We start from the raw sequence: 142,690 nt of genomic DNA, 5'->3' as shown, positions 1-142,690 counted from the left end.
GGAAGCAGTGTCTTTGCTCTATGCAGTGACATATCCTCACCTACTGCACTCATCCTGTGGGAAAATGATTGCATTTTCATTTTCATGGTCTTCCCAACCTGTCAATCATCTCATCAGGGTGGAGCCGACACTATCTCAGCGGAAAAGGCTTCATATGAGAACATGCTGGCTGGTCTTTCTTTAGAAGATGGAGCGAAACGGAGTAGTACATATTTAGTGATGATAATTTTGTTGTGATACACAACCCACAAAGAATCTTTAATCGAGCATGTGGCAGATGTTTCTGTGTTCATTGGCCACAAGCTACAGATGTAGCAGATAGAGATTAATCCAGCCTCGAGAGCTGGCTTTTTTTTTCATTAACAATGGCTTTATCTAACGTTAGCTTAACTCTACATCCCTCCACAATTAATGTAGTGTATTATCAGATGAGCTGATGGCAGAGGATTATATTTATCCACCTCTGATTCTCACTTTGAACAAGATGTCCCTGGTGGAATCTCTGTGTCCAGCCTTACTTCCAGCCACCATTTGCAGTTTGTGACACAAAGCTGAAGTTAGCTTCTTTTTCGAATTTTCCATTCCACCTTAAATGGCCTTATTGAGGCACCAGAATGTAACTGATGCACTGTCTTAAGGTGGACTGGAAAATTCAAAAAAGAAGCTGGCAGGAAGGAGGCCAAGTTCAGCCTCATTTTTATCATCCAGATAAAACTTGTCCACATGCTCGATTAAACACTTTCTCGTGGGGTTGTGTATGAAGACATTAAGCATCATAAGTGGCTACATTTCTCTTCTTCACCTCATCTGCCAACATAAGAGTAGCTATTAACTCTTCGGCAACCGTGTTTTTAGATAAGGCCTTTTTCGCTGAGCGTGCTGTTGGCCCTGGTGGGACGATCAACAAGTTGGGAAGGCCATGAAAATGAAAATGCAACTGACTCGAATACATATTCTAAGGCATTTTTGCCCCAGAATGAGTGCAGTATGAGAGAATATGTAGCTGCAAAGAGCTTAGAACCACAAAACCATAAAACATGCCAGTATTTTTAATTAAAGCCCAGCCCAAACTGGTCTCACTTCACTTATAGCCTCTTCCTGTAGTCCCCCTAGTGACCATTCCATCAGAAGAATGGAAATCTGAGATATTGTTTTATATTTTTCCCCCATCTCTTTTACCAGATTAGCCAGAACTCTGTTGACTTTCTGTGTGAAACGTGGATACTTTGTTGAAAGTCCAGTTTGCATCTAGTTTTGCAAATCATACACATTTTCATTGAAGTATATTTATGTTTTTAAAGAAATGCATGGTTCAGCTGAAGGGACCTCCGGAAATTCCATATTGTGTCTGTCGTGGAAAAGGATTAAACATCAAGGTGCTAAAAAGGTTCCTCTGAGCAATACATAGGTTTCCTCAATAAACATTAGTTCTTTGACCTTTTTAAAGATGTGTGATAGTAAAGAACCTTTAAAGAACATCCACATGATACAAAGGTTCTATACCATTTAAAGTGTTTTTCTTGAACTGCACATGTAGACCAGGGGTCGTCAACAAAAATCAAACCACATTGGGAGCCGCAGTATGTCCATTAGCTGTAAATATGTCTTAGTATGTGCTTCTAGCATAGGCTAAAGAATATAAATGAAAACACAGACTTTCTTTGATCTACTTTAAGCTTTAGCTCAGCTATAGCTGCTTTTCTCACATCTCCAACAGGAAACCTTTTCTGCAAAATAAATAAGCTTCTCCAGCTTCAATTTCCAGTTCCACCTTAAATGGTGCCTGAGGCGCGAGAATGTGACCGCTGCACTTTTAAGGTGGAACAGGAAAATTCGAACAAGAAGCTGGCGAATGAGAAGCGAATCCAGCTTTGTGACTTTTAGTGTTTGACAATTTCTTGTTGCAGATTAAACTATCAGGAAACCAGCTGGAGTGATTATAAATGCAGATAAGTCCAAAGTTTCCAAATTATCAAAGTTTGTCTTAAATTTTTCTCTTTGTCTTTTCGTAGCTACTACCTAGGCAAGATTGTTTGCATTGTAGTCAAAAGTTGGTAAATTAGCAGTTATAGGCTACATTAACTCCAACATGGAAGAACATTTATTCTTAAAACTGCGTTGAATGTTCAGCAGAGCTTTATTTTACTGCAAAGGTGGATTATATTCATTTTTACCTACAAATCTCATTTTGTGTGGAGCCGCAGCAGGGCTCCAGAACTGCATGTTGCTGACCCCTCATGTAGACCAAAAACTATTGAGGAGCCTTCATTTTAAAGAGTGTGTCATCAGTCTTCTGACGGAGATCGTGGCAGAAGGGCTGGCTAAAAGGCAATTTTGTTCCCTAACATTTAAATAAGTGTCTTAAATAAATATCACATATTATTTCAGTGAATTGCGGAGCGGCATTAAAGGCCACTAAACACTCAGCAAAGCAGTTTTACGCTGAAGATACAGAAGAAACGGAAGAGAAGTATATGAATGTTTACTCTATGAAAAATCCTGTGTCTTGCTATGGCAGCTGGCGTAGGAAGACCTCCAATTTCAATAGAGTTTTATTTGTTGGATGCTGTTTGTTGGAAGATGGTTCAGTAAGAACCAGCTGTCCTCCATCCCAGAGCTTTCTCATATTGGTCAGTCCAACCCTTAACCAATGAATATGTAAATCCATTCACACAACACTGGCAAAGTCATTTCTAACAAAGACGGCAATGTGTCAGCTTGTTACCCTGATTGTTCGGAGTAAACAGATTCAGTTATTCCGGCTGCTGAAATGCCATTGTTTGCTTACATTAGGCCAAAATTGGCAAACAGACAATGAAACAGTAGAAAGGTGCCTTTCCCTCACAGTGACAACAATAGGAAGCTGGCAGACCCGAGCGTGGCCCTCGGCTCCACCCCCTGCTTTCTCCTGCGGTGCTGGTAGCCCTGTCTTCTTACCACTGTCTGTTTGACCCCTCTCTGGACTCACTGCACGTCCAACATGAAGGCAGGGGAGTGCTGGAGTTTCTGGAGGAGTTGCAGAAGAGAAATTCCGTCCATTGAAGTGTGTGTTTAGACGGTTCTCAGCTGGATGTGATGAGCTCATCACAAACTTCCAGCTCATGCCATTACAGCAGAGAGGGACTCAATACAACAAATCATGCCAAACATGTCAAATAGTCAAATACTTTTTGCTTAAATTGTTTTGCTGGTGAAGAAGTTCGTAAGTAAAAATGTTGACGTTTGTATTACGTCAAAAAGGAATGCAAAGAAGAAGCATTTTCAATGGTGGTCCCCACTTTGTAAGCAAAAGTTTATGCACCCCTGCTCAAGTTGCAGTTGAGTGTAAGTTAGTTAACACGACCTCTACACGGAACACGTCTCTGCACTTTTTGATGCACAATTATTGTTTGTTTGCTGATTTTAAAATACTGGGGAAATTATATTAAAAATATACAAATTGTGGCCTCTTCAAGTTTTACATTTTATGTTTTTCCAATAATTTAAACTGCACAATTAAATAGAAATTGTCCATTAAATTTTGTAGACAAATGCCACATTTCATGTGTTCTTTGCAGAGGATGTGTTCACTTATTTTCACTTACAAAATCAAAAAAATATGTAATTTGCAATGTAATTTTTAATCTGCGAAGGAAATCTATTTGTGTACTTACACATATTGGAAAATTATATATACACTATATTTCCAAAAGTATTCACTCACCCATCCAAATCATTGAATTCAGGTGTTCCCATCACTTCCATGGCCACAGGTGTATAAAGCCGAGCCCCTAGTCCTGCAGACTGCTTCTACAGACATTAGTGAAAGAATGGGTCGCTCTCAGGAGCTCAGTGAAATCGGATGCCATCTGTGCAACAAGTCCAGTTGTGAAATTTCCTCACTGCTAAATATTCCACAGTCAACTGTCAGTGGTATTATAACAAAGTGGAAATGACTGGGAACGACAGCAAGTTTGGTGTGGAAGAACTTCACTGGCCTGCACAGAGTCCTGACCTCAACCCTATAGAACCCCTTTGGGATGAATTAGAGCGGAGACTGTGAGCCAGGACTTCTCGTCCAACATCGGTGTCTGACCTTACAAATGTGCTTCTGGAAGAATGATCAAAAATTCCCATAAACACACTCCTAAACCTTGTAGAAAGCCTTCCCAGAAGAGCTGAAGCTGTTATAGCTTCAAAGGATGGGCCAACATCATGTTAAACCCTATGGATTAAGAATGGGATGTCACTGAAGTTCATATGCGTGTGAAGGCAGATGAGCGAATACTTTCGGCAATATAGTGTATATGTAGACTGATGTGCCAAAAGTCATGGGACAGGAAATAGAATCATGTAGGACCCTCTCTAGAGTGGCAAAGCGCAGAAACTCAACATGCCACTGATTCGCTGGGAGTGATGTTGAGCCTGCACAGTGTTTTGTTGACAACTGCAGTTCATGGCTTAATGGGGTCTGTGCACAAACCTTACTATCAGCCCAAAACAATTGGTGCTCTGACTGGGTCTTCTGCTCCCAATTCCCGAGGAAGTTAAAGAACACTGCACTGACCTGCGGGATAATCGCATAGGGCCTCCTGCAGTGAATGTGGATGTGATTTCTGCCAGAGTTGCTTGTCTGTTAGTGTGGACGGTTCTAGCCAGACACCGCCAGTCACTGCGCTGTCCACTGTGGGTAGTAATCCCTTCTATGATGTATTCTCGATACACACATGACACTGTGCATTGAAGAATGTTAAATAAAAAATGCATATATACAGCGCCCTCCACAATTATTGGCACCCCTCATTAAGATTTTTATTTCAGAAGCAAAATCTCACACAGAAAATTGCAGAAAAACGTAACCTTTAACTCAAGTGAATTTAAAGAAAAAAAGCCCTGACTAAGAATTCACTATTCTTCATAAAATCACCTGTTTCACAATTAATGGCACCCCTAGAAAGTAAATGTAATTGAAGTATTTCTGCCATTTCTATGGTCGTTTATAAAGTTGATCAGAGTATCTAGGAACCTTTAATTAGTCATTCATCACTGCCTGTTTCCATGGGGTATAAATATGATGTGACACAGAGGCCTATTTCTCTTATCCACTCTTCAACATGGGAAAGACAAGAGAACACACCATTCAGGTAAGGCAGATGTTTGTCGACTTTCATAAGTCAGGCAATAGCTACAAGAAAATAGCCACTCGCCTACACCTGCCTGCATCTACCGTCAGAGGAATCATCAAGAAGTTGGAACAGTGGCAGACAAGCCTGGACGAGGATGCAAGTTTATCTTGCCACCACACCCAGTGGGGAGGATGGTAAGAGAAGTAAGAAGTTCTCCAAAGCTCACTGTTAGAGAACTGCATCAAAGAGTAGTATCTTGGGGTCACAAAGTTTCCATAACAACCATCAGGTGCTATCTGCATGCCAACAAGCTGTTTGGGAGGCACGGAAAAAGCCTTTTCTCACGTACGAGCATAAACGTAAACATCTGGAGTTCGCTCAGCGGTACTGGGTCTTCAGCTGGGGCCGTGTGCTTTGGTCAGATGAGACCAAAATAGAGCTTTTTGGCAACAAACACTCTAAGTGGGTCTGGTGTAACACAAAAGATGAGTATGTGGAAAAGTACCTCATGCCCACTGTGAAGTATGGGGGAGGATCGGTGAGGCTGTGGGCCTGTTTCTCTTCCAAAGGCCCTGGGAAACTTGTTAGGGTGCATGGCATCATGAACTCTTTCAAAATACCAGGACATTTTAAATCAAAATCAGGTGGCCTCTGCCCGAAAGCTGAAGATGGGTCGTCACTGGGTCTTTCAGCAAGATAATGACCCTAAACATGTGGCCAAATCTACACAAAAATGGTTCATCAGACACAAAATCAAGCTCCTCCCATGGCCATCTCAGTCACCAGACCTGTGGGGTGAGCTGAAGAGGAGAGTGCGTAGGACAGGACCCAGGACTCTGGACGATTTGGAGAGATTGTGCAAAGAGGAATGGTGGAAGATCCCTCTCTCTCTGTGTTCTCCCAGCTTATGAAATGTTATAGGAGAAGATTAAGTGCTGTCTTGTTGGCAAAAGGGGGTTGTACAAATATTAACATCAGGGGTGCCAATAATTGTGGCACAGATGATTTTATGTAAAAGAATGATTTTTTAAATTTATTTTTTCCCACTGAATAAATGCACTTGAATTAAAGGTTTGATTTTTCTCTTTTTTTTGCATTGCTGTCCTACAATATAAAAAATATACATATATTAGAAGCCTAAGAACACAACGAGGGGTGCCAATAATTGTGGAGGGCGCTGTATTTTAGACGTGCTGAAATATATGTACATATATTTTTGTTCCGTATGGGCGAATGAGGGGGTGTTAAAACTCTAGCAGATGATTGTTCATGCCCCAGTGACTGTTCAACTCTGTTACTGACTCCTCCTAAAGGGAAGGGAAAACCCAGAAAGGGAAGCTTTCATAATAGTATGGCAAAGAGAAAAGTCAGTTAAGGTAAATGTTTGTCCACACCCCTAAAAGTACAAGTGTTTTTGCTTGATCTGGGCTAACACAAAGTAATGTTTTCCCCACTAAAGCACACACATATCAACAAAATCGTACAAAAAAATGAGACATAAGGCTTTAGACAGTTGTGTATGTTTAATATTCTGTGTATGCGTTTGAAATGTTGAGGTGGGCCGAAAAAGATTGACAGGATGTCACAGAAAGTGAGGGCTTCAGTTCAGAGTAGTATTTTGATAATGAGGTACCTTCCTGTTCTGCTACCAAACAGACCAGACTAGACCATGCCTGTGTCCTCTGGGAATGCTGGACCAGTCATTACATTGTCCGTCTATACTCGGTTTCCATTCTTAGCCATTATCTCTGGTGCACATAGATGTATGCAAAAGTTTGAACACCCCAATCAAATGACATGTTTTCTCGTTTTTTTTAGGTAGAAATAAATAAGCACATCCTCTAGAAAGAACAGACTTGGAGTCTGGATGAGTGAATATTTTTCCTGCACATTTGAGCTTCTTTTAATTTGCGGAATTTAACATTAAAACCATAAGTAAAGCACAACATATCAGAAGTGCCATAACTTTCGTACAGGCCACATTTTATCCTTTATTTCACCTCAATATGTTAAATTGAGCAAACAAACCGTAACCATGCATTAAATTGTGCTGAAGTGTGGTGTGTTCTCTGTAAGGGGCATCTGTAAGGGACATGTCAACTTATTTTCACTTGTTGACCAGGGTGCCAAAACTTTTGCTTACTTTCCTGTGTAGACAGAATACTGCATGAAGTGCATTCTTCTGTGAGACAAAGCAAATACATTGTCTGTTTCTGCCTTTTAGTCTCGCCGTGCAGTCATTGGGCCTACCTTTGATGTTCGGTTAGCATCGCTAGCCTTGGGGCTTCATTACTGAGACTCCACACAGTTCTATAGTGGACTGGCGCGTTATCTTTCATCATCAGCGTGACAGATCCGGCCATGTCTTCCAAACAGCATAAATGAAGTATGGGACTATGTATGGGACTTTGAAGGGAGAATAGTCACAGCAGCTATTTTGTAGTGTTGAAAAGCAGTCGCTTCAAAGGGCCCCTAATGGACAGCACTGAGGGGGCCGGCCAGTGGACACTTTGTCATGTGATTCTTTGTGCTGTTACTTTGAATAAAAACACAGTAAAATTTGTGTTGGCCTAATTATCAGTGGTCGGCAAGACACTGTTAGCTAGCAACACAGTTCTCTTTTACTGAACACATGCATGATACAAAATGCAGAAGTAAGTGGGGTAGTTTGGTGTGTCATGTGTATCAGTCTTCCCAGGTGTACGGCTGTTATAACCACTTTATATTATTCTATATTACATCGTGAACATGAAGGCTGCTAAATAGTTTACTAAGGAGAACTAGGATGCCATATTGCACTGTATCACTGTTTATATCATAAAGTTTACATTCATTTTGTAACAGATTGTTTTAATGCACAATTACTGTTTATTAGCTGAACATATTGGGGGGAAAAAGTAGTGGAAAACGTTAATTGTGCACTAAAATGTGTTCCCTGTGGAGGCTCTGTTAACTTGACTGGGGGTAAGGTGGTTGGTTAGTGTAGTGGTTAACACCTCTGCCTTCTATGCTGTAGACTGGGGTTGAATCCCCCACTAGGGCAAGCACCCTACGCTACACCAAGGGTCCTTGGGCAAGACTCCTAACACCACCTTGGCCTACCTGTGTAAAATGATCGAAATGTAAGTCGCTCTGGATAAGAGCGTCAGCCAAATGCCGTAAATGTAAATAAATGGGTAACTGAGTTCCTTCAAAAAGGGGGACAATTATTTATTATCGCCCACCACTTCTTCAGCGATATGAAGCGGAAGTCAGATATTCAGCAGCTTCTCGTCCGAAAACAGTACTGAACCTGAAAACGTGTGTTATTGAACCTCTAGAGTTTCCGCTATGTAAGAGGGGGTGAGACAAGTCATGGATTCTGGTTGTTGTGGAAATCTCAGCAGTGTGGAGTCTCTGGAGCAGCTACGGAGAGGGGAGAGCAGATAATGAGATTAAACCTCGGAATTTCAGTCACACTGCATGGCATGAAATCTTAAAATGACAAAATTAAACCCAAACAAAAACACTTAAGGCCAAACGGCGTCTTTTAAGTGAAAGCCGTACAACTTTTTAATGAATTTCAACATCAAATGAGGACACAGAGCCACTTCAGTTCTGCCTGGTTATTCCGCACAACAAAGACCGTTTTGTCTCAGAGACATAACCTACTTTCAGCAGAAGAATAGCAGATTAAAAAGTGTTCCAACAAGATCTGCAAGATAAAGTCACGTTCTCAGCAGTTATGAAGTGCGCAGAAGAGATCGATTTTGAACACCTCTGTTAAACAGTGGAGATTAAGGCTGGGTGAATGCTTAAATTTGCAATTTGCCCTGTGCTGTTTGGAAGCTGCTGTCTTGCACTTCATTATAATGAAGGTAGCACAATTTGTGGTGCCTGTGCAACACTACAGTTATGAAGGGTCGGCCTATTATTATACACACAAAATCATCACAGTCTAGTTCCAGTTATACTGTTATATATTTACACTTTTGAAAACATATTAGGCTGAATAAAGACTGAATTGCCAGGTGGCCTTTTAACTTTTTATGTTCTACGCCCTTAAAAATGATAGTTCTTCAAGGGTTCTTTACCAGTGGCTCCACATTTCATGCTTAAATCGTTCTTTGCATGGCAAAACGGGTCTTCAAATTACTGGAGAACATGTTGCATATGGGTCTAAATAGACCTTTTTTTTTGAAAACAGTTCTGGTTAGCACCTAAAAGGGTTCTTCTATTACTACAAGCTTGACATTGTAACAATATAAGAACCCTTTTTGGTGCTATATAGAACCATATGTAGCACATTCTCCACCAATTGGAAGAATTTGGTTATATATAGAACCATACATTTTGCTAAAGAACACTTGAAGAACCATCTTTTTTAAGAGTGTGCTTAATAAATATGAAAAAATTGGCTGATATACTTCTTTGGTCTGGCAGAACCACTAGTGATGCTTTTTAAAGGAGTATTCCAGTATTTCTTGATCTAATCTCTAATCTAATCTAATCTCTAATCCATGCCATTAACAATACAGGACTATTTAATACAAATGCTTATTATTCAGTAACTACAGGAACTTCAATGCAAACTAATGAAGCTATTCTTAGGTTAGTGAAGTGTGTACTGAAAGTTGGGCCTGCCGTTGGGCCCATGGCTTGTTAAGGGGTTAATAATAGATTTTAGAATAGATTTTAGAATAATAACTTAGATTGAAATGTCATAAGGTGGACACCACAATGTAAACATATGGTTTGTTCATAATTTAAAGGATTTTGGGTGCAACAAGTAGTTATGACATGGTATGAGATGAGTAGCATTATTTGGTCAACACTTTTCCAACACCTACAAAGTTTAGTCATAGAAGTTGGTTTTGCCTTTTCTACCTTTTACGATTCCAACTAATTCCAAACACATTCAGTGGTGTTGAGGGTCTGGACTCTGGGTTGGTCAGTCCATCATTCAGCTTCTTTGTTTGATGTGTCCGTCTTCTTTTCTCAGTGAGGTTCTTCTTGATCAGCTACACGTCCTTTCAGACCCACAGCGCTGAGTGGTCTTCTCACAGTGGAAGGATGGACAGAAACACCTGTGGATGTTTTCAGATCTGAAGCAGCTTGATCTTCTCCTCTCTCTCAGAGATCAAAGCTTTAAGTGCTGTTAATCTGATGAGGACAGTTTTGGTGTTTACTAAGTCTTAGGAGCCCCATTTTGGGTAGATCTTTGAATAATTTTTTGAATTCCTGTTTTTTCACATATTTTTCCTTTGACTTTTCTTGCACAAGCGGATTATCTCATATCTGATATTCTCAAAATTCCACAGGCAATAACTTTTGCCAATTATGTTCTTACTTCTGTAATAAAACATGAGAAAACACGGTTATAATTGAAGCCTATTAGAAACCTGGAGTTTTCCTTCTTCAAATCAAATCAAGTCAAATTTATTTGTAGCGCTTTTTACAATGGATGTCATCACAAAGCAGCTTCACAGAATTCCAGTAAAGACGAAGTTTTAAGAAGAATGTAAAACCCCCAGGTGAGCAAGCCAGGGGCAACAGTGGCAAGGAAAAACTCCCTCAGAGCTGAGGAAGAAACCTTAGGAGGAACCAGGCTCACCAGGGGGGACCCATCGTCCTCTGGTCAAACTACCTACAAGTGATTATACTACTAATATTAATAGCAATAATATTAATAGTAGTAATAGCTAGGAGTCTATGAAAACTTCAATGTAGGGTGGGCAGCTAGTCCAAGGCAGGTGGCAGTGGGCGTGGGCAGCTGGTCTAAAGTGGGTAGCAGGAGGGCTCGACAGTCAGTCGTCCTTTAATGTCTGGCCGGACAAGTGGGCGGTCATATACTCGGAAAAATGCAGGGAGATGGAATTAATTTTATTCTGTTTGTTTGTATGTAAAACAGAGTGTGAACATTTCCAGAGTGCGGCTTATGAATGTTCTTAAGAACTGTCCATTGAGAGATTCCTTAAGACATCAAAATGAGCTCTGTGGTGTTAGTCCAAAGAATCATTCGTTTTTAAGAGTGTACATGCCCCTCTTGCCCCTCTGTAGGTGGTGGTGGATGAGGATTTGCAGTATTTGAAATCAGGAACACTGGGTTATAGGTCTGTGCTTGCCAGAGGGGACAGTTGGGAGTAGCTTTTGCCTCTTTGACCCCAAATCACTTCAGTGATTTGCACTCATTTGCAATAAGCGTTACGTAGGTACTACCTTGTTAAAAACATCACCTAGGAATACGCTTTTCATAGAGCCTTCTTCATTAGCCAGCTAGATGGTCAAGACGTCTGGGGCCAAACCTCTGTCACACCAGCTAGGGCTCCACCCGTAACAGCGCTCTTAACCTTTTCGTACCAGGGTGGATAGACCTGAGTGCAGCTGCAATTAGCACTTCACAATTAGTTGAAAATGAGTTTCTGAAAGGGCTGGACAAAGCATTTACATGGGAGACGTAGAAGGAAACCCAGTAGACAGACCCCTTCGACCAACTCCGCACGTAGTCCACTGCATCAGTCCTGTGTTACAAGTACGTAGAACTGAGTTAATCATATTTACAATCGACTACACATGAACTGCATAACGTGTCAAAGGCTTTAGCCGTGTGTAATGCTACACCCCCCCCCCCCCCACTCCTCCACACCCACCCCCACTCACGCACAGCTGAGAATTAACTCATTGGGCCAAATTGTTCTTTTGTGTCAGCGGGGAAGTGAGTCATTCACTGAAAAAGGACTCAACCTCTGACAGAGAGTATAATTACACATGTTCGTTTTTTATCAAGATTACATGGAGTGCAAGTGAATAATGCATGCTGTCTGAAAAAATGCAGGAGACAGGTATGATGAATCTATTTTCAAATCTTAGAGAATTACAGCATGAAACTTGAGTGTAATCTGTGGTCTGTAGAGTGTAAGCAGGAGGTAGTGGATCTGTGATCTGTACAGTTTAATCTGTAGTCTGTGAATAGATCATTCATCCATCTGTAGATAGTAATCAATATACTGTATACAGATAATACATTTATAATCTGTGGTCTGTAATCTACAGATAAATAATACATGTGGAATCCTGTAGTCTGTAATTAGATAATACATGTGTAACCTGTAGACTGTAATCTATAGTCTGTAGATAGATAATACAAGTGTAATCTGGAGTCTGTAGATAGATAATACATGTGTAATCTGTAATCTGTAGATAGATAATACATGTGTAATCTGTAATCTGTAGATAGATAATACATGTGTAATCTGTAGTCTGTAGATAGATAATACATGTGTAATCTGTAGTCTGTAGTTAGATAATACAAGTGTAATCTGGAGTCTGTAGATAGATAATACATGTGTAATCTGTAATGTGTAGTTAGATAATACATGTGTAATCTGTAGTCTGTAGTTAGATAATACATGTGTAATCTGTAGTGTGTAGTTAGATAATACATGTGTAATCTGTAGTCTGTAGTTAGATAATACATGTGTAATCTGTAGTCTGTAGTTAGATAATACATGTGTAATCTTTAGAGAGTAATCTGTAGGGTATAGATAGATAATACATGCATAATCTGTAATCTGCAGATAAATAATACAACTGGAATCCTGTAGTCTGTAATTAGATAATAAATGTAAAATCTGTAGTCTGTAGATAGATAATACATGTGTAATCTGTAGTTTTCATATAGATCATACATCTATAATCTGTAGACAGTAATCTGTAGTCTGTTGGTAGAAAATACATCTGTAATCTCTACAGAGTAATCTATAAATAGATAACAGATCTGTAATCTGAGGAGTCTAGTCTGAAGTTTGTAAATAGATCATCTGTAATGAAGAAAACAACAAATAAACAGAGAAACAGAGATAATGATGTCCTTAAAGTCCTCTGCAATTTCCTCTCTCTCCACATCAGCCAGGTCCTCCTCTTGATTGTCCTGCTGACACAGAAACTATTCACACATCTTTTGTTTATTTGCTTTGGAGTTTTCACTTAAAAACATAAGTAACCTGACTGTCTTCAAACTGTAATGTTACTGTACCTTAAATAATGAGTCAGTAGAATAAATGGAATATTTCTGACTATTTTGGTAAAATTAAAATGTAAAACAGACAGTTTATTTTTAATAAGATAAAATCTCTCTCTCTCTCTCTCTGTCTCTCTCTCTCTCTCTCTCTCTTTCTGTCTCACTCTCTCTCTCTCTCTCTCTGTCTGTCTCTCTCTCATTCTCTCTCTCTCTGTCTCTCTCTCTCTGACCCTCATTCTCTCTCTCTCTCCATCACTCATGCTCTCTCTCCTCTTCACTCTCTTTCTCCCTCACTCTCTCTCTCTCTGATTCTCTCATTCTTTCTCTCTCTCATTCTTTCGTTGTCTTTCTCTCTCGGTCTCTCTTTCTCTCTATCTCTATCTCTCTCTCTCTCTCTCTGTCTCTCATTCTCTCTCTCTCCATCACTCACGCTCTCTCTCCTCTTCACTCTCTCTCCCTCACTCTCTCTGTCTCTCTCTCTCTCTCTGTAACATGCAGTCTAGTTCTCTCTCTCACTCTCTCCCTCTGTTCTACTCTCTCTATCTCTCTCCCCCTCTCTCTCTTTCCCTTATTTTATCTCTCTCTGCTTCACTCTCCCTCCTCATTCTCTCTCTCCCTTTCTCTCTGTTACACACACACTGTCTCTTTCTCTTTTTTCCTCTCTCTCTCTCTCTCTCTCTCTCTCTCTCATTCTGAGAGGAGTGGGTGAATGTGCCCCTGAATGAAACCCTGGATGATGAGAGTGATGTGTAATCCAGTCGGGGTGAAACATATAAAGCATTAGTGTTAAAAATATTCTGTGCACCCAGATGCATAGATTTCATTGTTCACAGTGGCTTTCAAAGAGAGCGAGGGGCAAATCAGTGGTACAGTTTTACATCCACACAGTTTCAAACTTTTTCGATACTGTATAGAAATTGTTGCACCCTCGGTGGGCAGATACAGATCTTTAGTCTGTGTAGGTCTGTCTGACCACAGGGACTTTTATCCAATCATTTCCACCATGAGTTGTTTTTGAGATCAGGTGATGATCTGCTATCAGAGCTGGGTGGATCTGGCTGGCGTCCTGTTGCTGCTGTCCGTGGTCCTGAAAAGAGTCGTGCAGCACCACAGCTCCGCTGGGAGGGCAAAACGCGTCAATCAATTCATGGGTCGTGCCATTATTGGTAATCTACACACAGTGTAAGGGCCGAGCCTGTGATAGCAGAGGATCAGGAGAACATAGTCTTGTTTGGGATCCGTTTTGGAAAGCAGTATCAAAAAAAGGTCAAAAAGTCACCACAGGGTTGGATAAATAGATGTAAGTAGGATACTTTATTTATCCCAACCAGATTTGCATTGACAGATTTTTTATTTTAAAGACATGGTTTCAACATCCCTTATTGGCCTTTATCAAAGAAGAACCTGTTATTGTGTCTTAATATGTGAGAATACAGTAGAAGAATATAGTTGGTCATCCAAATTCATCAACTGAATTCATTACCATTGACCAGTTCTGCTTGCACACAGAGGAATTTGACATCTAAATTTAACTCAAGGGGCAGTGAGCACACTTGCCCAGAGCCCAGGGTCAGATGCCTTGCTCAAAGACACTTCAGTCACGTCCTGTCAGCTCAGGAGATTGAAGCAGCGACCTTCCAGTCACAAAGCTGGTACTCTAACCTGCAGCCCACAACTGCTGACCCCTAAGAAACAGAGAACTAGCCACTAGACCAACAGGGACAGAAGTAAAGAGCACCTTGAAGGATGAATGGGACATGAGTTTCTAGAATGGTGTGTTTCGGAGTGACCAAATGCTGCATCTACAGAAGATTGGGTGGTTAAGACAGTTGATCTTTTGGATTTTCAAGACATGAGCTGCACTCAAAACGGCATATTACAATAAATAAATGAATAAATAAAAACAGCTCCATCGTTAGAAGTTTATTAGTATAGCACAGTATGGTAGTATGTGGTTTTGAAACAAAACAAAGAGACACTTTTGATGGTGTTTATGATCTTTTTCAGCAGGGATTTGCAGGCTGCTGTATTTAAAAAGATCAAAGCTTTCTTAACTTTAGAGAATGACGTGTTGGGCAGATTTCAAAACCAATGACAGAAGGCTGATTTTTCTTTTTGATGGATCATCATCATTGTTTTAAATACTTGGGTCCAATCCTCATTTCACCCTTCACCCCTACCACTGAGCCCTTACCCCTCTGTTTTGTGCATTCACTCCAAGGGGTAGGGTGTCCTGGTTCTTGTTGAGATAGAGGGGGAAGGTGAAGTGTTAGGGGCTACATACCGGTTTTTCAGAGTCACACTCCAAACAGAGTTTGCCGGCTGAGCAAGAGACCAAAAACCCCACAAATGTGAGAATTTTCTCTGTTGTCTTAGTTTGATGTAGTTTCAATGTATTATGGTCATTTTTTTGATAACAAGCATGAAAATTGCTAGTAGTTTGCTGATTTCTCAGTAGCTACCCAGCTAAATTTCCCATTCCACCTTAAATGGTGCAGCAGGTGCATTCTGGCACCCCAGGCATCAGAACTGCTGCACTATTTAAGGTAGAACAGGAAAATTTGAATGGGAAACTGGTGACTATCTGACTTCAGGTTCATATCACTGAAGAATGCGTATGATGCCCTAAATGTAACTAAAGCCCAGCAGTGAGGAGCTGAACTTTCCCCTCCTCTGCTGTCCCTGCAGACGGGCAGGGTCGCCTACAGAGCAGCGCTAGTAGCTGTTAATGAAGTGATGCTCTTTTATTTGAGGGTCCTATTTCATAGGGAAGATTTCAACCACTGCCCCCTTTAACTCAGTTCCAAGGAGCAAAGTGACACTCGAATACTAGGGGTAGGGGGAAAAATAAGAAATGGGACTGGGCCTTGGTTTCAACAAACATGTTGGGCACCTGTGATCAAACACCTGTGAACATGCCTTGATTTGCAAGAGTGGCGTGTTTGGGGGTGACCACATACAAAAACGGAAGACACATGGCTTTTTTGGAACAAGGTGTTTTTTATTTTAAGCAAAAAAAAAAGAAAACAACAACAACAGCAGCAGATTGTGTCTTCATTTTTGAGAATGTCATGTTAGGCGTTGCTCACAACTGCCTTGGTGGGAGGAGACCAAGCTTGGGTGGTCAAAAGAAAGTTGCTTGTCTGGACAATTCTTTTAAAGACATGGTTTCATCCTCCAGCGTGTTGTATTAAAAACCATGTGAACTCTTGGTGTCTTCATCAGTGAAAATGAGGGGGAAGGAATTGCCCAAATCCAGCGACAGGAGATGCTGAATAGAAGGCTGACAAAGTTAAACGTCAGAAGGCAGAGCGGTCAAAAGAGAGACCTTTCAAAAAGATTCGATACCAACTCCCATTTTTAGCTGCGTTCTCAAGAAGCGTGATCCTCCCTGCTGAATGAAAACAGACCATTAAAGGTGTCTGCTGGGTTTCTGGTGGTTTTGTAACCCGTTTTGCCTTTTTTGAATGGTGTCCACTTCCACTCTTAAAAACCTTCAAGGGTTCTTTAAGGGTTCTTTAGCAAAGACAGCGATTTTACTTAGAACAACATAGAAAGGATGGTTGTCTATGGTTCTCTATAAAACCGTTGTCCTTACTAGAACCATGAATGCTCAAAGACCCACTTGCATGCTTTAAAGGGTTCTTTGCATGCTGAAAAGGTTCTTCAGATTGATGGAAAATGTGTTCTAGATGGAACCTTAATGAAATGGGTTCTGTATAGCACCAAAAGGGGTTCTGATATTGGCAATAGTTTGACATCGTAACAATAGCAGAACCCTTTTTGGTGCCATATGGAGCCATTTACAACACATTCTCCATCAGTCTGGAGAACCTTTTCACCATGTATAGAACCCTTAGAGCATGCACACTGTTTTTTGATTGTTCATGGTTCTGTACAGTAAGGACAACGGTTCTATAGAGGACCACGAGCAACCATCGTTTGCATGCGTGAAGGGTTCTTTGCATGGAACCCTTTTTTGGGATTTGGTGTGTGGATTTTGGGGAATGACCCGTTGGGGAGCGCCCAGATGCAGCTGTTATAGACCGAGTGGTCAAAAGACAGATGTTTTTCTGGAATAAGGGCAAAGATATGAGAAATCTAAGCTGCTCAGAAGCAAAGACAGGAGTTTAGGTTCTCCAAGAAAGTTGACTTTCCGGAATAAAGTGGTTTTGAGAGGCTTGAGCACAAGCGCCGGAGCTGCTTTAGCGTTTTTTACTTTGTTCTTCGGCTTATGGTGACTGAGTGATGATGGTCCGCAGGGAGGCGCGAGGAGGCTGCCGAGATTAATTCACTGGCGCTCGTGCCAGCGGGCTCCTCAGCTCGCGCGCTCTCCGTGCTGGAAAGCCACCAAGCCCGTGCGTCCTCCCTCCTTATCGCCCTTTCCACAAACACGCCGCTCAGACAGGAGACTCGGAGCCCGCGCGGGATTATTAAATAAGCATGGAGCACGGAGACCCCCGACCACCCGCCCAGCGCCTGCGCCCCAGAGTCAAAGTTTGGGCAGCAGCGATGAGGTGAAAAGTGCCGCCGCGCGCTGAAGGGAGGCGGACGGACGGACCGGGTCTTCGAGCCGAGCGATGGACGAGAGCAGCCTGCAGGTCCAGGAGGTCGCCCTGATTTGACCATGGTCACCTGCTTTTCTGGGTCCAACAACTCCAGCGCGAGCGCCGGTTTACCTGCCTCCACCACGGCCATGCTCGCGGCTCTGATGGTCACTCTGGTGGTCGTGGTGGTGGCTGGAAACGCGTTGGTCATCCTCGCGTTCGTCGTGGACAAGAGCCTCAGAAATCAGAGCAATTACTTCTTCCTCAATCTGGCCATATCAGATTTTCTTGTTGGTGAGTGTTAATGTGTGTGTGGGTTCTTTGCATGGTGAAGGTTCTTCAGACTGATACTAAATGTCCAGTAATCACTCTTAAGAAGCTGGTTCGCAAGGGTTCTCTGGTAAAGACAGTGGCTTTATATAGAACCATTAACACTCAAGACCCATTTGCATGCTTCAGTGGTTCTTTGCATGGTGAAAAAGGTTCTTCAGCCTGATGACAAATTTATTTTATATGGTTCTAGATACAGCCTTCATGGAAAAGGTTCTAGATAGCACGAAAAAGGGTTCTGCTGCATGAGCTGGAAATGATGATGTTTAAAGTAAAGACTGTCCTCGCCTTTGTTTTCTTTTCAAATCCTTACAACTAATTCCGATATCCAGTAACACCCTTAAAAAGGTGGTTCTCAAGGGTTCTCTGATAAAGACAGTGGCTTTATATACAACCATGAACACTCAGGACCCATTTGCATGCTTAAATGGCTCTTTGCGTGGTGAAAACCTTCAGATTGTTGGAAAATGTGCTGTATGTGGTTTTAGATAAAAATCTTTATGAACAGGGTTCTAGATAGCACCAAAAAAGGTTCTGTTATGGGTGCTGGAAATGATGACATTTGAGGTAGAACCTGTCCTCGCCTGATTTTTTCAGTCTTCATAATTAATTCCGGTCCAGTATCACCCTTAAAAAAGTGGTTCTCAGTGGTTCTTTAGTAAAGACAGTGGTTCTGTATGCCTACGTGCTTAAATATTTCTTTGCATTGTGAAAACGTTCCTCAGATTGATGGAGAATGTGTTGTACATGGTCCTGATAAGGGTTCTATAGGGCACCGATAAAGGTTCTGATATTGTTACAAGCTTGACATCGTAACAATAACAGAACCCTTTTTGGTGCCATATAGAATCATTTCAGCATGGAAAGAACACTTTAAGCATGCAAATTGTACTTTGAGTGTTTGAGGTTCTCTATAGAACAGTTGTCCGTACTAAAGAACCCTTGAAGAAATATCTTTTATAAGAGTGGTGTTACACACAAATACACAGCGTGTCTGCTGAAGAGTTCACTCACTGAAGGGGCCCAGCCCAGCCTCCTCTCAGTGGACAGGATCCGTTTGTTCCTCAGTTTTTCAAGGAGTGTAGGATTCAGCATAATGTCTCATTTACAGTCTGCAGAAAGACAATAATCTGCAATAATGTAGATCATTATATGTAGTCTGAGCTCTTGAACCCTCAAGTTTAAGGTTTGCTGAAAGTAATGTGCGTTATATAGACAGTAATCTGTAGTTTGTAGATAGTAATCTATATCCTGAATATAGTCATCTGTAATCTGTTGGTAGCCAACTGAACTGTGAATTACAATCTGTAGCATGCAAATAGTAATCTCTAGTCAGTAGATCATAATATGTAGTCTGAACATGATAAAGTAGACAGTAATCTGAAGTCTGTAGATTGTAATGTGCAGCCCGAACATACTAATCGGAAGTCTGTAAATAGTAATCAATAGGAAGTAATCTGTAGTCTGTACATATTAATCTGTAGTCTGTAGACAGTAATGTGTAGTTTGTGGATAGCGATCTGTAGTCTGTAGATTGTAATCTGTAGTGTGTAGTTAGTAATTTGTAGTCTGTACATATTAATCTGTAGTCTGTAGACAGTAGTGTGTAGTTTGTGGATGTAATCTGTAGTCAGTAGATCATATGTAGTTGGAAAATGGTACTATGAAGTCTGTAGACAATATTCTGTAGGGTGTAATCTGCAGACGGAACATGCTAATCTGAAGTCTGTAAATAGTCATTTGTAGTTAATAGATAGCAATCTGTAGTTTGCAGGTGGTAATCTGTAGTCAGAAGCTGGTATTATGAAGTGTATTATGGTTGTAATCTGTATGCATAGTAATCTGCAGGCTGCATATAGTAATTTGAAGTCTGTAGATAATCTGTAACCTGCAGGTATTAATCTGTTGTCTGTAGATTGTAATCTGTAGTGTGTAGTTAGTAATTTGTAGTCTGTATATATTAATCTGTAGTCTGTAGACAGTAGTGTGTAGTTTGTGGATGTAATCTGTAGTCAGTAGATCATATGTAGTTGGAAAATGGTAATATGAAGTCTGTAGACAATCTTCTGTAGGGTGTAGATAGTAATCTGTAGTTTGCAGGTGGTAATCTGTAGACAGCAGCTGGTATTATGAAGTGTATATTGACTGTAATCTGTAATTTGTGCATAGTAATCTGCAGGCTGCATATAGTAATTTGAAGTCTGTAGATAATCTGTAACCTGCAGGTATTAATCTGTTGTCTGTAGATTGTAATCTGTAGTGTGTAGTTAGTAATTTGTAGTCTGTATATATTAATCTGTAGTCTGTAGACAGTAGTGTGTAGTTTGTGGATGTAATCTGTAGTCAGTAGATCATATGTAGTTGGAAAATGGTAATATGAAGTCTGTAGACAATCTTCTGTAGGGTGTAGATAGTAATCTGTAGTTTGCAGGTGGTAATCTGTAGACAGCAGCTGGTATTATGAAGTGTATATTGACTGTAATCTGTAATTTGTGCATAGTAATCTGCAGGCTGCATATAGTAATTTGAAGTCTGTAGATAATCTGTAACCTGCAGGTATTAATCTGTTGTCTGTAGATTGTAATCTGTAGTGTGTAGTTAGTAATTTGTAGTCTGTATATATTAATCTGTAGTCTGTAGACAGTAGTGTGTAGTTTGTGGATGTAATCTGTAGTCAGTAGATCATATGTAGTTGGAAAATGGTAATATGAAGTCTGTAGACAATCTTCTGTAGGGTGTAGATAGTAATCTGTAGTTTGCAGGTGGTAATCTGTAGACAGCAGCTGGTATTATGAAGTGTATATTGACTGTAATCTGTAATTTGTGCATAGTAATCTGCAGGCTGCATATAGTAATTTGAAGTCTGTAGATAATCTGTAACCTGCAGGTATTAATCTGTTGTCTGTAGATAGTAATCTGTAGTTTGTAGATAGTAATCAGTGGTGTGCTGATAGTAATCTTTAGTTTATAGAAGGTAATTAGTAGCCTGTAGATAGTCATCTGTCATCTGTATATGGTCATATGTAGCCTATAGAGAGATCTGCAGTTATCTGTAGAATCTGTAGCGAGATCTGCAGTTATCTGTAGAATCTGTAGCGAGATCTGCAGTTATCTGTAGAATCTGTAGAGAGATCTGCAGTTATCTGTAGAATCTGTAGCGAGATCTGCAGTTATCTGTAGAATCTGTAGCGAGATCTGCAGTTATCTGTAGAATCTGTAGCGAGATCTGCAGTTATCTGTAGAATCTGTAGAGAGATCTGCAGTTATCTGTAGAATCTGTAGCGAGATCTGCAGTTATCTGTAGAATCTGTAGAGAGATCTGCAGTTATCTGTAGAATCTGTAGAGAGATCTGCAGTTATCTGTAGAATCTGTAGCGAGATCTGCAGTCATCTGTAGAATCTGTAGCGAGATCTGCAGTTATCTGTAGAATCTGTAGAGAGATCTGCAGTTATCTGTAGAATCTGTAGCGAGATCTGCAGTTATCTGTAGAATCTGTAGCGAGATCTGCAGTTATCTGTAGAATCTGTAGAGAGATCTGCAGTTATCTGTAGAATCTGTAGAGAGATCTGCAGTTATCTGTAGAATCTGTAGAGAGATCTGCAGTTATCTGTAGAATCTGTAGCGAGATCTGCAGTTATCTGTAGAATCTGTAGAGAGATCTGCAGTTATCTGTAGAATCTGTAGAGAGATCTGCAGTTATCTGTAGAATCTGTAGAGAGATCTGCAGTTATCTGTAGAATCTGTAGCGAGATCTGCAGTTATCTGTAGAATCTGTAGAGAGATCTGCAGTTATCTGTAGAATCTGTAGCGAGATCTGCAGTTATCTGTAGAATCTGTAGCGAGATCTGCAGTTATCTGTAGAATCTGTAGAGAGATCTGCAGTTATCTGTAGAATCTGTAGAGAGATCTGCAGTTATCTGTAGAATCTGTAGAGAGATCTGCAGTTATCTGTAGAATCTGTAGCGAGATCTGCAGTTATCTGTAGAATCTATAGAGAGATCTGCAGTTATCTGTAGAATCTGTAGCGAGATCTGCAGTTATCTGTAGAATCTGTAGAGAGATCTGCAGTTATCTGTAGAATCTGTAGCGAGATCTGCAGTTATCTGTAGAATCTGTAGAGAGATCTGCAGTTATCTGTAGAATCTGTAGAGAGATCTGCAGTTATCTGTAGAATCTGTAGAGAGATCTGCAGTTATCTGTAGAATCTGTAGCGAGATCTGCAGTTATCTGTAGAATCTGTAGAGAGATCTGCAGTCATCTGTAGAATCTGTAGCGAGATCTGCAGTTATCTGTAGAATCTGTAGAGAGATCTGCAGTCATCTGTAGAATCTGTAGCGAGATCTGCAGTTATCTGTAGAATCTGTAGCGAGATCTGCAGTTATCTGTAGAATCTGTAGCGAGATCTGCAGTTATCTGTAGAATCTGTAGCGAGATCTGCAGTTATCTGTAGAGAGATCTGCAGTTATCTGTAGAATCTGTAGCGAGATCTGCAGTTATCTGTAGAATCTGTAGAGAGATCTGCAGTTATCTGTAGAATCTGTAGAGAGATCTGCAGTTATCTGTAGAATCTGTAGCGAGATCTGCAGTTATCTGTAGAATCTGTAGAGAGATCTGCAGTTATCTGTAGAATCTGTAGAGAGATCTGCAGTTATCTGTAGAATCTGTAGAGAGATCTGCAGTTATCTGTAGAATCTGTAGAGAGATCTGCAGTTATCTGTAGAATCTGTAGAGAGATCTGCAGTTATCTGTAGAATCTGTAGAGAGATCTGCAGTTATCTGTAGAATCTGTAGAGAGATCTGCAGTTATCTGTAGAATCTGTAGAGAGATCTGCAGTCATCTGTAGAATCTGTAGCGAGATCTGCAGTTATCTGTAGAATCTGTAGAGAGATCTGCAGTCATCTGTAGAATCTGTAGAGAGATCTGCAGTTATCTGTAGAATCTGTAGCGAGATCTGCAGTTATCTGTAGAATCTGTAGAGAGATCTGCAGTTATCTGTAGAATCTGTAGCGAGATCTGCAGTTATCTGTAGAATCTGTAGAGAGATCTGCAGTTATCTATAGAATCTGTAGAGAGATCTGCAGTTATCTATAGAATCTGTAGAGAGATCTGCAGTTATCTGTAGAATCTGTAGAGAGATCTGCAGTTATCTGTAGAATCTGTAGAGAGATCTGCAGTTATCTATAGAATCTGTAGAGAGATCTGCAGTTATCTATAGAATCTGTAGAGAGATCTGCAGTTATCTATAGAATCTGTAGAGAGATCTGCAGTTATCTATAGAATCTGTAGAGAGATCTGCAGTTATCTGTAGAATCTGTAGAGAGATCTGCAGTTATCTGTAGAATCTGTAGAGAGATAGTCTTCTGCTAGTTATACAATTCATGGCCAGTTTTGCTTGTAGAGAGTTTTACTCCATACTTAATAAGGTCAGTGTGTCCTCCAGAGTTCACACTCCTACCATTTTATGACAAGGAGTATGCAAATAAACATTTGAGCTTCTTGCCTTCACCTCCCTCTACTCACAGCGGTCCACATAGCCTACATTCACTGCCCGACCACTCAGTTTGACGTTGGACACAATTACATGTGCACTGTGCTGTCACTAGAGTGTCTGTCCTCCCACGCAGTTGTCAACGTGTGCACATTAAGTCCTTATAAACAAGACTAAAAGCTCTTTTTAAGTGGATTGGATCTCTTTTTAAGACTGGCTCTTCCCTCTCGCGAGCATTATTTTGAAAACAATAGAAGAAGCAAGAACATTTGGCTTAGCTCTGCTGAAGAACATTCCAGACCCCAGGACGACGGGTCCTCGCATGGTGTGGGTGGTTTTGACACCTGGCTTTTTGTGTTGTCCTCTCTGGTCTCAGTAAACGATGACTATGATTTTGAAACTTCAGCAGCAGACTTCAGTCAAACAAGAGTGAAAGCCACATCAGTCTCACATGCCAATATCTGAGATTGATGTTGAGAGATCTTTGGTTTTCCTCCAGTGGTTTTCTACTGCCACATTTAATCAGAGGTTAGAAAGAATGAAAGCCTAGCCCGAGACCCTCAGGCGCTCACGGCCTTTGAGCAGAGCCTTGCTGAAGCTTCCTGAAGTGCTGATTTGTTCATTTAGGGTCCCGCTGGTGTGAAGTGTTGAAACATCACTTTTCTTTGTAGAGCTTTCATCTTCAGTGGAAGAGCAGCAGGAAAGTATGCAAACTAGCAAAGAAACACACTGAAATGTGCTAAATGCAGAATTTAGAAAGCGTCTTTGAGGTTAAACAAACTGGAGAAGACGATGTTTTGAGATTAAATGAGGTGAAAAAGGACAAGGGAATTGTCTTGGAACTGACACGCCCCCATTAAACATGGATGGTCTTTGAACTCTTTAAAATAAAGGTTCCTAAAATGTTCTCGGCTATGGCTCTAGGAAAATTTTCGGTTTGTATGGAAATATTACATTATATGCAGGTTCTTCACACTACAAAATGTTCTTTAAAAAGCCCTCAATTGAAAGGTTAGGAACCAAAATCGGTTCTTCCACAGCAAAAAAGCATCTTTCACAGTACTGGAACAATGGTGGAATACATTCTGGTGCTACAAAAAAACTATGGAAAACATATTTTTTTAAAGAGCCATAAGCGAGAGGTTCTTCATCATAGAGAAGAACATTTCACAGTGAAAAGAAACATTTAAGCTCTTCTTTAAGTTGTCATGGTTCTATATATAAAACCATTGCCTCTCCTGAAGAACGCTTGAAGAACCCTCTTTTAAAGAATGTTTTTGGCAGCTTTATTTTCAGAGTGAGGGCAAGTGATGCCCTTAGAAATGCATATTAGAGACCCAAATAGCTGATGAAGTCATTCTACATATAAATGAGGCTACTTGGTTGTCATATTGGTAATTCCGCAAAGCTCACTCTAAGATTTGTGGTGAGACAGTTTTATGTAGATGTTTTTGTATAGAAGTTTTAGTTCATTGCTTAAAAATAAAGCACTCTTAGTTCCAGAATGGTACTTGGTTTGGACACACGGTTGTAACCCTTAATTGCCATACAAACATTTATAAAAATTGTTATTTAAATGAATAATAATGATAATGAAAAATTAAATGTACACAATTTTCCACTAACCCAAGCCACAGTTGGTCAACCAAGACATCTTTGGTGTCCAAATTCTGCTTCCTTAGTTTAGACCTGGAGCTATGAGGCCAACATTGCTGACAAACACTAGAAGTCAATAGTCACCCTAATCCTTTCCGTACCTACATTCCCAGTACTTCTCTCAACGTTTTCAAACTGCATCCAGGCCTTCATTAAGGTTGTGCAGACTTGTAGTTGTGGTTTAGGACACAATATGCCTTACAATGACCTCCGAAACGGAACAAAACTTCAAAACTGCAGCTGAATGCTGCAGGCAGCTATTAGACAACAGGAGTTATGCTGAATTCTGACTTCTGTTTACATACATGCACATCATGTGGTGGTGGATCATTCTCAGCACTGCAGTAACACCCACATATTGGTGGTGTGTTAGTGTGTGTTGTGCTGGTATGAGTGGATCAGGCACAGCAGTGCTGCTGCAATTTTTCAACACCGTGTCCACTCACTGTCCACTGTATTAGACACTCCTACCTTGTCAGTCCACCTTGTGCATGTAAAGTCAGAGATGATGGCTCATCTGCTGCGGCACAGTTTGTGTTGGTCATCCTCTAGTCCTTCATCAGTGGTCACAGGACGCTGCCCACAGGACGCTGCCCACAGGACAGTTGGCTGGATATTTTTAGTTGGTGGACTATTCTCACTGAGGTGTTTAAAAACTTCAGGAGCACTGCTGTGTCGGATCCACTCATACCAGCACAACACACCTAACACACCACACACTAACACACCACCAGTGTTACCAGTGTCAGTGTCACCGCAGTGCTGAGAATGATCCACCACCCAAATATTACCTGCTCTGTGAGGGTCCATGAGGGTCCTGACCACTGGAGAAAAGGGTAAAAGGGGGTAACAGAGTATCAGAGAAACAGATGGACTGCAGTCTGTAACTGTAGAACTACAAAGTGCAGCTGATAGTGGAGCTGATAAGATGGACAGTGAGTGTAGAAACAAGGAGGTGGTCATAATGTTATGCCTGATCAGTGTGTATGTATGTATGCACACACACACACACACACACACACACACACACACCATATATATATATATATATATATGGTGATGCCCAGTCTATCCTCCAAAGAAAAAAAATTAATGATGGGTTTTTTTGCATTCATTTGTGAGACACTGCTCACCAGCCACTTATTTTTATCTCCGGTGGTGGAAGCGGTTGCAGGGTGTATTTCTTCTCCTTCTACTCCACGTGACATGTTTGATTGCAGCAATGACAGATGCTTTTGTGATCTTCGGTAATGATGGCTTTGCCTTGCTAGTGGCTGCATTGTTAGGCCAGCTTGTAATTTTGAGTTAACGGGCCTACTCCACACCGCATGTCCCTGAGATGCATGAGAAAATGACATGTTGGAATATTGATGAAGACTCACCAACTCAATCTGATATAGCTCTCATTATCTCCAGTCAGTGTGTCATGTGCTGTGCATTGTTATTCTCTGTTCAGGGGCTTTCTGTATCCCCGTCTACATGCCCTATATCCTGACAGGCCGCTGGATGCTTGGCCGGGGCCTCTGCAAGCTGTGGCTAGTGATGGACTATCTGCTGTGCACGGCTTCAGTCTTCAACATCGTCCTCATCAGCTATGACCGCTTCCTGTCTGTCACCAGAGCCGTATGTAAAGATTTCAAATGCACCTACAGACACACACACACACGCATGCATTTTGAGGGTGTCTCAGCTGGTATGCTATAGGGGAACAATATAAAGCGAATCACATATCAGGAATAACACAGACTGATAACAATATCACTATGTACCTCTATGTATTAGATCTAGGGCTCAATTCAAAGCGTAATTCTATCAGTTTTCCCAAATTTCTTGTAATGACATGTAAACAGTCATTCAAAGTGGCTTAATGTGGGACGTTTAATTCTAAAGGAACTTACTGACTGAGCTTTCAGTGGTGGTGATAGGAACCAAGGGTAATTTTACTTACTTAATTTTACTTAATTATATAGTGGTTAATGTGAAAAAAAAAAGGTTTTTTTGGGGATGATTCACCGTAAAACACCCTGCATGTACCTCTCCACCATGAACAGATGTAAAAAGTATATTTAAAACATATTTTAGGGAAAAAACCTTTAAAAAAATGATCATAAGCTCTCAAAAGCATTAAACTCTTCAGACGTCTGGTTCCTATCAACACCAGTGTAAACAAGTCTAACTGTGAGTTTCTGAGCATTTCACACCAAACCACTCTTACTTTGCTTACATCTGAAGCACCTCTTTGTGCAGAAATGGATGCAAAGGGATATCATCAACTTAGAGACATAAAAAGGAGAGTAAACAAGCCAGTTATGTTCATTTTATATTAATTGAAGGTCATTTTCATATATGGGGGATTTTATTGCACTGAGGCCCATTAGATCCTCTGCTTGGATGGTTGCATTTGACTATGTTCAGACTGCCAGCCCAAATCTGATTTTTGGCATGTCCAGTTTGATTTTTTATAGTTTGGACAGCTAAGACCACATGAAATCTGATTTTTACAAATTAGATCCAAGCCACATTTGGAATTGGAAATGTGATTCCAATCAGTTTTTACAGATTGAAGCTCTGGCTGCTCAAATTGGATTCAATGCGTCTTTTGCGCAGTGGGTCAAATCTAGAGTGACGGCAAACCACGCAGATAGGCTGGTGATATCTGGACACACAAATCCGATCTTATCACTCGCAAACAACAGTGCGGACAGACGTCTCAAAAGATCTGATTTGAGAAACAAATCCGATTTGCCTGCAGTCCAAACATAACCTTTGACTCACCTTGGACATCATGACAATTTACTGTGAAGCAAAATGTCCCTATTATGCCAAAAAAAAGTTCTCTCTTATTTCCACCTTAAAACAAACAATTGTGTTATTGCTATTGGACATAAAACAGTTTGCTCTCCTAGAAGAAATCCATCCTATTACTGTCCAAGGCAGATGCAATTTTCATAAATTTGTATTTCACTCCTTTTTATGATCTACAGAACGAACAATTTTGTAACGGTTCCAGCAATTTCATCGCTCTACAGATGGCTCAGCCTTGAAGGCCAACTCAATCAAAACTACAAACATATAATATCTATGGCAAGTTTTCATTCAGTGTAAACAACAATTTGCACAAACTGCCCTCATTCGGTATTAAAGGCAGTACAACTGAATGAATGCAGCTTGTCCAGCAATCAAAAGTAGCCTCTCAGGCAGTTATGAGACACGAGGCATCCGTAACAAGCCTGTCCCCTCTTACTGACCTTTCCATCCGGCTTGTGTTTGTTGTCTGAGCACGGCCTCTGATGTTAACCACAAGGCTAAAAGTCAAGGCTAAAAGGGGAACGCAGAAGTCAAACGATGCGCCGGGAAGCCAAAGAGCCTTATCTTTACCCAGCGAGGTTTACTCTCTAATATCTGCTATAATGCACACAGTGGCTGATGAGAAGTGGTCACTTTTGTAACCTCATTTCAACATCGCTCAAAGCTCACGGCAAAAATAAACACACCCGACGATATGACACTACTGTCATACAGCCAGGAGAGAATGCTGAAAAGAGAATAAGGAGGATCTAAAACAAGAAATGCATTGGAAAAACTTATTTTTGAAGAGTTTGATAGAGCGTGTAAGTTTCAAAACACACCCATGTCCATAAAAGTCAATATATGGACACCAACTACATAGACCCTCAAAAAATATTTAAGTCCAAAAGTTAAAACTTATGTATTTTAATTATATGTCAATTTTCCATTCAATTCAAATCCGTAAATCCGATATAAAAAACATAATAATTTATGTTTCTCCATCATGTTCAGTAAAGCTGAATGAATTAAATAAAGTTTAAATTAGAAGTGCTTGTAGGATTTATGCAATACTTTTACATCACATTTATGTATTTCTAAAGAGTCAGTAGGACCTTCTGTATTCACCGCGCAGTTATTCAGACTGTGTAAATGTAGTAAATGACAAAACATGTTAAATTCACAAACCTGTACTGTCGTCCAAACTGTATTAAACAGTATTTGCTGAGGCTCTTTACAGACACGTGCACACTTTTATAAGAAATAAACAGAACTTTATAGATTGCAGCTGTGATAAAATTCCCTGGTTTAGAATTTCTGTTCACTCCCAACTGAACTACTAATTAAAGCAGATCTTTATGAGCACAACTTTCCTTTTGAGGTGCAGCTCTCATACTAACCATCATGCCATGTCGAGGTCAAATACAGTTACGAAAACCATGAACTGTTGATTAAATTAGTAAATACATTAAATTCCTCCAAATTGGCTTGCATCTAATGAATACAAATAAGTAAATTCTATTTTCAGGGGTTTTTTTAATATAAAATGTTTGCTTAATGTTTATGGGGGCCACAAATCTAAAATCTTTTGAGTGTAGGCTGTAGGGTGTAGGATATTCAGCCTACAGATGTTTAGTTCCGCCTATTCAGCCTGCATTGCGTTTTGAATGAGGCAAATACAGTGCAGTGGTCATTTGTGTCTCAGTGATGCACACACAGTTAGTGATGCTCATTCTGAATCATTCGAAATGTCCAAGCGAAATGAATCAATAGCTCCAATCTGCATCAAAGTTTTGAAACCCTGGTTTTGCACATGACCTGATGTTACACAGGCTATTGGAATCAGGAATGTTTGTATGCCATCCATCCATCCATCCATCCTCCACCGCTTATCCGAGTCCAGGTCGCGGGGGGCAGCAGCCTAAGCAAAGAGGCGTAGGCCTCCCTCTCCTCCACCACCTCCTCCTGCTCTTCTGGGGGGATGCCGAGGCGTTCCCAAGACAGGCGAGAGATATAATCGCTCCAGCGTATCCTGGGTCTTCCCTAATCAACGGGGTTGTTAATTTAAGCAACATGAACTGTTGCTAATGTTGGCTAAAGTTAGCGAGGTAAACAGCTAGCTAAATTATCTCTACAATCAGAGAACTAACTAAGTAAGTAATAAAAGCTGAATTCAGGGTCATATAGTTTATTGAGCAGATAATATGGACATTTTGGGGGTTATTAGTTTGCAAGAAAATAAGACACTAAAGTTAGCTACCTTGCTCAATTAGCTGTCTGTAGTTAGCAACGTTGCTAACTGATATCCAGCTTAATTAGCTAGCTTACCTGATCTGCAAAGCAGCAGGCTTGCTACCAAGGTTAGCAGGATGAATTAGCTAGCTAGCTAAAATAACGTCAGTGGAAATCTCCATTTCAGAACCAGAGAACATGACTGTCGTGAGACGGGCAAAGAAGCAGAGGCACGAAGTACATTTCAAACATTTTAGGTATTTATGACAACAGAATTTGCGTCTGTAACAGTCTGGTGACTGACTTTCCATTCCAGTTTGGGTTCATCACAGCTAGAACCATTTAATTCCAAACACAAAGGAAGCTCTGATCGTTAAAATGTTCTTTCTGCATTTGGTCCATTCTGGAAAAGGCTGTTTTTGAATATTCCAGGATTTACAGACTCAGCAGTGAAAAGTATCTCAAAGCAATGGCTTTGTTCACATGAAAGCCATTTATGCCCTACATAAAATTGCTGGTTTGAAGTGAAGTCGTTGATAACATGTCAAAACTGAACTGAAGGCAGATAGAACCTTGTCATTCTAGGCCCACGATATGGCAGTCTTAACAAAACGGATTAATTCCGAGGAAAATGGAAATGAGTGAAAAATGAATTATGACTATAAACCCACACAAATATCCAAAGTGGACCTCAGGAGAAAAATACACAGGACAAATTTAGGATATAGTCTCTTTGAAAACACAACAAGAAACCGATGTTTTAAATAAATGGATTGCCTTCTGAACAGAGAGATCAGGGTATCAAGGTTAGCTGGAAAATGAAGGGACTCCTCCATGCAAAATCCATAATTTAGTAGCGCTGTGGTAATGCTTCATCTTGGAGACACTTTGTGGTCTTTGAGTTATGCAGATGAGCAAGAGTTAGCAAATTCTGCATGGTTAATAAGCTGGAAGATAAAGGCACTGACACCGAAGCTCATATTTGAAATGAAAAGGGCTCATGAGTGCGGCCCTTGGTGTTCGGTGCCCATATTTATGGATATCTCAGTCAGAGTTCTGCTCTAGGGTTATCTCCCCTGTCTGTGTCATTGTATTCATTAGGGGTATGAGAGGCGCTCTTAGTAGTTTGATGAGGTGCAGGTCTCACAAGTAATGTTCTATTCCGACATTAATCTCAAAATCCAGGTGATACAATATATGCTGGATCCACAGACACACTGCTGTGGAATCAGGCCTGCTTTTTGAAGGACGTCAGCTTGCGTTGTAGAGAATCAGTGAACCTGTAGTGCGTGACTGAAAAATGAGGCAGGGAATCAGGCAGACCCATGTGTGTTTGGTATATAGCTCCCCAGTGGACCGCTAGTTGGCTGGTTTACAACCACAGCATGGGCCATGCTTGATGCATGTCCAGCACGCCTCATTTGGAAATCCGCAAATCAGACATCATACGTTTAATATCTAGTAAAGAATTAATGTGTGTGGGATTTGAAAAACAATCCAGCAGTTAAAAATAAAGGTGCTCCTATGGAGCAATGCCATAGGAGAACCATATTTGGTTCCATAAAGAACCTTTGGATGGAGTGTAGAGAGTATACACTCCTAAAGAAGATGGTTCTTCAAAGGAATGGTTCTATTTAGCACCATGAGTTCTTTATAGAGCCATTTCATGCTTAAGCAGTTCTTTGCATGGTGAAATAGTTCTTCTGATTGATGGAGAATCTGTTGTATATGTCCTGTAGAAAATGGTTCTGTATAACACCAATAAAAGGTTTCGCTATTTGTTACATTGTCAAGCTTGTAACAATAGAAGAACCCTTCTTGGTGCTATATAGAACCATTTCCCAAAAGTTTCTGTATAGAACCATATGATACATTCTCCATCAATCTGAAGAACATTCACCATGCAAAAGAACCAATTAAGCATGAAATGGGTCTATGTAGAACCTATGGTCCGAGTAGTATCATTCCCTTTATTAAAGAACCCTTGAAGAACCATCTTTTTAAGTGTGTTGAGGAACATACTGACCCAGTTTTCGTTTTCAGTGGTGGTGATGATAACCGGGGGTCAACACACACATCTCTACAACACACACACACACACACACACTAAGCTGCTTATCCTTGTCGGTTGATGGGGTTGCTGGAGCCTATCTAAGCACTCATTGTACAGAAGCCAGGAAACACCCATATTCACACACACACACACACACACACACACACACACACACACACACACACACCTAGGGCCAGTTTAGCATCTCCAATTTGCCTGACTGCATGTCTTTGGACTGAGGGAGGAAACCCACGCAGACACATGGAGACCATTCGAAGTCCACACTGAAGGGACCCTGGTTGTCCGGCTGGGGAATCGAACCCAGACCATTCTTGTTGTGAGGTGACAGCGCTACTCACTGCAACTCCCTAAGGGAGGAGAGGTAAATGCAGGGCATTGTAAGGCAAACCCCTTCTAGAAAATATCATAAAACAGTGTGTCAGTCATCAGGCAACACAAGGGAGCAACTTCCTGGGGGGGAGAACTTAAAGGCTTCCTATCACCACCAATGTGAACAATTCTGACTAGGTTAGTTTCTCTTGAATGGCAAATTTCAGTTCAAACCATTCTAAACGGCATTGTTTAACAATTTAATTAAGCATTTATTTTACTCTCCCTTGAAGATTGAAGAAGTTCCGGATAGTCTAAAGGTTCTATAGAAAATAAAGGTTTTTCCAGGACAAGAACAATTTAGAAACCTTTCATTTTTAAGAGTGCAGAGATTTCAGGGAAGGCACTGGCCACTCTGGCCACCCCTTTGAAAACTTGAATCTCTTCTGGCTGTTTATCTTAAAAGACTGTATTGAAATAGATGTTATGTTTTTTGGTAAAATCAAGGGCTTTTTTGAGGCACCTGGAGGGTCATGAAATCTTAGGGCTTCTGCTGGCAGACTATGAATGGAAGTCATCACAGCCCACCACGATGCTTAATTCCAGAGTAAAGTTTAAACAAATAATTCAAAGTTTTCCACCTATATGGGGATACAGCCTAGTGCAGTGTGACCTGTCGAGTAATATTTAATAATAATTCATGGATGTTGTCCTATTACATGGAGAAATTACTACCACATGTAGTGATAAAGAAAGTGACTGTCACAGTGGTGAGGGAGATTTTCCCCACTTAAGCCTCCTGGAACAGCAGGAGAGAACTTTTCAGCATTCATACATCTATACTGTATGTGTTCGAGTCTATGGAGCACATATTTCAGGAGAAAGTGCAGCTGCTAATGGCTGGCCGGATCTAACAGAGTGTAAAATAAAGCAGGTGCCACTGTAAAAAAAAAAGAGAATCTAATTGTCTCTCATTACACAGCAATGTTTAAAGCAGAAACCTTGGATTTCGTTTTTTCCCCTTTTTCTTTTTATTTTATTATTCTGAGCAAAGTGTCAGCCTCGACTCGGACTCCACTACTACAAAGTGTCAGCCTCGACTCGGACTCCACTACTACAAAGTGTCAGCCTCGACTCGGACTCCACTACTACAAAGTGTCAGCCTTGACTCTGACTCCACTACTACAAAGTGTCAGCCTCGACTCGGACTCCACTACTACAAAGTGTCAGCCTCGACTCTGACTCCACTACTACAAAGTGTCAGCCTCGACTCGGACTCCACTACTACAAAGTGTCAGCCTTGACTCTGACTCCACTACTACAAAGTGTCAGCCTCGACTCGGACTCCACTACTACAAAGTGTCAGCCTCGACTCGGACTCCACTACTACAAAGTGTCAGCCTTGACTCGGACTCCACTACTACAAAGTGTCAGAATTGACTCGGACTCCACTACTACAAAGTATCAGAATTGACTCGGACTCCACTACTACAAAGTGTCAGAATTGACTCCACTACTACAAAGTCTCAGTCTTGACTCTGACTCCACTACTACAAAGTCTCAGTCTTGACTGAGACTCAACTACTACAAAGTCTCAGCCTTGACTCTGACTCGATTTCTACAAAGTCCAGTTTTGACTCACACTCCACTACTACAAACTTTGTGTTGACTGGGACTTAAATTCTCCAACTTCTTGAGTTGGACTTGACTACTACAAAGTATTGTCCTTGACTTGGACTCAACTACTACAAAGTATTGTCCCTGACTTGAGCGCAACTACAATAAAGACTGTGTCTTAATTTGGACTACTACAAAGTCACTACTACTAAATCTTAGACTTGACTCCACAAAATCTCATTCTTGACTCAGGGTCAACTGCTACAAGGCCTTGGTCTTGACTTGCACTCCACTACTAAAGAGTGTCAGCCTTGACTCAGACTCCACTACTACAAAGTCTCAGCCTTGACACCGCCTTGAATTCCACAAAGTCTCGATCTTGAGTCAGCACAACTACCACAAAGTCTTCACTTGGTTATGTACTTATGCAAATACATTATGCAAATGAGTATCTGAGTAATTTGACTGTTACAACATGCAAACATGAATACTTGAACAGCTTTTTGCCCAAAAGGCACGCAAGCAAATAGCCGACCTGGAAGCCTCTGGAACAATGCAGCTCAAGCCGGATGAACAGAATTTAGGAGCTTCTTTTATTTCCCGCGAACTCAAAGTCTGTGAAAACCCAACTGAACTGCTTCGTTCTGAATATCTCCAATAACGGCACCATGCAAATCTTCTGAAGCAGCGTTCAGAGGCGCATAAAACGCATAGCTCATAATTTCCTGCCAGTCTGAAACCCCATCTTGTTAAGAGGAAGAGAACTCCAGCTGTGAGCCATTTTTGCATTTGAATCGTCTCCATAAAGCAAAGTAAAGGAGTCCGTTAAACAAGCTTTCAAACCTGAATGGCCTCGATGCTTCCTAACCAGAGGAACAGTTTGAAATAATTCAGCCAATATGCACCCGGTTCCCTGAAACTGGAAAACGAGCAGACGATTTAGCTAAAAAATCCTAGTTGATAAACATGCGCGATGAGCTTGACACCAGCTCACTATTATATTATAGTTTGTATGGTTTTGTTTTGAACACTGAGATGAGCTGTATGCACCCAGTGACTTGCACTGAAATATAAAACGTTATGACATCAGTCACAGCTTTTCTGGTGCTAGATCAGTACTGAACTGATATTATGTATCTTATGTTTTCAATTGATTTCATATTAGCTAAAACATCATAAGTGCCCTGCAACCACCAGTGGGCCACTTTGAACCTTTCAGCTGTGGAAAGCGGAGCAGACTGCATAATATTTAAAGGGCCTATATCATGCAAAATAAATGATGTAGTACGTATAGACAGTTAAAGTTGCATCAGTAACATGCAGCTCTTTTGCTGCTCTGGTGCAGCTCCACAGAATTAGATTTCTAGGTAAAAATAAAATAATCCTCATTTGCAATAAAATAAAGCTCTGCTGATCGTTCAACACAGTTTCAGCAGTAAATGGCCAATAAACTCTGAAGTTAACGCAGAACTGCTAATTCACCCTTTAGCCCTGAAGTTTGGCACACAGACAACAATCTCACCTAACTAGTGGCTAACGAAAAGGAAAAGAGAAAGACTTGAAGAGAAAGATTTAAGACGAATATTGATCATTTGGAGGCGAATGCACTTATATTTGCATTTATAATCACTTCAGCAGGTTTCCTTATATGTTTAATCTGCAACAAGAAACTATCAAACACTAAAGAGTTGCGAGGCTGAAGTCAGCTTCTTGTTTGAATTGTCCCCTTCCACCTTAAATGGTGCAACAGTTACATTCTTAAGGTGGAACAAGAAAATTAGAATGAGAAGCTGGTGAATGAGAAGCGACTTTAGTCTCGTAAAAGAAGTCAAATGTTGAGACGTTTTACAAGAAACGGTTCTACTTTTGAGAAAAAGTTTCCTGCTGGAGATGTGAGAAAAGAGGCTATAGCTGAGCTAAAGCCAACACTGGGGCATTAGTACATACTGAGACATATTTACAGCCAAGATTGTAAAATGGACATAAAATATTGTGGCTCCAAAGGTGGTTTGATTTTTTTATTGAAAGGACAAAATGGCTGTTTTTAACATTTTGGTTTCCGACCCCTGACTTATGGGAATCATACAGGCACTGATGCAAATACTTGGAACGCTTCTCAACCAATCAGGCTGCGCAGGAAAATATACTTAGGCCAATATGGCATCAGCATGGCATTTAGGAAAGGGTGCATTTAGTGTGTGCTCTGAGAAATGGGACAAACCTGGACACTTAGCAAAAACACATGAATGCACAAACCAGTACACAAGTGTGAACTTTGGAACAGGGTTCATCTATGCTGATGTTTTCCTTGATCCCCTGCCACATGTTTGATGCTAGCTAGTGGAGGCTATAGCTAATTAGCTGGAACATTACATATTTTGCTTTGACTGGAATGTTACCAGGAAAAAAGCTTGATATGTCCCCTCTGGATACAGACAATCCTGGCAACTCTCCCAGTGCAGTCTTACACTAGCAAACTGGAAAGAGTAGGAACCATAGAGATGTCCAAAAGGGAAGTGCTAATCCGGTTAGGAGTAGTCGTGTCTATTTTATTTCCTTCCCCCACTGCTCATCAACTCATTCACCGGTTTTGTTACCGTAGGAACAGCAGTAGACGAAGTACACAAACCATGTACTTGAGTTAAAGCAGAGACACCCAAGGTAAAATATTACTCCAGTAAAAGTAGAAGTTCCTCCCTTTAGATTAAAAGTACTAAAGTATTTACCTTCAAATGTACTTAAGTATAAAGTAAAAGTACTAAAAGAGTAATTCTGGCTCTGATCTGGTCCTGTTATCATTTTTATAACCAGACTGGCTTCATGAACTCATTTCAGGTGAAAGTCCTCCAGCGTCTCTCTTGGTAAACCAGTCTTTTAATAGAACGTCATTAATTAGTGACGCTGACGTCTATTAAAATGATCAGAAGCACAAAACACTGAAGGTAAACAGTTTCCATCAGGGAGAACCGAGTGGCTCTGAAATCACTTTTTACACACAAGCAAAGTTTCAGTTTCAGATTTATTTACAACTTAGTTCCAAGTTTAAGTTGAATAAAAACTGGCTTTAAACTCAGGATCACAGATGAGCTCCTTTACTATGTTGATCTGTAGGCGTCTGTTCATAAACATAAACCAGCCCAAACTCATTTACTATAAAATGAAATGGTGTTTGTAGAAATTCAGAAAAAAGCCGCGTCAGTCTCAACTGCATATGTGGACATATTTCTATATTGTGCTCTATTTACACAAAGTTAGGTTAGTTCATCATTTATGTTGATCAGACTCTCCCAAAGTTTTACGCTGCTGCGCTGACGTTGAACCGCGTGCTGCACTGGGTCGGTATGACCAACAGGTCAAAACCAGCTCTAAACAAAGTGACCGCTGGGCCCTGATTGGTGCTCTGGCTTTTGATTGGGAATGATACTTTATCTGCAGGGTGTATTGTAAGTGATTTCTTCTGTTGTCCAAAATAATTGCCCACACTAGGAAGGTGATTTCAGGCTTGATAGTTGGTAAGGTTATCAGGATCTAAAACAAATGAGGATAAATGACAGAATTCAGACATGTGCTATTAAGAGAACAAGATGAGGTTTATTCTCACCAGACGAAAGCGTAGTCAGAGTCCTAGCATGGGTCAAAGCCAGAAGGTGCAGCAGGATCACAAAGGTGATCATAACATCAAGCAAACAAAACCAAAGGTTTCACAAACACACAGCAAGAGCCCAAGGCAGAGGTACAGAAACGGGCAAGCAAAATCAGAAAACAGGTCCAAAAACAAGCAAACACAATCAGAGAATCCACTCAGCAAGTTCATCAGAAACAATACTTCACACTGACTAGTTCTAAAGCCCGGGCGTATAATCTATCTGCTTTGAACATGTGACAAATATACACAGGAGAATCAAGTCAGTAATCGGGTGATTGAGAGCGCCGATAGGTTGGTCTTACAGAGTCAGAAGTCATGGGATCCCAGTTGGGATTGTGGGTGGAGTAGTTCGACTCAGACTCCAAGTCAATGGGAAGTTGTGCTGTCGCATGCTCTTGTGAAGGAGTCTGGGAAACGCAGTCCAATTTGAATTGCGAGTTGGTCCGAGGCGTGACATTAAGAAAAAAGGTGCAATACTCACTCCACACAAGTTCTCGCCATCCCTCCTGGAGAACTAGCAGGCTGCAGAGTTCAGTGAAAACAAACGATGGAAGCCCTTGATTGGCTAGAACTGGGTTGAAGATGAAGATCAGCAGGAGGAGGGATGGTGACCACCGCTCTATAGAGAAAACATCATAGAGTTAGAATATGGCATTTTGGCCCACAGTCAAGGAGACAGTTTAAAAGCTCAGACAGACTGCAAACAGATATGGGCCCCTAATTGACGGAGCGGTTCAAATTTCTCATCTACCTCACCCCCTTAAAGAGGCACTGAGGCCAACATGGCAAATTTACCCATCACTACATCCTACAGCAGTGTAGTCTGTAAAATATGACATTCCAGTTTAAGGAGTAATCAGAAAAAAACATTACGATGATGTGTCTTGAAGATCGGAGTAACTTTTGAAAAACTACTACTACCACTGCTTTGGGTGAATTTTTGGGGTTTGGATTTTTTTTCATTAGCTACACTCTTAAAAAAGGTTCTTTGCGGGTTCTTTAGTAAAGACAATGGTTCTATATAGAGCCATGAACACTCAAAGAACCTTTTCCATGCTTAAAGGTTTGCACTGTGAAACGGTTTTTCAGATCGATGAAAAGTGTGTTGTATAAGGTTCTTACAGAACCTTTTTGAAAAGGGTTCTACACAGCACCAAAAAGGGTTTTGTTGCGGTTACAATGTCAAGCTTATAACAATAGAAGAACCCTTTTTGGTGCTATATAGAACCCTTTTCAAAAGGTTCTATACAGAAAAACCATTTCGCAATGCAAAGAACCCGTTATTCATGCAAAATCTTCTTTGAGTGTTTAATGTTCTCCAAGGAACTATTTTCTTTAGTAAAGAACCACTGAAGAACCACCATTTTTAATAGGGTGGACATATAATACACACTTAAAACGATGGTTCTTTAAGGGTTCTTTAGTAAAGACAATGGTTCTATATAGAGCCATGAACACTCAAAGAACCGTATGCATGCTTAGAGCTCTTTGCATCATGAAATCGTTCTTCAGATTGATGAAAAATGTGTTGTGTAAGGTTCTATATAGAAACCTTTTTTAAAAAGGGTTCTATATAGTTGATGTTACAATTACAAAACCTTTTTGGTGCTATATAGAGCCATATACACACTCAACATCATCAATCTGAAGAATAATTTAACCATGCTCATGGTTCTATATAGAACTATTGTCTTTAATAAAGAACCCTTGAAGAATCATCTTTTTAAGTTTGTAGCGAACACAGTCTATAGAATATTAGCCTAGTGGTTTAAGTGGCTTGAAGATAGGATTGTTTGGCACCACAGGGATTCCCAATTGTTTTATGATGCATTTGTGTAATGCATGCTGGGAATTGTAGTGAGAAGACAATGCTGAGCTACAGAAAACTGTAATAAAATGACAAAGAACATGTTAGGTTTTAGCCCAGAAGTCCCCTCCTATGATTCCCAGGCATAGGGTATACTTTGGTTTGTCCATCTGAATCTACATGACCAAATTTTAAGGTAAATTATTCAGCAACTGCATCAAATAAATGTACAATTTTATTTTATTTCTTTCTTTTTGTGGTGTTTTATGATCACACATGTCACTCTATACTTACGATTTACTGCTGACAGCCAAAAATCTCCGTTATTTTCTAAAAGTGATGTTTCCAGAGCAGATCACTGAAGAGACGCCGTCTGTTTATAGTTTATAGCCCAGATTTGGGGGAAAACGGGTCGACTTTCAGTAGAAAAACAAGTTCAGCTTCTTTTATTATAAGGGTTTACAAAGTGGCGACAAAATTCTTGGTGATAAAAAACGTGTGTTTGTTTATGTATGTTGAATATTACAGAAATAAGAACTGATATCTCAATAATACCTAATAGAACCTTATAGCCTTCTTGAACAAAACACATCGTGTGCTACTTTCGGCTTATAATCCGAAGCTCCCACTGTTTAAATACGTTGAGTAATGTCTCATTTTTCTCAAAGCGATTAAACATTTGCAGACATCATCATTTCGAGAGTGCGTTCTACCGTTTCATGCATAATGCATGAGATTTTGGGGTGAATTCTGAATAAATATGTAATCTCGTTTCGCTTAAAGAGCTGATTGTTGTAATGAATGGTGCTGCATGCTGTTCATTACAGCAGTAGGGATTTTTCTGTCTCTAATTGCTTTTAAAAGAGCAAAACTGTTACGTGAGTCACTAATGAGCCATTGCATGGTAAACATTTTAGGACATTTGTAGGAGGCTTGGACCTCATGCAGAGTAATAGAACGCAGTCTCTTATATACTGACAGTGGCATTTTGGAGGAAAATGCTGAAAAGCTTGAGCTCTGAACTGCCTCGGTCTCAGGGTGTCCGTGAAATAGCAGTGGGCTAACAGAGATCTTGCCCAAACCGGAGTGAACAATTCCTCATGTGAATAGTCCTTATTTGCAACCTTGAATACTTTGAGGTTTATGTAATCTCCAAACTTGGAGCTGCGAGTGCTGCGAGGCGTGAAATGCTATAATAAAAGTCTGGAGCCACTGCGGCCCAAAGCTTTCTGCTTCTCCACTCCCTAAAGGAAACTCCTATTTCCACTTTTTGTAGTGGGAGGACAGAGGTATATCACAACGACGCACCTCAAGGACTCGCACTTTCCTGAGACCGAACGAAAGCGGATGATTGCTTTTCTTGGTTGTCATCTCATTTGTCATTTTTGGAAATGGAAAAAGCCACCAAGCTTTTCTCCCCCTGGCTGGAGTCGGAGCATCACCTGCAGCTTCGCTGAGCGCCACCAGCACAATCCATCAGCAGACCAAACACACGTTCATCACGCCAGCGCCTCCAAAACCAGGAGCACTGCAGCAAAACGGAACACAGTTAATCTTTTTACTGGATAATCAATCAAGGGTGTAATAGTATTATGTGAAAGATACGTTTGGCTTTGTCTAACATTGCCAGCTAAAACAAACACTGACGTCTCTGATTTTCTTTCATAGATTTGATGCTTGTTAATACACTCACACGAGGCTAACCCTCAGAACTCCCACGTCAACAGATCACACAAAAGAAACTTAATTCACTGGAAGAAATGCTTCCAATTTCATGGCTTTGAAGTACCACAATTTTGTGTCATTCCCATGCTGAGAGCAAGCCCACGGCAAAATAAATTGCCTTTCGGCTAAAGCAAGATAACGCAATGAACACATGAAATAAAACTTATTCTTAACTGACGACAAAAAGTCCTGACATGCACCCCGTGATAACAAGGCGTAGTCAGAGCTCAGGCTGAAAACAATGAACCAACAGGGTTGTTTGGCTTACAAACTGAAAATATGTTCACGTTAAATAAATCACTTGTCTTTAAGTAACTGCTTTAGGTAAAATGGACAAAAATGAATGGAAGAACATTTCAGTGAATTTTGAGTTTACATGGATCCAAAGAGAATTTCCTTCCAGTGAAATCCGAAGTAAGGTGCATTGAAGTGTTTCAGTTTTGTTCCATCAACATTTTAACGTCATCTTGAGGTAACAAAGTCTGCACAGACTAACTCGACTGCATTTAACTGAAGGGGAATGTGGGTCTAATTGAATTAAGTTCAGACAACAAGTTATTTTTCGATTGTGTTTGTTTCTGTACACTGTTAGAAATAAATGTATACAAACAATGTAAACACCACAGTGGTTGCACGGAAAAATAAAGGTTTCGAAATGGCTTGGATATACATTTCTAAGAAAAACCCTTAATTAATATGCAAATTTAACATGACAATCTATAAAACAAAGGTGCCAAAAAGTTTTTTGTTTATTTATTTGGGGTTTTTTTTGCACTAAACCACAAATAACCACTTTGGGTTCCCTAAAGAACCTTAAATAGACGATTCTTTAGAGATCCGTTTTTAAACATGAAATGTAGGAGTGTAAAGAACCTCCACGTAATGTAGTAAGAACCCTAAACTACAGACCATTTACATTAAACTGTTAAAAAAAGAGGGTTCTTAAGTAAAGAAAATGGATCGATATAGAACCCTGAACACTCCAAGAACCCTTTGCATGGTTACAGGGTTCTTTGCATCCGAAAGCGTTCTTCAGACTGATGGCGAATGTGTTTTAAATGATTCTATAAGGCACATTCTTGAAAAGGGTTCTATATTGTACCAAAAAGGGTTCTTCTATTGTGACAATGTCAAGCTTATAGCAATAGAAGAACACTTTTTGGTACATAGAACCTTTTTCAAAAAGGTTCAACATACAACCATCTACAGCACATTCTCTATCGATCTGAAGAACGCTTTATGATGCAAAGAACCCTGTAACCATGCAATGGGTTCTTTGAGTGTTCAGGGTTCTATATAGAACCAGATTCTTTCCTGAAGACCCCTTGAAGAATCATCTTTTTTTTTTAAAGAATTTAAACTTTATTACGATTTCCACACTCCCACACTTCATTTATAATAATTATTTCTTTAAAGAACCTTTTACTGAAAGGATCCTTAGGGAACCAACACTGGTTCTTCTATGCAGGCCCAGTGCTAAATGTAAATCATGAGCCCAGCATCTAAATCCCAGAGGGGTCGGAGGCGAGGAGGGAGTGATGTGTGACTCAAGGGCTTCATGACGCATTCATAAGCTCTGAATAATGTGTTTATGAAGCACTACTTGAACATTTATTAAGTGCTTATGTCGGTTCTCGCAACCTGACATAAGATGTTTTATGAAATAAATGACATTGTACTGACATAATATGAATAAACCTTGAGCATATTTACAGCACTAAACATTTAAAACACTATACATAACTATTTATGTCAGCATTCTCAAGATGATATTGTATTAATATCAGGTGAAATATGCCTGGAAACCACCCCCTCTTCCCTCCATGGCATAGATAAGATGATTGATGCAATTATGTATAGGGTTTAAATATGTTTAGTGCTGTAAATATGTTCAACGTTTATTCATATTATGTCAGTACAATGTCATTTATTTCATAAAACATCTTATGTCAGGTTGCGAGAACCGACATAAGCACTTAATAAATGTTCAAGTAGTGCTTCATAAACACATTATTCAGTGCTTATGAATGTGTTATGAAGCCCTTATGTATGGAGCCTTCAAATAAAGTGTTAGCAACATTTCTCACCCTGTATTTTCTTCTGATGTATTTTTTTTTTCTTTTCTTTTTGATTGACCAGGATTTTCTTAGAAACTTACATTAAAGCCAGGAGCCATTAAGGAGCCTTTATTTTTGTCAGGCTGTCAGTGCAGCCAAGTTAGGAAATAATGGGCAACATTAAATATTTGACCTCACTTACTGAAAGCCAGGGGCATTTTATACACAACGGGGGGTGGAAGTACTCACAATAACAATTAAGCTTCACCAGAACACTGACTAGCAGTTTAGTACCAGCTGCAGAGCCGTGCACAGATTTAACGTTAAGGAGAGAATACAGGCCTGGTGAATGCTCTTAGATTGAGATACTAGCATTAGCAGTTTCTCATATAAAGTACAGGTGTATATATGTGTGTGTGTGTGTGTGTGTATATATATATATATATATATATGTAGGTGTCCAGTTTATCTACAGAAGACAGCGGTCATCCTGTTAAGATCAGAGGTTAAAGCAATGTTTTAAATGTTTTATTATCACAATTGTGACATTCATTCATCAACACTGATTTACTACATTTCAGACATTCTTCATAACTCAGTCGTTGAGAAGTAAACAGTCACTCAGAGTGGTTTCATGCGCTTTAACAGAGAAAGGTGCTGGCTCAGATTTCTTAACAGTGGTTGTGATAGGAACCAGGAGTCAAGATGGGTACAAAGCAAGTATAACCACTTTATTTGCTATCCAACACCTACACGTGCCTTCTGAGTTATATATGGAATGCCAGTCATGATAAAAGAGTGATAAACCAGTTTTCCTTGGGGGCTATTTTGCCTAACAACACCCTGCATGTGTCTCTTTACCATTTTTTTTATATATATAAAATGTTTTGGGGTAGAAATGAAGGTTCTGTTCAGGTACATTTTTCATTCATCAAGTACAAACAATGTAAATGTTCCCCCAAAGGTTCTGCAGTGGTTTTAAGGTCTGATTATGAACCTTAAATGAGTTTTTCCAGGTGAAAAGTTCATATTTGTTCCTTTTCATAATTTCGTATGTTTTAAAACAGAGCAGTGGAATAAAAGCCTGGAGGCGAGGCGGGGGGTGTGGAGTCAGTCCAGCTTAGAACAGATCATTTCAGTGGATTATGGTTCAGTTATGTTCCCTGACTAAAGGTACTGAGACGTACCCTTGAGGGTACCACCTCAGTGATGACAGGGGTCCTGCCCCAGTGAGAGTATAGTACCTTTTTTTTCCTGAGAGTTTACCTTAAAACAATATTTCAGACATATCCAAAAAATGGATGTAATGCTTTTAGAGGCAACTCTTCAGACGTCTGGTTCCTATCACCACCAGTTTCTCTAGAACAGAGCATTTCACACCAAACCACTCTCAATTACTTTTTTTTTTCACTGTAATGATTTTATTAAGCAGAAAGTCACATTATTATGGAAGCATTTTGGCCATTATTTTGTTTTCAGGTACAGTCATTTTGAATATGTGAGCATTTTATGCCCTTTGCCTCTTGTTACTTGTGGCGCTGATGACAATATAAGATTTGGAAATAATGCATTTAGATGTTTCACCCTTTCCTACATCCAAAAGCAGCCTGCACTATGATACATTCTCTTAAAATAAAGGTGCCCAAAAGGGTACAATGTTTAATGGAAGGCTTTGTAAAATGTGTAAGACCAGGTCTCGGAGGAAGCCTGTGTTAGCCTTCACCATCCTAGCATTGGTAGAATCGTGTGCACTAGTGGATGGAATTGGAGACGACTAAATTGGAGAGAAAATCAGGGAAAAATGCAAAAAAAAAAAAAAAGAATGTGTAAGATGTGTTGGCGTTGTGTGAGTGTAAAGAACCTTTTTAAAAATGTGACATTTAAAGAACCTCCACATAATGTAAAGGTTCTATCTTCACTCTGACATCTCTTTTTCATACATGGGTCTTGAGGGAAACAAACGTAGCAACCCAAATGTTAAGAAGAGCCGTTTTGTTCTTATAGCAAAAATCAAGTCACCTTGGGAGCAATTTTTTGTCCATTTTACCATCTTAGCTGTTAATATGCCTCAATATGTGCTGATGTACTAGTATAGGCCAAAAAACATAACTGAAAATACAGACTTACTTTGCTGTGCTTTAAACTTTAGCTCAGCTATAGCTGCTTTTCTCACATCTCCAGCAGGAAACTTTCCCACAAAAGTAGAACAGTTTCTTGTAAAATGTCTCTCAATGTTCAACTTTTTATGACGCCAGAGTCAGCTTCTCATTCTCCTGTTTAAATTTTCTGTTCCACCTTAAATGGGCGACAGTAGGCGAGACTGCTGTCTGCGTTGCTATGATGACCAGCAGTCTGCATGCCAACTTTCAGGGTTAAAGGGTGAATTAGCAGTTTTACATTAACTCCAGCGCTTAAGACCATTTACTGTTAAACTGCGTTGAACGACCAGCAGAGCTTTATTTTACTGTAAAAGAGGATTATTTTATTTGACATCAAATCTAATTCTGCTGTGGAGCCACCAGAGCTGCTTGTTGCTTGTTTTTAGACATTATTTTATATTTCTGTGATAAGATTTTGGCCTAAAATGTATTTTCAAATATCCATTAATGTTGGGTAGGTATATGCAGTGCAGTTTATGGCAGAGTAGTCCTCTATTTTACAAGTATTACAATAAAACATTACATTGAAAAACTCACATGTAGCTTCACTGGTGGTTTTGGATAGTAAGTAAAAGCATTGTAGAAATTGTAACCCCGGGTTCCTATCAGCGCCACTGTAAAGAAATCTGAGTAACAATGAACCGTTTCACATCAAACTCCTCTGAATGACTTTGTCTACATATTAATGATTGAAATGAATTGAAATTCTCCTTAGAATTGCCCAGGTTTCTATCTGAAGAACACCCAAGGGGCGACACATGCATGAACAAACTCAGTACTGCAAATTTAGTGTTGCTGAAAACACCTAAAGCTCAATATAGCAGTTTGACTCATTCCTGCATCCAAATGCAGACCACACTATGATATATTGACTCCAGTATGAGCAGTCATCCTCTAGGTTACATCACCTCTGACCACTACAGATGAGAAAACTACTTGCATGGTTGATTTTCTGCTCTGAAATGTAAAAGTATTGATATTAAAATCCATTTAGAGAGAGGATATACAAACTAATTCTGGCTCTACCAATTTACCGTGATCTTTGTGGTGTGACAGTTCAGTAAAGGTCACTCCCGTTGCTGATTGTTTGCAGTTGTACTTTGGGTTTGATTCCCAGTTTCATTGATATGAGTTAAATTGGCCTGGTTTCTATCTGAAGTACACCTGGGTGCACAAAAATCAGTACGAACCCGGCGCCGCTGCAAATCTCCAGAACTGCCTGTAGGAGTTTGACCCATTCCTACATCAAAAAGCAAACTGCCCTGTGATAAACGGACTCCGGGATGAGCAACATACCTGAATGTTACATCACCTTAGTCCAGTACAAGCCAGAAAAATACACACACACATTTGATTTACTGCTGTGAAATGTAAAACATTTCCCTGAAAAGTTTGAGAAAAGTTATGCTAAAGTAGCTTTAGAGAAAGTGTACAAACTGATTTAATCCACATTCATAGCACAATGTTAAAGCTTTTCCCCAAGCGATATAACGATACACAAATTTATCAATACAGTATGTATTGTGTTTCCTTTACAATACTTTTTTACAAGTAAATGAGACTAGCCAAGCCTTGTTCTGGTGGATCCCATGAGCTGCATGGTATAGTAATACAAGTCATAGTCAAGCAAGTGTCTAGAGTACATGATACTAAAGGATGGCCAATTAACATTTTGGTCTGGTTGATGTCCACTCAGCTTTTACCTGCCAAGTTTTGTCAATAATTGCACACATTTTCTATCATACACACTCCAAAAAGATGGTTCTTCAAAGGTTCTTTAGTTCACTCAGAATGCTTTATCATGATTAAATGTTTCCTTGCATCATTAAAGGGTATTTCAGATTGATGGAGAATGTGTTTTATATGGTTCTGCATAGAACCTTTCTGAAAAGGGTTATGTATAGGTGTTGCTCATCACTGGAATTTGTTGAGGACAATAACTGGTCAATATGTCTTCTCCAGATCTCATCACTCTTTGTTTGGTCAGTGTATGAGACTGGGTCAGTCTGTGCTACTACAATAGCTGGAACCCATTTCTCGCCCTTGCTGTAGTTCCATGCTAGAACATTTTCACCTGTACAGAATTTTCTCTGCTTAACTTTTGCTCGTCTTTCCATCTGAGCTCTTTGCTGAGTTTGTACAGTTTCCTTGGTTCTTGGAGGTCTCAGAAGGTCTAACCTGGTACAAAGTTGTCGCTTCATCATGGCAAAGGCAGGGTGACCTTGGTGGTAGCATAAGGTGTACTTCTGTATGTCAGCAGAAATGAATTCAGTTGTCGGTTCAGAGATCCATTACCCAGAGATGAGCATAGAGCTTGTTTCAATGTCTGCACAAATCTTTCAGCTAACCCATTTGTTGCCGGGTGATATGGTGCTGATCGAAGGTGCTTGATTCCATTTGTTTTCAGGAATGATTGAAATTCCGCTGATACGAATTGTGATCCATTATCACTAACAAGTTGTTCTGGCAACCCGAAATGACTGAAAATGGATCTAAGCTCTTCAGTAGTCCGCTCAGATGATGTACTCTTCATGATTGCCACTTCTGGCCATTTACTATGAGCATCTATGGCCACAAGAAACATGTGATCTTCAAAAGGACCAGCGGAGTCTACATGAATTCTTTGCCATGGCTCATCTGGAAATTCCCATGGGTGTAGCGGCACTACTTGCGGCATGTTTCTGTGTTTCTGACCAGATGAACAAGCCTTGGCTCTCTCCTCGATAGCTGCATCTATCCCTGGCCACCAGAAGTAACTACGGGCAATCTCCTTCATTCTTACTACACCGTAATGCCCTGAGTGCAGCTCTTCTAAAATCTGGCTCCTTAGACGTAGCGGTATCACAACTCTGTGTCCCCACAGCAAACAACCTGATTGGACTGTCAGCTGGTTCCTCCTCACCAAGTAAGGCTTTAGACTTTCTGTAATTTCTCCTCAGATTTCAGCCTGTTGGTGTTCGACATGCTTGACTGGAAGGGGAAGCCTGGAAAGTCCATCTACATTACAATGTTGCTCAGACCGTCTGTATTTTATGTCATACTGATAAGCAGACAACAGTAAAGCCCATCGCTGCATGCGGCTGGCTGCAAGTGAAGGAATACCAGCTTGACTACCAAAAATGGCAACAAGCGGTCGATGGTCTGTTAGCAGCAAAAATTTCTTTCCAAAAAGAAATTGGTGAAATTTCTTCACACCAAGTACAATTTACTCAAGGTCCTCGATGCAAAGGCAATTGGTCTTTCTTCATCAGACGGTACTATGTGCGATATTACTGCACCCAATCCATAAGTGATGGGATGAAAAATGTTAGAGCCTCTGACTGTGTTAGGGCTACTTTCGCATCATTGAAATCCTTCTCGCATCTGATGGTCCACTTCCAAGGCCTTGACTTGACTAAGAACTCATGCAGTGGTCGAAATGTGTTTGCCAAGTTGGGTATAAACTTTGAGTAGTACATTAGCAGTCCTAGAAAGGATCTCAGTTGGCTCACATTTTGTGGCGAAGGTGCGTCCAGTACTGCTTTTACTTCTGATGGTGACTTGTGGAGACCTGCACTGTCAATGACGTGACCAAGGTAAATTAACATTTATCCTTCCTGACATTTATCCTTCGTTAGCATTTCTTGTGAGTCTGGGTCGACATGCGTCTGTAAATAGGCCTGACACTGGTCTATCTTACTGAATTTCTGTCCTCCAGAAAGGCCTGTCAGTTTGATCTTTTCAAGCCATGTGCATCCTAACAAAGCTGGATACTGACCTTTCACGATGTATAGTGGCAGCTTAATCTTCTGTTTGTTGAGCTCCACCATCACATCCATAACTCCTTTCACTGGTAGTCTCAGCTGTGTATGTTTTCAGGCTCAGTTTTGCAGGGTTTAGCTTCAGATGCTCAAGCTGCTCTTGGTGAACCACTTCTGATATGAGTGACACTGCAGCAACACTGCAGTGTGCACTTGCATCCGCATTGGTTTTCTCTCCAGCAACGGTGTCACCCAGTAGCCTTCTGTGTTACTTGACATCACATGAAGATATTCCTCATCAGATTCACCACTTTGTTTGTCAGACATGTGTTCCATTTGATTCACCTGCTTTTTATTCGGTTTTCTGAACTGTGTTTTTCTGTTGACTGTAGTTTTGTTTGGATTTGGCTTTTTGTTCCTGCAGGCATGTTCAGTGTGACCTCTTAACCCACAACTCCTACAGTCCATGTCCTTACACCAGCATTCTTGTGCTTGATGGCCACTTTTTCCACAATGATAAGATGGTTTATTTAGTTTGGGCTTTTCTGTTTGCACTCTGTGTATTTGGGACGATGCGCGCAGGTGTTGTGCCTCTCTGGCTGCCATCTCCATGGATGTGCTCACTTCGGTTGCTCTTTCCAGTGTTAAGTTGCTCTCAGTCAGCAGACGTTTTTCAATCGCAAACCACACACCAACCTGCCTCTAATGGTGTCATTGAGGGTTCGTCCAAACTCACAATGTTCAGATAACTGTTTTAAAACTGCTACGAACTGTGATATTGACTCTCCCTCCTCCTGGTTTCGCTTTCTGCGATAATGAGTGGTTTTGGTGAAAAGCGTTTCTTCAGTGTAGTGATAATTTGTTCATAGGAGCAGTTTAGCAGGCTGCACCAGGCTGCGCAGGAGGTTGTATGTTTTACCTCCCATTACACTGAGGAACATGGGCACCACCACATCAGGGTTTATTTTGCTGGACTCAAAACGTTGAGTATATGAGCTCCACTGCTCCGTGGACTCATCAAAAGGTCCAATATGTCCAACTAGACTTGCCATGTTTTCTTTCTCACTAGTTTTAGTCTCAGTCGTGTTCCGGGTATATTTGTACGTGCATCGTTTTCTTTCTACTCAGACTTTTGTCTCCTTCTCTCGACATTTTGTTGTGGAATGTCTTTACTCTCTCTTTCTCCGGCTCTCACAAACATGTGCGGACAGCCCATCCGTCGCTGAGATACTTGCCCTGCACGGTGCAGAAACCATGCTTAAACTCCTTGTTTTGGACTTTTACATGTCTACACTTAACACATCCCTCCTTCGTCGCAGTTTTGAAAGTATCACGCACAACTCAATGAAGAGACAGAGGCAGAGTGGAGTAGTTTGCATCCTCCTCTGGTTGACACCGGATAGCAAACGTTGTTAGTGTGCAGTATTATAGCATTATAGTACAATGCGGGGAAAACAGGAGGGGCAGTGGTTAATTAGATTAGTTTATGATTGTCAATTATCAATCAATGTCTACGTTTGAAAATGATCAAGAGTACAATATTCATCCTTCCCCTAACTCTACCTGTGCCAGACTGATGAGAGCAGACTTTGGTAACGTTTTGAGGAGACGGCTGAATGATTTTCCTGTTTATTCTCACTATCAAATGATCTCCCTTCGCTGGTTCAGCTCTTCAGCTTCTTTTTTTCACAATACTGGACAGCTGGGATGCTAGAAAAGACTCGTCAAAAGACTGTGGCATTTTGTGGTGCACTTAGGGGTCTGGCACTTGATGACATTATCCTTACCTGAAAAAGTGGAAAATGGCTAAATAACACTGCTTATACTGCAAGGAGAGAATTGCCAACCGAAGTCAGACGAAGCTCAAGCTCAAACGGACATACAGTAGTCATTAGTATTAGTACTACTGTTATCTGGAAGGGTACTGCCTTCCTTCATTTTTAACGTTTGCGGTATAAGTATATGGGCGACAACACCATTTCATTTCTCGGTTTCTACAATGGGTATCAGTCAGTCAGTCGGTCAGTCAGTGAGTCAGTAAGAGACAGTGACTCTCATTGCCTGGCTCATTGGGCAGTCACGCAAAAAGATATGCCAACAGTGCCAATGGCAAAAAAGACTGTAGCATCTGGTGAAAGCATAATTAACAAAAAGAAAAGTAATGTGTAACTGGTTTTGTGTTCAGATTATACTTTTGTTTATTTTTTAAATAACAGTGAACACCATTTCGGTATATGTCATTATCACTGATATCTCCCACGTTTTTTACAACGTGAAGTCTAATTGTATTCAATTCATAGCATGAATTTACTCCCATATTGAAAAAAAATTGAGTGTTATATGTGTATTATTACACATCTAAAGAGTATTAAGGGTGAGCAATTTTTCAAAATGTTATAATTCAGTGGTTAAGATGCAAAGTATCTTGATATGCAAAGTACCTCAGAGTGGTTGGATGTGAGATGCTTCATTCTAGAAAGTCAGAATTAGTCATAATGGTGGTGATAGGACCCAGATGTCTGAAGAGCTTGCTCACTAAAAGTAATTATGAGAAATGGTTATACACGTCTAAGACATTGATTTACGATAGTTTTGAGCAGGATTTGGCCTAAAACTTATAAGAAAACCCAAAGAAAACATGTTTTCCAGATTTGCTGCTATTTTACCACCTGGTCATACTGATACTGGTCATACTAAATAATAAGCTGCTCTACAATTCGTTTTATATTGAGCCGCCCTGAATTACATAGTTTACATATCAACAACTGAATTATGCCGAAATGTACAACATTCAGTGGAATTCTCCATTAATTTGGAGCAAGTGTACAAACGAATTCTTGCTCTACCGATGTGCCGTGTACCTGTGTAGCATGACAGTTGGGTGAAGGTCAATCTTGTTGCTGGAGTGGACCCTCTGATTGATTTCCAGGTTCTTGGGTACGAGTTTTAAAGCAGCTCTGCAGGGGGGCTGTATTGCAGGAGGAACATTGCCTTCCCCTGAATTACACACACTCTAACACAGTGTTACAGATGGGCGAAAAGATTGACCGCTCTGCTACCCTGTTCTTTACCCTCCACCTCAAAACGTGTTGCGTTTTCCAATTTTTTGGTCCACTTTCTGATCAGTACCTTTAGGTGCACTATTACTCATCCAGTCTGAAGCAGGACTCTCAGAGCAGCCTTTATACTGAACATTACCATGGGTTCAGTGTCCAGATTGTATCTGAATAGCCTTTGGATGGATTTCATTTACATTTTTTTCCCATTTACACTCAGATTTACTTGGTCCTCTCTGCAAACAACTGTGGTCCCCTTGACTCACTTTGTAAGAACCTTGTGCTCATCAATAACAGGACGGGACAAAACTTTCTTCAGATAAGAGATTATTTTATTCAGGTATAGTGATGAGGGGCACCGACTAGCTGCATATCTGGATTCGAGAGCCCTAAAAATCCAAAGAACTAGCATGTAACCGTGGTATGTTAATGGACTCGGATCTCGGTTTTAGCAGTAATATCAACTCTGCTGAAAAACCCACAGAAACCATTAAGTGTTTCTGTTGGTTCCTGATTGTTTTGCAATGTGTTTTGGCTTTTTAATGGGCTGATATCACAGTATAAAGGATCCTGATGGTTTAATACTAAATGTATTCAATGGTTTTCCAATGGGATCTAATGGAGTTCTACAGGAAACTAGTGACCTCTATTGGAAACCATTGAGCCAATTCTAATTAGAAAAGAAAAATTAGGTTTTAATTCTAATAGATTCTAATGGTCCTTATTCAGCAGGGAAAGCGGTTACTAATCAGAATTTTATCACCATAAGAACATCAAATAGATGTTAGACTAAACTAAACCTGGAGAAAGTCACCCTTCTAATTATAAACTAGATTCCTTGTTAGAAAAAGACTCCTTGTTGAGAATGTGTTTGCTAAGTTGGCATCATAAGGCTTTATGTCACGCCTACTGGCCGTTCCTCCACCCAGAGATCAGCTTCTCAGGAGTATTGTGAGGCTGACTCCTCCCAACACACACACCTGCCTACAATCCACTCATCAGCACCCTTTATAACCTGGAATCTCACTCTGCCTCCTTGCGAGGTATTGCTACTCTCTGCGTCTCTACCGAGCTACCTTCACTGTGTTTTGGTTATTCCTGTTGTTTCTTGGACTCTTTGCTGTTAACTCGCTGTTTCTGATCTACAGACTTTGTTTATGAAAGACTCTGCTTGTGCATCCGACAACCCTGTCTGAGTGTTACACTTTACCTGTATCAGCCAATCAGTGTGGCTGATGAATGTAGGAAAACCAATCAGAATGAAGATTTCAACCATGTCTCCGAGCTGGGCAGAAATCTGTTTAGAGGGCTTATGCTGTGTTCTTCACTTCTGGCAACTCTAAATTTTCCACTTGGATTCTCCTTCTTCCCACCCAAAAGTGTTCATGCAACTTCTCCATCTCCAGTTGAATTAAAGAGCTGTTTGGTTCAGTGCTTCATTGTTTGGATGCAGGCGATGGCAACTAGCGTGCGGTTTGATCAGAAATCTTGAGCAGAAGGTCTTAACCATACACAAGTACTCACTGTGTTTATTGACACTACACAAATAGCATATCATACACAATCAGAAACTCAAGAGTCTTTTTATAACGCTTAAAACACACTATGACTTTTTGTTCTGTGGGCACCGCGACGTTGAAATGATGCCTCAGATCTGCAACTCCGCAGCTCTTCAGAAACTCTGAGTGAGAATTAGAAGTTTGAATGATTTTATCTTACTTGGAAGTCGGAAACATCCCAGTTCTTATCTGGTCATGAGCGCAGCTTTAGTAACTTGGCTATGAAAACATTTAGGCCTTTACAATATACGCTCACATTACAAGCCTCATTGCTCGAATCCGATTTTTTGCTCAAATCCGCTCTCTCTGGTACGACGTTTCACACTCGTTTAGGTAAGTGACTCAAATCTGTCATCAATGTGAACGAACCGGCTCCTGAAATGACCCTCATGATCTCCTCCTACTCAGTAACGTCACGTGACTGAATCGCTGCATCATCAGCACAAACTAACGAGCAGAACGAGCTTCGCTGAGAAGATCATTAACTCTGATCAGCTCTCAGCTTCATTATTAGAGCCAGACGAAGGAGGAAAAGGTGAGATGAGCTGCTTTTCCATTGTTTACAGGCTTTAACTTCCATTTGGCGCTGTTGCTATAGTAACGCTGAATGATGCTGCACGCACAGTGGAAAAAAAGCACATGAATTCTGATCTGAGCGTCACATTATGGTCACGTGGCCACGAATCGGATACGTATCCGATCTAGTACCACATATGAACGTGGCTCAGGTCGGATTTGAAAAGATCAGATTTGTGTCCACACGGCCCTGAAAACACCAGATCTGATTCACATTATGGCGAAAAATCAAAGTTGTGCCACTTCAGTCTGATAATGTGAACACAGCCTTAAAGTTTAAAAAAAACAATTGTACGCAGTTTAAACGCAGTCATTTAAAAAATAATAATAATAAAACAATGAAATGTATTAAATGTTGTGATCTAAATAATCCCAATTAAGTCTTTCCCTGTGAGCATTTTACAGGACTAATTTACCTCAAATAATTAGGAGGATTAAATTGGCCAGACTTGAATCTGAACTACACCGAAAGACAGATCCTTGCACTGCAGTGGAAACTTAGAGCAGCTGAAAATATCCTGATTAGTGTTGTATTTATCAACAAGCAAGTGAAGGCTGCCACAGCCTATTTCTGGTAGCTCTATTTAGGACATGGCCCAACCCACCACCCCCAGCTTTAAAGAAACCACGGAGGGGAAGAGGAAATAGAGGCTTACATGTGTCGTTTAACTGTTGACCAATGCAGTAATCTATCTTGAAAGCTAACAGGATGTATTCCACACAAGCAGACGTCTAGTCTGCGCTCTTATTGCAGAATATTTTAATATTATCTGAAGAAATTGCGCGGCGTATTGCAATAGTGTAGTTCACGAATGACTTCACATATGTCTTTTTCTTCTTTTCATCTTCTGAAGTGTATATTAGTCATGTGATTTGGGACGCAGCCCAGTGAGGCCTAAATGTAGCTGTACTACAATACGATCTGATCCTTTTGAGGCTATATGGTTGAAGAAGTACATTCAGTAGAGAAGACATACACACGTAAACGCACAATTAGCACCTGTAAGTGTAATTTTTGAACCCATATATACTCAAATTAGAGCAGGCGCTCATTTTTTAAATTGCTTTTACATTAGCACGTTTTGTGTTAGACCTATAATGGTTACGTTTGCGTCACAGCAAAGTTTCAGTTCATCCGTGAACTCTGTGAAGTGTAATTACTAGTGTAATTGTTGTCGTTACACAAAACCAGTTTGTCTCCTCTCATCGATTCCGCTTTTTAGGGTTGGGCTTCCCTGACACCTGATTTACACTTTTTTTTTTTTGTTTTGTTTTTTTACTCTCCTGTTTTATAGGGTTTATTGAAAATACACATCTTTTGAAATCATCTGTCACATGACTGTCTTGACTGTATATGAGGTAATAATTAATTTTCCCGTTCAAAGGAAGCCTCGGATAGACTGGCTTTCAAGTTATTTTCTTCAAAGGCCTTTTTTCCTCTTTTGACTTCAAAACTCAGAGCTTCACAATGAATATATTACAACTGGATCAGAAGCAGTCAAGGCCAACCACAGTACATTTCACCAGCCTTCTTACAACTAATCTAACAGAACAGCTCTCAGCCCTGGACCTGGGATCTCTAACACATCCATTTCAACACGGGTTCTTAATTAGCTGACTAGTAAGCAGGAGAACACCAAAAATGCAAGGGGTCTTCCAGGACCACTGTTGCTTGAGATGGTCTCCTGTACGGCTGTATGAGGCCAAATTGGGCCATAAGTTCTTGGTTTAGCTGTCAAATAAAGCAGCATGGTAAAAAAAAACATATATGTGCACTACGTACATCAATCAGGCAGAACATTATGACCACCTCCTTGTTTCTATGCTCATTGTCCATCTTATCAGCACCACTTAGTGTATAGCTGTACTTTGTAGTTCTACAGTTACAGACTGTAGTCCATCTGTTTCTCTGATACTCTGCTACCCTGTTCTTCAGTGGTCAGGACCCCCATGGACCCCCGCAGAGCAGGTATTTGGGTGGTGGATCATTCTCAGCACTGCAGTAACACTGCTGTGGTGGTGCTGTGTTAGCATGTGTTGTGCTGGTCTGAGTGGATCAGACATAACAATGCTGCTGGAGTTTTTAAACACTCACTGTCCACTCTGTTAGACACTCCTACCTTGTAGGTGTAAAGTCAGAGCCGACAGCTCATCTGCTGCTGCACAGATTTTGTTAGTCATCCTCTAGTCCTTCATCCGTGGTCACAGAAAGCTGCCCACAGGACGCTGTTGGCTGGATATTTTTGGTTGGTGGACTCAGTGGACACCAATTCTCAGTCCAGCAGTGACACTGAGGTGTTTAAAACCTCCAGCAACACTGCTGTGTCTGATCCACTCGTATGGGCGCCAAACCCAGTGTTATTCACACAAGAGGCCACTCACAGCATAGAGTTTTTCAATTGGAACACACATGCCCTGCGCTAGCTTAGCCTTGGTGTGCTATTCAGCTAACCATAAAAACTTTGCAATTCAAATGATTTTTGAGAAATTTAAACAGAACATACTGAAAAATGTGTGAATTGTTTGGTGCAGCTATAAACTGTATTGCCGTTCTTTTTGTTGTTGTTAGCCATGTAGCCTTTAGTTTGCTAATGACCAAGAGAGCAAAGTGAATAACGATGTCTTAGCTGGAAAAACCAGCATTGATCTACATTGGTAGTTACCTGCAAAGCAATCTTGTGTTTTGGATTGTCAGTAGCAATGGACTCGGTGATGCTGATTACCACCCAAACCAGCATATATTGTGTGTTGAATGCTGGTATACTGGTCAACTAGCATACCAGCAGCCATCTAAACCAATACCAGCTCACCTTAAACCAGAATTAAGCCAGCTTAGACCAGTTTTGAATGCATTCTAAGCTGTTTTTCATCAGCAGTCATGAATAATAGATACAGTAGTTTGCAGTTCTGGTGCTGAAGCCCACAATTGCATTCACTCAATCCATTCCTTCTTGTTCCATCAATTTCTGACTTATAAAAAATACAGCATTAAAATGTACCTAGACCTCAGAGGATAAGCTATAGATTCTAAATGTACCCCAGCAAGGTGAAGCATCAAGGAAGAGGTGTCTAATAAAGTGGCCAGTATATGGGCAATGGGCAAACCCCTGGCAACACAGTGCCATGCCTCTACTATGTCAGTGTCACTGTTGTGCTCAGAAGGGTCTACCAATCAAACAATATCTCATCAATGGGGGTCCTATGGTGATCAGTATCCAATGATAGACTGGGTAAAGATGGGCTACAGTAACTATAAACCTATTCGAAGTGTTCGAATAACATGGCCAATGAGTGTAAATATAAGGTAGGTTTCCTAATGTCATAGTTTTTGCTCTTCTCAATGTAGGACAGTTTCCCTGTACCTGATTTTACCTTTGTGCTCCAATATCCAGGTGAGGTACAGGGCACAGCAGGGGATGACCCGTCTGGCCGTGGGGAAGATGTTGGCTGTGTGGCTGCTGGCTTTTCTCCTATATGGTCCGGCCATCATCTTCTGGGAGCAGGTGGCTGGGAAGAGCATCGTTCCGGCAGACGAGTGCTACGCTGAATTCTACTGCACATGGTACTTCCTGCTGAGCGCCTCCACCTTCGAGTTCTTCTCACCCTTCATCTCCGTGGCCTTCTTCAACCTCAGCATCTACCTCAACATCCAGCGGAGGAACCGGAGTCGGGCGGCCCGCCGGTGCGTTGAGAGAGAGGACGGCTGGCGGGTGGCGGATGGTGCCCCGTCGTCTTCCTCTGCTGTCTTCTTTGTCAAAACACGCAAGGTTTCCTCCAGCGAGCCGGCAGCCGTGTCTGCCGTCATCAAAGAAGATGAGGAAATCTCACCTTCTTCAAGTGGAGGAGACCCCAGCAGTAGCCACTCTGTTTCTCTGTCCATGAAGACCATCAACAAGAAGAAAGGTGCTTTGGGTTGCTGGTTAAGGACGCGCATGATCCAAGCACCTCCAAGTCCCTCCAACTCTTGCACCCCTTGCAGGACTGGAGGGCATTCCCGCCTATCCCGAGACAAGAAGATCGCCAAGTCCCTGGCAGTGATTGTGTGCGTTTTTGGGGTGTGCTGGGCTCCGTACACCCTGCTGATGATCATCCGTGCGGCCTGCAGTGGCACGTGTGTAGAATACCACTGGTACGAAGTCACCTTCTGGCTTCTCTGGCTGAACTCAGCCATCAACCCTTTTTTGTACCCGCTGTGCCACAGCAGCTTCCGCAGGGCCTTTGCCAAGATCCTTTGCCCGAAACGGCAGTCTGTGGGGCCGCACGAGGAGAACCCATCCTGCCAGTGACAGAGTGAGTCCAGCAGATGATGTTTTGCACAGTTCTCAGTAATTATGTGTCAAAGCTGAGAGCAACAACCCGTAAGATGAGAAACGCCCCTAGAGAGGAATTACTTCTGAGAAAAATCAATACAACAAGGGCAGCTTAATTGTGGGGAGCGATAACAGGTTTTCATTTCTCCTCGAGAAAGCAAAGAAACCTTATTATAAATTTGTAGCACAATTTCCTCGCTCTTTTCTTTGTTTCTTTCCAAACTAGAGTATCAGGATTGACCATCACTTTGTGAAAAACACAACTGCCCAGTGACCCTTTCAACGAATATTACAGCTGGAAATCAGTGACAAAAGAGATACATCCCTGTTTTTGCATGTACAGGGCTTTCCATCAGCTGTTTGGTTGTGGATTCTGCTTTGTGGACTGGAGATGCACTGAGCTGGAGAAAGGTCTAAGCTCCTAGATTAGACTTTGCATCATGATGCAGAGGAATGCAGGAAAATAATGCACGGCTGTCTCTCCAGCTCTCTGTCTCGAAGCCCAGCATGGCTTTGGAGAGACTTTATCAGCTGCCCTCCATGGTTCCCTGAATGTAGTCTGGTGTTGTTCTTCAATGTGAGACAAACTGGTGTTAGTTTTGTCATCCGTAAGGAATGTGACTCGTGTTTTCACAAGTTTGAATTACAAAACAGAAAGCGTGAACAGCCCAACTCGAACTTCAGCAGTGTTCTCTTGTTTAAATCTCAGTCATGGTTTAGAAAATACATTAACACTCCACCAGAACAGGCCTTAATAAACAACATAATCATTATCTAATAGTTTGTAGCCTTTCTGAGTCTGATTTGCTCACAGCGGTAATGATGGGAACCGGACGTCTGAAGTATTTAATGCCTCTAAAAGCTCTTTCGCAGGAAGCTATTACATGAAATGGCTTCGACTACTGTGTCCGATGCCTGAGACATTATTTTATGCTAGTTTTAAGATAAGACTTTGGATTAAAAAGTGTTTTTTAAAATCCAGAGAGATGGATGCCAGCAATTCTAAGGCAAACTTGTACCTCAAGATAACATTATTTTTCATATTTATTACTATTTAACCATTTTCAACATTACAGGTATAAACTCAGAAGACTTGTGTAGGTTCACTGGCTGTTTTGGACAGTAAAAAAATGTCTATATTTATGTTGTAGACAGTGCGACCCCTGGTTCCTATCACCACCATTGTAAGGAAATCAGAGTCTGTGAGCTTCTCTACAACGAACCATTTCACACCAGAAGACTCTGAATGACTCTGTTTACATCTCACCAATTGAATTATGCACAAAATTGGAACAATCTGTGGATTTCCCCTTTAAGTAGCTACTCAGTACCTATTCCTATTGCTCAGTTAATCATTTCTAAGTGGTTAATATGTTCTTCTTGCACATTGACAATTATTCACCAGACCCATATTATAAATTTAGACTTTACAATATATTTATAAAAGTATATCATATTATTTATAACACTTAAATATAATTATAATATAATTTCTAACCAGCACTTGCATTGGATTAATGTATGTCACTGATTTTGAAGTTTATAGAGGCCTGTTATGACAATTTATACACAAAAATACAACAAATCACAATTACAGCATAAGTAGATCCACAAATGGTGTGATTGTGTTGGTGGCACATAAATCACATATCATAAATATGTGCTTGAGTCATGTTATGTAAGGAATAACTACTCGTTCTTAGAATTTGGAAACAATACCTTATAGGATTTTTTTTTTTTTAATGATTGTACATACAGTTATATTACCCTTTGTTAGATGACTTTGGTTCACGACTTGTTTATCAATGATTCCTGACCATTTCAATGCCTTTTGACCATTTGTGACCATTTTAAATGCCATTCAGTAAAATTAAATGCCGTTGTAACTAATTAGTCCTAACTGTCCAACTCGCTGGTTTCCAGTTCTCCCAATAACAAGCATCGCACAAGACTGAGGACTCCAGAATGGAAACATATCAGGGAACAACTTGCCTTTTAAATGTCAGCTGCTAATTCATGCATTACACAGACGGCGAAAGTGCATTTCTTTAAGCGCGCCACAAAATTGAGTCTTACCACTCCAGATTTGTCTCTCCGGTGTCACGGCTAAACTTGCCAGAGTGGTTTTACTGAAGTAAAGGCAATTTTGCAGATGGGTTCGAGAGTACTCAGAGCTTAACAGCTCAATTTCAAGCTGAATTTAATTAAACATCAATCGGTGGCTTCCTTAGAAATTTAATGTGAAAACCTGAGGCCTCTTAACCAGGTGATGCTTCTCTGCTAATGTGATGGCAAAAGAAAGTGCAAATTATGATAAATGAGAGAAAAATGTCAAAAACCAGAAGAAAAAAAAAGTCAGACCACTATTTATTGATTTAATTTCCTAAAACAGCCATTAAGAACAAGTTATTCATTTTGGTTGTAAATATTTCTGGGGATGTTAGAGTCAAAGACGAAGGAAAATAAGTGGAAAAGCTTTCAAAACTGGAGTTTACTTGGTAGACCACACCACCAAAACTGCCCCCATCAGATAAACAGTACCTAAAGCTTTCATCTCTGAGAGAGAGGAGAAAATCAAGCTGCTTCAGATCTGAAAACATCCACAGGTGTTTCTGTCCATCCTTCCACTGTGAGAAGACCACTCAGCGCTGTGGGTCTGAAAGGATGTGTAGCTGACCAAGAAGAACCTCACTGAGAAAAGGAGACAAAAAATGAGACTTTGCAAATTAGACCAAAAATATGCAAATCAACTAAAGAAGAACAGACCTCAGCATCACTGAATGTGTTCAGGATTTCTTGGATTGTGAGAAGCAGAAAATGCTAAACCAACTTCTAAGACTGAACCTCGGAGGTGTATATCTCCATGTGTAAAGACATGGTGGAGTAACGGCATGATGAGAAGTCTCACCTCCTGGTTTTTGTTTTCATAGCCAGTCCGGCTGCACATGCATGTTAGTCCCACCCGGTGAAAACGCTGACCCTCCCTATGCTTTGTTTTGCCCTCCCCAGACAGTGACCATCCACACAGCATTGTGCATGCACCACTTAAGGTGGAATAGGAAAATTCGACCAAGAAGCTAGGGCAGAGAACATGTAGAGAGAATTACCACTTTTTAATGTCCTCCACGTTTCTCAAACACTAGAGGGCGCTGCCGAGCGAGTCCAAAATGAATGAGTTAAGATGGAGCATTTGAGTAAAATCATAGTTTCTAAGTCCTTAAACATTTTTAATGTAAAAGAATACAGTTATTTCCTGAACACAGAACAGCATAAAACATTTTAACACTGCTAATATATAAGGGCTTTTAAACTTGAGTTATAGGAGTTTAAAACAGTGCTTCACAAATGTCCATGACATCTGTGAGTGCGAACAGCCAATGAGCTGCTCCGCTCGCCAATCAATCAGCACTCAGTAGCAGTAATGCCAGCGTCCTTTTGCCCAAAACCCATTTGCCATAGAAAAAGGTGATGCAGGTGAGTTTTCTTTGGTTTTTTTAGTGAAATACATTCATCTATCTTCTAAAATTAAAGGAAAGCTCTGGGCTAGTGATTAGAAACTATTTTAACTTTTAGTTTTTAACTGTTGAGCTCCATTCACTCCCATTCATTAAGGACTTACTCGCAGGTGCCCTCTGCTGTTTTGCTGTCATGTTTTTGATATAACGGGGGAAATAGGAAGAGGCCAGGGTCCTTATTAACTGGCTCTGGCTGAGGTGCCTGCATGTAGTCTTAACTGTTGCACTTTTTAAGGTAGAATGGGAAAATGTGGGAAAAAAGCAGCGAAAATAAAGCTGACTTCAGCTTCACTGAGAGTGGGAAAAGCATGAAAAGGGATGAGGAGGTCGCTCCTACTTGACAGGTGGGTATCATTAACTTTGCTATTTTTGCTATTTCACAGAACCAAAAGGTCAATATTGTTTGAACTGTGAAGGTTTTATGGCCACACAGATCTAAAAAAGTGTTGCGTGCCTCGGCAGTGCTTGTACATGCATCTGAGAGGCGGAGCTTCTGAAGGAGCACTGAAGAGAGGGGTGTGTTTGTTTTTCTGTTTTTCCTGAGTTCAAATATCAACAATCATTCTCCAGACTCCTAAAATGTCACCTTTCCGGGTTGATTTGACTAGAATTTAAATAATTTGGTGGTCTCTGACTTTTGTACGGTCAATATATCAACGTGTGCAGTGATATAGAAAAGCATATTTGTGATGGTTGAGTCCGTTTAATTCTATATTGCGGGATATTTTCTTGATGCAGTGCGTTGCAGCAGAAGCCAGAGGTTTGAGGTGATATTTCTCCACTCACACTGACCTCTTATGGATATTTGAGAACATTATTATGTAAATCAGTGCTTAAAGCAAGGGCCTTAGAATGTTTGATGACTTTCATAATAGGATTTTGGCCTGAATGAAACCGGGCATTTGGCACGTATGAGGTTTCAAAAGATGTCAGGAAATGATGGCAAAGAAATTCCCTAGGGGATCATATTTTGTGAGCGCAAGTTAGAATGTCGGAATTTGAGTGATGGGACCAAATGTGGACCAAAACCCTTCAAATTAATTCCACCCACAAACAGCACAGTGTGAAACTCGGTGAAGTGCAGGCCAAGGTTACTGGATCTTTTCGTCCTCAGAGTTTTATACGAGTAGACTGCCAAATAGGACGGCTCCTTAGGAAAAAAAATCCTTTAATGAAAGTTCATTTGGTCTCCAAAGTCCCTGGACGACGAAGAATCTTCAAGCCCTTGACCTCTCGGAAATAACAAGGTTGACTGTCACTGTATTGAGTCTTTTGTGTGAAGTGGGTCTCGTTCCCTTTCCAAAATAACTTGGCTTTCCTCATGGCTGTTTTTGACAGACGTACCAGTCTCCCCAAGTCCCTTCCTATGGACCCCTGCTTATATCCCGGATGAGCACCTCATCTGCATCAGTAAGCAGGATGAGTTGGATTCAGAGAGGCTCTTCTCCATGGCCGTCATTGGTATTCTCCCATTTGTTTCAGGTTCCCAAGCGAGTGAAACAGAAGAAAACTCATTAAAACAGCTGGGAGCAGGCTAAAGTTGTGACACAGCAGGAGAACGTAGGCTCCACTGTAGGCTCCCTGCCAATTTAAAATGTGGCCCGGCGACCCAAAGCCTGAGGGGATAGCTGGCAGCCAAGGCAGCCACAAACTCATTCAACACTGTTATCTCTCCATGCTTTCCCTCCATTACTCGGAGAGCATAATGAACAGGCAAGCAAACACTTAGAAATCAACAATTAGTTTGATTAGTTTGAAAGCGAAGCACTCCAGGCTGCAAATGATACGGTCTTATCAGACCCTACTTTTTAGACCGCTGTACAGGGGCCTGGAATATAAGATTATTCCATTCAAAATCACTCTATTGATATTCATGGAGATTTGAGTGTGTGTTGGGGGCGTTGTAGCATGTACCAATACACCCTAAACTTATTTTATCTAGGGATGTGCATTCTGACCAATTTTGATATTCCAATATCCCTAAAAGTTCAAGAATAGATATCTGGTTAACCACAGGGAACAGGAAAGGGGAAAACAACTCAACTCAGAAATAATTAAAAAATGAAATAAAAAGGTCTTTGGGTGAAAATAATGAGCTGTAGACTTGGTTTCTCAGGTGACAGCACTGGTGTTATTACAAAAGCCCACAGAGCAGCACAAAACCAAGAGACATCGGTAGGTTTTGTGTTGGATGAGTAAATGACTGCCTCTTCAGATGAGCTAACGAGCTAACAGCGCTACTTGATGCTGTCTATACAAGGTGTTTCCCCGTCAGTGGACGGATGTGCCAACCTGTTATTTATCAAACAAAGGTTTTTACGTCCTGAGCAACACATCCTTGGCCAAGTGCTCACATTTAGGAGCTCGTGTTCCAGAGTAGCAAAGTAAGCTACAACATAAAATGTGTAAATAGGAGCAAAACTGACACGTTTCACCTAATCGTTGGCCTGTAAATTTTCAATCTTAGTGATTTTAGTTTTCGAATAGTGCCAGCTGGAACAGCAAACCCGAGGACTACACAATATAACGTGATTAATCGTGATTATTTGGTTTGACAGCTAAAATATAGTGCTAAAAACTTTCCCACATATATATGTATATTATTTTGCCTATTTTGAATGTAGGGCAGTCATGTGCTGGAGGTTAGGGATCCAGCCTTGTGACCGGAAGGTCGCCGGTTCGATCCCCAGAGCCGACAGCACGTGCCTGAGGTGTCCTTGAGCAAGACACCTAACACCCAACTGCTCCCCGGGCGCTGCTGATTGGGCTGCCCACCGCTCTGGGCAAGTGTGCTCACTGCCCCCTAGTGTGTGCGCTCACTAGAGTGTATGTGGTGTTTCACTTCACAGATGGGTTAAATGCGGAGGTGAAATTTCCCCGTTGTGGGACTAATAAGGGTCTCTTAATCTTAGTTTTTCTTACTGAATGGTTTGAAAGCAGCTAATATCTTAAGAATGTGCTCAAATAACTAAAGGTCCTCTTTCAGCAGGGGAGCCAGGTGAGATCTGTTAGGGTTGGTTTGATTCCATAGGCATCCCAGGAGATGTCTTTTTTGGGTGGGGAAGCTGTAGCTTGTACCAAAAACCCACAAACACGTTAACTGCTTCCCAGCCTTTCACCACTGCTAAAGAAACAAATAGGAGCTGCTTTTATCGCTGTATTCTAAAACCAGTAGGCTTTAAAAAAACGATTTACCTGCGTAAACCGTCTGAAAATGTAATTAACAGCAGTCTGCCAGTGACCCCACAGTGTGAAAGGCTGGGAAGGTTTGAAACAGAGGGGAGAGCGCCACAGCAGGCGCGCTGTATTGTGATGAAGGCAGCATTGATTTTTCTCAGGCACACACACCAGATGAAAGCTGGCAGTGGGCGTGCATTGTCAGTTGGTCAGTGGGCGTAAGCAGCACATTTGCAATGATGTGACAAAAGCAACACAATAAACGAGCCCCTCGTGTTGGGCGACAGTGTCAGCATGGCTATTGCAAATCCCGCCAGGGACATTTTTGGTAAACCAAACCAAACCTAAAGGTTACTGCATTCGTTCAGAGCTAAGCTGACTGTTCCTTTAACTTTTCAGACTTGAAAAAAGCCTTAATTAAGATGAGAAAGCTGAACCAGAAAGCACAGCTGTGCACATTGAAATCCACTGTTTAAAAGCTGTTCCAAGGAAAGAATCACAGCCCCATTCATCTGGTTGGAGAAACAAACGCTGGAAGCTGATGATAATGATGGAAAAAGAGGATATTGCAACAAGCATGATGCAATGAACGTTAAATTCTAGTGCAAGACAGCCTGTCAAGGCATGACGAACAGAGCATTTCTAGGCTACATGAAATAACTCCTCAAAGGAGGGAGTATGCAAAGGCTGCAAGAGGGAGCCATAAAGAAGAGAACATGTAATATGTATGGACTGAGTTGACCAGGAGAAAGAAAACCAAGAGTGACGTGGGAGAGGAAAGTGAGAGACAGGAATATGGGCGTGAAAAAGTGACAGAGAAAGGCTATAATGGCCTGGTGGTCTTGTGAGTGGACAGCTAGAATTGGGGAGCGGTGTGGAGGCCTAATAGTCCCTATAACCCCGAGAAGAGATACAAAGAGAGAGATAGTTACTCAGAGCAAAGTACCAGCCACCGTATGGATTTTTTTCAGCTCCCTATAGACAGATTAGGGCCTGCCGTGTTAGAAATTGCCATAAGTAATATGCCGGAGTCACTACAGGTGCCAGGGAAATACAGAGATAAGAGGATGAAATTCGGGCTCAACGACAGATAATCGATTTCTATCATACACACAAACACAACCCTGAAAAAGTGCTCTGCATTAGCCGTCAAGGGTCTAAACAGCAAGGAGCACCACGCTCTAGTGGTAACACCAGCTCACCATGGCACTATCAAATGCTTAGTAGATCTATAGGGGCTCTGTAGTGTTTAGGCTTTTTTAAATGGATGGATATCACAATGTAAGTGATCTTTATAGTTTAATAGGTGGCCAGTGGCTGATTCTAAATGCATTTGATAATTTCCTAAATGGGATCTTATGGGGTTCTAAAGAAAACTAGTGGTCCATTGCACCAATTCCCATTAGGTTGTAATCCAAGTAATCAGGATCGTGAAAGAAACGGAAAACGTGACATTTATACAGAAGCCTTGTCAATTTAATATATTTGGTGTTTTATATGTAAAGCAGGCCGCCGCTGGACTTCACTGGAGCAGTGAAAATGTATTGTGCGTGATGAATCATGCTTCTGTCAGTCTGATGGACGAGTCTGGGTTTGGCGAATGCCAGCAGAACATTACCTGCCTGACTGCATTGTGCCAACTGTAAAGTTTGGTGGAGGAGGGATGATGATATGGGAGTGTTGTTCAGGAGTTAGGCTCGGACCCTTAGTTCCAGTGAAGGGAAATGTTAATGTTTCAGTAGACCAAGACATTTCGGACAGTTCTATTCTTCCAATTTTGTGGGAACGGTTTGGGGGAAGAACTTTTCCTGTTCCAGCAGGACTGAGCCCCAGTGCACAAAGCAAGATCCAGAGTCATGGCGGGGTGAGTTTGGTGCAGGAGAGGTTGACCGGCCCTCGCAGAACCCTGACCTCAACGCCACTGAACACCTTTGGGATGAACTGGAACGGAGACTGCGGGCCAGGTCAACATCAGTCTGACCTCACAAATGCTCTCCTGGATGAAAGAGCTAAAATTCCCACAAAACCTTGAAGAACGCTTCCACAAGACTGGAAGCTGTTGGAGCTGCAAAGGGGAACCAACCATATTAATGTCTATGGACTTAGACTAGGATTCATAAAAGCTCCTGTAGGTGTGATGAGTAGGTGTCCCAATACTGTGTGTCTGTCTCCTTTTCTCAGTGAGGTTCTTCTTGATCAGCTAAACAGCCTTTCAGACCAACAGCGCTGGGTGGTCCGCTCACAGTGGAAGGATGGACAGAGACACCTGTGGATATTGTCAGATCTGAAGCAGCTTGATTTTCTCCTCTCAAAGACGAAAGCTTCAAGTATGGTTTATCTGATGAGTTTGTGTCTAGCAGGCGGTTAAAGATTCCCATTACCTCCGTAGCTTTTAGCCACTTTTTTGGACTCCTGAAACTCCCGTTTTTATTTTGACGTTCCCGTCTTTATGCAAGTGGATTACGTTATTAAAACATCTGAATAACAACCTGATTTTTGCAGAGCAATGTAGCATAAACCCCTCACTTTACTCATACGATGCGCCCAGATGTGCAATTTTGATCATTAACAGTGGTTTGCATGAAAGAACAAAAAAAGTCACCCTTATTATTTACGCATTTTGCAAAAAAAAAAATTTATCCAGATGTTTAATATGTAAAACATTTATTGTATTATGCATACAAAAAAATTAAAACCACAAATAAGTAAAAATCAGACATTAAAAGTAAAAGACAAATTTGGCATGCTCCCACCCTGTGTTGAAGCCCTTCAAGTCCTCACATGATGATCAAGATGCTTTTCCTACTCTGCCAATTTAATTTTTGCCCTTTTCACATTTTAAAAACGGCTCAAAATGCTCAGCTTTTTCGCAAACACAGATCCATCTGTGCCGTCCAAATAGCGATTTCTCTACAGTAGAATTATTACTGTATTAATGTCAACCTGCAATGTTGTGCAGAGACTATAAGAAGCACCTACACGTCACAGTCGTATCTAATAAAACCTGAAGAAAAAGAACCCATTTCTTGTCAACAGTGTTGAAAAATTCAAATTGAAAGACATTTAAATTCACAGATGGAGTTTGTTCATTTAAAAAACAAGTCAACTAAAAACTATAATTTATTAACTGGAAATACCTGTAAAAATGCTTACAAATACTCCTGTGCACTCTGCATGACACCCAAACCAATAATCAATGCACTTGAATATCAACGTTTAGGACATGATCAAGATGGTATTAACAACTATACCATCTTTAGAGAGTCTTCAACATAAAATGTCTGTAAACAACCTGATTACATTACCCCCCCCTTAAAATTATTCAATATGCAAAGCACTCTAGTTGCAGGCTTAATAGAATCTGCTTCCCAGGCCAATATTAGAATTACAAAAAAGGTTGCATCTGACATTAACTTGCTGCAAATAATTTACAAATGCGCTTAATAATTAATCTCCCTTTCAAATGCATATGAAATCCATCCCAGCACCACTGGGATGCCCTGTTGCGCACTGAGGGGACAAATTCAGAGGTTTAACTCTTGCGCTGCATTTACTCTGCTCCGGTGCGTCGGAGGGGCATGAACGCACTCAGCTGGCCGCATATGGGACGTTCCCTGTGTCATCCAATTGAATCACGTCCTGCCAAGTCAAATTTGAATCAGTAAATGTGATTTTCTAATAATCAAAGACCAGATTTAGTATGTTATTACAAATAAAATGTGTGCTTGTGTGTGTGTGTGTGATATATATGTGTATATATATATATATATATATATATATATATATATATATATATATATATATATATATATATATATTTATATTTATATTTATATATTTATATATATATTTATATTTATATAATGTTTCATTCATTGCGCTGTGGAGATATAACGCACTATAACAAACACCAGCTATCTTCTGCTAGCTTGGTCGGATTAATCTGCATAAAGTTTATCTCGGCTCAAATTTTCACTGCACTGCATCCCCCAGACTCGAAGTGCCGGACCCATCAAACACTTCATGGCCATGTCTGGCGGAACCAACACTTTCCACTGAAAATGAATGGAATAAGTTGCAGTGCGTCGACACGCCGGAACAGTGTAAATGCAGTCAGAGTAAATCTCAACAACACTTTTCCAAGAGGTAACTTTTGAAATGTTTGTTTTTGTGCTTGCTGACTGCTAACAACCAGCTTCTCTCAACACTGCAGAAGCCGAGTATCGACTCAAGCACACAACAAAGGTCCGAGCATGTGTTGAGAGCCGTTTAGCATAGTCCCTGCCCTAGGATTAAAACTGTAGAAAAATATTCACTGCGTGCACACTTTTACACATACAACAGAAAGAAGATAATAGAGTGGTCAGCTTTTACAAGTCATCAGAATGAACAGGGTGGAAAAACACTGTCCAGCAAGATTGTTCACCAGTGCCTCAATCTGTCCAGGCTAAATTTGGAATATCACTTCCAAACTATATGGCAGATACTTCAAAATATCTCCAAAGAGTTGAAATATCTTAAACAAGATATTCGTTATTCACCACTAAGCATTTGCATCAAATCAATTAATCTTGTTTTCTGTAAAGCATTCATTTTCCAGCACCGTGAATAAGGCCGCACCATCTTTGGTCAAATCGCAACACATCAATGATCTGTACACATTCAAATTACGGTTAAAGTGATCAACTGAGTGTTTATCTGCAAGATTAACATGAATTCAGAACGTTCTGAACACTACTGTGTGATCAAGCTCAACGAGGAGGAGGTAAAACCGAAAAATGTTAATAGAGATGCTCGACTACATTAGCCTGGCTTCAGTGAACTGACTCATGATACAGCTTCCTTTGATCTCCCCTCATCTTCGGTCCTGTCACGAACGTCTAGCTGAACTCGACAAAGGCAGCTTATTTTACATGATTCGAGAGGGAGGCTCAATAGAAAGGCAGCTAGATGCATAATTTGAGGTTTAGTTGCAAGATTTCAGAAAAGAAAGAAAAAAAAAAAAGAAGTCCAGTCTCTTAGACTAGGAAGATTCCTAAAATGCCCACAGTATTAAACATTCACTCATCAGTTTCAGCGACAGAGCTCACATTGTATCATTCAGTGATCATTATTATTAAAACAGAGGATAAACTCTGCTTTGCTGATCAATCTCCTGGAACACTGGTCATGTCTTTTCCCACCCTGTTTATCCAGTTAGTAAAGCGAAAACAATACTCAAGCTAAGCGAAAGCGGTCAGTTCCATCTACAGTAAACTATAAAATAAATCAGGGAATCAGGGATGCAAATCCCTCGGAGCAGAGCGTCCCAACGTGTTTCTTATTCCTACCTAACCAACCACACAGTGACAAAACAGACTGCATTTATATGCAGATCCTCTACCGTCACTGGATTACACAACTTCACAATTTCTTAAAAAATGCACTGAGTCATTTCCTCATGTCATATTTTAGACATCTACTGTGCTAATGGGGTGATGCATCCAATTGGAAGCCATCCAAATTCCTTTTGACGGTTGTCAAAAATGCCAAGAAAGACAAGTGTTCTGACAGCTAAGAGTAGGGAAACCCCCCCAAAAGATAAAACTGTTGATACACAGTTCATGATTAAACTGACTTTAAAAAATGAGGTCCGATAAAATAAATGCTGGGTCAGTGACGTTCTGCCAGGGAAGGGTGGGAGCAATTTTATGAATTCATGATTGGAGAATATAAAAGTAGTGGCTCTATGAGACGATAGTCATGGGGGGAAGGTGTCAACGGAAGCTCCCCTCACATCACAGCGCATTCTCTGGATCGGGTTTTTGGATCGCCCTGAAAAGGAAAGACGAGACATGACGCACAAACAAACCAAATAACCCAACCAAGAAATCACTCGAGCACAAAACGAGTGTATTAATAAACACCACCAACAATTTCATTTTACACAAGAAAGAGAAATAAAGAAATGAAGCATCTTTACTAGGATTGTGAATCATATTTATAAATGACACACAAAACCCATCAACTTGCCTGCTGGTGGAACAGATCTTCATCCCCGAAGTCTTGTTCCTCATCGTCTCCATTCTCTATCTCTACCACACTTTTCGTGACTGTTCGTTTTGCCACCTCCTGCGGTCAGATACGATTTTCAATACATGACGATTTCATACATGACAAAGCAACACAAAAAGGACACATTCATACTGAACTTAACCTTGGCAAAAAAAAAAACAAAAAAAAACGTAACAGCTGTGAGATACATTTCTTATGTGTTCCTCCAAAGTTACAGAAAGTGTTAAACTGGAACTTGTAAACAATGAACAAGATGGATCTAAGAGCCCTGAAATGTACCCAGAGACAAAATGAACATCTTTCTGCTGGCGGATACGTACCTCTCCATCCGAGTTCACCAACAAGGTGAGGGTTTCGTCTCCAGTGCCCCAGCTGCTCTGGCTCTTCCACAGCAAATCTGAGGGGGGGCTGTGAGCCACACCTGCATCTGCAGCCCATACCTGAGAACAGCAGAAGAAAATTTAAAATCAAGCACAACTGTTTACTTGGGTAAACAGGGCAAAAGGCAAAAGTGAAAGAAGCAGGAGGAAAACAGAGATAAACTCACTGACCGTAACAGTCTGGCCTGCTTTCAGGACAAATTTGGGGCTGAACTTGTAGGCAATTTCTTCTCCTTCTCCAATTTGCCTCTTTAGCCGCCAGCTTCCCAGAGATTGATCCTAAAAAAAAAAAAAAAATCAAATGGAAAAAAACATTAAAACAAAACCTAGATATGCTGAAATTTTACCCTTAATTTTTAATGTAAGATTCAATTCTGGTTCCAATAGAAGAGGCGATTTTCCCCCCAAATAGTCATAATAAATGTTCTTAGCTTGTCTCAAATGGTCACCAAACAAGATGCTGTTTTTAAAATTTCATGTCCAAGCACCACATTTTTCTATGACTGCAGAATTTCCAGTATTTTCTTAAGCTGGAACTTCAATCTTGAATCTATCCTTGTTTTTATATACACTGTGCCTGTGGCATAACCCACCTTATCAGAGTTGTTCTTAAGGGTGACAGATTTTCCCTCCAGGTCAATCTCCTCAATAGTGATGCCACCTGTAGCCTCAGCCTGCTGACTGATGTGAACATTGGGCGCACTGACCAGTTCCTCTTCCACACGCTTCCTCTTGGCACGAGTGGTGCGAGAAGAACTGCTGGCTGTGCTTCGGGTGACAGTCACTCGAGAAGAGGGGCTGGGGGAAAGCTTCAGCCTTGAGGAGAAAAACAGTAGTCTTAAAAAACTATATCTGTTCAGTAATAAAAGGAGGGAGATCCATCAATAAAATCAAACTATCACAAATCTCCTCTACCTCTTCTGAGCGTCTCATACCTGAATTGCATCTTAAATTCAGAATTGAAAATTGTACCAAACCTGAACAAACCAACATTCAAAGTTTTGGAACCACTTGTCAAAAAAATGGCTTTTAGCTTTTTCTACAACAACCTGTACAATATAGACACAAGCTCGTGGTGGCAGCGTTATGGTCTGGGGAATGTTTTTGTGGCATTCTCTGGGCCCACCCATCCATGTGGAAGGCACTCTCAACCGATTTAGGTATGAATCCAGCCCTGCAGATCACGTACACCCATGGAATCTTCCAGCAAGACAATACGACATGTCACATGGCTAGAAATGTCTGACATTGGTTGGAAGAGCATGACCAAGACTTCCAAGTGCTACCCTGGCCCCCTAATTCCCCACACTTGAACCCAACTGGGCATCCATGGGACCACCTCGAACACGTTCACTCTATGGATCCTGCCCCATGGACCCTCCAGCAGCTGTGGGATGCACTGCAGTCAGCATGGCTCCAGATACCTGTGACAAACCTACCAGGTCTTTATTGATTGTCCCTCAGCCTGTCTACTTGCTGTATGTGCTTTGCAATTTTATTTTATTTTATTTTTTTTACTGAAAATAAGTAATCCAAAACATGAATTAAAACTTTAATATAAACGCACATTTACTACCCTAAAAACTGTTAATGATTTAATGAAGGTAGAATCAAATGCCTCACTCATGGATGCACGGGCACAAACACATCCGAGATGGAGTCACCGGGTCAGAAATAGTTGAAAACCCCTGTTCTAGAGTGGTGAACAATGCCATCTACAGGCAACGTGAAAATAAAAATAAATAAATAATAAAAACATTACATTGCCACTTTTCTATTATTTGATTCTGACTGTGCTCTTCCAAACTGCATCCATTTGTAAAGCTTGCCAACTACTTTACACCTCTTGAGCATCATCACGTCCAGGAGCCCTGAAGCCAAACAAAGTCTTAGTCCCTACAGTCTTTCAGACGCCTGCTCAAGCATAAAAGACAGCATTTTGACTGACAAGCTGCTATCATTTAGTTCACAAGAGAGGAAACTGAAGAAACACAGCTGAACCTGAGAGAAGCAAAACAGTCTGAGCTCGGAATAAGGTCATTTAAATCTTACGCTGTGAACATATGTTTCCAAAAGTGATAGACAGTCATGTTTAATTCTACCTGAACATTTTGCTCATAGGCTTAAAACCCTGGAAGGACGTATAACACGGTCCCATTTACTCACACAACAAACAGAATTCTTTGCATTCTTTCCAAGTCAGCCCACCTGAAGCAATTCAAGGCATGCAGCTTTAGGCAAGCCTTCAGTCTGCCACTAGCACCGGCTGCACACCTGGACTAGCAGTGCCTAGAGGTAAAAATGCACTTAGAAAACACTGCCTCAGGTAATGTCTAAGTAACACTATTTGAATTTAAAGCAAAGGTGCCTAACCATGCTACCATCATATAGACTTTAGTTAAAAATATAGTAACAGGGTAAACCTCCCCAGTTTGGAACCAAGCCCTGTATGAAGTAACCCTGGTTTTTGAACAGTGCCTGCCCCTACACACCATGTTAAAACAGCCTGTGGATAATTTGTTATTTTGAATACCAGCCAAACAGGCCTTTCCTATCAAAAAGGGGAGTTGCTGGCTGCGTTCTAAGCCATAATGACGGCAGACGGATGGCCTGCGAGACTAGCTGAATCTCTAAGGTGATTTTGTTAGATAGGGTTCTCTCAATTTGGTCCTCAGGGACATCCTAGAAAAGGGAACTTTGTTTCTGTTAGATGTTATTTCATCAAAAAAAAAAAAAAAAAAAAAAACACACCTGAGCCAAGTGGTATTGCACTGATTGGACGGCTTTGACTATCTCTACACTCACCTGTCCTCCTCTCCTTCCAGCAGCTTCCTGTAAGCGTTGATCTCCATGTCCAGGGCCAGTTTGACATCCAGCAGTTCCTGGTACTCATTAAGCTGCAGCTGCATGCGGTCCCTCATCTCAGCCATCTCGCGCTCTTTGCCATCCATCAGCCTACGATGCTTATCGCGCTCGCTGTTCAGTATGTCTTCCAGCTCCCGCACGCGCTCCTCTGCTGCCGCCGCCTGAAGGTTAGAACATACAAAACTTCACACTTCATGTCATGCTACAGTGATTCGCTATAAACGCTTAGAAAATGAGTTCCATACGAAGAGCATCTTTCATTTTAAGGTTTCATACTTTAAAAGACGCAAGAGTGGCTTGGTCACATGTGAAGTTTGTTGGCATGAGAAGGAGAGTCTGCAGCCACTGGTTCTCAAACCAGTCCACAAGCCCCCCCAGATGACTCACATTTTTGTACCCACCTAACTCACAATGCATAAGGATGGAGCAAAAATGTGGACTGGGAGGGCCCAGTTTGAAAACCACTATTCAGAATTTCTAAAAATCTGCACTTCACTCAAGTACTCTTGGCACAAAGCTTCAGAATTAGTAGCAAGTCATGATCGATGCCAATTTGTGGTCTCATGGTTTTATTCAATGACTATTCTCTAGCAAAAATGAATCAAAGCATAATGAAATCTGAGTTTGCCACAATTACAACTGATTATACAGCCAAAGCAACACAGAAGATGATCAGAAAGTGAGTTAATATTCGATAGAATATTCAAACATGTATTATGTATATTATTTTACCCATGGTATATAGTATTTATACAGATCTGTATTGTACAGACAGTAGGTTTTAATGATATCCACTGTTTATGGTATTCCTACCTGTTTCTGGAGAGCAGAGAGCTGATAGCTCAGACTCTCGATCCTCACGCGAGCCTCCTGCAGCTCCTCTCGTGCTGTACTCACTGCCTTGTCATTGAGGTCAGATGACACCTTGGCATTATCCAGCTACAGACAATTAGAAAAAGAGGACCGGTTTGACCACACACATCAAATGCGCTGTAGCAGTTGGTTGTTTCTGCAGTTCGCACCAGAGCAGCACTGAATCAGTTTAGTGAAAGAATAACAGGAGTATTAGTCTTAGACTTGCCACCTAAGCAAGACAAGCTTTTTTTTAAAGCACACTCATTATTTGCATTTAACATTTATCCTGTTTCAATAGTGTACATGGTGCACTGGATAATGCATTACCTTAGCCTGGAATGTTTGCTCCAACTCCTCTTTGTAGAGGCTGACTTGATCTTCGTGCTGCTTGCGGAGATCCTGCAGGGCCTGGGTCAATTTGAACTCATATTCCTGCTTGGCCCCAGAGTCCACCTCCACCATTCGCTTCTCATGGCGTCTCCTGGACTCACGCACCTCCTTCAACAACCAGACGAGAAATGCTCAAACCATCAGACAAGAATTTGGTCTTGATATCAATTTTTATGCCACTCACAGAGCCAACTATTCATAATTCATTGAAAAAAAAAAAAGACAATATTTAAAAAAAAAAATATATATATATATATATATATATATATATATATATATATATATATATATATATATATATACATACATACACACACACACACACACACACACACACACACACACATTTTTTACACCACCTTAGAATGAGATTCCCAAAACCCAGCAAGTAATCATTATGTATGCTTCTTCTTTATCCACCTGCTGAGATAAATGAATGTCACACAGTGCACATAATCAGGGGGAGGCTGAACACCCACCTCCTCAAACATGCTCTTCCTGAACTGCAGTTCCTCAGTCAGGCTCTGGCAGCGGTTCTCCAGATCCACTCGCATCAGAGTTTCAGCCTCCAGCTGCTTCTTAGCCACTGCGTGAGCATCCTCAGCCTGAAACAGACCAAAAACTCAGTGCATGCCCATTTAACACATTTACTATCTTTTAATTGAACATAAGGAGAAGGTTAACCTTAGACAGCTGATTTTTCAGGTCAGCCAGTTCCGCAGAGAGTGCTGCATTCTCGCTAACAGCCGTGCTGAGGGCTGCCTCGCTCTGGTTATACTGAGACTCCAGGTCCCTGATACGGGCCTGAGCCAAAGCCAGGTCTCCATCCCTCTTTTTAAAGCTGGAAAACACAATGTGTGCAGCAGTTACGTAACAGCAGTGGCAATCAAGTGATCAGACTTGATTTTGACCAAACAAATTCACCAAATATGAAACTGATGCACAGCAAAACCCATTTGCATACTTTCCTTATATCATCAGATCTGATTACGCACAACTTTAATGAAAAGGGGCAAATTAGAGCACCACTCTCAAGAAATTCAATGCTTCATTTTTAGAGATAAACAGCTTTTCATGACATGATTCAGTGTATTTACTACACCACAGTTGTGCACAAAACATCCCAGGAAGAAATACCTAATAAATAAAATAAGACTGTCTAATGTGCAAAATCAAAACTAGATTAGACAAGCAGGGAAAAAAAAACTATGACATGACTGTACATCTGTGGTATTTCCTTTGTGGTCACACCATCACTCAATGCTCATGAGCATATAGCCCCAGACTTCCTGTTAACATGTGTTAACTAGCAACGAGAGTAAACCACAGAAAACAACTGCACCAAGAAAAGGCACGCAAGTGAGAAGAACTGATTTCTAAAAAATTACTGGTGCGATGTAAAGGGTGCCTGCACAGAGAGAACATCCCACATGCACTGGTCGCCTGTATTATCCCAACAGATGGAACTGGTCTTAGATGAGCTTAAGGTAAACACAGACCACCATACGGTGCGTAAAAGCTTATAGGGTAAACTAAGTCAGTACGGCGTAGAAGAAAAACTCAGAACTCAAGAACTGCACCTGGTCATCTTAAAGTAAATCCATAGCTATGAACTCCATCTCATTCTTAGGCTTGTCTTTCTCTTGTGAATACTCAAGTCTGCAAAAGCCATTACACACTAAAAACAAGGGTGTGGACGTTTACACAACATAAAGATTTGGTCATGCAGTGAGAAATGGAAATAAATAAAAACGTATTCCGTTGTGACATTTTCTACAATAGCCTACAAAGCAAGGCGAGAACTCACATTCACTGAGCTCCTGGGTACTTGCATCAGTACGGGCAAGTTTCCCAGGCACAGATTAAGGACTAAACCGTGCAACTGCAGCGAAATTTCAGATGAGCTCTCAGCATAACGTGCAAGTATAACTTACTTCTTAGTGACCTCCTCAAGTTCAGCGTTGACCTTGCCCAGATCGATCTGCAACTTCGCCCTCTCTCGTGCGGTCTCGTCGAGAACGCGCCTGGCATCGGCCAGCTCTGCCTCATACAGAGACTTAATTCCTGTTACCTTTTGAGGGGGAAAAGCAGACCACCAGTCAAAGGCCTGGCTATGTGCTGTGGCCCCTTGGCCATGTTGTCCTGTTTAACACACATGGCATGCAGCTGCATGTAAATTACCTGCTTGTTTACATATAAAAACGACCAGAGGCGGACACACCCAGCTCAAGCCCTTCTATCACCCACAGGACTTTAAGCATGCTGGTGCAGCCTCTGCCCATAAGCTCTGTTTAACAACACGATCTAAATCATCTACAGATGTGGAGTCTGTTTGTCATCATCTTGTGAATAAAAAGTCCTATTTGACTTAAGTGCATGTCCCAATTCAGCCTACTCTTTAGAACATTTTAGGATGCACGATGAGGGATCAGGGTCTCGGTACTGGGTTATTAAACCACGGCAAAGGAAAAGGAAAGAAATCAGGTCCAAATTTGAAAAGAGCGCCGGCCACTCCCATTTGTTTATGGGGAGCGAAGAGAGCAGCTACACGGAGGAGCAGCAGCAGTTTTGGCAGGGTTTAAGTAAACAAGCAGTTAAGTTAGTTAGTTAGTTAACGTTAATAAAAGCAAAGCCAACTTTTAACATAGTTAATATTATCATCAACTATTGCAACTCAAGCTATATTAAATGAATTACCGCTTTCGCGCTGAGGCCAGAACTGCATTAAATCTTCCAACCACTCACAAGTTATCGCGTGAGATCGCTTCACGTTTAAAGTTGTTATTAACATATATCAGGCAGTTTTTAGTGATTGAGAGAATAAGTTAATAAAAAAAGCTACATATGAGCACAAGAACTGACCCCAACGTCGCAGTTATGATGGCAGAAGTAAAAAAAACACAACAACAAAATGTCCCGTTCCACTTTAAACCGTGCAGCACTTGCATTCTGGCGCCTCGGCATTTAAGGTGGAACGGGAAAATTAGAACAAGAGCTGGCGAGTAAAAAGCTCACTTCAGCTTCGTACAAACGTAACGGCTGGCTACGATAACATGCTGTTAAATAAATATGACTAACTAGTGCCAATATAATTCCCGCACGCACGTCTTAGTGATTATCTACTAAGCTAGCTAAGTTGCTAACTAGTCACCATTGAAGTCACATAGGAGCGTTAGCTTCGCGTTAGCTTTAGCATCTAAAATCCTGGCATTCGTTAATTAACGCGAATCTACCTCTCTGGTCGTGACTTCCTCCTTCTCCGAGACTTTGACCATGAGCCTGTCGTTCTCCAGCTCCAGTGCCCGCACGCGGTCAATGTACACGGCTAGCCTGTCGTTCAGGTGCCGCAGCTCCTCTTTCTCCTGCAAGCGGGAGATGCGGGTCGGGGAGAGCGGCGTGGCGGCCGCGGCTCGGCTCGGTGTGGCGGTGGCCATAATCAAGGTCTTCACGAAACGGCGGGGCAAAAACTTCGATCCAACACCACTTCTTCTCCTCACCTACTCGACTTTTCCCAGACTTGCAGTCCTAATTTGAGGCGAACGCGTGAAAAGCCCGCTGGGTTAAAAGTGAATGAGTTTTATCCACAAACCCTGAAAGACCCGCTGAAAGTTTTTTGAATGAAAGTCCAGCGGCGGCGCAAAAGCTTTGAAAAGAGGAGTGTGAAAACAAAATGGCCGGCGCCAACGTAAAAACGCGCCAAAACCAGCGGCCTGTGAGCGCTGGGAAATGTAGTCCTTACAGAGTTTGTAGTTCATCTAACGCTCAATCGTTGCTCAAAATCCTCTCCTTTTGTTTCAAATCGTGTCTGTTTTTATTCTGGTGTGCATTTTCCAACCTCTCTTCATCCCTTAAAACCAAACAGGTTGTTTTTATCTCTGTACAGGCTGTTTATGGCACCTTTAATCTTTTACGATGCGATATATGTAAATGTTTTCTGTTCTGATTGGTCACCCTGTGTTACACTTTTCTTACGTTTCCTTTTTTACCTTTGAAGCCCAGCTATAACATTTGAGTGGTTTTATATGCTTCTACCCTCAGTGTGAATGGGAACAGCTAAACTGATGTAGGCCAAATAAGCTGCTGTGGTTTGTTGTTTTTTTGTGACATCACAAAAACAATATATGCAAAATTGACTTTTTTATTTTTTTGCAGTTTCCATATATGGACTTTTTGGATTCATGGCTGTATGGTACATTGTGAAACTTTAACAATGTTTATAAACTACATCACACTCTTAGATTAAAAAAAAGTGAGGATTTTTTGTTTTCATAAAACGGGGCCTTAAAATGTGACTCAGTCTTGTAGTTTGTATGTTGTTATATAACTTAACGCTTAATCATATTTTACTAGTACGTATACACAGGGACACAGCCAGAACGCTTACAGTGGGGTGGACAGGTTAGACCCAGTATTTTTGGTGGGGTGGAAAAAACTGAAATAGCAGTTAATGAAGTTATTCAGCACTTACTTTAGGTCTACATTACTAGAATAACTGTTTTTAAATGTGTTTAATCAGATTTTAAAACAGCTGAAAGTGATTTTATTCCTGTTTTTTGAAGTTCATTGAAAAATATTGTTTATTTTTACATAATTTTTTCATTGGCTGAGATCATGTAATCCACAGCACAGTGTATAATAAAACAAAATACTGTTATGTTGATATAAAAATTTCCCTAATGTAGAAGTCTTAGGTTAGCAGTGGTGGACAGTAACTGAGTAAATGTAATTAGTTTCTGTACTTTAGTATTTTTTGGTGTATCTGTACTGAAGTTTCTCCATTCTGGACTTTCTCCTTTCACTCCACTACATTTCAGAGTCTAATATCTGACTTTTTCCTCCTACATTTTGAGAAATCTGTCGTTCCTTTTGGTTTCTGTGTGTATAAAAACGTAACATGTCAAAACGAAAGAAGCGCAAAGCCAGAGCACCAATCAGGGCCCAGCGGTCACTTTGTTTAGAGCTGGTTTTGACCTGTTGGTCATACCGACCCAGTGCAGCACGCGGTTCAACGTCAGCGCAGCAGCGTAAAACTTTGGGAGAGTCTGTTCAACATAAATGATGAACTAACCTAACTTTGTGTAAATAGAGCTCAATATAGAAATATGTCCACATATGCAGTCGAGACTGACGCGGCTTTTTTCTGAATTTCTACAAACACCATTTCATTTTATAGTAAATGAGTTTGGGCTGGTTTATGTTTATGAACAGACGCCTACAGATCAACATAGTAAAGGAGCTCATCTGTGATCCTGAGTTTAAAGACAGTTTTTATTCAACTTAAACTTGGAACTAAGTTGTAAATAAATCTGAAACTGAAACTTTGCTTGTGTGTAAAAAGTGATTTCAGAGCCACTCGGTTCTCCCTGATGGAAACTGTTTACCTTCAGTGTTTTGTGCTTCTGATCATTTTAATAGACGTCAGCGTCACTAATTAATGACGTTCTATTAAAAGACTGGTTTACCAAGAGAGACGCTGGAGGACTTTCACCTGAAATGAGTTCATGAAGCCAGTCTGGTTATAAAAATGATAACAGGACCAGATCAGAGCCAGAATTACTCTTTTAGTACTTTTACTTTATACTTAAGTACATTTGAAGGTAAATGCTTTAGTACTTTTACTCAAGTTGGAGGTCTAAAGGGAGGAACTTCTACTTTTACTGGAGGAATATTTTACCTTGGGTGTCTCTACTTTAACTCAAGGACATGGTTTGTGTACTTCGTCCACCGATGGCAGGTTTTCACAGGACAGTGTAAACATTCACTCTAATTCACATAGACGTTGGCCCAGATGGGAACCCCTACAGCCAGATGGGTGGCCTAATGTCACACTAGGGTGGATCTGGTCAGCTCTGACCACACGGTGGCTGCGCCTCTGTGTATACACTAGGCTTAAAATAAACCTTCAACTCATCTTTGACAGAGAGTGTGAATTGTGCCCAATCCCATTTCACCCCTTGCCCCTAACACCGTTTTGCGAGTTCACGTCTAGGGGTAGGGGTGTCCCGATTGTTGTTGAGATGGAGGGGTAGGGTGAAGTGTTGGGGCTATTTGGCCCTTCAAACAGAGATTTTTCAGAGGTGCACTACAAAAGTGTTATGAGAAAATTCCCAGAATGCTAAGTGAATCATCGGCATGATGGCTGAACAAGCCACCAAAGAGACACATAAATGTAGTATTTCCCTGTTAAAAAGCTGATGTGTTGTAAGAACCACTGTAATAGTGTTTTATGGTCATTTCCTTCATAACACGCAAAAAATCGCCAGTAATCCGCTGATGTCTCAGTCGCTACCCGGCAAAATTTCCCATTCCACCTTAAATGGTGCAGCAGTTATGTTCTGGTACCCGAGGTTGCCTCACCATTTAAGGTGGATTAGAAAGCCAAGTTCAGCTTCATATCACCGAAGGATTCTTGGTGGCGATAATAAATAACTGCCCCCCTCTTTGAGGCCGTATGATGCCCTAAATGTATTTAAGCAGTGAGGAGCTGAACTTTCCCCTCCTCAGCAGTCCTTTCAAAAGGACCCTTAAGGGTTCCTTTTGAAAGAAAACGGTTCTGTTTAAAACCATGGACACTCACAGAACCATTGCATGATTAAAAGCTTTCTCGGATTGATGGAGAACATGCTGTAGATGGTTCTATACAGCACCTTTTTGAAAGGAGTTCTATATAGCACCAAAGGGGTTCTTCTATTGTTATTATGTCAAGCTTATAACAATGGGAAAACCCTTTATGGTGCTATACAGAGCCCTTTTCAAAAAGGTGCTGTATAGAACCATCTACATCATGTTCTCCATCAACCTGAAGAACCATTTCACAATGCAAAGAACCCTTTAATCATCCAGAGGGTTTTGCGAGTGTCTAGGGTTCGATACGTCAAACGTTTTCTCATAGGAACCCTTAAAGAACCAGCTTTATTAAGTTTGTATGATATATTATTTATTTAGTTTATCATAGAAACAGTCATACGTCCAGATAGGTGGCAAATGTCATGCTAGCTTTTTTATATCAATAAATTTAATCAATATGTATTGACAGATTTGCCCACCTTAGTAACCGTTAGTGAATTTTTTAGAATACAGAATATAAGATATGCTATAGAAATAAATAAATAAACAAACAAGGCATCTGTTAGCAGAACAATATAAAAAGTAAAAATAGAATTAAGAAACTACAAATTTACAGTTTACACATGCAGTTGTATGGATATTGCACATTTCTGAGCAGGTAATGACTGGATATTGCACAGAAATTTTAGACATTGCACAGTAATAATTACACATATAATTCACTTTTAATGACCAATTTCCAACCTCTCTTTATCCTTTACAAATGGGCTGTTTTTGTTACTGTGTCTTTAAGACTGATATATGTAAATGAGCTCTGTTCTGACTGGCTGCCTTGCATTGTGCTTCATTGAAAAAGCAGCGCAGGCAGAAACACTCCTTATAACTTCAGACTGAGTGGGCGGAGCAAAACTGCTGCAGACTGAATACGCAGATAGATGTTTTGTGCATTTTTATTTTCCGTATATGGACTGATGAGCAAATGGTGTGTTGACTCCATGGTAACCTTACAAATGTTTACATACGACATCAAACACTTTTAAGTTCTAAAAAGTGTGGAAATTCGTTTTCCTTTTAAAAGCACGAGGAAATGCATAACACCTGCAGAAAAGCACGTGCTAGGTTAATGATGAATTTTTAAATGAGTGTATATTTAAAAACTTGTTAGCAGATTTTTGTCACTGGTTCACGGCATCAAATGGTGCTCTTGTAATGGAATTACTCTCACGGTATGAAAAACGATTAAAAAATATAAAAATAAAGGGAAAAGCTGACTTGATCATTCAACTAATCACATTTTAGCTGTGGGGAGAAGGAAATCCTTGTGGTAAAAGTGTAAATAATGTAAAGATATTTGTGGTAAAGTGACCCGCTGGTGGCGCTCCGAGACTTTTATGCTAGTTTTTTGCAGTTTTTTTCCTCCGCTTCCGCCCGGCGTCGCTCCTTTTCCGTTTGGACGCCATTAGAGAAAGCAGGTATGATCGCTCTGAGACTCGCAGTGTTTATAATCTCACATATATCAGCGCCATCCGTAACATAAACCTCACAGATGCATTTTCGCCGAAAAGTAGAATTAATTTAGAGGGTCTTCGGACCGCAATTACCTTTAGATGTGCGCGGCTTAGACGTTTAATCCTGTTTGGTTGCGTTGTTGATCGCGGAGTGACCAGCGGCTCCGCAGAGCCTCGGCGGTTTAAACGAATTTATATAAAAGCGAATAATTCCAGGTTCAGAAATGTGTGTGAACGTTTACAGCACAGAGTATCTAACCCCCGTCTCAAAGACGCCCTAAAAACCGGAGTTTGTGTTAGCAGTAGCAGAGCTTGCCAGAAGGAACGGCCGAACGGTTCCCTGTAGAACACGTTCCAGTTCTCGGGGCTCTTTACGGACATGTTCGTGTTTTATTTGTGGAATATCTGCTTTAAAGTTGATCTGTGTGCGCCTCGGTCTCCCATAGCCCTTCATGGGGCATGGAAACTGACTGAGTTGCTTATATGCACTTAATAACGATGGTTTCCAACTTGTAGTAGAGACAGTGGTTCTGTTTAGAACCGAGTTCTGTGTGGAACCGTTTCATGCCTAAATGGTTATTCAGATTGAGGGAGATTGTGGTGTTTATGGTTCTATATAGCACAAAAAAAGGTTGCTATTCTTACTGCATTGTAACAATAGCAGAACCCTTTTTGGTGCTATGTAGAAACCATGGTCGTTACTGAAGAACCCACGAAGAACCAGTGTGTGCTTTTAAAGTGGTTTGTGTATACCCAGCACGTTTCCCATAGCCTTTCATGGGGCATAGAAGCTGATGGACTTGTTTATATGCACTTAATAACGATGGTTTCCAACTTGTAGTAGAGACAGTGGTTCTGTTTAGAACAGAGTTCTGTGTGGAACCGTTTCATGCCTAAGTGGTTATTCAGATTGAAGGAGATTGTGGTGTTTGTGGTTCTGTAGAGCCCAAAAAGGGTTCTTTTATTATTCTTGCTACATTGGAACAATAGCAGAACCCTTTTTGGTGCTGTGTAGAACCATGGTCGTTACTAAAGAACCCATGAAGAACCAATGTGTGCTTTAAAAGTGTTGTGTATAACTAGCACATGTCTCCCAAAGGCTTTCATGGGCCATAGAAACAGACAGCAGAGTTGTTCATAGGATCCCTGCAGTTAAAGGGGAATCGCACCAATTTTTCGAAATTCCTGTGTAGTTCAGTGGTCGAGTTTAAAGCGTAGACGTTCAGAGTTGTTTAATGTGAAGAGGCTCATTTGCAAAGAAACTTGCCAGCTCAGATTTCTGTAGAACAACGGCTGCATATACCTTTCTGGAATGAATGGATTTTAAAAAGTTTGAACGCGATGTTTTAGGCCAGAATTATGTCCCAAAACCATCATAAAATGACGTCTGATGTCAGGTGGTGTGTTCATTCAAATAGCTTTATACTTGGAGTATATTACTCATACCTGTGTTGAAGGTGCACCTGTATGGTGTTCTGTGCCCCATGGAAGCCTGTGTGAGGTCATTTTTCAGAAACTGAAATTTGGGACGTATTGGGAGAAATTTCATCAACTTCAGATTCAGCTGTTGATCGTTGCAGCTGCGTACAAACTTGGTCAAGAACTGCCGACAGGTCTGCACCATCTGATCTGAATCTTTGTTCCCAATAGAGATGGCGGTTAGGTATCCTATGGCGGTGGGCCTTCGTAAAGGCCACCCGGTGACCAAGAACGTATCCAAGCCCCGCCACAGCCGCAGGAGAGGGGTAAGTACATATTGAGCAAAAATTTATTTTTAAATGTAGATTATGATGGCTTGCATGTGACACTTGGGCACACTGAATGTCTACGTCTAGTCATTCAAGGCTGTCTGCAGCAGGACGTTGATCAGTGTAACACAGCATCAGCGGTCAGTTATGACCCTCGTCAGATCTTCTAATGGTGCCGTTTCTGTCTCCAGCGTTTGACCAAGCACAATAAATTTGTGCGTGATATGATCCGCGAGGTGTGTGGCTTCGCCCCCTACGAGCGCCGTGCTATGGAGTTGCTGAAGGTCTCCAAAGACAAGCGTGCCCTCAAGTTCATTAAGAAAAGGGTAAGTCATTTTGTCAGTAGACACAAACGTGTAGACTCATTTGAGGGGTGACGTGTGCCATGTGTCTGTTGCGCATCACCAGTGTTGGAATAAAAACCATAACAGCCCCCGACGGTCCATCAACACAAGCGTTTAGAACAGAGTAAAGATTGTACTCTGACTGATTTGCAAGCAAGTCCAAACTGAGACTGGTGTGTTTACCTGTTTCTATGGATTGGGATCAAGTGTGGTCTTATGGCTTGAGGGCCAGTGTATGAGGGATAAGGATGTAATGATAGTTTCTGATTTTCCAATAGTATCAATATCTCAAATGTCAGAATTTAAAACTAGCACTGATGCACCGCCTGGTCCCTTATGATGGTCTTTTGTTGTTGGTAAGAACTGGTGTAGATGAGAAACAAACATGTGGGTGCATCCTACCGGTCAAGTTCAGAGGACTAGGAGTTTTTGGGATATATACCATCAAATCTTCACTTCAGAATCTAAAATTGGATTAAACCTGAAAATACGCATTACATCCCTTTATAATGGGTAGCGTCTGTACCATCACTGTTTGACCTGATCACATCTCATCCATATGGTGCCTAGATAAAGGTGAAGTGCAGCAAGAGGCAGACATGTATGCATTTCTGTGCATATGATGGGATATCGTCAGTGCTTAGTCAAGAACATTGACTAACCGCATGTTTCATTACAGTGAGCATAGTTTAGTGCAGGTTATAGGAAATGTTATTTGCATTCAGGGTTTTTTTTTAATGTGACTAGTATATTATCACAATTTTGTGATCAGTATCATAAATCTTTACCGTTTTGTCCCCCAAATCGCGTTTATTCTTGCTTTAACTTCTTGTGCTCTAACCTTGGTGGTGGTTGTCCATCCAGTCCAAGTGTCGCATGTTCAGTTGCACAGAACATTTGATTTATGTTGCTGGGTTTAGGCTGCAGGACTACGCACGGGTGATGTGAACCTAAAAACTTATTGCAGTAGTAGTGTATAGCAGGGGCTGCCCAAAGTTGGCCCCACTAGAACGGCACCCTTAGACCCCCTTAAACACAACTTGATTTAAAACCTTTTGTTCCCAGCCCACCATAAACTTCAACCTCTGGCTTTGAAGGCACGATGTTCATATGAGGATTTATGAAGCTGCGGTGTTATCTTAGTGGGGAACAGAAAGCTCCGTATTCATCTCTCTTCTCTTCTCACAGGTGGGAACTCACATTCGTGCCAAGAGAAAGAGGGAAGAGCTCAGCACCATCCTGGCTGCAATGAGAAAAGCTGCTGCCAAGAAGGAGTAACCTGTGTTATTGGACAAATAAATTTGTATTTGGAAAACTTACATATATATTCGTTGTACATCTTTTCTGTCGCTTGTTGTGCCCGTAGTAAACAGGTTTTGTCTCGTTTCCCAAAGTGTATTTTTTTTTTATTTTATTTAAACAAACAAACAAAAAAAAGGCTTTGCAAACTAACAAATCACAATTCTTCATATGAGCATGCTGACCAAGCTCAGAGCCTTCTGATGTTAGGACAAAAGCACAAATCCCAGCTTTTTGAATGTTCAGTGTAATTTTTGGTCTCATTCTTGTCAGCTTTCTTTTAAACCACAGCAAGGGCTACTTCAATCACATTGTTTACAGCCTCAGTAAAACTGATAACAGATGAAAGTTCTCTGGTTACGGCATGAGATGTAAGTGACTCAAGCTTTCATAAACTATGGACACTGTATTAAATAATTCAAAGGCAGTCAAATGGAAAGTTGAGAAAATCAATTAAAGGCTGCGTAGCAGCAACATCATGATCCCAGTATCTTCAGGTAAATAACTGGGATCTAAGGATTTCATCAGTGTTTATCTGGCAACCTTTGCTGCATGAAGGGTTATCAACTTTCTGGCAGACGAGAGAAGTCCATGTCGGCAAGTTGTTGGTAGGAGGAACCTTGTTTGGCTTCTACGTTCCAGTGCTTTCTTCATGTGGTGCACAGTCAACTAGGCATATAGCAGCTGTGCATGAGCGGCCTTCACTGTCCGGGAAACACGATCTTGTAAATCTCCTCATAATGTTCAGCAAAGTGCACCTCCAGGCCTTCTGTGATGTACTCGGCCAGGTCCGAGAAGTCTTTCTTGTTTTCAGCAGGGAGGATGATGCAGTCTACGCCAGCTCTCTTAGCCTGTGGGAAAGCAAACAATGACGTTATGTAAAGAACACAGGAGCTACTGGAGCGACAATCTGCTCTTTTCATTTCAGTCAGCATAAAAAAATAAATCTAATGACGGATACAAAAGTTATTTAACGTAACTTATCATATCAATCCTACACTCAGATGGTGCTTCCAGGGTTCTAGAGTAAAGATGGTGGTTCTCTATACATAAAGATGACTGCATGGTTAAAGGGGTCTTTGAATTGGCAGCGAATGTGCTGTAGATGGTTCTGTGTAGAACCTTTTTGAAAAGGGTTCTAGTCACAAGCTTGACACTAAGAACAAAGGACCTTTCTGGATGCTATAAAGAACTATCTACAGCACATTCCCCGTCTTCCTGAAGAACCTTTTAAGTTAAGTGATCCCACAACCGGGGAAATTCCACCTCCGCATTTAACCCATCCGTGAAGTGAAACACCACATACACACTAGTGAACACACACACTAGGGGGCAGTGAACACAAAAATAAAAGAAATTTGTTTTTTTTAAAAAAAAGTAGTTGATGTCTTTTGAGCTAGATTCACAAGTAAGTTTGGTTCCAGACTGCTCCTTAATGACCCCAGCTCCAGATTTGTTCAATTCAATCTGCAGAACCCCTGATTTAATTTAATAAAGGACTGATTAACCAAAACTGCCATTATGGAAATGAGAAAGAAAATCTTTTTTATTAATCATTAATTATTTTATTAATGTTATTTGTAGTAGTTCTAATTGCCTTTTTTCTCTGCATATATTAATTGCTCACTTAAATACAGTTGGATGCAACAGTTTGGCCTCCCTGACTGAATGATATTTTCTTGGTTTTCTATGTGAAAAAGTTAGCACATCCTCTAAAAAGGATTTTTTTTTTAATTTTATCATATTGGGGGAAAAATAAAATGTGGCCTATGAAAAAATGTTTCACATTTAGGTTTGTTTTACGGAGAGGATGATTTTTCACTTCGAAAAGCCGTATATATTACATCCTGTTTATTCTGAGAAAGAATAACAATGAATGAAGTTCGACTGGACTGGCTGCTTTCCATCTCGGAAACTCACCGCAATAGTCTTTTCCTTGATGCCTCCAACTGGCAGAATCTTCCCGGTCAGGGACACTTCTCCCGTCATGGCCACATTCTGCCGCACTGGTGTGTTCGTGGCCAAGGACAGCAGGGCCGTCACTATAGTACAGCCTGCGCTTGGTCCATCTTTAGGGGTGGCACCCTAAAAACAAACAGTCACACAGAATGAGAATCAGCCGTTAAGGGCACCAGAGTTTGAGACATTTATCAACATTATACTATTAATAGTATAACATTACATAAACTGGTACATCAAATAAGTATAACATAAACTAAGAAAGCCTACCAGAACCTATGGCAATAGTAATAAGAATCTTTTAATTAAAGATTTAATTAAGAACCAGTGATTCAAATGTTTTGCTTTTACTGGTGTCCTGACCTCCGGCACATGCAGGTGCAGATGAGAGCCCACAAGGAAGTCGTTTTCTGGCTGTTCCTTCATGAGGAAAGAGCGGGCGAATGTGTAGGCGATCTTTGCACTCTCCTTCATCACATCTCCCAGCTGCCCAGTGACCTCCAGTGAGCCTTCAGTGGGTCCGTCTTTCCCCTTAGGGGTCCTCGGTCGCCTCAGAGATGTCTCAATGAATAATGTGGAGCCACCTGAGGAGAAAGGACAGGAATTGTGATGAACAGTGAACTCGAGGTCAGGTTCAGTAAGCCAGCGTTGGGTTTTTCTGAAGCCTGTGATTGAAGAACCCAATGAAAATACGTCCTCGGGCAGGGATGTCCAGTCTTACCCAGTGTGTTCCAGCTTGTTTGGAATGAAAACCTACAACCACTCTGGCCTTTTGCAGACAAGATTGGCTACCACTGTTCTAGGGATTTACTGTGGCTGCTATACCCTTAATTCCCAATAATAAAAAGGCTTGAAAGCTGATTGGTATCAAACGCTCGCACTGCTACTTATATTCCTATTTATAAATAATCCAATTGAACCATTTTGGTCATAATTCAGTATTTCAGAATTCATAATTGTTTGCAGTTGTAGAGGCAGAACTAAATTTCATGCATATGCTTCTTACACCTCCTTACCCATAGCTGTCCATGCCAGGCCCATGACCACCCCTGGTGGAGTGACGTCATACATCCGGTCCACTGTGAAGAGAGGTTTGCCGACATAGTCCTGGAGATTTTCGGCTGTTACTTTGATGGAGGTCTCCTTGTCGCTAACGATGCGGAACGCTGCTTTCCGGAAAACCTGCAAGAACCCAAGAAAACCTTCAATGGTACATCTCAGTACCTTTAGTCAGGGAACATAACTGAACCACAATGCGTCAAAATGATATGTTCTAAGCTGTACTGACTCCACACACCCCGTCTCGCTTCCAGGCTTTTTATTGTCCTGTTTTAAAATATTAGATTATTAAAAGCTACAAATTTATACTTTTCCACCTGGAAAAACTTACTTAAGGTTCACAATCAGACCTTAAAACCACTGCTGTACCTTTGAGGGAACATTTACATTGTTTGTACGTTGATGAAAGAAAAACTGATGTGGGCAGAACCTTTATTTCGATCAATGTAGCTCAAGCTCTAGTCTGAATAATCCTAAGGGTTAGGCCATAAAATGTCTCTCATATGAAGACAAATTAATGCTCTAAACATTCTTACCTTCTCCACCTGTTTCTGGAGGTTCCTGACTCCACTCTCTCTGCAGTACTGCCGGATAAGAACGTTCAGAGCTTCGGAGGAGATGCTAGTCTTCTGCTCATCTAAACCACACAGGGCTCGCAACTGGGGCACCAGGTATCTCTGCAAACAAGGATATTACTAACCAAATAGCATAAACCAACATGGCACAGTGGCAACAATATTATCCTTGGAATACTGAACTGAAAGATGCCTCAGAGCACGGAGAGAATCTATTAAGACAGTACAGAAGGTATCATATCAGTAGAAGCACACACACTGAACAAATCCAGTGATAAAGCCAATCAAATGGGCGTTTATTTTTGGAAATATTAATATAGTATGTACAGTATGCTGCTGTTTGTTACCTCTGCAATGGCCAGCTTCTCCTGAGCTACATAGCCAGATACGTTGATCATTTCCATTCTGTCTCTTAAAGGTTCTGGAATGGTGTCGATCACATTGGCGGTACAAATAAAGAGAACCTGGACAGAAAGCACAAAAACAATACAGTACAATTAAGGCAAAAGGATAAATATAAGAGACACCGGTGTGTATTAACTTAGAATAATCCAACTAGTGCACCTTGGACAGGTCCACAGGCACATCTAAGTAATGGTCCAGAAAATTTGCATTCTGTTCAGGGTCCAAAAGTTCCAAGAGTGCAGACGATGGATCACCTTGGTAACCCCTGCCTATCTTGTCAACCTGTTGCAAAAAAATAAAATGATTTCTTAATTATAAATGGGATTAGCTGTTAAATGTTTGTTAGATACTATAAAGCCATCAGCCGGAACGTACCTCATCAATGAGAACCAGTGGGTTCTCCGTCTTTGTCTTCTTCAAACACTGAATAATTTTTCCAGGCATGGCTCCAACATATGTCCTCCTGCAAAGTAAAAAATACATATAATAAAATGACACTTTTTACTAATACAAGCACAATCGCTGCAGGATTGTTCAATCTCCGTCAAACCCACCTGTGGCCCTTAATTTCAGCTACGTCAGTCATGCCGCCCACACTGAAGCGGAAGTATTCCCGGTTAAGAGCTCTGGCAATGGAACGGGCGATGCTGGTCTTTCCCACACCGGGTGGCCCATAGAAACACAGGATCTTTCCCTGTGTGCTGCCTCTCAGCTGGCTAACCGCTATAAACTCCTGAATGAGAACAAAGAAATTTGAAGGACTACAGGTTTATTACAGCAATGAGCACAACTTCAGTGCTAAGAAATACTCCAATGACTGTAAGAGATCTCGCATTGATGTAGGATCAGCTTACGAGAATGCGCTTCTTCACATCTTCCATTCCATAATGGTCCTCCTCCAGCACCTCTTTGGCTCTGGCCAATTCCAGGTTCTCCACACTGTTGATGCCCCAGGGCATGGAGGTCAGCCAGTCCAGGTAGTTCCTTGTAACACTAGAGGGAAATAAACAAAGGTCATAACAGAACAGGAAAAATTAAAAGAACGCAAAAATAAAGAATAATACCAACTGGATAGAGTCTTTCAATTAATAAAGACAGAGGTTCAACAAAACTGCTTACATTATGTTAATTAAGCAATAGAAGATGACAGGGAGTGTGTTATCACTAAATAACATCACAGCTGTGATTTGGTCACCGTAGATCATCACAGCCGTGATGGTATTGGTGATAACTCACTCCTGGAGTGTCTCTACTGCTTTAATACAGCAGTTAAATAAATACAGTGAGAAATGAATAAACTGGCCGTGAACGCGACGTTTAATATGTTTTAATGTTCAGTTCCTTCCTCCTAATTATAGTTCCTTAACGAGCAGCTCGTTGCTGCGTCAGAGTAACGAGCTCCGCCCACTCGCTGCTCAGCCGGCAGTTCGTTCTCCAGCTCCTTACATTAAATTCCCAAACTGTCGTCTCCACTGAGCAGCTTTTTGTTTTTTATATGGTCAGTTTTATGGCTCAGTCTGATTTGGTCCGACTCTGAAGATCAGACACGTCTGGCGAATGGTGTTGGGTTCATTTCTGGCTGATTCCAGGTTGTTCAGAGGTTCTTCTGTCACAGCTGCCGACTGAAAAGCTGCTCAGTGGTGATGACAGTTTGGGAATTTAGTGTCGTCTCGTCTTCAGAGTCGGACCAAATCGGCTGTCGGTCAGAAGTGATCTTAACAGTGTCCGTTTTCTGTTTGCCGCAGAGTAAGAATGGCTTGAGGGTCTCCTACAGCTGTCAGAGTTGTTGCTTAGCAACGGCGTCTCAGTGGAGTGATGGTATTCATGAAAAACCTCTGACGTTATGGTGAAATAACAGCACAGTTAGAACGCCTCTCCACCAATCAGCTTGCGTGGCCAAAACTAGCTGTTGTATAATATACATTAAACTTAAGGGGACATTCCGGCCTAAAACTAGAGTTTAATATAGTATTTGTTGTGTTATGCAGTATTCAGCTTAAACTGTCTGAGAAGATTTTAGATTATTTTCACTCATTCATTCATACATTCGTGTTCTCTCACTACAATACCCAGCATGCATTATGCAAATACAACATGCAACCACTGGGAATCTCTGTGGTATCAACCAAAACATTTCAAAATAAAAGCAGCTCCCTTTAGGACTGCTGTTTTGGAGACACAAGGTTTTATTATGACTGAGATGTACAATTAAAATGTCCAAAAGTTTGTGGACACCTGCGTATCCTACGTTTGTTCTAAAATCAAGGTTATTGATATATATATTAATATATAATGGGGTGTTTGTCCTTCATTTGTTGCAGTAAAAGTCTCTATTTTCTGGGAAGGCTTTTCACTAGTTGTTGAAACATTACTGTGAGGATTTGATAGCATTCAGCTACAGGAGCATTAGTGAGGTCAAGATATTCCAAAGATATCTGTTGATCCTCAATCACTTTAGAGAAAGCAATTTCACTGGTTCACAGCCCAGCGCTGGGGGGGCTTTAAACCCTGCTAGTGGATGCACTGGGCATGCTGACCTGTGCAGCTGCTCCAGAGCATCTTATTCTATTGGTCGAGTGCTTTTATGTGGAAATTATACAAGCTTTGTGTGCAACTGAATGCCTGTGAGCAATGGGTGACGTTAAGGAAGGTAATATAGCTAGTTAGAAGAAGGGTGTAGTGTCCACTGCGTCCACTCTAAGTGCCACGTACTTGAACTCTGAGGAATGATTGTCCAGAAGGCTCAGTTTGTTCAGCTCCTCATTAATGACCTCCATAATGTGTTCAGGCACTGTGCGGTCCTTCAGTCGCTCACGGAATTTCTCCTCGATGGCATCCTTGTCCTCCTTCTCCAGCCCCAGCTCCTTCTTAATGATCTTCAGCTGCTCCTGCAGGAGGTACTTTCTGTGGGTTTGCTTGATCTTCTCCTCCACCTGTAGAGCAGAGACACATGCTAGTAAATCAATAAGACTGTGCATATCGCTGCAGTTGGAACAAAACCTTGCATCTCCAAAATGGTAATTTTACAGGAGAAGCAAAAAACTCACTTCACTTTTAATGGAAGTCTATGGAACCAGTCCTCCCCCCCACCTTTTGGTCCATTCACCATGAAATTTACACTCAGTGTAAAGGGAAACAGGCATTTCAAAAACTGACGAATGATCAAATTGGTGATACAAGGTTTTGTTCCAACAGCAGTGATATATAGAGATTATTTGAATGAGGGAAATATTTTCAATCGTGTTGCCAAATGCAAAGTTTGTCTCCAAGTATAGAGAATTTTTATCATTGTGTTGTACAATATGCAGGTGCTTCTGTAGGAAGGGTTCAACCCCTAATCGTATCTGATCCAGCTCAACAAGTGCGTCTGGATATCAGAGCCGAATGTGTTTAGCAGTGTTTCAGATCCAGCTGTAAAGCAGCTCCGCTGTATGGAGTAATCTGACTTAACTCAGCTTTCCAACTGACTGACTGAGTTGTGGGGTGTAATTACCTCTCTGCCAAGGCGCTGCTGCAGTTTACTCAGCTCATATTCTTTTTTCAGCAGCGAGAGGGCTTTGTATAGTCGTTTGGGTATCTAAAAACAACATACATGCATGGAAAACAACTCTATCAGTCATTTTTTTAACGAGGCAGGGAATACAGCCAATTACACAGTATAATATTCATCAAATTAAGACAAACACACATAAGACTAATGATAATAATGATAATATAACAATTATCACCAGAGTTTCTGAATTTCTGGCAGTTGTAGTGTGAACACTTACATTGGTTTCCTCCAAAACATCCTGTAACTCGTGTGACTCTGCTCCAGTTAGAGCAGCCCCCATGTCACTGAGGTAAATAGGGTTGTCCACTACTCTCTGTCCAGCCTGCATCATCTGCAGAACAGACTCCCTGTATAAACACACACACACACACACACACATAAAATTGCAGTCCTGATTCATGTACACATAATATATACTAATATACATAGTACATACATTACACTGCCAAAAGTATTCGGTCGTCTGCCTTCACACACATATGAACTTGAGTGACATCCCATTCTTAATCCATAGGGTTTAATACGATGTCTGCCCACCCTTAGCAGCTATAACAGCTTTAACTCTTCTGGGAAGGCTTTCCACAAGGGTTAGGAGTGTGTTTATGGGAATTTTTGACCATTTTTTGTGAGGTCAGACACGAGATGTTGGACAAGAAGGCCTGGCTCACAGTCTCCGCTCTTATTCATCCCAAAGGTGATCTATCGGGTTGAGGTCAGGACTCTGTGCAGGCCAGTCAAGTTCTACCACACCAAACTCGCTTGGATGCAGCTGCTCAGCCATGGAAACCCATTCCATAAGCTCTCTATGCTGTTATTGAGCTAATCTGAGGGCCACGTGAAGTTTGGAGGTCTGTAGTGATTGACTCTGCAGAAAGTTGGTGACCTCTGCGCACTATGCGCTTCAGCATCCGCTGACCCCGCTCTGTCACTTTACGTAGCCGACCACTTCGTGGCTGAGTTGCTGTCATTGCCAATCACTTCCACTTTGTTATAATCCCACTGACAGTTGACTGTGGAATATTTACTAGTGAGGAAATTTCACGACTGGACTTGTTCAGCGTCATATCCAGAGGTTGGCTTCAAAAAACAGACGCCTGAGTGCTGCCAGCATTGCTGCGTAGGTTGAAGAAGTGGGAGGTCAGCCTGTCAGTGCTCAGACCATACATCGCACGATGCATCAACTTGGTCTGGATGGCTGTCGTCCCTGAAGGAAGCCTCTTCTGAAGCTGACACACAAGAAAGTCTGCAAACAGTTTGCTCCAAGAACATGGATTACTGGAACCATGTCCTGTGGTCTGACAAGACCAAGATAAACTTGTTTGGCTCAGATGGTGTCCAGCATGTGTGGTGGCGCCCTGGTGAGGAGGACCAAGACAACTGTCTCTTGCCTACAGTGAAGCATGGTGGTGGTAGCATCATGGACTGGAGCTGCATGAGTGCTGCCGGCACTGGGCAGCTGTGGTTCATTGAGGGAAACATGAATTCCAACATGTACTGTGACCTTCTGAATATACAATGCTATGACCTTCTGCTATACAAGCTGTACAATGACACTATACACTGTGCCTGGGTTCGATTCCCCAGCCGGGTGACCGGGGTCCTCTCTGTGTGGAGTTTGCATGTTCTCCCCGTGTCTGCGTGGGTTTCCTCCAGGTTCTCCGGTTTCCTCCCACAGTCCAAAGACATGCAGTCAGACTAATTGGACATGCTAAATTGCCCCTGGGTGTGAGTGACTGTCTGTCTGTCTGTCTGCCTTGCGATGGACTGGCGACCCGTCCAGGGTGTATCCTGCCTTCCGCCCGATGACCGCTGGGATAGGCTCAAGCACCCCCCCCCGCGACCCTGACAAATATATATATATATATATATATATATATATATATATATATATATATATATATATATATATATGTGTGTGTGTGTGTGTGTGTTTTCCAGATCATACAGGCTAGATCAACAGATCAAATTATCCAACATGCACCCCACCAGAATGACAATTACACTTGGTTAACTGTTGTGTTGGAAGCTCAACAAGTGTGTCAGTGCGCTGGGCTTGAACAGTTCCCTCTCGTGGGTAGTGGGAGGAACTTAACCGTTCGGCTAAACTGCCAATTATAAAATTCACACCCAGCCCAGCTCAAAATCTACTCTATCCTGACCTACTAGCCTGTAACCATACAGTCCCATAGCTGAGTATGAAATGCGTTAAGCAGTAATGACCACTGTTACAACTAACCTGCACCACAAGGAGCTTTTTAAGGAATCTAATATATCGCTGTTGTCAGAAGAAAACCTTGTATCTCCAAATTCTCTTTACAGCAGAAGGAAAAAACCTACTTTACTCTTAGTGTAAATCAATGGAACCAGACACTTTTCCAAGTCATTTTGGATCATTTGTTCTGGCCCATTCTTCATTAATTTACACATAATGTAAAGAGCCACAGGCATTTTCAAACAATGTCAAAAACTGAATAACAGGGATACGAGATACAAAAAAATGGAGAAAATGGAGATACGAGGTTTTCTTCCGACAGCAGCGATATATTTGATTCTTTTTGGTGAGCCTATATGGAAAATAAAAATATTTATTCACTTTGTGATGCATGAATTTTTTGCACAACAGCATACTATTTCCTTCCTAAACAGAAATTATACTATGATATGGGTTTAAGCCAATACAGTCTAGTCATAATTTGTCTATACTACAGGTTGAACACCATTCTTTGTTTAATTAAAAATTAGGTTAACGATATAAAATTACCTGTAGAGAGGGTTCAAAGCAATGATATCACGGATGGTCTTAACAATCTCCGCAGTCAGAGCCTAGAAGCACAAACACAGAGCTGGTTACATTAAAGTTAATCCAAAAGACAAGAACAACAAATACAGCACACACAGCAGCCAGAGTAGGCAGCAGTACCTTGACTTCTTCTGTGACCTGGAACTCTTCGTGTATGACATTGTCCACCTCCACCATGAGCACCTCGTTGGTGTTTGGCAGAGGAACGGCCTCTACCACAAACTCAGTGTCCTGCACTCTCTCAACCATCGCATCCGCTAAACTGCCCGTGTCCTTACGGCTCCGCTTCGACTTTCGCCGGGGCGTCTTGGACTCCCCTTCAGAGTCCACTGGCTCATCAACGTCAACGTCCAGTTGCTTAGTAATCCGGATCCTGAACAAGAATGAGTACAAGCTCTAACTTAAGTAGCATTACGTGTTTCATTATGATGAACTATGATGAATTAAAAACGGATGCAAGTTCTTTAAACAAACAAACCAATGCAAACACCTAAGAACATCCTACTAACTACCTGGAATATCATAGCAAACACCTTAGAAACTACCAAGCAACACCCTGGCAAGCAACCGCGATACTACAGCAACCACCCATCAACACCCTACCAACCACCTGGTATATCACAGTAACCACCTTGCAACACCCTAGCAACCAAGTGAACTAGCCTGCAACACCATAGCAACCACTGAGCAGCATCCAAACAGTAACCTGGGATACCCCACCAACCACCAAGCAACACACTAGCAACCACTTGGATAACATTTCAACCACCTAGGATAAAATGGCAACTACCTAGCAACACCCTAGTAAACACCTAGGACCACCTACCACCACCCTAGCAACCACCTAGGATAACATGGCAACCACCTAGGAACACCCTAGCAACCACCTAGGAACACCCTAGCAACCACCTAGGATAACATGGTAACCACCTACTTTACGTTTAATGTAAGTCAATGGAACCAGATATTTTTCCAAGTCATTTTGGGTCATTTCATTTAGTCTATTCATCATGAAATTTACACACAATGTAAGGGGCAACAGACATCTTCAAATTATGTTAAAAACTGAAAAAACAACAAAAACAGAGATACAAGGTTTTCTTCCAACAGCAGCACTATGCTTACCAAACGCAGCACATAATAAACAGGTTATAATAAACGAGCCAGTCCTCATAATCGCTCTGCTCCAATTTATGACACTTTTAAGTTAAGTGATACTTTTTTGATCCCACAAACGGGGAAATTAACCCTTCCGTGAAGTGAAACACCACATACACACCAGTGAACACACACACTAGGGGGCAGTGAGCACACTTGCCCGGAGAGGTGGGCAGCCCTATCCACGGCGCCCAGGGAGCAGTTGGGGGTTAGGTGTCTTGCTCAAGGACACCTTAGTCATGGACTGTCGGGCCTGGGGATCGAACCAGCAACCTTCCGGTCACAGGGCCAGATCCCTAACCTCCAGCCCACGACTGCCCTTTAGAGACGATTTTAAGGAAGTTCCCTCTGAAACAGTCGGAGGCCCTCTGGTTTTGAATGGGTTCATAATTAATAATAATAATTTGGACTATGGTAAGTAAAACTTGGTGTTACCTCCTGTGTCCCATCACAATCATGCGCAGTTTGTCGCCGAGGTCTTGCATCTCATGGATCTGAACAAAAGTCCCCGTGTTGTAGACAGCGTCCAAACTCTCCACCACATCTGACTCATCGCTGACCACAGACAGGAAAGATGAAGTGGTCAAGTGGATCTCAGCTACACCACATTCAAGGCCACTTTAAATGAATGTTTATCTGACTCGACCCACTCACCCATCATCCTTCTTCAGGAAGACGCCAGCGTAGGGCTGAGCGAGTCGTACTTTTCTCCTCAGCAGATCCATCAGCTGCTTATTCTTCACCTGGAGAAGGTGTGCAGAACAGGTTATAGGTCAACAGTTCAATGTTTAATAAAATTTGTACATTTTTTCCAGTTTTCTATGCCCAGCAGAAGCCTATGGGAGGTCATTATTGTGCTGGGTCTTACTTTAGAAGCATGCACTTTATGAAATGTCTCACCAAACCACTTTTAAAAAGTTGAAGATACTGGACAACATCTTTAATCAAACCCTAGCATTTAAAAAGTAGACTAACAGATGTGCTGCCTTCATGGTTCTGGTGATATATTACTAAACATCTCCTGAGATATCCATATTGGTGGATTCCCAGAGTGCTTTCTAAGCAAACGAGTGAAAAGCAGCTCAGAGAAAACCCCCTTTAGAAATGCTCTCTACCTTTTCTCATTGTTCACCAACAAAGATTAGTGGGGGAGCCCATTTAGACAGCGTTGCAGGGGTTAGTGGATGATGAAACGGCCAGCAAACATCCCATTATGAGCCATTCTGCCACAGTGAATATGTTCATCCTGACCGCAGTGAAACAAGTAGACTGGCACCGGCGCAGAGTGCTAGACGATATGAATGCTATCTTACTATTTATTTACAGACAATCTAAAGCACCTTGTAGGTTTCATACGCCGCAGTTATCCCGTTCTGGGTATCATGTACAAAATGCAGTAATCCGAATGAAAATAATCAATTTTATGAGCATTATATCACAGATATATTCACTGGCTGAACTTTAGGTTGTATTGAAGGAGGTTGGTGGGTCCAAACAACATGCTGACCGTAGAAATCGTTACTTTTTAACTTTTTTTAAGCACAGAAAATGAATCTTTACAGATATCTCTGGTCTTAGACTGTGCCCATTCATTTTTGCAGCAAAGTATAAGCTTTTTTTTTTGCAATTCTTTTTGTTTTAAGCTTATTGTTTACTACAGGATCACAAAAAGATTCCCCACTTCACAGTCAGGCCCTAGAATGTGGGGAACGTATTGCTTTTGTCGGAAGAAAAACGATAACTCCAAAAGGGTAACTTTACAGGAAAAGGAAAAAACTCACTTTACTTTTAATGCAAGTCAATGGAACCAGACTTTTTGCCAAGTCATTTTGGGCCGTTTCTTTTGGCCCATTCATCATGAAATTTGCACGCAATGTAAAGACCAACAGGTCTTTTCAAATTATGTCAAAAACTGAAAAACAACAAAAATGTATCTCCATTGGAGATACAAGGTTTTGCTCCAACAGCGATTTGTACAGATATACATACGTTCACACTGATGTTGGCACATATTCATCAGTGACTAACAACACATTTAAAATAAGTTTTAAATGGAAGGGGAGGGGATGTAAGGGAACCAGGGGACTGACGCCTCCTACCTATTCAAATTTAATTATATGATGTTCTCAGAGCCTTACTGGCATTACTGGAGTCCATCTTCTAACAAATTTCTGCCTCTCTATTAGGGTTGCAAAATTCCAGGAATTTTCAAAGTTGGGAAATTATGGGTAATTACAATTATTTGTACTGTTATGCCTTCCATGTCTGCTGTTGACAAAAAAAAAATATGGTACATTGATGATCGTGTATGATATAGTTCCTTTAAATGATCCAATATTTCCTACTAATTCCAATAAATTCCCAAAGTTCCCAAAATTTAAATGGAACGTTTACATTTTGGAATATTTCCAAAGTTCCCGTGGAAAGCTACCCATAATTTACTGGAAATTTATCTGTAATTTTCCACACCTTTGCAATGCTACTCTGCAGTCTAAAATTCTGTGCTATTTATTCCATATTATGTAATTCCTATAGGCGCTGACTCCAGGAAGCATGTTGGGACAGTAGTTTTGAGCCAGTTAAATGCTGTGAAGATAAGACTGGCATCCAACACCAAATCCCTGAGGAACAGCTAACAATGCCACAAAAGGTTCTTTAAGGATTGGAATATCTAAGATGACCTAATATCCAAGCACTGCAGATATATTCCCAAAAATCATCCATCAAATACATCTCCAAAATGTTGCCAAATTATCATTTTTGCGATAAATTAGGACTTTTCTGATCAACCTGTGAACGTCACCAGTACTTGTACCTACGAACACTGACAAATTGCACTTTTCAATGCAAAGAGAGTGACCTCAACGTCAATCCCGCTTAACCCCTGAACATCTCCGGCTTATTACATAATAAGGCTCGTTATTCAGCGACTACAGTGTGGACTGGTTGAACTATTCTTGGGTTACAGAAGTGTGTAATAAAACTTGGGGCCTGCTGGCGAGCCCTGGCCATTTGAGGAGTTAAAATAAACATAAAAATCACTTTAGCTTTTTAGTGCTGCACTAATGCTGGTCCATTTCTGTCTAGTCAAACTTATCAAACCTCAGAAGAGCGAAATATCACAATGCATAGCGTCTTCATTATACCTGAGCCATATCGCCCAACACTGGAGGGCAATATCACTGTGTCAATATCACGATACATCGTTAGACTGATGTATCGCCGAGCCCCACACTGTCACACGCTGTAAAACTGCACTTACACTTGGGGTTTGCTTTACTCGTCTTTTACATTTACGAATGGAAACCTACTAAACTTTACTGTGTCTTGCATCAGGCCTCAGCTGTTTAGATAAAAGGAGTTTGGTTAAATTTATTTAGATCAGTTCCTCCCAGCATGTTTAGTGGTTTTGTTGGTTTAACTCCTAGTTTTGGAATTTTTCATTCATTCTTTTTACACAAGTTTGGCTGCATTTGACCAGTGGTGGACAGTAACTGAGTAAATGTAATTAGTTTCTGTACTTTAGTATTTTTGGTGTATCTGTACTGAAGTTTCTCCGTTCTGGGCGACTTTTTCCTTTCACTCCACTACATTTCAGAGTCTAATATCCGACTTTTTCCTCCTACATTTTGAGAAATCTGTCGTTCCTTTTGGTTTCTGTGTGTATAAAAACGTAACATGTCAAAACGAAAGAAGCGCAAAGCCAGAGCACCAATCAGGGCCCAGCGGTCACTTTGTTTAGAGCTGGTTTTGACCTGTTGGTCATACCGACCCAGTGCAGCACGCGGTTCAACGTCAGCGCAGCAGCGTAAAACTTTGGGAGAGTCTGTTCAACATAAATGATGAACTAACCTAACTTTGTGTAAATAGAGCTCAATATAGAAATATGTCCACATATGCAGTCGAGACTGACGCGGCTTTTTTCTGAATTTCTACAAACACCATTTCATTTTATAGTAAATGAGTTTGGGCTGGTTTATGTTTATGAACAGACGCCTACAGATCAACATAGTAAAGGAGCTCATCTGTGATCCTGAGTTTAAAGCCAGTTTTTATTCAACTTAAACTTGGAACTAAGTTGTAAATAAATCTGAAACTGAAACTTTGCTTGTGTGTAAAAAGTGATTTCAGAGCCACTCGGTTCTCCCTGATGGAAACTGTTTACCTTCAGTGTTTTGTGCTTCTGATCATTTTAATAGACGTCAGCGTCACTAATTAATGACGTTCTATTAAAAGACTGGTTTACCAAGAGAGACGCTGGAGGACTTTCACCTGAAATGAGTTCATGAAGCCAGTCTGGTTATAAAAATGATAACAGGACCAGATCAGAGCCTGAATTACTCTTTTAGTACTTTTAAGGTACTTTTAGTACATTTGAAGGGAAATACTTTAGTACTTTTACTCAAGTTGGAGGTCTAAAGGGAGGAACTTCTACTTTCACTGTAGGAATATTTTACCTTGTGGGTCTCTACTTTAACTCATGTACATGGTTCGTGTACTTGGTCCACCTCTGCATTTGACCTTCAGGTTAAAGGCAGGTGAGCTTGAACAGGTTTATTGGGTCAGATCATCCAATGAGAAGCTGACCTAACTCAGACTTGGAAAGGGGAGGCACTGCCAGCTCAGCTGGACCAGTAAGAGTCTCTGGGCTGTTCATGTTAACCTTCCCTTGCTGTTTTAGTTTGGATCACTGGAAATGATAAAGTCATATAACTCAAATATAAAGATATTTAAGCCTGAACCTTAAAGCCAGGTAACTTTCAGAGGCAGTAAGCCTCGTCAGAAGCGAGTGCCTCTCACAGCTCCCCTTTCTGAGTGTACCAGTGGCTTTATTTCAGGGGTCTGGTGGCCCACCTCGATGATCTTGATGAACCGGGGGAAGACGGGGTTCCTGGCGACCGCGATCAGCGGCACGTTGGGGAAAACCTCGGGCACCATCATGGGTGTCAAAGCGGTCATCTGAGGAGCTCCGTAGCCGCCTCCAGCTCCATCCTCGCCTGCATCGTCCTCGCCAGCCCCCCCGCTCTCTGCTCCGTCTTCCCCAGACAGCCCGCCGGCTCCGCTGCCCCTGTTCCCCATCGCGAAGCCCCGGCGGTCGCAACTGACAAACCAGCCGAGTCCTGGAGCGTCTCTGCCGCGGGGCAGCGCAGCGGACACCCGCCTCCACGTCCCGATCCCCGGCGCGACGCCGCGCGGCGACCCTCCGCCCAAGCCGTACGCATATGATCGGCTGGAGCTGCACCCACTCTGGCCGGGTGTCTGGCTCCGGAACAGGGCTCTGACCTGCGCGCTGAAGCCGTGAGCGTGGCTGCTGACCGCCCGTCGGTACGGAGCCCACAGCCTCATGCACGCCGCCATGTTTATCTGGAGACTTCCACGAGGAACGCGCACTGATCGCGTCACGGCGTCGACCCGCCCGCAGGAGAGCGCGGCCCGCGCATCATTTCACTGCATTCGCGGCCACAACATCTTCTGTGGTCTTATAGAAACACATACAGCAGAAAAAAAACGCTGAATGTCGGCAAAACATCTACATAAAGATGCCCCGCTGATGTCGCGGACACGCCGTGGCTGCGCTCCAATAAGCGCGAGTTCACTTGCGCCCTAAAGTCCTCAGAATAAAATCGAAATCAGAACCATTTGTCTCTGTTCGCACACCGTGGAATTAGACATCTGCATTTAACCCATCCGTGCAGTGAAACACACACACACACACACACACACACACACACTAGGGGGCAGTGAGCACACTTACCCGGAGCGGTGGGCAGCCCTATCCACGGCGCCCGGGGAGCAGTTGGGGGTTAGGTGTCTTGCTCAAGGACACCTCAGTCATGGACTGTCAGCCCTGGGGATCAACTAACCTCATCATCCACTTAAGGGCAAAAATGCATCTTATTTTATCGTTATCTAAACTTCTGATTATTCTGGGTGTGTGTGGGTGTGTGTGTGTGTGTGTGTGTGTGTGTGTGTGGCTGACAACAGCTAGAGAATAAAGTACCACGACTTTGTTAATGTGTGTGTGTGTATATATATTTTATAATTTTTAAACACTGTGTCCACTCACTGTCCACTCTATTAGACACTCTACCTTGTCGGTCCACCTTGTAGATGTAAAGTCAGAGACGACAGCTCATCTGCTGCTGCACAGTTTATGTTGGTCATCTAGTCCTTCATCAGTGGACGCTGTTGGCTGGATGTTTTTGGGGGCTGGACTGTTCTCAGTCCAGCAGCGACACCGAGGTGTTTATTACAAGCAAGTTTGGGTTTATTTGTCTGTAAAGTCACTAACAAATATTTCTAGTCACAGGTTGCGGTTTTTGGGCTACGGAGCCTCTCTGGTGACTTCCTGCTTAAATAAAAATAATGCGTGGCCACAACTTAGTAAGGCATGGGAATGGGATAGTTATGTCGTGCCCACGACTTAGTCAGGCATGGAAACGAGATAGTTAATTCGTGCCCACAACTTAATAAGTCGTGGGAATGAGATCACAGCATACTACGCATTAGGACCTCGAAGCTCAATAACCCCCTTCATAATATCCTTCCACTCACTGACTGACTGACTGACTGACTGACTGACTGACTGAGCGCCACACGCTGCTTCTTATTAGAATTCACTTATTAGAGGACCAACACGACGGAGCCCCGCTGATGACATCCTGTAGAAATAAAAAGTATCGAGTGGCCACGCCTTATTAACACGTGGGAACGAGATCCTATCGCGTGGCCACGACTTAGTAAGGCGTGGTAACAAGATTGTGGTTTACTAAGCCGTGGCCACACATTAGTATCTCGTTCCCACACTTCACTAAGTTGTGGCCGCAACTTAATCATCTTATTCCCATGCCTTATTTTTTATTTATACAGGATGTCACCAGCGGGGCTCCGCACAGCACAGAGGGGTTTATATGTGCTGAGTCCTGGCGATCTGGCCTGTTTACACGACAAGCCCTTGTTCTTGCTAAGCGCACTAGGTGGGGTACAAGTACACAGCATGCCGTTTGGAACAGAGCCCTGAGCGAGGGTGACGCCATATCTCCGCGCCGCTGCGCCCCACGTGTGTCGCCTCGCCGAGAAGCCTCTGCAGATTAGCTGGAAGTCGCGGATCGTAAACATGGGCAAAAAATTAAAAGTCGGAAAAACCAGAAAAGACAAGTTTTATCACCTGGCCAAGGAAACGGGTAAGTCCGTCTGAAGGAGGCGGTTTTCTGCCTCTGTTGGTGCTCGAAAGCTAACTGGCTAACAGGCTAACATGAGTTTGGCCACAGAGCAAAAACAGCCGCTTATATTCCCGTCGCCGCGTCCGCCGCTGCGGGTTTCACACGTTTACAGACTTCTGGACGTTTTAAAATCATTTTAAAGATAAAATCGATTCAGTGTTTCCAGAAAAAACCGGAGGAAATCTGTGTTTTAACGGACCTGTTCGCTTCGAGCTGTTTACTGTCCTTTAATACTCTCTCTCTCTTCTCTGCTGTCTCTCTCTCTCTCTCTCTTCTCTGCTGTCTCTCTCTCTCTCTCTTCTCTGCTGTCTCTCTCTCTCTCTCTCTTCTCTGCTGTCTCTCTCTCTCTCTCTCTTCTCTGCTGTCTCTCTCTCTCTCTCTCTTCTCTGCTGTCTCTCTCTCTCTCTCTCTTCTCTGCTGTCTCTCTCTCTCTCTCTCTTCTCTGCTGTCTCTCTCTCTCTCTTCTCTGCTGTCTCTCTCTCTCTCTCTTCTCTGCTGTCTCTCTCTCTCTCTCTTCTCTGCTGTCTCTCTCTTTCTCTTCTCTGCTGTCTCTCTTTCTCTTCTCTGCTGTCTCTCTTTCTCTTCTCTGCTGTCTCTCTTTCTCTTCTCTGCTGTCTCTCTTTCTCTTCTCTGCTGTCTCTTTCTCTTCTTTGCTGTCTCTCTTCTTTGCTGTCTCTCTTCTCTGCTGTGTCTCTCTCTTCTCTGCTGTCTCTCTCTCTCTCTTCTCTGCTGTCTCTCTCTCTCTCTTCTCTGCTGTCTCTTTCTCTTCTCTGCTGTCTCTCTCTTTCTCTTCTCTGCTGTCTCTCTCTCTTCTCTGCTGTCTCTCTCTCTCTCTTCTCTGCTGTCTCTCTCTTCTCTGCTGTCTCTCTCTCTCTCTCTCTCTCTTCTCTGCTGTCTCTCTCTTTCTCTTCTCTGCTGTCTCTCTCTCTCTTCTCTGCTGTCTCTCTCTCTCTCTTCTCTGCTGTCTCTCTTTCTCTTCTCTGCTGTCTCTCTCTCTCTCTCTCTCTCTCTCTCTCTCTCTCTCTCTCTCTCTCTCTTCTCTGCTGTCTCTCTCTTTCTCTTCTCTGCTGTCTCTCTCTTTCTCTTCGCTGCTGTCTCTCTTTCTCTTCTCTGCTGTCTCTCTTTCTCTTCTCTGCTGTGTCTCTTTCTCTTCTTTGCTGTCTCTCTTCTCTGCTGTCTCTCTTTCTCTTCTCTGCTGTCTCTCTCTTTCTCTTCTCTGCTGTCTCTCTTTCTCTTCTCTGCTGTCTCTCTTTCTCTTCTCTGCTGTCTCTCTCTCTCTCTCTTCTCTGCTGTCTCTCTCTCTCTCTTCTCTGCTGTCTCTCTCTCTCTCTTCTCTGCTGTCTCTCTCTCTCTCTTCTCTGCTGTCTCTCTCTCTCTTTCTCTTCTCTGCTGTCTCTCTCTCTCTTTCTCTTCTCTGCTGTCTCTCTCTCTCTTTCTCTTCTCTGCTGTCTCTCTCTTTCTCTTCTCTGCTGTCTCTCTCTCTCTCTTCTCTGCTGTCTCTCTCTTTCTCTTCTCTGCTGTCTCTCTCTCTCTCTCTTCTCTGCTGTCTCTCTCTCTCTCTCTCTTCTCTGCTGTCTCTCTCTCTCTCTTCTCTGCTGTCTCTCTTTCTCTTCTCTGCTGTCTCTCTCTCTCTTCTCTGCTGTCTCTCTCTCTCTCTTCTCTGCTGTCTCTCTCTCTCTCTTCTCTGCTGTCTCTCTCTTTCTCTTCTCTGCTGTCTCTCTCTCTCTCTTCTATGCTGTCTCTCTTTCTCTTCTCTGCTGTCTCTCTCTTTCTCTTCTCTGCTGTCTCTCTCTTTCTCTTCTCTGCTGTCTCTCTCTTTCTCTTCTCTGCTGTCTCTTTCTCTTCTCTGCTGTCTCTCTCTTTCTCTTCTCTGCTGTCTCTCTTCTCTGCTGTGTCTCTCTCTTCTCTGCTGTCTCTCTTTCTCTTCTCTGCTGTCTCTCTTTCTCTTCTCTGCTGTCTCTCTCTCTCTCTCTTCTCTGCTGTCTCTCTCTCTCTCTCTCTTCTCTGCTGTCTCTCTCTCTCTCTCTTCTCTGCTGTCTCTCTCTCTCTCTCTCTCTCTTCTCTGCTGTCTCTCTCTTTCTCTTCTCTGCTGTCTCTCTCTTTCTCTTCTCTGCTGTCTCTCTCTTTCTCTTCTCTGCTGTCTCTCTCTTTCTCTTCTCTGCTGTCTCTCTCTTTCTCTTCTCTGCTGTCTCTCTCTCTCTCTTCTCTGCTGTCTCTCTCTCTCTCTTCTCTGCTGTCTCTCTCTCTCTTCTCTGCTGTCTCTCTCTCTCTTCTCTGCTGTCTCTCTCTTTCTCTTCTCTGCTGTCTCTCTCTTTCTCTTCTCTGCTCTCTCTCTCTCTCTCTTCTCTGCTCTCTCTCTCTCTCTCTCTTCTCTGCTCTCTCTCTCTCTCTCTTCTCTGCTGTCTCTCTCTCTCTCTTCTCTGCTGTCTCTCTCTCTCTCTCTTCTCTGCTGTCTCTCTCTGTCTCTCTTCTCTGCTGTCTCTCTCTTTCTCTTCTCTCCTGTCTCTCTCTCTCTTCTCTGCTGTCTCTCTTTCTCTTCTCTGCTGTCTCTCTTTCTCTTCTCTGCTGTCTCTCTCTCTCTTCTCTGCTGTCTCTCTCTCTCTTCTCTGCTGTCTCTCTTTCTCTTCTTTGCTGTCTCTTCTCTGCTGTGTCTCTTTCTCTTCTCTGCTGTCTCTCTTTCTCTTCTTTGCTGTCTCTCTTCTTTGCTGTCTCTCTTCTCTGCTGTCTCTCTCTCTCTTCTCTGCTGTCTCTCTCTTCTCTGCTGTCTCTCTCTCTCTTCTCTGCTGTCTCTCTCTCTTCTCTGCTGTCTCTCTTTCTCTTCTCTGCTGTCTCTCTCTTTCTCTTCTCTGCTGTCTCTCTCTCTCTCTTCTCTGCTGTCTCTCTCTTTCTCTTCTCTGCTGTCTCTCTCTCTCTCTTCTCTGCTGTCTCTCTTTCTCTTCTCTGCTGTCTCTCTCTTTCTCTTCTCTGCTGTCTCTCTCTTTCTCTTCTCTGCTGTCTCTCTCTTTCTCTTCTCTGCTGTCTCTCTCTTTCTCTTCTCTGCTGTCTCTCTTTCTCTTCTTTGCTGTCTCTCTTCTCTGCTGTGTCTCTCTCTTCTCTGCTGTCTCTCTTTCTCTTCTCTGCTGTCTCTCTTTCTCTTCTCTGCTGTCTCTCTCTCTCTCTTCTCTGCTGTCTCTCTCTTTCTCTTCTCTGCTGTCTCTCTTTCTCTTCTCTGCTGTCTCTCTTTCTCTTCTCTGCTGTCTCTCTCTCTCTTCTCTGCTGTCTCTCTCTCTCTTCTCTGCTGTCTCTCTTTCTCTTCTTTGCTGTCTCTTCTCTGCTGTGTCTCTTTCTCTTCTCTGCTGTCTCTCTTTCTCTTCTTTGCTGTCTCTCTTCTTTGCTGTCTCTCTTCTCTGCTGTCTCTCTCTCTCTTCTCTGCTGTCTCTCTCTTCTCTGCTGTCTCTCTCTCTCTTCTCTGCTGTCTCTCTCTCTTCTCTGCTGTCTCTCTTTCTCTTCTCTGCTGTCTCTCTCTTTCTCTTCTCTGCTGTCTCTCTCTCTCTCTTCTCTGCTGTCTCTCTCTTTCTCTTCTCTGCTGTCTCTCTCTCTCTCTTCTCTGCTGTCTCTCTTTCTCTTCTCTGCTGTCTCTCTTTCTCTTCTCTGCTGTCTCTCTCTTTCTCTTCTCTGCTGTCTCTCTCTTTCTCTTCTCTGCTGTCTCTCTCTTTCTCTTCTCTGCTGTCTCTCTCTTTCTCTTCTCTGCTGTCTCTCTTTCTCTTCTCTGCTGTCTCTCTTTCTCTTCTTTGCTGTCTCTCTTCTCTGCTGTGTCTCTCTCTTCTCTGCTGTCTCTCTTTCTCTTCTCTGCTGTCTCTCTTTCTCTTCTTTGCTGTCTCTCTTCTTTGCTGTCTCTCTTCTCTGCTGTCTCTCTCTTTCTCTTCTCTGCTGTCTCTCTCTCTCTCTCTTCTCTGCTGTCTCTCTCTTTCTCTTCTCTGCTGTCTCTCTTTCTCTTCTCTGCTGTCTCTCTTTCTCTTCTCTGCTGTCTCTCTTTCTCTTCTCTGCTGTCTCTCTTCTCTGCTGTCTCTCTCTTTCTCTTCTCTGCTGTCTCTCTCTTTCTCTTCTCTGCTGTCTCTCTCTCTCTCTTCTCTGCTGTCTCTCTCTCTCTCTTCTCTGCTGTCTCTCTCTCTCTCTTCTCTGCTGTCTCTCTCTCTCTCTTCTCTGCTGTCTCTCTCTCTCTCTTCTCTGCTGTCTCTCTCTCTTCTCTGCTGTCTCTCTCTCTCTCTTCTCTGCTGTCTCTCTCTCTTCTCTGCTGTCTCTCTCTCTCTTCTCTGCTGTCTCTCTCTCTTTCTCTCTTTCTCTTCTCTGCTGTCTCTCTTTCTCTTCTCTGCTGTCTCTCTTTCTCTTCTCTGCTGTCTCTCTTTCTCTTCTCTGCTGTCTCTCTTCTCTGCTGTGTCTCTCTTTCTCTTCTCTGCTGTCTCTCTTTCTCTTCTCTGCTGTCTCTCTTTCTCTTCTCTGCTGTCTCTCTCTTTCTCTTCTCTGCTGTCTCTCTCTTTCTCTTCTCTGCTGTCTCTCTTTCTCTTCTCTGCTGTCTCTCTTCTCTGCTGGCTGTCTCTTTCTCTTCTCTGCTGGCTGTCTCTTTCTCTTCTCTGCTGTCTCTCTCTTTCTCTTCTCTGCTGTCTCTCTCTTTCTCTTCTCTGCTGTCTCTCTCTTTCTCTTCTCTGCTGTCTCTCTCTCTCTCTTCTCTGCTGTCTCTCTCTCTCTCTTCTCTGCTGTCTCTCTCTCTCTCTTCTCTGCTGTCTCTCTCTCTCTCTTCTCTGCTGGCTGTCTCTTTCTCTTCTCTGCTGTCTCTCTCTCTCTCTTCTCTGCTGGCTGTCTCTTTCTCTTCTCTGCTGGCTGTCTCTTTCTCTTCTCTGCTGGCTGTCTCTCTCTCTCTTCTCTGCTGTCTCTCTCTTTCTCTTCTCTGCTGTCTCTCTCTTTCTCTTCTCTGCTGTCTCTCTCTCTCTCTTCTCTGCTGTCTCTCTCTCTCTCTCTCTCTCTCTCTTCTCTGCTGTCTCTCTTTCTCTTCTCTGCTGTCTCTCTCTCTTCTCTGCTGTCTCTCTCTCTCTTCTCTGCTGTCTCTCTCTCTCTTCTCTGCTGTCTCTCTTTCTCTTCTCTGCTCTCTCTCTCTCTCTCTCTCTCTCTCTCTCTCTCTCTCTCTCTCTCTCTCTCTCTCTCTCTCTCTCTCTCTCTCTTCTCTGCTGTCTCTCTCTTTCTCTTCTCTGCTGTCTCTCTTTCTCTTCTCTGCTGTCTCTCTTTCTCTTCTCTGCTGTGTCTCTTCTCTGCTGTGTCTCTTTCTCTTCTCTGCTGTGTCTCTTTCTCTTCTCTGCTGTGTCTCTTTCTCTTCTCTGCTGTGTCTCTTTCTCTTCTCTGCTGTCTCTCTCTCTCTCTCTCTCTCTCTCTCTCTCTTCTCTGCTGTCTCTCTTTCTCTTCTCTGCTGTCTCTCTTTCTCTTCTCTGCTGTCTCTCTCTCTTCTCTGCTGTCTCTCTCTCTCTTCTCTGCTGTCTCTCTCTCTCTTCTCTGCTGTCTCTCTTTCTCTTCTCTGCTCTCTCTCTCTCTCTCTCTCTCTCTCTCTCTCTCTCTCTCTCTCTCTCTCTCTTCTCTGCTGTCTCTCTCTTTCTCTTCTCTGCTGTCTCTCTTTCTCTTCTCTGCTGTCTCTCTTTCTCTTCTCTGCTGTGTCTCTTCTCTGCTGTGTCTCTTTCTCTTCTCTGCTGTCTCTCTTTCTCTTCTCTGCTCTCTCTCTCTCTCTCTCTCTCTCTCTCTCTCTCTCTTCTCTGCTGTGTCTCTCTCTTCTCTGCTGTGTCTCTCTCTTCTCTGCTGTGTCTCTCTTTCTCTTCTCTGCTGTCTCTCTTTCTCTTCTCTGCTGTCTCTCTTTCTCTTCTCTGCTGTCTCTCTTCTCTGCTGTGTCTCTTTCTCTTCTCTGCTGTCTCTCTTTCTCTTCTCTGCTGTCTCTCTCTTTCTCTTCTCTGCTGTCTCTCTCTTTCTCTTCTCTGCTGTCTCTCTCTTTCTCTTCTCTGCTGTCTCTCTCTCTCTCTTCTCTGCTCTCTCTCTCTCTCTCTCTTCTCTGCTCTCTCTCTCTCTCTCTTCTCTGCTGTCTCTCTCTCTCTCTTCTCTGCTGTCTCTCTCTCTCTCTCTTCTCTGCTGTCTCTCTCTGTCTCTCTTCTCTGCTGTCTCTCTCTTTCTCTTCTCTCCTGTCTCTCTCTCTCTTCTCTGCTGTCTCTCTTTCTCTTCTCTGCTGTCTCTCTTTCTCTTCTCTGCTGTCTCTCTCTCTCTTCTCTGCTGTCTCTCTCTCTCTTCTCTGCTGTCTCTCTTTCTCTTCTTTGCTGTCTCTTCTCTGCTGTGTCTCTTTCTCTTCTCTGCTGTCTCTCTTTCTCTTCTTTGCTGTCTCTCTTCTTTGCTGTCTCTCTTCTCTGCTGTCTCTCTCTCTCTTCTCTGCTGTCTCTCTCTTCTCTGCTGTCTCTCTCTCTCTTCTCTGCTGTCTCTCTCTCTTCTCTGCTGTCTCTCTTTCTCTTCTCTGCTGTCTCTCTCTTTCTCTTCTCTGCTGTCTCTCTCTCTCTCTTCTCTGCTGTCTCTCTCTTTCTCTTCTCTGCTGTCTCTCTCTCTCTCTTCTCTGCTGTCTCTCTTTCTCTTCTCTGCTGTCTCTCTCTTTCTCTTCTCTGCTGTCTCTCTCTTTCTCTTCTCTGCTGTCTCTCTCTTTCTCTTCTCTGCTGTCTCTCTCTTTCTCTTCTCTGCTGTCTCTCTTTCTCTTCTCTGCTGTCTCTCTTTCTCTTCTTTGCTGTCTCTCTCTCTCTCTCTCTTCTCTGCTGTCTCTCTCTCTCTCTCTCTTCTCTGCTGTCTCTCTCTCTCTCTTCTCTGCTGTCTCTCTCTCTCTCTCTTCTCTGCTGTCTCTCTCTCTCTCTCTTCTCTGCTGTCTCTCTCTTTCTCTTCTCTGCTGTCTCTCTTTCTCTTCTCTGCTGTCTCTCTTTCTCTTCTCTGCTGTCTCTCTTTCTCTTCTCTGCTGTCTCTTTCTCTTCTTTGCTGTCTCTCTTCTTTGCTGTCTCTCTTCTCTGCTGTGTCTCTCTCTTCTCTGCTGTCTCTCTCTCTCTCTTCTCTGCTGTCTCTCTCTCTCTCTTCTCTGCTGTCTCTTTCTCTTCTCTGCTGTCTCTCTCTTTCTCTTCTCTGCTGTCTCTCTCTCTTCTCTGCTGTCTCTCTCTCTCTCTTCTCTGCTGTCTCTCTCTTCTCTGCTGTCTCTCTCTCTCTCTTCTCTGCTGTCTCTCTCTTTCTCTTCTCTGCTGTCTCTCTCTCTCTTCTCTGCTGTCTCTCTCTCTCTCTTCTCTGCTGTCTCTCTTTCTCTTCTCTGCTGTCTCTCTCTCTCTCTCTCTCTCTCTCTCTCTCTCTCTCTCTCTCTCTCTCTCTTCTCTGCTGTCTCTCTCTTTCTCTTCTCTGCTGTCTCTCTCTTTCTCTTCTCTGCTGTCTCTCTTTCTCTTCTCTGCTGTCTCTCTTTCTCTTCTCTGCTGTGTCTCTTTCTCTTCTTTGCTGTCTCTCTTCTCTGCTGTCTCTCTTTCTCTTCTCTGCTGTCTCTCTCTTTCTCTTCTCTGCTGTCTCTCTTTCTCTTCTCTGCTGTCTCTCTTTCTCTTCTCTGCTGTCTCTCTCTCTCTCTCTTCTCTGCTGTCTCTCTCTCTCTCTTCTCTGCTGTCTCTCTCTCTCTCTTCTCTGCTGTCTCTCTCTCTCTTTCTCTTCTCTGCTGTCTCTCTCTCTCTTTCTCTTCTCTGCTGTCTCTCTCTCTCTTTCTCTTCTCTGCTGTCTCTCTCTTTCTCTTCTCTGCTGTCTCTCTCTTTCTCTTCTCTGCTGTCTCTCTCTCTCTCTTCTCTGCTGTCTCTCTCTTTCTCTTCTCTGCTGTCTCTCTCTCTCTCTCTTCTCTGCTGTCTCTCTCTCTCTCTCTCTTCTCTGCTGTCTCTCTCTCTCTCTTCTCTGCTGTCTCTCTTTCTCTTCTCTGCTGTCTCTCTCTCTCTTCTCTGCTGTCTCTCTCTCTCTCTTCTCTGCTGTCTCTCTCTCTCTCTTCTCTGCTGTCTCTCTCTTTCTCTTCTCTGCTGTCTCTCTCTCTCTCTTCTATGCTGTCTCTCTTTCTCTTCTCTGCTGTCTCTCTCTTTCTCTTCTCTGCTGTCTCTCTCTTTCTCTTCTCTGCTGTCTCTCTCTTTCTCTTCTCTGCTGTCTCTTTCTCTTCTCTGCTGTCTCTCTCTTCTCTTCTCTGCTGTCTCTCTTCTCTGCTGTGTCTCTCTCTTCTCTGCTGTCTCTCTTTCTCTTCTCTGCTGTCTCTCTTTCTCTTCTCTGCTGTCTCTCTCTCTCTCTCTTCTCTGCTGTCTCTCTCTCTCTCTCTCTTCTCTGCTGTCTCTCTCTCTCTCTTCTCTGCTGTCTCTCTCTCTCTCTCTCTCTCTTCTCTGCTGTCTCTCTCTTTCTCTTCTCTGCTGTCTCTCTCTTTCTCTTCTCTGCTGTCTCTCTCTTTCTCTTCTCTGCTGTCTCTCTCTTTCTCTTCTCTGCTGTCTCTCTCTTTCTCTTCTCTGCTGTCTCTCTCTCTCTCTTCTCTGCTGTCTCTCTCTCTCTCTTCTCTGCTGTCTCTCTCTCTCTTCTCTGCTGTCTCTCTCTCTCTTCTCTGCTGTCTCTCTCTTTCTCTTCTCTGCTGTCTCTCTCTTTCTCTTCTCTGCTCTCTCTCTCTCTCTCTCTTCTCTGCTCTCTCTCTCTCTCTCTCTTCTCTGCTCTCTCTCTCTCTCTCTTCTCTGCTGTCTCTCTCTCTCTCTTCTCTGCTGTCTCTCTCTCTCTCTCTTCTCTGCTGTCTCTCTCTGTCTCTCTTCTCTGCTGTCTCTCTCTTTCTCTTCTCTCCTGTCTCTCTCTCTCTTCTCTGCTGTCTCTCTTTCTCTTCTCTGCTGTCTCTCTTTCTCTTCTCTGCTGTCTCTCTCTCTCTTCTCTGCTGTCTCTCTCTCTCTTCTCTGCTGTCTCTCTTTCTCTTCTTTGCTGTCTCTTCTCTGCTGTGTCTCTTTCTCTTCTCTGCTGTCTCTCTTTCTCTTCTTTGCTGTCTCTCTTCTTTGCTGTCTCTCTTCTCTGCTGTCTCTCTCTCTCTTCTCTGCTGTCTCTCTCTTCTCTGCTGTCTCTCTCTCTCTTCTCTGCTGTCTCTCTCTCTTCTCTGCTGTCTCTCTTTCTCTTCTCTGCTGTCTCTCTCTTTCTCTTCTCTGCTGTCTCTCTCTCTCTCTTCTCTGCTGTCTCTCTCTTTCTCTTCTCTGCTGTCTCTCTCTTTCTCTTCTCTGCTGTCTCTCTTTCTCTTCTCTGCTGTCTCTCTCTTTCTCTTCTCTGCTGTCTCTCTCTTTCTCTTCTCTGCTGTCTCTCTCTTTCTCTTCTCTGCTGTCTCTCTCTTTCTCTTCTCTGCTGTCTCTCTTTCTCTTCTCTGCTGTCTCTCTTTCTCTTCTCTGCTGTCTCTCTCTCTCTTCTCTGCTGTCTCTCTCTCTCTTCTCTGCTGTCTCTCTTTCTCTTCTCTGCTGTCTCTCTTTCTCTTCTCTGCTGTCTCTCTCTCTCTCTTCTCTGCTGTCTCTCTTTCTCTTCTCTGCTGTCTCTCTTTCTCTTCTCTGCTGTCTCTCTTTCTCTTCTCTGCTGTCTCTCTCTCTCTTCTCTGCTGTCTCTCTCTCTCTTCTCTGCTGTCTCTCTTTCTCTTCTTTGCTGTCTCTTCTCTGCTGTGTCTCTTTCTCTTCTCTGCTGTCTCTCTTTCTCTTCTTTGCTGTCTCTCTTCTTTGCTGTCTCTCTTCTCTGCTGTCTCTCTCTCTCTTCTCTGCTGTCTCTCTCTTCTCTGCTGTCTCTCTCTCTCTTCTCTGCTGTCTCTCTCTCTTCTCTGCTGTCTCTCTTTCTCTTCTCTGCTGTCTCTCTCTTTCTCTTCTCTGCTGTCTCTCTCTCTCTCTTCTCTGCTGTCTCTCTCTTTCTCTTCTCTGCTGTCTCTCTCTCTCTCTTCTCTGCTGTCTCTCTTTCTCTTCTCTGCTGTCTCTCTTTCTCTTCTCTGCTGTCTCTCTCTTTCTCTTCTCTGCTGTCTCTCTCTTTCTCTTCTCTGCTGTCTCTCTCTTTCTCTTCTCTGCTGTCTCTCTCTTTCTCTTCTCTGCTGTCTCTCTCTTTCTCTTCTCTGCTGTCTCTCTTTCTCTTCTTTGCTGTCTCTCTTCTCTGCTGTGTCTCTCTCTTCTCTGCTGTCTCTCTTTCTCTTCTCTGCTGTCTCTCTTTCTCTTCTTTGCTGTCTCTCTTCTTTGCTGTCTCTCTTCTCTGCTGTCTCTCTCTTTCTCTTCTCTGCTGTCTCTCTTTCTCTTCTCTGCTGTCTCTCTCTTTCTCTTCTCTGCTGTCTCTCTTTCTCTTCTCTGCTGTCTCTCTTTCTCTTCTCTGCTGTCTCTCTTTCTCTTCTCTGCTGTCTCTCTTCTCTGCTGTCTCTCTCTTTCTCTTCTCTGCTGTCTCTCTCTTTCTCTTCTCTGCTGTCTCTCTCTCTCTCTTCTCTGCTGTCTCTCTCTCTCTCTTCTCTGCTGTCTCTCTCTCTCTCTTCTCTGCTGTCTCTCTCTCTCTCTTCTCTGCTGTCTCTCTCTCTCTCTTCTCTGCTGTCTCTCTCTCTTCTCTGCTGTCTCTCTCTCTCTCTTCTCTGCTGTCTCTCTCTCTTCTCTGCTGTCTCTCTCTCTCTTCTCTGCTGTCTCTCTCTCTTTCTCTCTTTCTCTTCTCTGCTGTCTCTCTTTCTCTTCTCTGCTGTCTCTCTTTCTCTTCTCTGCTGTCTCTCTTTCTCTTCTCTGCTGTCTCTCTTTCTCTTCTCTGCTGTCTCTCTTCTCTGCTGTGTCTCTCTTTCTCTTCTCTGCTGTCTCTCTTTCTCTTCTCTGCTGTCTCTCTTTCTCTTCTCTGCTGTCTCTCTCTTTCTCTTCTCTGCTGTCTCTCTCTTTCTCTTCTCTGCTGTCTCTCTTTCTCTTCTCTGCTGTCTCTCTTCTCTGCTGGCTGTCTCTTTCTCTTCTCTGCTGGCTGTCTCTTTCTCTTCTCTGCTGTCTCTCTCTTTCTCTTCTCTGCTGTCTCTCTCTTTCTCTTCTCTGCTGTCTCTCTCTTTCTCTTCTCTGCTGTCTCTCTCTCTCTCTTCTCTGCTGTCTCTCTCTCTCTCTTCTCTGCTGTCTCTCTCTCTCTCTTCTCTGCTGTCTCTCTCTCTCTCTTCTCTGCTGGCTGTCTCTTTCTCTTCTCTGCTGTCTCTCTCTCTCTCTCTTCTCTGCTGGCTGTCTCTTTCTCTTCTCTGCTGGCTGTCTCTTTCTCTTCTCTGCTGGCTGTCTCTCTCTCTCTTCTCTGCTGTCTCTCTCTTTCTCTTCTCTGCTGTCTCTCTCTTTCTCTTCTCTGCTGTCTCTCTCTCTCTCTTCTCTGCTGTCTCTCTCTCTCTCTCTCTCTCTCTCTCTCTCTTCTCTGCTGTCTCTCTTTCTCTTCTCTGCTGTCTCTCTCTCTTCTCTGCTGTCTCTCTCTCTCTTCTCTGCTGTCTCTCTCTCTCTTCTCTGCTGTCTCTCTTTCTCTTCTCTGCTCTCTCTCTCTCTCTCTCTCTCTCTCTCTCTCTCTCTCTCTCTCTCTCTCTCTCTCTCTCTCTCTCTCTCTCTTCTCTGCTGTCTCTCTCTTTCTCTTCTCTGCTGTCTCTCTTTCTCTTCTCTGCTGTCTCTCTTTCTCTTCTCTGCTGTGTCTCTTCTCTGCTGTGTCTCTTTCTCTTCTCTGCTGTGTCTCTTTCTCTTCTCTGCTGTGTCTCTTTCTCTTCTCTGCTGTGTCTCTTTCTCTTCTCTGCTGTCTCTCTCTCTCTCTCTCTCTCTCTCTCTCTCTCTCTCTTCTCTGCTGTCTCTCTTTCTCTTCTCTGCTGTCTCTCTTTCTCTTCTCTGCTGTCTCTCTCTCTTCTCTGCTGTCTCTCTCTCTCTTCTCTGCTGTCTCTCTCTCTCTTCTCTGCTGTCTCTCTTTCTCTTCTCTGCTCTCTCTCTCTCTCTCTCTCTCTCTCTCTCTCTCTCTCTCTCTCTCTCTCTCTCTTCTCTGCTGTCTCTCTCTTTCTCTTCTCTGCTGTCTCTCTTTCTCTTCTCTGCTGTCTCTCTTTCTCTTCTCTGCTGTGTCTCTTCTCTGCTGTGTCTCTTTCTCTTCTCTGCTGTCTCTCTTTCTCTTCTCTGCTCTCTCTCTCTCTCTCTCTCTCTCTCTCTCTCTCTCTCTCTCTCTCTCTCTCTCTCTCTTCTCTGCTGTGTCTCTCTCTTCTCTGCTGTGTCTCTCTCTTCTCTGCTGTGTCTCTCTTTCTCTTCTCTGCTGTCTCTCTTTCTCTTCTCTGCTGTCTCTCTTTCTCTTCTCTGCTGTCTCTCTTCTCTGCTGTGTCTCTTTCTCTTCTCTGCTGTCTCTCTTTCTCTTCTCTGCTGTCTCTCTCTTTCTCTTCTCTGCTGTCTCTCTCTTTCTCTTCTCTGCTGTCTCTCTCTTTCTCTTCTCTGCTGTCTCTCTCTCTCTCTCTTCTCTGCTGTCTCTCTCTCTCTCTCTTCTCTGCTGTCTCTCTCTTCTCTGCTGGCTGTCTCTTTCTCTTCTCTGCTGGCTGTCTCTTTCTCTTCTCTGCTGTCTCTCTTTCTCTTCTCTGCTGTCTCTCTTTCTCTTCTCTGCTGTCTCTCTTTCTCTTCTCTGCTGTCTCTCTCTTTCTTCTCTGCTGTCTCTCTCTTTCTCTTCTCTGCTGTCTCTCTCTTTCTCTTCTCTGCTGTCTCTCTCTCTCTCTTCTCTGCTGGCTGTCTCTCTCTCTTCTCTGCTGGCTGTCTCTCTCTCTTCTCTGCTGGCTGTCTCTTTCTCTTCTCTGCTGGCTGTCTCTTTCTCTTCTCTGCTGGCTGTCTCTTTCTCTTCTCTGCTGGCTGTCTCTTTCTCTTCTCTGCTGTCTCTCTCTTTCTCTTCTCTGCTGTCTCTCTCTCTCTTTCTCTTCTCTGCTGTCTCTCTCTCTCTCTTCTCTGCTGTCTCTCTCTCTCTCTCTTCTCTGCTGTCTCTCTCTCTCTCTCTTCTCTGCTGTCTCTCTCTTTCTCTTCTTTGCATCTTTTACGTATTATTGTTGTTATTGTTCATGGTTCCGTGTAGAACCAAAGAACCGTTTGCATGGCTTACTGGATCTTCAGATTGACGGAGCACGTGCCATCGATGGCTCTGTATAGAACTTTAAAGCACCAAGAAGGGTTCTTCTACTCTTACGATGTCAAGTTTGTAATAATAGAAGAACCCTTTTTTTAAAACAGTTCTTTAAAAAGAACCATCTTTTTTTTAAGTGTGTACTTTGAGCTTTAGCATTTAACTTTAGACCAGAATGAGATGATGTACTTGTTCTTTGCCGTTTCGCTGCTGTGTAGAAAGTTATCTAGTACAGGGTCAACTTGGCATGTTTACCATCTACAGGCACTTGGTTTCAAAACAACGTCGGGGTCAAAACTTCAAGTCTGAGTTCTTAGTTTGTGTTGTGGTAAGTAAACGACGAGACCCGACTTTAGAAGCAAACTTTAGGGGTGACCAATGATCTTCCTATGAAAACGGAACGTGATGCAAGTTAAAAAAGACCAGACAGCGGCTTTAAAGGGGAATCCCATCAAATTTTCAAAATTTCTGCATAATTGAGCCGCAGAGAGGACCAAAGTGGTTCAGAGTGGTTGGATATGAATGTTTTGGACATACAGGCTCAGATGTCTTTACAGTAGTGGTGATGGGAACCAGGGGTCGCCATGACAACACAAATCTGGAGAACCTATGAGTTTTTATATGCAATGTTGATGATCTAAAAGTCAATCTGATAAAATCGGTGCTGTTTTTGCCGCTCCTGCATCTCTATCCACCATGAACGTATTAAAAATCTTAGCACAGATATCATATTATGCTATTATATTATACTATTATAAAGCAAGCTTTTAGTAACTTTTAGAGGCATTAAGCTCTCCAGATGTCTGGGTTCTGCCGCCGCCGTGAACCATTCAGACTCTGTAAGAGCCTCCAGAACAGAGCATTCCACACCAAACCACTCTGAGCAATTTTATCAGTTCAATTATGCAGAAACCTAAAAAAATTGCCCTTAAATGGGTTCTTACGGATGCTCTGCGTGTCTGAATCATTTTGTTTGTCTCTGTTTTTCAGGCTACAGATCCCGTTCCTCTTTTAAGCTCATTCAGCTGAATCGTAAATTCCAGTTTCTGCAGAAAGCCCGGGCTCTGGTGGACCTGTGCGCTGCTCCAGGTGGATGGTGAGTCGTTAGATCTGTTGATTGACCAGGCTGAAGTTTTAATGAACTCTAGAAATTGCGTCATCGTTAAGCATCGTTAAGTCGGCGTCATACCCGTATTAGAAACTGAGCTAGCATCCATGCTGGAGAACGGCTCCCACCCCATGCGTGAGACTCCGGCAGCACTGGGCAGTTGCTTCAGTGACCGGCTCCTTCACCCCAAGTGTGTGAAGGAGCGCCATCGCAGGTCCTTCCTTCCTGCTGCTGTGAGACTGTTCACCAGCACTGCTCCCAGTAGACCACATACACACACATACAATACACACACATACAATATATACACACACACACACATACAATACACACACATACAGAATGCAAATATTTTTCATTGTGCAATATGTTCATAAGTGCAATACAGATCTTATGCAACTCTTATTTTATTATTATTCTTATTGTAAATAGTCTAGAGATTTAACTTTAAACATTATAAATAATAAAATTATGCTGTTTCCTGTTTCTATTACTGAGTGCCTTACTTCTATGACTCTGCTGCTGCCATAAAACTGTGAATTTCCCTGCTGTGGGACTAATAAAGGATTTATCTCATCTTGTTTATCAGTGGCAGAAATGAATAGGATTTCTGAAAATCACCACTGTTAAGAACTTGAAATGATTTCTAACCCAGCACTTTTTGTCGTGTTTTTCCATTGGATTGTCTGTATTACGAGGTCAATATGAAATATGAATTTCTCTGCATGCGAGCTAACACTGCTGCACACTGAATTGACTTCATAAGACTGGCAAACTTTGTCAAGTGTGATGAAGTTGCTTTGGCAGTAGTGGAGTACATGTAGTTGGTGTAGGGTACATGTAGAGTACATTACGTGATGTTCGTGTTATATTATAGTGTTGCAGTTTAATAGAAGACTAAGGCCCAGTCCCATTTCACCTCTCGCCCCTACCACTTGGCCCTTACCCCTCTGATTTGTGCGCTCATGTCTAGGGGGTAGGGTGTCCTGATTTTTTTGAGATAGAGGGGTAGGGCGAAGTGTTGGGGCTACATGACCCTCCAAACCGAGGTTTTTCACAGGCTCACTAAAAACCGAGTGTTCTGCGCAGTCGAACAAAGAAACCCACAAATCTGATAAAGAGTTTATCTTAGTTTAATGTCGTTTCAATGTATTTTGGACATTTTCTTCATAACTAGCACAAAAAATCACTAGTGGGATGCTAATGTCTCAGTAGCTAGCTAGCTAATTTTTCCCATTCCACCATTTTGGCACCTCAGGCCTCAGAACTGCTGCTCCATTTAAGGAGGAACGGCAAAATTGGAACAAGAAGCTGGTGAATATCTGATTTTAGCTTCATATCACTGAAGAATTAGGGGTGGGTGATGATAAATAAGTCACATCCCTTTGAAGGCATATGATCCCCTAAATGTAGCTTGAGGCCCCCAGCAAGGTTGCTGAACTTTACCCTCCTCTGCTGTCACTGCAGACGGGCAGGGTCACCTACAGGGCATGATAGCAGCTATTTTCAATAGTCCCATTCATTTTTGCCATAGAGAAATCCAGCTTGTATCTCCAGAGGTCTACAGTAGTGCCGTCCCACATGTGGTAAATTGTGATTTTTTTGACGTTGTGTAGGTTGCAAGTGGCGTCCAAGTTTATGCCTGTGTCCAGTCTCATCATTGGTGAGTAAAGGCTTCATTTTTAAGACAAGTTGTAATTGTAGCCATTAATATGGTGTTTATTCCTAATCTAAGCCTTCATGTTCTCGTCACATTCTCCTCATGATCAGGAGTGGATCTGGTCCCCATCAAACCCATCCCCAATGTAGTCACCTTGCAGGAGGACATCACAACTGAAAAGTGCAGACAGGTAGGACTGATGTTTTTTTTTTAGCACAACCAGACATATTTGGCCTTTTTATTGGTGCTCGTTGGTGATTGATTTGTTATCTGTCCTACAGGCTCTCAGAAAAGAGCTGCAGACATGGAAAGTTGATGTGATGCTTAACGATGGAGCGCCCAATGTGGGAGCCAACTGGCAGCACGATGCCTTCTCTCAAGGTATTCACAGTAATCTGACTGATGTACTGTACTGTACTTTGTGAAAGTATCAGGCACCTACTGGGCTTCATTCACCAATATCTTCCAAAATTTGTTCTTGAGAAAGGTCCTAAGAAAAAGTCTACGTTAGATTCATGCGAATTCTCAAACCGCAGAATTGGTCGCACCTTTGTGCTCTTGGGTGTGAGTAGATTCTGTTCTTACCTAGGAACAAATCCCCAACGCTTAGTTTCTATTATTTTCCCTGATAAACCATTGAGTTCACTGATTATTAGCTCATGGGTTGATTTGGGTGTGTTATATCGAAATGAATAACAGGCCAGTGGGAGATTTTCTTATTTATTTGTCTATATAGAATTAAGTCATCTTTTATGCACTGGACTGTCATTATCAGTGCTGGGCTATAGCACTTTCACTGTGTTATAATTGTTTTGGAATCTGTCTTATCTGTATCATTGTAATTTTAAAGGAAACTCTGCTGGAAAATGTAATCATTGCCACAGCTAAATATGTCTGTTTTAATTCCTACATTGGTGTCAGAATAGTCTTGAATAGATTTTCTGGTTTAGGAACTATGAAGACTAGAATAAAACCCTTCAGATGGTTTATCTTAAGGTTTTAGGCTCTTCTAGTGAACTATAAGTCCATTGGGGGAGCATATTTGAGGGTGGGTTGTCTTTAAATGTTTTTTTTTTTCCTGCTAGCTGGTGTTTCCTCCCAGAAAGCTAGTCTTACTGCACAGGTACCAAATGTGTGCTTATTAGCCTCTAAGTCAGTGCGTTTCGTTGATGCTGTTGGAAGGGATTTTGCTGGTTTGCTGGTTCTGTCAAACTATGTGGCGGAACAATGCAGTATTGGACTAAACTACTTCACATTATTTTGTTTCATTCTGTGTATTTGCTGGTTTTAGACGTTGAAACTCAAGTCTGATCTTTCTTCTTTGGTGAGAAGAGTCGTTGCTGCCGGTTTATAACACTGAAAATATGATTCACCTTCTGGTTCTCCTCCTCAGCTCATCTCACCCTCATGGCACTCAAGCTTGCCTGTGAGTTTCTTGGAAAAGGAGGGACTTTTGTCACCAAAGTCTTTCGCTCCAAGGACTACCAGCCCCTGATGTGGATCTTCCAGCAGTTCTTCAAGAAGGTGCAGGCTACCAAGCCCCAGGCGTCCCGTAACGAGTCCGCCGAAATCTTTGTCATCTGTCAAGGTAACCAGCCTCTGATGATTCTCTTGGATGCCTCAATGTCTTTTATGTTATAACACCTCTCGCCTTCTCTATTAGGTTTTCTGGCTCCTGACAAAATTGATAATAAATTCTTCGACCCCAAGCACGCCTTTAAAGAGGTGGAAACACAGGTGAAGACGGTCAAGGAGTTGGTCACAGTGAAGAAGCCTAAAGTATGTGTACTCACTAACGCAGAGCTTACATAAACGTATGGCATTGTATTTCATTGAAATTGATTTGGTTTGTTTTTGTTTATTTTATTTAATAGGCAGAAGGCTATGAGGAAGGAGACCTGACGCTGCATCACCCTTTCTCGGTCACAGAGTTTTTAAAGGCGGAGAACCCTGTTGACTTCTTGAGCAAAGCCAGTGCAGTAAGAACTGTTTCTAATATCTTCACTACCTCAGCTGCTACTACTGTAACTCCTAGTATTACTAATCATAATGATATAAATACTATAATAGTTTTTAAACTATAAACCACCCTATTAGACACTCCTACCTTGTCGGTCCACCTTGTAGATGTAAAATCAGTGACGACAGCTCATCTGCTGCTGCACAGTTTGTGTCGGTCATCCTCTAGTCCTTCATCAGTGGTCACAGGACTGGTTGGTGGACTATTCTCAGTCCAGCAGTGACACTGAGGTGTTTAAAAACTCCAGCAGCACTGCTGTGTCTGATCTACTCAGACCAGTGCAACACACACTAACACTACTGCAGTGCTGAGAATGATCCAGCACCTGTGAGGGTCCATGGGGGTCCTGACGCTGAAGAACAGGGTAAAAGGGGGTAACAGAGTATCAGAGAAACAGATGGACTACAGTCTGTAACTGTAGAACTACAGAGTGCAGCTATACAGTAAGTGGAGCTGATAAGATGGACAATGAGTGTAGAAATAAGGAGGCGGTCATAATGTTACACATGATCAGTGTAATTTTAGACCGTTTTCATCAAATGTGTAGATAAATCAAGTTATGAGGTTCTGAAATTACCATATAAAATCAACTATTGTTTGCATAATATGTACAATTTTGATTTATATAAATGTTAGACATGGGTTATATGGCAAAAATGTAATATTGTGATGAGTTTTTTTTTTTTTTTTTTTAGACATATGATCAATTGTATTTGACATACTTTGCATTAAATCCAGCTAAACAGGACTAATTTTGCTCTCTATAATAAAGCATGCAGTTGGCCAGCTTCTACAAATACTGAACACATAAATGATGGGCTCAAAAAAGCATATGGCATTGTGACACATTGTATTGCGATGTGCTGTCCTATTGCTCAGCCCTGATGAATGTACAAAAGTGTTTAAAAGTCTTCAGTAATATAAAACTGTTAGTCTTTTGAAACTTCATAACGTCCAAATACGTTGTAGGACTCTTAGAAGCTGGAAATGACCATTTTAGATCTGTCTATAATGATGAATATAACGGTACAAGATTCTAAAATAACTGAGAAAGCTGTATAACATTGAGAGTTCAATTATAAGAAAGTAAATAAATGTCTGGAATTCATAACGTTTCAAAAGAGATTGAGTGTTAAGGTAGATAATTTGACAAAAAATAATGTAAATAGATAATTAGTGTATGATTTTATTTCCTTTTTTCTCCCACAGAATTATTAAATAATTGAATAAAAGAAGCAAAAAATAAATTTGATACTTTATGAGCTTGTAAAATTTAAATTCGTATTGAAGTTATTGTCTATAAAATAAGAAAAAAACAAATTTGACAACTTTTGAACATGAAACGGTGTTTATTTCTGTCAACTGATGTACAACTCAACTACAAATTCCAACTAATTCGCCTTTAACTCACCTCTCTGTAACCTTTCTAGATCACTTTTGACAATCCAGAGCTGGAGTCCCATACAGCCACGTCTTCTGAGATTAAAGAGTGCTGCAAAGACATCAAAGTCCTGGGAAGAAAGGAGCTCCGGTGAGTCTTCAGTAGAGGTGCTGCTTTATGTTTAACTGCTAGATTCAGTTCCACGATTGCAGCGAAACCTTTTCTGTCTCTGTTTGGAAATCAGACTCTTGCTCTCATGGAGGTCCAAACTGAGGAGGTTTTTGGCCAAAAAGCTGAAAGAGGAGGCCAAACAGCTGGACCAAGAAATCAGGTAGGAGATGGTTTTACACCTAAAGACAGAAGTGAGTGTTGGAGAAGTCTGTCATTAAGTGTCTGTCTGCTTGGTTCAGCCTGAGCTCAAGTGAAGAAGAAAGTGATACAGAGAAAGACCACAAGAAGAAGAAAGTAGAAGAGAAGCAGACAGACGAAGAGGAGGATGAAGAAGAAGAAGAGATGGAGAAGAAGGTGGCCGAGCTAAAAGCAGAGGAGATCGCAGAGCTTAAACGGTATGTTTTCTGTGCAGCGAACGGTTGAAGATGCTTAACCCTTGTGTGGCGTTCGGGTCTGTGGGACCCGTTTTCAATGTTTACCAAAAGAAAAAATGATAAACTTTATTATTATTCCAAGCTCAGATTCATCAGCTCATTTTCTGTGAAGAACATATAAAATAACCCATTTTCAGGGTCTTCACGCTGTTCACCCCCCACACGTTTATATTACACGTGGTGCTGGGCTGAACCCATGGGGAGTAAAAGTGTGGAGGTGCTGTGTCCTTCACTCTTCTCCTCCTACATGGCCCTGTGTGTGTGTGTGTGTGCACGTGCCAGTGTGGACAACATGGACAGGCTGCTGACTGGCTACAGCTGCTAAAGTAGAACCCTACACTGGATATGTGTAATATTTTAAACATCTGGTATTTTTACATAAATTGTTCTGGCTGTATTGAAATAATATGGTGGGTCCACCAGACGTCTGAATAACAACCATATCAATGCCACACGAGTTAAAAAAAAAAAAAACCTACAGTTTTGAGGATGAGCTGATGTGGAATATTTGTTATGCACATGTCTGCTAATGCTCATGCATGTACGTCGGAAAAATGCAGAAATTGGCACTACACTTACCTGAATTAGCATTAAGAAGAATTTAACACCACTTTCTTTAGAAATAAAAGTGCAGTAAATTTAATAATGCTTAATGCTGGTCACTGCCCAAAGGAAAAGTCTCCAAAATGGCAACTTTACAGGAGATGGCCAAAACAGTCTTAATATAAAGTCAATATAAAGAGATTTTATTCCAAGTGATTTTGGACCAGTAATATTTGTTCAATCATCATGAAATTTTCACACAGTGTAAAGGGCAGCTGTCGTGTTCAAATGACAAAGTAAAAGTCAATAAAAATGGAGTTTTTTTCTTTGGACAGGGACATTTTATTTTAGCGCAGTAGCCCAGTGTTGCCTGAACATTCTTTTTTGGGTTTTTTGCCTATTTTTTATTTGTTGGGTCTTTGCAGTAAGAAGAAGAAGCTCCTGAAAGAGCGCCGGAAGCAGAGAGAGCGAACGGAGCTCAAGATGGACCTTCCTGGAGTGTCCATTGCTGACGCCGGAGACTCCAACATGTTTTCCCTCAGCACCATCAAAAAAGCCAAGGTTCTGTCAGTCACACACAGACAGAAATGATTGTAGTCGATGCGAATATTATTCTTTTTTACCTTGTTAGTTAATTTCCATGCTCATTTTGATCATGATTCACACGATCGTAAGATTTAAGGACAAAATTCTTGTCCTGTGATCTTCCTTCAAAGTGTAATGACTTTTGCCTCTCCTCCAAAACGTCCTCTGATTTTTTAATACATCACCAGTAGGCAGGAAAAACTAACATTTATCCAATTTTATATAATACACACACACATACACACACACACACATCACTGTTGTTGGAAGAAAATCTTGTATCTCCAAAATGGTATCTTTACAGGAGAAGGAAAAAACCTTACATTAATTTTAATGTAAATCAGTGGAACCAGAATTTTTTCCATGTCATTTTGGGCCGTTTCTTTTCATCATAAAATTTACACACAATGTAAAAGACAAGACATTTTCAAATTGTCAAAAACTCAAAAATGTAGATACAAGGTGTGTGTGTGTGTGTGTGTGTGTGTGTGTGTGTGTGTGTGTGTGTGTGTGTGTGTGTGTGTGTGTGTGTGTGTGTGTGTATATCCCAATATCCCAAGCTGATTTATGAATTGAAATATTAGAGATTTGACCAGATTTGATCCCTCTTTCATGCATGTCCTTTTTGGGACGTCACCTAATGTACTCTCGCTTAAATACAGTAGCTAATAGGAAGCATTTGGGACATATGAAGACCATCAGACCTCTTGAGATAATAGTGCCCCACCCTTCCTACTAGTAGTGAGCCATAGGCCACAAAAAAGTACCTGTAACGCAACGTACGAGAGGCGCAAGCCACTTTAATGCTGTCTTTCATGCTGTCTTTAATGCCTCCCACCCTCATAGATCTTTTGCTTCAGGATGCTCCAAAGGTTCTCAAAAGACTTGGGGTCATGGGGTATGGTGGCTACACCATGATGCAGCCATAGCAGCCAATGTTGTTCTTTTTGTAAGGTCGAAGAAAGGGGCTGGTCAGAAACTCTGTATACTTTGCTGAGGTCATTTTCACAATTTCAGGGACCCTAAAGGGGCCTACCAGCTCTCTCCCCATGATTCCAGCCCAAAACATGACCCTGCCACCACCTTGCTGACGAAGCAGGGTTGTTGGGACATGGTAGCCGTCCACTACTCCATCCATCTGGACCATCCAGGGTTGCCTGGCACTCTTCAGTAAACAAGACTATTTGAAAATTAGACTTCATGTATGTCTGGGCCACTGCAACCGTTTCTGCTTGTGAGCACTGGTTAGGGGTGGCCCTAGTAGGGTTATGCACAACTGCAAGCCTCTGGAGGATCCTACACCTTGATCCTACACTTCAAATACCTGTCTGCTGCTTTCTAAAGGCATTTTAGCAGCTGCCGTCTTAATCCGATGAATTATTCTGGCAGAAACCTTCCTCATTACGCCTTTATCTGCACTGTGCTCCAAGTCAGCCACAGTTCCCTTCACAGTACGATGATCACGCTTAAGTTTTCATATATGTTGAAATGTGTTTTCATAGCTTGTCCAAGGCATTGCACTATTTGATGCTTTTCAGCAGCAGAGATAATTTTCCTTTCCCATATTGCTTGAAACCTGTGGCCAGCTTAATGTAGAACGTCCTCCTTGAGATGTTTTCCTTTAATTGGGCTCACTTGGCAAACTAATTATCACAGGTGTCTGAGATTGATTTCAGTGCTCCAGGGAGCCCTGAGGCACAATAACCTCCTTGAGTTTAATTGAAAACCAAAAGATTAAATCTTTGACACTTAAATCCAATTAGCATAATAATTTGATGTACACTGTGGTGCATATGGAACCTGTCAATTTTTAATGAAGAGGGTTTTCCCTCTTTACCTGTGTAGGAAGACGGTCTCACTGTGATTTGATTTGTTTTGTTTAGTTTTTGTGTGTGTCCTCTAAAAAGTGTCTCGTCAGATCGACCTAAAAGTGACTTCGTGTGGTAACAAGTAAATTAACTCGTTTTATTCAACCTAAATAAATACTACGGATGAACAAAGTCATTTTTTGAGTTGAATAAAAATAGTTAAATTACTTGTTACCACATGAAGTCACTTTTAGGTCGATGTGACGAGACTTCTCACAGTGCAGTTTTTCTTTTGTTGTACCTTGTTCTTATGGTTACTTTAAATATTCCACTTTGTGTTCATTTCTGTTTATTGCAATTGAACCCAAACATTTCGGAAAAGGGAGAAAAACAACTTTCCTCGTTTTACTGCTCCTGCAGGGTCTGAGTGAGCTAGCTTTGGGGGACATGAAGGGAGCAGACGCATGGGTGGATGAGATGGGAGAGGACGACGTCCACGTCTCGGACGTGGAGAGTGACCTCGTCTCTCTGGCCTCAGACCTGGATGAGGACGATCTGGCGGAAATTGAGGAGAATGAGAAACAGTTGGAGAAGAAGCTTCCTAAGAAAAAGTGAGTGACGTACACTGCCAGCCTTACTTAACACTCTTCTTTTACTCGGTTTCTGTGTAATGCCGGCTCACTTCTTCAGGCTGGTTTCTTGCTTGGTGTTTAGAGGCCAGAGTGTTTTACCAGTCTGCATACGCTTCCGTTTTCTCCAGGGTTTCCTTCAGTGTGGAAGAGGATGGTGATGCAGAGGGGGATGGGAACGAGCTGCTGGTAGATCTGGAGAGTAAAGATGAGAAGAGAGAGCGAGAGACCAGCATGTGGTTTAGCAAGGTTGGTGGAAGTGTCCAGCTGTTCTGTGCTTGTCTGTTCTTTTTAGAGTGGATCGAGGGCTGGGTGCACAAAAGTGTCCTCTTTAAGTGCTAACTTAAGACTTTTAGAAGATGGTTAAGTGGATATTCCCTAAAAAACGAATGCAGAATTGTCTTATTTTGAAGAGCACGTTGTTAAATAGAAATACCGTAAATAAATATTTTCTTAACTTTAAATTAGCCATGCGCTTGTCCTAGGCCAAGTTGCGCCTGTTGCGGCTCCACAGCAGAGTTAGATTTTAGTTAGTAGTTAAAATTAAAATGATCCTCCTGTACAGTAAAATAAAGCTCTGCTGATCATTCTAACACAGTTTTAACAATAAATGGTGTTAAGGTAGAACTGCTCATTCACCCTTTAACCCTGAAGGTTAGTGTACAGACAGCTGGTCACAATAGCAACGTCAATAGCAATGTCACCTAAATAGTTGCTATTAAATAGGCAAAAAGAAAGATTTAAGACACATTGATGATTTGGAGACGGATGCACTTATTTGCATTTATAGTCACTCCAGCCGGTTTCCTAATACATCTAATCTGCAACGAGATGCGAAAAGTCTCGTTCGTATTTTCCTGTTCCACCTTAAATGGTGCCACAGTTACACTATTTAAGGTGGAGCGGGAAAATTCTAACAAGATGATGGTGAATAAGAAGCTGAATTCAGCCTTATTTAAAAAAATAAATAAAAAAACTGTTCTACCTTCGAGAAAGTTTCCTGCCCTGAGATGCGACAAAAGCGGCTATAGCTGAGCTAAAACTCAACACAGCCTTACTTTGCTCTGCTTTTTCTTTATAGTACATATATTTTTTAACCTATGCTAAGACATTAGCACATACTGAGACATATTTATAGCCACTATGGTAAACTGTGGCTCCCAGAGGTGCTTTGATATTTGTTGAAAGGACAAAACGGCTCTTTTTAACATTTGAGTTGCCGACTCTTGTCCTGACTGAGAGAGTTAAAGTAAGCTATATTTTCTAATAAGCTCCAAAAAAGTAATGGTTAAAGTAAACGTGTATTGAGGTTTTGTCACATTGAAATTCGTAGTCTCTTGTTCAACACTGTTACTTGGTTGAATTGAATTCAACAGCTGGATAGAAACTTGGCTTCCGGCACATCCCGTTATGTGGTAATAATGACGACTCTGTTTTGTGTCAGGACATTTTCGCTGAACTGGGTCTGGATGGAGATGTAGATGCCATGAAAGAACTCGAACAGACCCAGCTGCTCCACAGCAAGCAGGCTGCAGGTAGATTATTAGTGAGTTGTGTACTGTATGTGCCCCACGGTGTGTTCAGGAAAAAGGTGGTTTACTCACAGCTGTTCGTTTCAGGTAAAGGCCAGAAGAGGAAGGCCGAAGAGGAGGCTAAGGCTGTCGAGGAGGAGGTGCTAGACGCCCCTTCACAGCAAACAGAAGAGAAAGCAGGGGATGAAGAGGACAGTGATGACGACTCTGACGAGGACAGCAGTGACGATGAGAGGTAATATTTCCTTAACTGTGACATCATTAGGCCATTTTTCTTGGGGCTCGTTATCAAAAGGTGGGTGGATTCTTGCACTGCTGACAAATGGTTTGGACTCACTTGCCATGCTGATCATTAGTTATTCAGGCTGTTGAATGATAAATAATGTACTTTAATTATCTGTGCTCTAATTCCTTAATGAACTTTCTAAGATTGTCGCCTCTTTTGTAATACGAGGCATCTCCGTGTTTATTTTGAATGAACTATTCTGAGTGTTATACAGGTTTCTCAATCATTTCAGGATCTTGGAAGGCATGTTTAACTTTTTAAAGCTTTCTACCCATGGCTATAATCTGAAGGTTGTAGAGTAGTGGCATCTTGATGGACTCATTTTATTCATTTATTTAAACCAGGGGTCAGCAATTTAAATTTTAAAACCTTTTAATGCAAATCGGCTCGCCTTGGGAGCCACAGCATTTTATGTCCATCTTACCATTTTGGCTGTAAACATGTCTCTGTATGTATAAATGTGCTAGTATAGGTAAAAAGATAATATAAACAGAAATGCAGACTTGCTTTGCTTTCAGCTTTAGCTCAGTCACTTTTCTTGCATCTCCGGCAGGAAACTTTTCTTCAAAACTGAAGGTTTCTTGAAAAATGTCTCTCAGCATTCAACTTTTTACAAGGCTGAAGTCGCTTCTCATTCTTCAGCTTCTTGTTTGCCCGTTCCACCTTAAATGGTGCCTGAGGTTGCAGAACGTAACTGCTGAAGGATTTCATGGTCTTTTCTCACTTTGTCTTTTCGTAGCTACTCCTTTGGCAAGATTGTTGTATGTGCTGCTATGGTGACCAGCAGTGTGTGCGCCAACCTTCAGGGTTAAAGGTTGGCAATTTAGCAGCTATAGGCTTCATTAACTCCAGCGTTTGAGACTGTTAAACTGTGTTGAAAGATCAGCAGAGCTTTATTTTATTGTAAAGGGGGATTATTTTATTTTTACCTCCAAATCTAATTCTGCTGCGGAGCCGCAACAGGACAGTAAAAGAGCCTCATGATGCCGACCCCTTGTTAAGAACATCATCTTATTTATTTTACTGAAAACGGTGATTACAAACTTTGAAATTGTGATACCAGACTTTTAAACGGTCATGCATATTGTAAGTATACTGGTTATGTTAGCTAAGCAGTTGGTAAACTGTGGCATGTATGTATTTTATTTGTCAACAGAGAGATTGCGAAGATGAAGGGTGCCTCAGGATCTGGTAAATTACCTGGTGATGATGATGACGACCATTTGCAAGTGGTTCCTGTAGAGAGCATAAGTAAGTGCAGTGACTTCTGGGGTGGGGAGGTTATGGCTTAGTGGTCTGCATGGGCATGAAATTAAAGCCGGAACCCAAATAATTCATAGTAATAATTAAGTGATACTGTTTTTGATCCCACAACCGGGGAAATTCCACCTCCACATTTAACCCATCCGTGAAGTGAAACACCACATACACACACCAGTGAACACGCACATTAGGGGGCAGTGAGCACACTTGCCCGGAGCGGTGGGCAGCCCTATCCACGGCGCCCAGGGAGCAGTTGGGGGTTAGGTGTCTTGCTCAAGGACACCTCAGTCATGGACTGTCGGCCCTGGGGATCGAACCGGCAACCTTCCGGTCAGAGGGCCAGATCCCTAACCTCCAGCCCACGACTGCCCCAAATTACTGACTATCATGCCTAGGGTTCAGTAAGTTAATGGTACATGGGTTTTTGTTTGTTTTTTAAATGTTGTCCCACCCCCCACCACAGGTAAACGCGCTCGTATCATGGATGCTGAAGGCATGGCTCTCGGAGCTCAGATCGCCACATCCAAAAAGAGATGCAAGGACCTGGTAGACAGCTCTTTCAACAGGTGCACCACCCTGCCAGCTTGCCATGCGTTTGTTTCTGCCCTCAGCCTCTCTCGTAACACAGCGACTCATGATTTTGTTTCTCTTTTAGGTTTGCCAACTCCGAGGACATGACCGAGCTACCAGCTTGGTTTGTGGATGACGAGCGCAAGCACAGGAAGAAGCCCGTCCCTGTCACCCAGGAGATGGTGGAGGAGTACAAAGAGAAATGGAAGCAGATTAATGCCCGTCCCATCAAGAGACTGGCAGAGGCCAAAGCTCGCAAGAAGAGGAGGGTGAGTGAGGGAGAGAGAGAGAGAGAGGGTGCAGTAAAAAACAAGCAGAAACATGGGGGAGGAATATGATTATCCCTGTGATTTAGAGTGATAACATTGTTTCTGTGTCATGTTCTAGATGCTGAAGAAGATGGAGCAGGCCAAGAAGAAGGCCGAAGCAGTGGTCAACACAGTGGACATCTCTGAAAGAGAAAAGATGGCGCAGCTCAAAAGGTCAGGCTTTGCGTCAATTGTGACCCTCTCCTACTTCTTCAGGCACATTCACTCAGTCACATTCCACATCGTGACTTGCTATGAAAATAATTGTTAGTCTGTGATGTTTTCTCATTATTGTGTAGTTTTAGAGTTTAGGAAAAAAATATTTAAAAATGACAGTGTGTGGTCAGCGGATGCTGAGGCGCATAGTGCACAAAGGTCAGCAACTTTCTGCAGAGTCGATCACTACAGGCCTCCAAACTTCATGTGGCCTTCAGATCAGCTCAAGAACAGCGTAGAGAGCTTCATGGAATGGGTTTCCATGGCCGAGCAGCTGCAAACAAGCCTTACATCACCAAGCGCAATGCAAAGCGTGGAATGCAGTGGTGTAAAGTGCTGCCACTGGACTCTAGAGCAGTGGAGACGTGTTCTCTGGAGTGACCAATCACGCTTCTCCGTCCAGCAATCCGATGGATGAGTCTGGGTTTGGCAGTTGCCAAAAAAATGTAAATAATAATATACATACACTCACTGGCCACTTTATTAGGTACACTAGTAAAAGGCTGGACCCCCTTTTGCCTTCAGAACTGCTCTAATTCTTCGTGGCAGACTTTCAACAAGGTGTTGGAAACGTTCCTCAGAGATTCTGGTTGGTTATTTGAGTTACTGTTGCTTTTCTATCATCTGGAACCGTCTGCCCATTCTCCTCTGACCTCTCACGTCAACAAGGCATTTTCGTCCACACAACTGACCGCTCACTGGATGTTTCCTCTTTTTCGGACCGTTCTCTGTAAACCCTAGAGATGGTTGTGTGTGAAAATCCCAGTAGATCTGCAGTTTCTGAAATACTCAGACCAGCCCGTCTGGCACCAACAACCACGCCACGTTCAAAGTCCCTTAAATCCCCTTTCTTCCCCGTTCTGATGCTCGGTCTGCACTTCAGCAAGTTGTCTTGACCACCTCTACTTGGTCAAGTAGACTGTTATGAACTGGGAGGGTAAATTTGATAAACTGATATGTGTTCTTTTAATCGTACACTAATATCATAAACTTATTTCCTCTGCAGCATCTACAAGAAGGCCGGCGTGGGTAAAGAGAAAAGGGAGGTCACATATGTGGTGTCCAAGAAGGGCGCTGGCCGCAAAATCCGCCGCCCCCCGGGGGTGAAGGGTGCCTTCCGCGTGGTGGACAGACGGATGAAGAAGGACTTAAAAGGCAAACAGAAAAAGGAGCAGAGAGGCAAGGACAGAGGGGGCAGGAAAGGAGGCAAGGGCGGCAAGGGGGTAAAGACGGGTAAGGGACGCCCAAACAGAAAGTGAGAACGTTTCTCGTCTTCCTTTTAGCCGTCACGCTCAGCTAGGACTGCTTTTAAGCAGCTGAGCTGTGTGAAATGCCAGCTACTCAGTGGGTGTCGTTACTTCACCTTGGACTGTTTTTTTTAAGGTCTTTCGCATCTGGACTGGTCTTCAGCACGGACTACATTGTAGTCTGTGGTGATGGTGAGAGTTGCCTTTTAATGCTGGTCTGAGATCAGTTTTAACATTTCTCTTATTATGGGGAGACTTCACAATCCTGGTTCTGAAGTACTGCAGCTCTGCATATTTCACTTTTTTTTTTTTTTTTTTTTTTTTTTTTTTTTTACTGCCTCAGATGACTCAAGTCATCAGCAGATTAACAGATATATTACAGGTTGATTCTCTTGACAGAGCTTAATTCCAGGAGTTGGCGTTAATCCCTGTCTGGCCATGCATGTGTGCAATGCAGGAGTTCCCAGGACTTAGTTACTATCAAATCAAGTACAAAACTGGTAAACTCATAAAATCATGCGTCTGTTTAAAAACATTGCTTTTGTAGGATGTATTGAGTACGAACCTGTAAATGTTTGCTTTTCTAAGCCTGTTTAATCATAGATGTGTCCTGTACAGGCGTGAAAAGATGCGTCCTGTACTTTTGTTTTCCTTATGGATGGAAGAAATTCAGTCTTTGATTAAATATCCTGATTGGTTGAGTTTTGATTCTTGTGTCATATGTTCAGAAGTGTGTTTTGGATTGGTGAGACGGTTGAACTGAGTTTCCACAGTTCTATGTCAACATTTTCAGTTTAATAAATAAAAGTAATATTCATGTAATTTCACCTCACACTTCCATGTGTCTAAATGTACTGTTTCAATGTTGCAAATGGTTTTAGTCATGAGATTAAAGCAGAGACCAATAGGAACCCCGAGGAACAACTGGACATTCCGAAAACAGGAATATTATGAGTAAGAATGCAAATTGCTTACAACTCTAGTAGTTTCTATGATCAGGCAGTTCCAGGAAGACCACAGCAGCTGATGATGGGAACGATGTTAGAGCTGTGAGGGGGAGGAACCGAAACATGACATCCAGAGAACTGAAAGATGGTCCAAAGCATGCTGGGATAAAAGTGTCACCATACCCAGAATTCCACCAGAGAAGCACACTAGAAGATGCAAACCTCTCATCAGCACCAAGAACAAGAGAGTTTAAGGCTGCATTAATTGATGAAGGCACTGGTGATTGTAGCAGAAGTGTGTGTAAATATCAGAGGTGGATGAAGTACACAAATCATGTACTTGAGTTAGAGATCCCCCAAGATAAAATATTCCTCCAGTAAAAGTAGAAGTTCCTCCTTTAGACCGCCACTTGAGTAAAAGTACTTACCTTCAAATGTACTTAAGTATAAAGTAAAAGTACTAAAGTACTTACCTTACCAAGTAAACATCTTGTGGAAAGTTCCTAATTCAACGCAATGACCTGAAAATACTGTACACTTAACAATGCAGTTTATCTGATGGAACATGTGGAACGGTATAGACTGGCTGAGTCATGAGTTCCACCTGTTGAAGAGGAAAGTCAGAACGCTCCCAAAACAAGTATTTGGGGAAAAGGAGCATTCCAGATCCAGTCTTGTGATGTCAATGGGTCGCAGATTTATCCGTTCCTGCCTGTCAAAGTTTTTGAGACCAAATACAAAATTCAATCGACTTTATTTTGCTTTGAAATGGTGGGGCAGAACAGAGGAACTCCCTTCCCTGATGACTATGCTGATGACACTCAGCTAAACCTTTCCTTCCCACCTGACGCTCTACTGTCCAGTCACATTTCAACATGCCTGGCTGACCTCTCTTCATGGATGGTACCCCACAACCTGAAGGTGAATCCCAGCAAAACTGAGCTGCTATACACACTCGGGTGTGAAAAAAAGGTGCAAGACTGTCACTGGGGCAGCACCCTCCGGGGTCCATCTCGGTACCTTTAGTCAGGGAGCATAACTGAACCATAAACCACTGAAGTGATCTTTTCTAAGCTGTACTGACTCCACACACCCTGCCTCGCCTCCAGGCTTTTATTCTACTGTTCTGTTTTAAAACATTCAGTTATGAAAAGGTACAAATGCAAACTTTTCACCTGGAGAAACTGATTTAAGGCTCACAATCAGACCTTAAAACCACTGCTGGAGCTTTTGAGGGATCATTTACATGGCCTGTACCTTGATGAACAAAAAATGTACCTGCACAGAACCTTCATTTCTAACAGTGTACATGCCTGGAACTACAGGTCCTCATAATGCCAACTCATTTGAGAACTGCTTGGTCATTCACAATGTCTCTGTGTGATTCTGGATGACCACTTATTGTTCTCCACTCATATTGCAAACCTGACTTGGTCATGCAGGTTTCTCTTCTACAAGATCCGAATGATTTGACTTTTCCTCTCCAGAGAGGCCACTCCGGTGCTTGTTCAGTCTCTTGTCATTGTAAGGCTTGACTTGCCTCCTGGTTGGTCTCCTGGAAAGTTTTGGAACGCCCAGGCCTTTCCTCCATCTGATTAGGACTTGGATGGATGGAGGGTCGTAAGAAAAGAGAGATGGCAGTGTCGGATAAGACATGGCACGTTCTACGTCGCAAGACGCAGAAGACTGGCCTGATTGTGAGGGTCCCAGAGAGCGAGGGAGGGAGTGACCGAGGGAGAGAGAGAGAGAGAGAACGAGAGATAGTGGGGGATTACCTCACATCTCACATGTTGCACTGGATCATTCCCTCTATTGTAGCAGAAACAATGACAGCCGAGCGTAGAAGGCTTAAAACGGCGAGGATGAGACGGGCACACAGCAGAGGAAAGCGCCACGAGAGACCGACATCAGCAGAGAGGTACGTGACACTTTCATATAAACATACTTTCGTCTCACTTTTGTATAGAATACAGAGTGAATCCAGGCCTAATACAGTAGTAACAACCAATAATATCAATGCTGTGGTCAGTTTTTCCTGTAATAGTTGTTCTGGAACTGCTTTATATGGACTTCTTTCTAGTCACTTCTCTAGATCTGTGCACTTGACCACCCAGAGGCGACTAACAATGCATCTACATAGACACTTAGTTGGACTGACGTGATTTGTCGGCAGCTGCCGCAACAGCAGCATTCTAATGTCTTATAACAGTGTGGTCAGTGGCAGACAAAGGCCTGGTTTGTTCCCTCCGCACTTGCGTCCAGTTGCGATGCCTTTCTGTCCCCATGACTTTTCTCTTAGCTTCTACATGAATAGTTCTCTTATTTTACAGATGAATGTTGAATTGTAATGTTCAGTGCAATGGGCCTGCCAAACACCACTATTTCTGGAATAGAGGGATGTGTATGTATGTGTGTGAGAGAGAGAGAGAGAGAGAGAGCGAGAGAGAGAGAGAGGGTCAGTCAGTGAGTCCAGCACTTTTGCACAGTAGAAAAATGTGCTGATCTAGACTGTGCTGCGTGGACAGTTCACATTCACTGGACCTTTAGCCGTATAAAACAGATCAACCGCTGATTTGCCTACGTTTGGAAGCTTCGGTTGACGTGGGTTAAATGCTGAGTGTACAGGTCAGCTTCGGCCAAAATGGCTCAGTGCCTCTTGGAAGGCTGGAGCACGCAGGTCAGCTGAAGTGAACTGGCAGAGTTTGTACTGCGGCGACTGTTGATATTTACAGTACTCTGCAGAAGTGCGAGACCACTTTTCCTTCAATTAACCACGTCAAACGTCACTAAGCACCCAGTTATATCAGGCAAGAAAGCAGAAAAAGTATTTACACAGAACCTCAACAGCTTGACATGATATCATTTTTCAGTGTTTGTTTTGTCCGCTGTTCACCTTTATTGCAGCTTCCATTCTTTTCTGTGCAGACACGCCTGCAAAGTTCAGTCTTAGAAGTTGCATTTTCTGCTTCTTAACCTTCAAGTAATCCCAAACTCAGTGGAGTGGAGTTCTGGACTCTGGAGTGGTCAGTCCATTGTTCGCAGCGTTTGATAGTGGAGGAATGAATGGAAATACCAGGAGTGCTGGGAGACCTAAAAAAAAGTCAATCTTTTAATAGTTTTTTGCTTTGGTTTTGTAAAATCCTGTTTTTTCCACTTATTGGTCTTTGACATTTCCCTTCTTTATGCAGGTGGATTGTCTTCTATCAGATCTATATTTCATCATTTATATTACTGTACAAACTATACATTGGAATGGAGCAATACTGGTGTATATGTGTACATATTTAGAGTCTATTTGTAGTGTGTGTGTGTGTGTGTGTGTGTGTGTGTGTGTGTGTGTGTGTGTGTGTGTGTGTGTGCATGCACACAGAAATATCTCCTGAAAATGAGTAACTTGTACTTAATGGCCATCTTGACTCAAAAAAGTGAGGGGTGGTCTCTGATGTTTGTGCAGTGCTGTATTAACTCCTTTAACCACGTTTTCTATACAGTCATCTTTAGACTAATTATTGAGAAAGTACTATATTTACTATATATTGATTAATACTAAATGAATCGGTAAGGTATTTTGTTGAGTGTGGCCCACATACAGACCCCTACAGAGTTTGAAGGGTTAAAATACTACAGGATCACAGGATCTAAAGATTTTCAGGAGCTATTAAATTTGCTTTCTGTAGATGTCAGGAGAACTTGGCTTCTGTTGTTCTAAGACTGGCACATTTTCAGTATCTTACCCCAAATGTTCACGAATCCCGAGTTCATTAAGTGGGCGTGGCCTAGTGTTTTATGATGGCAATATTTTGTAGCTTTGACCCATATTTGGCTTAAAGAACTGTGGTCAGGGTTCTTTTAGGGTGCTTTAGTAAGCACAATGCTTTTATATAGAACCATGAACACTCAATGAAAGGGTTCTTTGCACGGTGAAATGGTTCTTCAAATTGATGGAGGCTGACGGTTCTCCAGTGGTAACAAGCTTGACAGTGTAACAACAGCAGAACACTTTTTGGTGCTATATAGAACATGCTTGACAACTTCTATAGTACATTCTCCCTTAATCTGGAGAACCCTTTCACCATGCAAAGATCCCTTTAATCATGAAAGGGTTCTTTGAGTGTTTATGGTTCTATATAGACTCATTTTAATTTACTAAAGAACCCTTGAAGAAAGTATACGAGTGTGTAGTTGCAGTGAAGTTCTTGTGACTACTGGTCTCTGATCAGACTCTGATCATATTTAACTTCACTTCTTTTAACAAAGACACTCTTTGTTGAAGGTTCAAGGTGGCAGCTTTAGCGTTCACACTGCGGTGGACATGATGTAATAAATGATAGTGACACTTCACTGAAGGCCACTCATAGGGGTACATGACATCTACATAAGCCTTTTATTACATTGATCATGAATCACATTCACATTATAAACATAATAAAGGCTTATTCCAACAAGCATCAAGGCTGCTTTCATCTATTGTGGTGTCATTTCACTCCAGAAAGGGTTAAAACTGGCATTTGATGCATTATGCCATTGTATGCCAGTTGTCATGAAGTTCTTATGTAGGTGTCATGTATCCTTGGGCATGGTGGCAGTTGTGGGCTGGAGGTTAGGGAACCAGCCTCGTGACCGGAAGGTCGCCGGTTCAATCCCCAGAGCCGACAGCACATGACTGAGGTGTCCTTGAGCAAGACACCTAATCCCCAACTGCTCCCCGGGCACTGCGGATTGGGCTGCCCACTTCTCTGGGCAAATGTGCTCACTGCCCCCTAGTGCGTGTGTGCTCACTAGAGTGTATGTGGTGTTTCACTTCACAGATGAGGAGGTGAAATGTCCCCATTGTGGGACTAATAAGGGTCTCTTAGTCTTTAATGACCTATAATAAAGTGTTCCCTCAAGCATTTTCAAATTAGATAGCGACAACCTTGGATGCATTGATATGGAAAAGTTGGGCTGATACAGATATCAGATATTTTTTATGTACATAGAGGTGTTTGAACCTGTTTTTCCTTAGTGTAAATAAGTACTTCTGCACATTAAGGCACGCTTTCTGTTTATCGGCTGAGTTCATTTTTTTGCATTGAGGGAATGAGTAAAACATGTGACCTGTGCAAAAGTTATGGCGCATTTTGAATTGCGTGTCTTTTTTTTTTACGATATGTTGAAAATGAATAGAACTTGTGCACCAAAACTGGCAGAAACTTAGAAAAACATGTAACTCGCCTGGTGTCTTCGAACTTCTGTGCACATCTCTATCTGTTGTGCTGATACCAATGCTGACATAAACGTAACACACTTGGGACTAAATCTGCCTGGATTTGTATTCCAGAGAAATACAGTATTCCTTTCTGCAGGGATACAGATGCATTAAAACGAATAAAATGCTGAGTAACCCAGCTAAATGTTCTGCTCTACCGGAGTGTAATAAATACGTCATCAAATATCAGTTTGAAATATCGGCCCATTTTAATCACCTGTAATTTTTAAGCAATAATTTGACAATACCAATATGATTCTGATATTATCGTCCATCCCTAGCTGTCAAATTTACTGCTCTGCTCCCGTTTCTGTGCTTAGGTTAGACTAATTCTCTGACTACTTCTAAATGATACTTTCTCTTATAGTCGGTCACTTTCACAAGTAAGTATGTTTGAGGTAGGTGATCGCTAATCTACTCAGTTCCACTATAGCCATTCACACTGAGTGACCTATTCTGTATTGGAACAAGAAGATCCTAAAAAGAGAAGAACAGAGGCTTAAAAAATGTTCCCATGCTGAGATTCTGGACATGCTAACAAGTATCACTGCAGGTGCCTGAGGAACTCAGTAGTGTGGACTTTATATTCTGACCCAAAGCTAATTTTGCTTCTACTAGAGTGATTATAATTGAAGGGAGTGTGTTTAGGCTGCCCATCTCTGTGGGTCTCTGTAACTGCTGTGTATTTTCTGGCCTGTAGGAGGATCCTGTGCGTTTTTTCGGCCTGTAGGTGGACTCAGTCCCAGGCCTGTCCTTGATGCTGTACACTCTGGCCGGCGGGGGCACACTGTGTGGTGTGGCTGCCCTAGTGCTCCTCATCGTTTCCACAGCAACCGACTTTTGGATGCAGTATCGGTACTCCGGGAACTCGGCCAATCAGGGCCTCTGGAGGTTTTGCATCAATCGCAAGTGCCATGGCCACACGCTGACTGTGGGTGAGTGCTCAGCTCAGCTCAAAATGAATTGAATGAATTGAACGCCTGATTTATTGATTCATTGATTCAGGTCTACTTGACTATCTCCTCCAAGGCCGTTTCTGGGGAATTCCATCAAATTTTAAAATAAAAATCTCCATGAATTAGCAGTGGAAATGTAAAAAATCATTCAGAGTGGTTTGATTTAGAGGGTTCATGTTGAGAAACTTAATAACAGAATGGATTCTGTTAAATCTAGCTCTAAATTTCCACCGAACGCTAGCCTTAAACTCAACAAAGACCAGTCAGTAGTTTGTTAAGACTCAAAGCGTCTGGCTCTTAAAATAAAGTGAGGCCCAAATCTTTAGATCAGACGAGGATCTGGGCTCAGAGTCAACAATAAAACTGTTCTAGAGAAATTTACCATCAGAATTGCTCACAGTGGAGGTGATAGGAACCAGACATCTCATGTTCCCCTTT

At 41.9% G+C, this 142,690-nt stretch overlaps 6 protein-coding genes across 6 annotated transcripts in view; 4 read left to right on the top strand and 2 right to left on the bottom strand.

The window, feature by feature from the left end:
* The first annotated feature begins 17,731 nt into the window (after positions 1 to 17,731).
* On the top strand, positions 17,732 to 60,671 carry LOC108424938 (histamine H3 receptor). Its single transcript, XM_017693265.2, has 3 exons — positions 17,732 to 17,945; positions 26,584 to 26,750; positions 57,864 to 60,671. The coding sequence occupies exons 1-3, from the start codon at positions 17,732 to 17,734 to the stop codon at positions 58,755 to 58,757; spliced, it is 1,275 nt and encodes a 424-aa protein (XP_017548754.2). The 3' UTR covers positions 58,758 to 60,671.
* A 10,474-nt stretch (positions 60,672 to 71,145) lies between these two features.
* On the bottom strand, positions 71,146 to 79,682 carry lmnb2 (lamin B2). The gene is made up of 12 exons (XM_017693320.2): positions 79,251 to 79,682; positions 77,952 to 78,088; positions 76,702 to 76,858; positions 76,497 to 76,622; positions 75,955 to 76,125; positions 75,586 to 75,711; positions 74,713 to 74,933; positions 72,501 to 72,723; positions 72,079 to 72,186; positions 71,848 to 71,967; positions 71,486 to 71,584; positions 71,146 to 71,287 (listed from the first exon to the last, which is right to left on the bottom strand). The coding sequence occupies exons 1-12, from the start codon at positions 79,449 to 79,451 to the stop codon at positions 71,246 to 71,248; spliced, it is 1,731 nt and encodes a 576-aa protein (XP_017548809.1). The 5' UTR covers positions 79,452 to 79,682; the 3' UTR covers positions 71,146 to 71,245.
* Positions 79,683 to 83,984: 4,302 nt separating this feature from the next.
* rpl36 (ribosomal protein L36) lies at positions 83,985 to 87,569 on the top strand. The gene is made up of 4 exons (XM_017693319.2): positions 83,985 to 84,056; positions 85,743 to 85,837; positions 86,032 to 86,166; positions 87,373 to 87,569. The coding sequence occupies exons 2-4, from the start codon at positions 85,745 to 85,747 to the stop codon at positions 87,460 to 87,462; spliced, it is 318 nt and encodes a 105-aa protein (XP_017548808.1). The 5' UTR covers positions 83,985 to 84,056; positions 85,743 to 85,744; the 3' UTR covers positions 87,463 to 87,569.
* A 9-nt stretch (positions 87,570 to 87,578) lies between these two features.
* lonp1 (lon peptidase 1, mitochondrial) lies at positions 87,579 to 104,470 on the bottom strand. The gene is made up of 18 exons (XM_037545467.1): positions 103,847 to 104,470; positions 99,647 to 99,735; positions 99,428 to 99,547; positions 97,955 to 98,207; positions 97,796 to 97,857; positions 95,252 to 95,381; positions 94,975 to 95,058; positions 94,194 to 94,414; positions 92,336 to 92,474; positions 92,036 to 92,214; positions 91,857 to 91,944; positions 91,641 to 91,763; positions 91,424 to 91,540; positions 91,038 to 91,178; positions 90,459 to 90,624; positions 89,806 to 90,026; positions 89,404 to 89,568; positions 87,579 to 88,334 (listed from the first exon to the last, which is right to left on the bottom strand). Exons 1-18 carry the CDS (start codon positions 104,348 to 104,350, stop codon positions 88,185 to 88,187), a joined length of 2,952 nt encoding a protein of 983 aa, XP_037401364.1. The 5' UTR covers positions 104,351 to 104,470; the 3' UTR covers positions 87,579 to 88,184.
* A 1,564-nt stretch (positions 104,471 to 106,034) lies between these two features.
* Positions 106,035 to 135,923, top strand: ftsj3 (FtsJ RNA 2'-O-methyltransferase 3). The gene is made up of 21 exons (XM_037545112.1): positions 106,035 to 106,176; positions 120,331 to 120,436; positions 122,065 to 122,111; positions 122,219 to 122,298; positions 122,390 to 122,489; positions 123,502 to 123,696; positions 123,772 to 123,887; positions 123,983 to 124,087; positions 125,559 to 125,659; positions 125,754 to 125,840; positions 125,920 to 126,075; positions 127,083 to 127,218; positions 129,471 to 129,661; positions 129,811 to 129,928; positions 131,124 to 131,214; positions 131,299 to 131,446; positions 132,654 to 132,748; positions 133,224 to 133,326; positions 133,416 to 133,599; positions 133,718 to 133,812; positions 134,861 to 135,923. Exons 1-21 carry the CDS (start codon positions 106,110 to 106,112, stop codon positions 135,111 to 135,113), a joined length of 2,574 nt encoding a protein of 857 aa, XP_037401009.1. The 5' UTR covers positions 106,035 to 106,109; the 3' UTR covers positions 135,114 to 135,923.
* Positions 135,924 to 137,808: 1,885 nt separating this feature from the next.
* lim2.2 (lens intrinsic membrane protein 2.2) overlaps positions 137,809 to 142,690 on the top strand; it is a 9,340-nt gene continuing 4,458 nt past the window's right edge. The window contains exons 1-2 of the mRNA XM_017693273.2: positions 137,809 to 137,966; positions 141,997 to 142,231. Coding sequence (XP_017548762.1) covers positions 142,054 to 142,231 — 178 coding nt within the window. The 5' untranslated portion in view covers positions 137,809 to 137,966; positions 141,997 to 142,053. The remainder of the gene's footprint in view (positions 137,967 to 141,996; positions 142,232 to 142,690) is intronic.

The sequence above is a fragment of the Pygocentrus nattereri genome, chromosome 15, assembly GCF_015220715.1.
Source record: "Pygocentrus nattereri isolate fPygNat1 chromosome 15, fPygNat1.pri, whole genome shotgun sequence".
Classification (NCBI taxonomy): Eukaryota; Metazoa; Chordata; class Actinopteri; order Characiformes; family Serrasalmidae; genus Pygocentrus; species Pygocentrus nattereri.
This window is presented reverse-complemented; position numbering and strand designations above follow the sequence as displayed.

Coding starts and splice junctions, on each gene's coding strand:
- ftsj3 (XM_037545112.1), top strand. CDS start 106,110: ATGGGCAAAAAATTAAAAGTCGGAAAAACCAGAAAAGACAAGTTTTAT. Junction 127,219..129,470: donor GCACCATCAAAAAAGCCAAG/GTTCTGTCAGTC, acceptor CTGCTCCTGCAG/GGTCTGAGTGAGCTAGCTTT. Junction 129,929..131,123: donor CCAGCATGTGGTTTAGCAAG/GTTGGTGGAAGT, acceptor GTTTTGTGTCAG/GACATTTTCGCTGAACTGGG.
- rpl36 (XM_017693319.2), top strand. CDS start 85,745: ATGGCGGTTAGGTATCCTATGGCGGTGGGCCTTCGTAAAGGCCACCCG. Junction 85,838..86,031: donor GCCACAGCCGCAGGAGAGGG/GTAAGTACATAT, acceptor TTCTGTCTCCAG/CGTTTGACCAAGCACAATAA. Junction 86,167..87,372: donor TCAAGTTCATTAAGAAAAGG/GTAAGTCATTTT, acceptor CTCTTCTCACAG/GTGGGAACTCACATTCGTGC.
- LOC108424938 (XM_017693265.2), top strand. CDS start 17,732: ATGGTCACCTGCTTTTCTGGGTCCAACAACTCCAGCGCGAGCGCCGGT. Junction 17,946..26,583: donor CATATCAGATTTTCTTGTTG/GTGAGTGTTAAT, acceptor TTCTCTGTTCAG/GGGCTTTCTGTATCCCCGTC. Junction 26,751..57,863: donor TCCTGTCTGTCACCAGAGCC/GTATGTAAAGAT, acceptor TCCAATATCCAG/GTGAGGTACAGGGCACAGCA.
- lonp1 (XM_037545467.1), bottom strand. CDS start 104,350: ATGGCGGCGTGCATGAGGCTGTGGGCTCCGTACCGACGGGCGGTCAGC. Junction 99,548..99,646: donor TTCCTGAAGAAGGATGATGG/GTGAGTGGGTCG, acceptor GTCTGTGGTCAG/CGATGAGTCAGATGTGGTGG. Junction 89,569..89,805: donor TGCACCTGCATGTGCCGGAG/GTCAGGACACCA, acceptor GTTTGTTTTTAG/GGTGCCACCCCTAAAGATGG.
- lmnb2 (XM_017693320.2), bottom strand. CDS start 79,451: ATGGCCACCGCCACACCGAGCCGAGCCGCGGCCGCCACGCCGCTCTCC. Junction 75,712..75,954: donor AGCAAACATTCCAGGCTAAG/GTAATGCATTAT, acceptor AATTGTCTGTAG/CTGGATAATGCCAAGGTGTC. Junction 72,724..74,712: donor CTGGAAGGAGAGGAGGACAG/GTGAGTGTAGAG, acceptor TTTCTCCTCAAG/GCTGAAGCTTTCCCCCAGCC.